Source organism: Cricetulus griseus (assembly GCF_003668045.3).
Source record: "Cricetulus griseus strain 17A/GY chromosome 1 unlocalized genomic scaffold, alternate assembly CriGri-PICRH-1.0 chr1_1, whole genome shotgun sequence".
NCBI classification, from domain to species: Eukaryota; Metazoa; Chordata; class Mammalia; order Rodentia; family Cricetidae; genus Cricetulus; species Cricetulus griseus.
The window spans coordinates 224,022,574-224,152,657 of NW_023276807.1; the positions used below are offsets into that span (position 1 = coordinate 224,022,574).

Genomic DNA, 130,084 nt, shown 5'->3' on the forward strand with positions numbered 1-130,084 from the left:
TGCACTGGGAATAGGAGACTAGGACAAAGCTAGACAATTAGCTACCGAACAACAGGCAAACGACATTCCATGGCCACCCTAGGCCTGCCTTCCTGCACCCGCCCTCCCCAGTTAGCACCAGCTCACAGTAGTAGAAGGCTTGATGTTTTCTTAATAAATAAATATTTCTCTAGGCAGTTAGTAGAGCCAAAGTATGTGATCCATTTATTTGGAGCCAGACTTTTATGTAGTGTTTTATTATTTTTCCCTTGTAAGATGTGTTCTCTTCCCAAGGAAGAGTGCTCATTAAGTTCAACCATGGCCCTAAGGTATGCCGAAACCTTTTATTCACACTGGCTGTCACACACCCAAAGTCAAAACAGCAGGCTCTTTCTAAATGCAAAACCAGAGTCTGATTCTGTTTCTCAGAGAGGAACCCTCCACCACCACCCTCCCAGAAGACTCCAGGAGCTAGGGTGATGATGCAGGAACTTGGGGTTCCCTGGTGTGGTGCTCCCAAGTATGGTGCACAAGAGACACATATTTCCCCTGCCTGTGCAACTAAGTTACTGTTGTAAGATGTGACAACTGTCTCGAAGATTCAGATCAAGGTTATTCCTCCAACATCTGAAAAGCCTAATGCAATGTCTGTAATAGAGTTGGAGAAGCTGAAGTTTCATTCTGTGTTTTGTTCTGTATTGGGCACTGAAATGAAGACTTTACATGTGCATCCCTCTAAATAACACAAGTCAACGGCAGACTTGGGTTTCATCCACACTGTCGATGAAGGGTTAAAGAACAAGAGGTTAAGTCTACTGTTCAAGGTCATGCAGCTGTCCCCTGTGGACACACCCTCACAGCCAGATTCCCAAGACTGCAGAAAGCAAAGAGTGCCTCAGAGCTAACTACCCTACCTCCCGGCTAAAAGAAAAATATCAGCCCTTGGATGAGATGTTATCCTGCCTTTGAGCACTCAAGCTTTTGCGGGGTGACCTTGCTAAGTTAGCTGGTGCAGAGACCCAGATGAGCTGGATTATGCCACAGTAAGAAAAATACTTCCACAGTCTCGATGATTTAACACAGCAAAGGTTTTTTCCCCTTTCTTTATTTCTGCTGGGAGTCTATGAGCCAGCTCTGGTTGTAGGACTCTCCCCTGCCTCGGCTACCTCCAAGTTGCTGGGAAGCACATGGAAGATTTGGTGAATGGTACAATAGCTAGCACTGGGAATATCCATCCTCAAATAGTCTTTTTCTAAGCACAAATATTTGTGAACCCTAAAGTTGCCTTTCCTCCTGAGAGGCACCCTCCAAACCCACCAATACATAGTAGAAGTTAAAGTGAAGCTGCCCTCCAGGGACTTGGGAGAAAGATCATTGCTGTCAAGAACCAGGTTCCAATCCCAAATCTCCCATTGACCTACATTAACAAGGGCAAGCAAGTGCTTTTCTAGGCTGCATTTCCCTCATTTCCCAGAGGATATGATTATGCTCCTCCCCTTCAATGTTCCTAGCATCTTATTTTATGTGTCTACAAATGAATGTCCTTTACCAAGGACATGCCCCTAAGGCAATACTGGCACCCTCCCGAGGATATGGAAACATCTCCAGGGCCAGTCTATTTGTGGCACAAGTCAACTCCTGATTTTGCTTGGTTGGAGTCTTGGAGGGGCCCTTTGCCAACATAATAGAATGGGGTCAGCAGTTCATGGCAACTCTTGGGCCTTTGGAGATGTTGGGTGCTTTTTTGTTGGTTTTTACACCTCATAAAAAGCAATTTCCTCTTTTCAAAGGGCTTTTTATTTTCTGGTTTGGAAGATGAGTGCTTGGGGGGTGGTTGCTTGGGTTGGAGGTTTAAGATGGAAAGGACATCATGTTTTAAGGCTGAAGACCTGGGTACAGACAGGACAGTCATCCAAGTCACAGAGAGTGACAAGGGCAGAGTAAACCACTCTCCAGCTTGGACCTCACCTCTAGCAGGAAATAGCTCTTGGATAAAAATCCCTACTACTTGGTCCATGATAAATGAGTATTAATAGCCCCCAAATGGATTTCATATCCCTTTGAATAAGGAAGGAAAGGGGACTCATGAGAGTAAATTTTGGCCCAATGAAAGCCTCAAGGAACATCGTCTTGAGCCAACCCAGGAGATGGCTCCCCTCTGGCACTTTCTGAGAGTGGAGTAATTTTACCTTTCTCAGAAATGGAATTAAAGGCAAGTATGAGAAGTGACTAAGAATACATTGGGTATCTTCCTCTTACAAGCCAACCTTGGCCATGTCCACACTGACACCTACACAGCTCACCCACCACCTTGTGTCTACACTACGTGCATAGCACTGCTCCATCTCTCCAACCCCTAGCACTCCAAGGGAGCCAGCCTGCAATAAAAGGACAGAGCTCAGCACCAATCCATCCTCCTACAGATGTGTCTGGAGCCAAGCCGCTTCATTCAGTTTCTTCTCTGTCACTCAGCAGATGCCTGCTGTCCAACAGAATGTAATTCTCATGGGTTCAGGGGCAGCCAAGCTGACCCAATTATACCCTAGGGGTGCTAGCCAGATCCTATAATTGTTACCATGGTGGTCTCTGATGGGTCAGCATTCTCTTTTTTTCCAAAAGCTGTTCCTCAGTTTGCAGTGAAGAAAATAAACCTATATTACATCCTTCTGGGTGGTTTGAAAGAACCAGTTCAAACAGCCAACATATCCTTTGATCTTTACAGAAAACCTAGGGAGAAAAGAATTACCATTCTCATTTTAAAATGAGAAAGCTGAATCCCCCAAAGGTCTGAGTCACTTTCCAGGCTAAGCTAATGTTCACAGGTACCAAATCACATATAGTTTGACCTTGAATGTGAACCTTCTGGCTCCAAGTCTAAATTTTGCTACCATTTTCTAGGCATTCACATATGGTCTTGGTTCATTTTGGGTTGCTATAACAAAACACCTGAAGCTCAGTACTTAACAAAGCAATGGTTATTTAACTGGTAGTTCCTGAGGCTCAAGAGCGTGTCACTAACATTAGATTTTACTGCAAGCTTCATGGAGGACAGTGTCATACTCTAAGTCTACATGTAAGAAAGAAGTCACAGTCATCACATAGGGCTGATGAGATGGTTTAGTGGTTAAGAACATGCTGCACAAGCCTGAGGACCAGAGTTTAGATCACTAAAACTCATGTACATGCTAGATGGGTGTGGTGGCCCACCTGTCATTCCAGTCTTGGAAAGAAAGGGTCCCCAGAGCAAGTTGACTGGTGAGACTAGCCATATCAGCAAGCTCTGGGCTTGATTGAGAGACCCTGTCTCATTGAATAAGGTTGAAGAGCAATAGCATATGATTCTTAATGTCAGTGTGGGCCTCCACATGCGTGTGCATGCACATACATGGGCACTTATACACACAAATGCCCACATACATGCAACTATATGTGCACATGCGCGCGCACGCGCGCGCGCGCGCGCGCGCACACACACACACACACACACACACACACACACACACACACACACACACACGAAAATGGAAAGAGAAAAAAAAAAAAAGATCACATCACACAAAATGAAGCAAAGGAGTTGGCAGGGGCCAGGCTCACCAGGCTCACTCAACCCACCCTGTAGACCTCACCCCACTCCAGACCAGCATTAATCCTTTCACAGGGAAGTCATGATCATATAACTTCCGCCTAGATGCCCCCCTCCTAAAAGACTATACTCTTTGTCAATCCCATGAGAGTAAAGATCAAGATCCCAATATGTGAAACGTTGAGGGACAAATACAAGGCATTACTAAAGCACAGGACACAGGCTCTTGGTTGGGTGTCACCACGTTGATTGTCCCCTGACAAGAATATTAGAACCCTGAGATTTGTTTGCCCACAAGTTGCATAAATGGGAGCCAGTGTTTCTCATGTCAGGGAAACAATGCTCAGGAAATGACTAAGGAATTAGCAAATAAAAGTCAAGATAATGGGGGCTCAGGGTCACTCCAGACAAGAGGCCATCAGTGGGTACTCAGCGACACTGTGACTGGGAGGACCAGCGAAGGCCAGCCCTCCCCCTGCATTATTCTAATTGCTAAGGGCCATATAGTAGAGAAATTTGACTCATAGTGACCACATGTCACTAGTGACAAATGCCAGAAAGCTCCTTCAGGCCTTGGGGCTAGAGATCTATGAGATGCCCCAGCAGCTGCTACCCCCATAGAAGTCACTGATTTTAGCAGGTAGTAACCGCAGGGCTCAGATGGAGTGCACAGGCATCCACTTCAACAGAGGAAGGCATGGAAGGAAAGGCCCACTTGAGGGAGAATAGTCATCTCTGCCTACCAAATGCTCACGTATCTGGACTCTGGTTATCAGCAAAATGCTTGGGTCAGGGGAAGGGACTGGAAATAATGCATCTTTTTGACTGAAACCTTGATTTTTCACAAGGATGCAAATAGCATGTGATCTCACCTACAGGTCCCTGCCTAAGGAATGCAGCAATCTTTCTTGTCAGACTATCTTTGGACTGCCAGCCCACAAATAATGAAATAGAAACTTATTATTAATTATGAAAGTTTGGCCTTTAGCTTGGGTTTTTCCTCAACTATCTCTTATAACTCAAATTAACCTGCTTCTAATAATCTACATTCTGCCATGTAGATTAGTTACCTCTACTCTGTACCATATGTCCAACTTGTTCAGAGTCTCCTGGCATCTCTCTGATGTAATCCATGGGCCTAGTTCCTCCTCCTCTTCCTCTCTCTCCCCGGAAATCCCACCTATCTCTCCTGCCTAGCTACTGGCCATTCAACCATTTATTTATTAAAAAAAATCCCAATGATACATCATCACACAATGTAAACAAATGTTCTGAAACAGAAGAATAATTATCTCCAAGGAAGAACATTCCAGAAGGGTAGGTTTGCCCCTAGGGCCTGGCTGCCTTGCAGCAGACCTAGAGCAAGAGTTTATCCTTCCACTCAGTGATAAGGTATTGAGTCTATGGAAGACTTCACCACCTGAACCAAAGCTTCCCAAGGCAACAGGTCCCCCGAAGGCCTGGAGTCACCTTTTTAGTTATTAGTTGTAGATGATAATGTTTAGAACACACTACTCTAGAATATTCTTTTTACTTTCTATATCTGTCATCCTCCCCAATTCTCATTCAACCCCAAAAGGTATGAATTCAGGAAATCTGTTAGCAAGATAAAAGCAGGGGCTAGCAACCAAGGGATAGAAGAGTTAATGTTTCTCCTTTTTCTCGCTGTATGGCCTAGAATGTATCATTTGGTCTCTCCATGTATACTTTCAGCTACAAAATGAGGAAGGTGTCAGTTAGACCTAAATATGAATAAGACTGCCCAGTCAGACATCTTCAGTATAACTGTGCTACTAGTAAAATATATAGATATACCCATGCTGACAAAAGAAAAAAAAGATAAGGATATATTAAAAACTCACTTCTTCAATCAGATGAGATGGCGCAGTCGGTGACAGCTGCCATGTCTGATGACCTGAGTTTGATCCCCAGGCCCCAGTGGAAGGAGAGAGCTGATGACTGCAAGTTGTCCTCTGACTTCCACACAAGCACAGGCGCATGAATACACACACATACACACACACAAATCAAAATGTTCTTTAAAAGATCCACTTTATTCTCTAAAACCCATGCCCCAAGCCTTCCCCCCCACCTCCAGCCCTTTACACTCAACATGATCCAGAACTACTGGTTATCTCATAGACCAGCTCAGGCACCTGCTCCCACATGAGGCCATGTTTTCTGATTGTTCAGAACCCAGGGGAAACTACAAAAAGTACCATCACCACCTCTGTGATCACCATCACAGCTCCCCCAGTAAATCAGAAAGAGACAATCCTTCCAGGAGGAAGAGCTGAGCCTACTCAGCAAGCTCATCAAGGTGATTGCTAACGGTTAGCTTCTCTGAAATCTGAGGTCATAGAGCAATAGTCACTAAACCACAGAAGTCTTCTTTAAACAAACCACTGCCCCCATTCACCCCAGACACTCCTCCAGTTTTCCTGTTTTGTATTTTGTCTTTAGCTTCTCAGCCTGCCCCCCTGAAGGCCCCCAACAGATCACTGAATGCTATAGTCCCCTAACTCTGCCCTCATGGATTCTTTGTAAAACTCAAGTGCATCTTCTCCTTGAAACCATAGCTAGCAACTCCCATGCCTGGAGAATTGTTCTAGGTTCCAACAACACAAGCAGTTTGGATAATCCAGTTTTCTGTTGCTTTGTACTGCTCTCTCTCTCTCTCTCTCTCTCTCTCTCTCTCTCTCTCTCTCTCATCTTATGCAAGTTGAAGTTCTCTTCAGTTATACCTAAGTCAAGAGCAACCCTTAGGCTTCTCCTAGAGCTAAGGAACCCTGGTAGACATTGACAACATAGAAAAGGCCATGGTATAATAGCCAAGTTGTAGAATGAGCCCAGGCATCTACACAGAGAAACACTGTCTTGGGGGTGGGGGAAGACCCATCCCTTTGCCCAACAAATGAACACTAACAATTTTTGAAGCAAAGGTATGGTAGCTTCGTGTAGATTGAAACAATGCCTGTATCCAGCTCTGTCAGTCTGTGGAAGACTTGGATGTATTTCCCGTTCCTGAGCGCATTCTTTTGGACATAACCAAAGTTGTCAGCCACCAAGGGCCATGGGATCTCAAACTTGCCTTAAATATAGACGTTGACCTGAGCCTAGAACAGCTTCACCACCCTTGGTAAGTTGGCCCCTGAAGAAGAATCAAGACATTCTTACCTCCTTGACAGTGAAGTTGTCCTAGAGGAAGATAACCCAAACCTGCCTTTCTGTTTGCCTCATTTCCACCTTCCCAGAAGAATGGGAAGGATATACAGGAGAAGAGGAGGGGAAGGGAGAGAGGCTGACTTGCCCCTTCCACGTCACATCTGTAGAGCCTCAGAGGAAAAAAGGGACCACTCTGCACACCAACACAGGGGAACCAAAGCCTGTGCCCTTGTGGCTTATCTTGTGTTTCCTCTCAGCCGGCCTCTCAGTATGTATACTGAAGATGACTGATGCCCAGATCAGTTTGGACGACCTCAAAATGCTTCATAACCAGCAGTGTTGACTCTTAGGGAGCAAATCACGGAATGCAAAGACAGCAGGAAGTCAATGCATCCCCAAGAATCTCCTTAGCGATGAAGGAAACCAGGAATGAAGAAGGAATCCTTGCCTCTGGTGACCAGGGTCTACACAACATCAGCAGCTTGCACAAGACTTCCCAGCTCTCAGGGTCCCATGTAACAGGTTCTTGGAACACTATCCTTTGAGAAGTTCTACATTAACAGAAAAAGTGAAAGAAAATAGAGAGTTGAGGAGGATTGGTGCTGCAGAAAGCATATCAATTGGAAGAATCTCATTACAGAATTTAGGAATCCTTGCTCCTTGAAGAAAGGCATTAACAAGGTAATTTGCATATTCAAGTCTGTGTAGGACCAGATTCTGTTCTGATTGGCCAGTGTCTGCACTGTGCTGGTTGTTAAATATTGTGGCTATAAACATTGCAAGGATATACTCAAAGCAACTGAATATTAGCCATAGTAGCAATTTAAGGGCCCCTATTTGTGATTATGACAAGTAAGTAAGTATGCAGAGCAGAGAGGTTAGAAAGTCACTTGGCCCTTTACCTTCTCTGGGGGACCATGTATGTCTCTCTTAGAGTGCTCCTTGTTGCCTAACTTCTCTAGTGGTGTGGATTGTAGGCTGGTAATCTTTTGCTCTATGTCTAATATCCATATATGAGTGAGTGCATACAATGTTTGTCTTTTTGTGACTGGGTTACCTGGCTCAAAATGGTTTCTTCTAGCTCCATCCATTTGTCTGTGAACTTCAAGATTCCATTGTTATCTCCTGAGCAAATTGGGAGCATGGGGGAGGGGAGAGGGAACTAGGAGAATGAGAAAGGGAGAAGAGGAGGGGTGAGGAGGACATAAAGGAATAGGAAGGTTGTGTAGGGGGAAGAACAGAGGAGAACAACTTAAGAAATACCATCAGAGAGGGAGCCAGTATAGGTTTAAAGAGAAATCAGGTCAGGCACTAGGGAAATGTCCAGAGATCTACAAGGATGACACCAATTAACAATCTAAGCAACAGAGGAGAGGCTACCTTAAATGCCCTCCCCTGATAATGAGATTGATGACTAACTTATATGCCTTCCTAGAGCCTTCATCCAGCAGCTGATGGAAGTAGAAGCAGATACCCACAGCTAAACACTGAACTGAACTGGAATCTAGTTGCAGAGAAGGAGGAGTGATGAGCAAAGTGGACAAGACCAGGATGATGAAACCCACAGAAACAGCTGACCTGAACAAGTGGGAGCTCTTGGCCCCCAGGCTGATCACTGGGAAACCAGCACAGAACTGATCCAGACTCCATGAATGTGGATGAGGAGGCCTTGGAAATCTATGGGTCCTCTTGTAGTAGATCAGTACTTATCCCTAGCATAGGAATAGACTTTGGGAGCCCATTTCACATAGAGGGGTACTCCCTCAGCCTAGACACATGAGGGAGGGCCTAGGCCCTATCCCAAAGGATATGACAGACTCTGAAGACCCCCCAACGGAAGACTTCACTCTCCCTGGGGAGCAGAAATGGTATGGGATAGGTAAGGTGTTAGTGGGGGGCAGGGGAGGAGGGGAGGCAGAGGGAACTGGGATTGGCATGTAAAACAATCTTGTTTCTAATTTAAAATGAAAAATGGAGAAAAAAAGTCACTTAACAAGAGTAGCTTCTGTTTCTTTCTGATGCTTGCTTTACCCAGTATATGTGAAAACTTAAGAGAAGTGAATGAAGAAAGTAAATTCTGTCCCAATGTTTTCATCTAAATAGCTTCTTCTTGTCAGTCCCCTTTTACAAGTGAACCCACCCACAGTATGCACTGTGTCATGGCTACCTTGCTCACCAAGCAAGCATGTCATGAGACTTGCCCCACCACCTAGGCCCACCTTGGTGAGATGTGAGTGTCCCAGGCCCTGCCCTCATCCCGCTTGACTCATTTCCACCCACCCCAGATCTTCTGCCCCTGCTTTGATCTGATGTCCCTACCCTTAATCATCAAGGGACTGCTTATCTAAACATTATTGGACTTTGGAGAAATTACACTACAGAAGCCAAATAGACAAATAGACGCTGATCCTCGACCTCCACTAGACCAAACTTAGTAGTCCCCTGGGGATGTTTACATTGGAGAAGCTGCTTCAGATCTGGACTCGTTCTTTAGGGAGGGAGCCAAGTCAATCCATGTGACATCTTCTGGGGGTTGGGAGGGTCTAAGGTTTAAGAAACCCCACAAGTAGCATAACTCTTGATAAAAAAAAAAAAAAAAAAAAAAAACTTCAATGAGTGAGTAAGAGATTGCCTCAAATAACCACAGCCAAGAGCAAAGTTCTCATGAGACAAATGGGCTTCCAAGTCCTGGATTCCAAAATTTCCCAGGTTTGACCATACATCCCATATACCAGGATGTCCCCCAGTCCTAGGAAAACCTGGGTGATGGCCATCCCAGCAGCGTCAGGCCCACATCCCCAGCGTTAGAACAAAGAAGAGTCTGTAACATTGGCAGGTCCTATGGAAGAAAGCGTCCAGAGGGAAAAAAAAAAAAAAAAAAAAAAACATTCCTGTTGGGCACTGTCAGTCAATGTAACAACCAAATGAACTATTGGCAAGTCAATAGAAATCACCAGAAATTTTGAACAGTAGACTAAAGAAAAGAAATACAATTTTGTGAATCCCATGTGATAACTCAAACTAAACTTGGGAAATAGTTTCCAGCAGTAATTTTTTGCTTAATCAAATAGACATCATATACTAATGGCCAGTGGTTGGGTGAGCACATATGATCAGTTCCTGCTACTGACATTAAAGCAGTAGTAATTGGAGTTGGGCACCCCTGTCCACACCACTGTGGCTTACCAGTCACATGAGTAAAGGTGACAGGACATGGCTACAGGGTCTCCAGTAGACCTGTCCTGGACACATAGCATGATTAAAAGATAGAAGCTTGTACTTCTGCACAACCAGAACTCAGGGATGCTTGTTGTCTTCTTCCCAGGAAGCTCAGCCTAACTGACCCATGTGTCATGTGACCACCCATAAACAGGAATCGAAGGCCTTTACTGTCTGTCCCTATTGTGATTCTTACTTCCAAGTTGAATTTGCTAAGGTTGTGGTATGATCCCTTTCAATCAAACAAAAACAGGTGCTTTTGGGTGATCTGCCATAGAAAATGCTTTCCAAGTATCCTATCAGGGCTAGCAAGAGAGCTTCTTGACAAACCTAAAGATCAGAGTTTGATCCCTAGACCCACATTGTAGAAGGAGAAAACTGACTCTCACTTGTTTTCCAGTGACCTCTACATACATGCTGTGGTGTGTGTGTGCTCACACATACATACACACACACACACACACACACACACACACACACACACACACACACACACAAATGTAATTTATTCTGTAGTTGTTTCTATGCAAATCCCTTGTCATGATACTAGTTTGAATCTTTTTTTTTTTTAAGTGCCCTTATATTCCTTTGGCTCAGTCTTCTGCTCTGTGTCACACATGTAGAGAAACACTTTCAGGAAGACTTGCTGAGATGTCTATAAAAATGTTTTGGTGACTGAAGAATGCTAAAAGTATGCAACTAACGAAGCACGGGCCACACAATATCCCCCTGCATTCCCTGCCTGAAAAGGGAATTCAGAAATGGTTGCCTCTTCTCTATAAAAGTCACCAGGAAATCTCCATTTCAGAATAAGGTGACCAGGAGCACATGCATCTGGTCATGAAAAACATTCCACCCACTGTTACCTTCCACTCTGTGATATCTGTAAGGACAGAGTGGAGGGAAATAGGGAGTTCTCACAAACAGAAACCAGCCACTGGGCAGTGACTCCAGCCGGAGTCAGTTACAAGTCCTCCACTAGAGCCTAGACCAAGAAATTCTCAAGGCCCCACAGTGAAGCAGAGGCAAGTGCTGGAAGAATTAAGTGAACACTGGACAGTGTCCTGTTAACTCAGAAAGACTCACAACTTTCTGTAACTCCAGTTCTAGGGAAATGAATACTATCTTCCAGCCTCCATGGGCATCCACGTACATGTGCACAGCCACACACACACACACACACACACACACACACACACACACACACACACACACAAGAGAGAGAGAGAGAGAGAGAGAGAGAGAGAGAGAGAGAGAGAGAGGAGAGAGATGAAGAAAACAAATACAAGCTTTTATTTAACTGTCAACTACAAGTATAGCAATAACTGCATTGAATCCACTTAACTTTGTAAAGAAGTAAGCCACTGACTCCAATACTCCTATGCTTGTGTTCTATTGTCTAGAATCCATGAATGTGTCTGAGCTACCACCATTTCCAAGTAGAAGTGCCAGAACATGTCCATATCCTCTCCCTCCATCTCTTTCTCCTACCTTCTTTCTTTTCCTTCTTCTCCTCCTCCTGTGGTTCATTTGCACGGTAAAAAAAAAAAAAAAAAAAAAAAAAAAAATCACAGTTCTTTACAGATTACATCTGAAATTCAGAAGCATCAAATGCTTCCGTGTTTCCGTGTGAAACCAAGCCCCCAGGGTATGGAGTCTGAGCACCTTCTTTTTCAATACCTTCAATGCTGCTTTTAAACCCTTTCCTCCATTCTCTCCATGACAATGGCTTCGCTAAGAAACCAGCTCCTTCCACCTATCAAAGTGCTCTAATGACCCATCAAAATTAGCTTCCACTAATAACCTCAGTTACCCTTAGAGTGATGATTTCTATATATTGCTGAACACTTAGGTTAACTGTCAAGACAACCTGACCCCAGGGAAGGGTTGCAGGTTGTTGGCCTTGTTCCCTTCAGTGGGTTTACAAAGAATGAGTTCAGCTAAGTTTCCCAGGAATAAATTAAGCTTGTAGTTAGCTGGCCTATTAAAGAGTTGGAGGAAAAAGCAGGTATTCCTGGAGCATGGGGTACCTGTTAGATAGTGGGTACCAAACAGGGTAGAAGAAGGCTGGTGCTCATATCACATGACTATAGTCATTCAGGAAGATTTTTTGGTAGTTTTTTTTTTTTTCCCTCCCTCCTACCAGAGTGAGGAACATCAGAGGCCAATTACATCACCACCAATAGCAGTATTCGCTGCAACAACATTTTAGTTCAAACTTATGATGACCTAACAAATCATATTGACTGACTCACCATGTAGGTTCCACAAATGAGTCCTCTGACAGCCAATCACAGCCCTCAAACAGTGTGCAATAGCAAGTGCTGTTCCACAGTTATGATCTCATTCAGCCAAAAGCAAAGAATTGTCTTAAAGCCGGGAGTCAAATGGAACAGGTGGGCTCATGGATGCTAGGAAAATACACTACCACTGAACTATCCCCAAAGACCTAAGAATCTTACAGCTCTCTGACCTTACCGTGAGTTAAAAATGTTTTCTAGAAGTCCGTCTTAAGTATTTAAAACAGTGGTTCTCAACACATGGGTTGCCTAAGACCATCAGAAAACACAGATACTTACAATATGGTTCATAGCAGTAGCGAAATTACATTTATGAAGTAGCAATAAAAATAATTTTACAGTTGGGGGTCACCACAACATGAGGAACTGTATTAAAGGGTCACAGCATTAGGAAAGTGTAGAACCTCTAGTTTAAAGGCTATCATAAACTCCACAACATGTTGAAGCTAAATGCCATTTTCTGTGACCTTGTGGTGACTAATATTGTCAACTTAACAGGGCCCAAGATCACCTAGAAGACAACTTGCTGGCCATGTCTGTGAAGGAGTTTTGAGATTTGATGAACTGAAGTGGGAAAGCCTGACTTTACATTGGGAAGCACCTTTCCCTGGGCTGGGGTCCTGGTCCTGAACTAAAATAATAAATCTCTCTCTCTCTCTCTCTCTCTCTCTCTCTCTCTCTCTCTCTCTCTCTCTCCTTACCAACTGTATGTGCAATGTGGCCAGCTGCCTCACACACTACTTACCATGACTTCTCCACCATGACAGACTGTACCCTCAAACTGGACCACATGAAAGCCCTCCTCCTTCAAGTATTTGTTTCAAGTATTTGTCAAAGCAGCAGAACAAGGAACAACAAGGTCAACAAGCCAGCTTGCTAGACTGCTGTGATGAGCTTTTATTCTATCCTGTGCCCACACAGACACAGCGGACATTTGAGCAGACTACCAAGTCACAAAGCAGATTTCAAAAGGATCCAGGCCTTCCAGCATTGTCCATGGACAATCAGAAAACAAAGTGTTCCCAGAGAGACAGATCTTTAGTTGAAGGCTTGCCTGTGGTTCTTCCAGAAGGTTCTGGTGAAACAGAACTACATATATCTCACCTTCAACTGACCTAACCTTTAACAAGGGATCATGAGCCCTGGAAGTCTGCTTCCTTACACAGTGTGCTGGCCAGGACACCTGTAAATGTGCTGACAGCTTCCAGACACCTGTCCTTTCTCAGGCCCTTGTGTAGGTGTGACCGTTCTCAAAGAGACCCTGCAGTCAAGACTACAGGAAGCAGTTGGCCCACTCCAAAAAAAAAGCAAACAACAACAACAACAAAAAAACTTTACCACAGCTCATTAACTCTTTCTATTAGTCCAAGGTAATTTAGGATGATCCAGAGTGAGATGTGGGATTGGGAGGAGAAGGCCTCATAGCCCAGCCTCATTGCTTTCTTCATTTATACAGCTTACAAGGCCCAGCATCCAGTAAGGCCCCATAACATAACTACAAGGAAGACACAGTTGCTTTTCTTTGTAGGATTGAGGGTAGCATGATTTCTACATTTGTGTGGTTTGGGGGTGATTTCAGGGTTTTGGGGTTTTTTTGTTTTTTGTTTTTTTTTTTTTGATAAATTAGAAGTAAGAAGAAGGTGGGGGATAAAGAAAAAAATAGGGAAAAGGTCTTCAAGGAGCCCTGAAATATAAACACAGACAGTTTGTGCCTTAAAACAAACAGGAACTATCTTGTAGGATGCTGTAAACAGAGCCAGGCAACAGTCAGTCTGTGCCGTGCTTATGATTAAATGAGGTGTCAATTTTGGCCTGACTCTTCAAATTAAAAACCAACTTAATCTGCAACTTTTCTTTCACCTTAAACATGTCTACCCAGACATGTCCAGAGATTACAACAGAAAAATCGAATGCCTCGCAATGCCTAAATACCCATGGACAAGAAACAAGGTGTGTGCTTCGGTCTTGGCCTGACAGCCCATGAGGAAGTCTGGGGAAATCCTTTCTTAATGTAACATTAGAAGCATGGGGGCTGCAGAGATTTGAGTCACCAGCTCAGGGCACTGGCTGCTCTTACAAAGGACACAGCTCCCACATGGTGGCTCACAGCCCATAGATAGCATAGATTCAAAGATTTGGGGAAGAACTTGGTTATTTATTATTGTTGTTGTTATTTATGTATATATGTCTATGTGTGTGCAAGTGCCTGTAGAGGCCAGAAAAGGTGTCACATACCCTGGCACTGCAATTATGGCTGACTATGAGCCATCCAATTCGGATGCTGGGATATGAATTCAGGTCCTCTGGAAATACAGCTAACAGCCTTAACCACTGAGCAATTTCTACAGCCTCAAGAACACAGATTTTATATCATAACAAGTCATATTAGAGAACTATGTAATTAGTCAATAAATTTACATTTTGAAGATGACCAACAACACATTTTAAACAAAAGAATATCAAAACTTTTCTGAAAAACTGCCACAACGCATTACAGGTACAAAGTCTGAGTGAAAAGGATGATTTATGAGGACGTGATCCAACCTAACATAGCTGTTTTGGGCTCCATTTTATGGGCTAAGGTAAGTCAACACTAACTAAATTAACGGAAGTTGCTCTGCCCTAAGGCCAAGGTCATAGGTGCATGCCAGGAGATACATAGGTTAGGAGAAGGCAAAGGCACGTATATCAGAGTCAATGTCTAGTTTGAGGCTTGCTCTTCATCCCTAAAACTCATGAATATAATCTCTATACACCAGGGACCAGAATATGAGGTTGTTAATACTGTTCCTAGATTGCATTCCTACCATAGGAGTGCTGCCTTCCATGTTTCTTCCCTGCTTTGGAAACCCTTTTCTTCCTACAGATTTGCCTCATCAAACCTTAATATGAGGGGAGGTACCTAGTCTTATTGCAACTTGATATGCCATGCTTGGTTGATATCCCTGGACGCCTGCCCTTTTCTGAAGGGAATCGAGGAGGAGTGGATGGGGAGGGTGGAGAGTGGGAGGGATCAGACAGAGAAGAGGAAGGGGAAACCTCAGTTAAGATGTAATGTATGAAAGAATACATTTTTTAAAAAAATTAGAGCCCACCTCCTCTCCTACCAGGGCAGCCATGAAAAAAAAAAAAAAGGATGTGACAACTCCATCATCAAGAGATATTCAAATATGTAAAGCAACAGGGAATGGAAAGTGGGAGGGGCCCTCTCAACATTTCCTGTGAAGAAGGGGTGGAGTTTCCTGTGAACAAGAATGGGGCAAAGGAGGGGAAAATAATTAAGAAGACAGGGAGCGGCAACATGGGATCATATCTACTCTTCCAAATACCCCTCCTGGGCAAGCAGACTCAATACAGACAGATGCTCCATTAGATGCCTCCACTTAGGACATCCTGTCATCTACACACCCCCTTAAAAGAGACTCATTCTTCCGCTGAGACAATTGGAGCCCATCAGAGCTCTAGGAAGACAAGGGACTGGTCCATCCCTCCCTTTGTTGCTGAGCTGCTGTGCTTACGGAGTGGCAACTACACACATGGCACCATCCACACATCACATGACCCTTGAGATGTAACTTTAACTTAAAGACCATCTCCAATCAACTGAAGACAAAACCAAGGGTCCAAATCAAAAGTTCCCTGCTCAAGGCATCAATGTACCCAGGTCAGTCTCCCTTTGCACTCTTTACTCTGTTCATTAGACCCCAATATGCCTAAGTACATAGACTTGGCAAGAGACAAAGCTGGGGCCCAAAGAGAAATCTTCACCTGAACTGAATCCTAAGGCACAAGGGAGACTTATTCGAGGATGGGCAGGCAAATGAGTATCTACTCTCTTCTGCTGCATCCTGCCTTTGTGCTAAGCTCATCAGAGGCCAAGAAGCCAAGCTCCGTGTTCCCCAGGATAAAGGGCAGGGCTCACACAACTGTGGAGAGCAGCCATTCCCCACAGTGTTTGATCTCAGCTGAAGTCTAGCCTCTGCTCAGGAGGCCTGCCTCATTCTACAGTTGGCGTTATTTCCTCACTGAGATTCCACATTCCATAATCTCTATGATCTTCACCAAGGATCCAAGCAAAGCACTGTGTGAGAAGAAGTCCAGCCTGGACAGAAATGGAGACAAGATGGCCCTGTTATACTGGAAGATAACCCTGAAATAAGTGAGGGAGGGAGGGGAAGGAGGAGAGGGGGAAAGAGGAGAAAGGGGAAAAGGGGAAGGTGGAGGAAAGGAAGGACAGTGTAGCAGTTACTTTTTCTGTTGCTGTGATAAAACACCTTGATAAAATAATTTAAGGAGATAGAGTTAATTTGGCTCACAAGATAATCTACTCTAAGCATGCTCCGAGGCTTGTCACCAGGTGATTTTAGATTCTGTCAAGTTGGCAATCAGCATTAACCATCTCATCCATCTACCCTGATTGGCTGTATCCTCAAACAGAATCAAATCCTACACACACACACACACACACACACACACACACACACACACACACGTGTATACATCCTGAAAATGTAATCATGGAACACATCACTATGTATAAATATAGGGTGATGGAAATTTTTCTAGAAAGAAGTTCCATCTGCCAACTTGACTGAACTAAAGCTGACCTTCCTCCTGGGTCATGGATTCCCTCCATGGTCCTCTGAAATGGCAGTACACATTTCCCACACTCCTCCATTAAAGTTGGGACATGTGGCTTTTCACTCTCTGGAAAGCATGCATACTGTCTAGCTCTTCTCCTCTCTGATTCTCCTCATAGCATCCATACCCTAGAAAATCCCCTAGTACTCACTAAGCAGTGACAAGCAGATGGTAACCTTCACCCCAGCCCTATGCTGGGATGACCACCTTGCTGAAAATCCTCCCTGCTCAGTGTCCCAAAATCACTTGTCTACACCACAAGTGTAGACAAAATTACTTTTGTCTTCCAAAATTACTTCCAAAATCTTTGTCTCTCAGACTTGAAAGCCCTCCTCCAAGGAGACATTCTGTCATGGCAGCAGTTGGCTCCCTTTTTCCACTCTGGCTTCCTAGAGTGCCCAAGCCCTTGATGCCTTTTGTTCAAGGCTGTTCACGTTCCTGTTTCATCTCCACCTCATCTAGACCAGGCCAGACCAGCAGACCAATACCACCCTCTGTACCTGCCCTCTTCTGCGCAGCCTGCCTTTGTGCTAAGTTCATCAGAGGCCAAGAAGCCAAGCTCCGTGTTCCCCAGGGTGAAGAGCAGGGCTCACACAACTGTGGAGAGCAGCCATTCCCAACACACAGTGTTTGATCCCAGCTGCAGTCTAGCCTCTCCTCAGGAGGCCTGCCTCATTCCACAGTTGGAATTCTTTGCTCATGGTCTGCAGTGAGATTCCTACATTCCACAATCTCTATGAGCCTTCTCCCTAGCAACGAGGTACCTCTACTCTCCCTAAGGAATTTCTGCATCTGATTTTGAAAAGAAAGGATGTCTTCCAGTTAATCTCCCTCAGTCTCCAAAAACCAAAATCTTTCTCAATCTAGACCTACATTCCATCCCCAGACAGTTGTTTTCAAGTTCACTCCTCTTCAGTTTTGGACACCATCTGCATAGCATGAATTCTTCCTCTTTTTCTAGACTTCTCATCTTCACCCATCTCAACACCATGCACCTCCTTGGATTTTTAGTTTATAATTTGTCTTGAGCTTCTTCCATCTTTAAAAAAAAAAAAAAGTGATTGTGTCTCAAGATCTTGAGGTAGACTGATTCCCAATTTCCCAAGGAATCGCCATACTGATTTTCAAAGTGGCTGTACAAGTTGGCTCTCCCACCAGCAGTGGAGGAGTGTTCCCCTTTCTCCACATCCTCTCCAGCATAAACTGTCACTGGTGTTTTTTATCTTAGCCATTCTGATCAGTGTAAGATGGTATCTCAGAGTTGTTTTCATTTGCATTTCCCTGATGGCTAAGGATGTTGAGCAATTTAAGTGTCTTTCAGCTATTTTAGATTCCTCTATTGAGAACTCTCTATTTAGTTCTTGTACCCCACTTTTTAATGGAATTATTTGGTGTTTTGGTGACTAGCTTCTTAAGTTCTTTGTATATTTTGGAAATCAGCCCTCTGTCAAATGTGGGGTTAGTGAAGATCTTTTCCCATTCTGTAAGCTGCGGTTTTGCTTATTGACTGTGTCCTTTGCCTTATAGAAGTTTCTCAGTTTCAGGAGGTCCCATTTATTAATTGTCGATGTCAGGGTCTGTGCTATTGGTGTTATTATGTTCAGGAAGTGGTCTCCTGTGCCAATGTGTTCATGGTATAAATTTCTTTTATACAAGTAATTTGTTTTTCTCCAAACTTTTTTTTCTCTGTTCTAATCCCCACACTGACCAAAAATAAATAAAAATTAAAAAAAAAACAGTTAAAAATCTCAGTGCAGTGCAGTGAAACATGGGGAAATCCACCACTTGCTCTTGTGTCTCTTTCTTACAGAATCCCACTCCCATCAGTCCCACCAGCAAGGGTTATCTCTGGCCTGAATGTCCAGATAGATTCTCCTCAAGCTCTTCTTTAACATCACCCAGCTCATTTTCATACTTCCTCCTTATACTTCTAATGGGAGGCCATGATTCCTAGCTCCTAAGTCTTCCTGGTTCTTCATTGACATCTTTATTTTAATGAGCACATCCTAGAGGAGACTTTCTGAAAGAGAAGCAAGAAAGATACTTTTTTTTTTCCTTTTGGAGACCTGGCAGGTCTGCATTCACTCTTTTTTTTATTCTTTTATTAGTTCAAATTAGAAACAAGCTTGCTTCACATGTCAAACCCTTCCCCCCTCCCCTCCCCCCCAACATCCCACCTGCCCCTAGCCATCTCCCCTCCACTCCCCAGGCAGGGTAAGACCCTCAAAAGGGGCTCCCCAAAATGCATTCACTCTTGAGCAGTCATTTGTTATAATAAGTCGGATGCCACAGGTTGTCTCTCAGTGGGAACTGCTGGAAAAGGCTGTATATTTCTGAATTGTTTAATTCATCCATTATTCTACATCCTCATCAGCCCTTTCAGTCTGTAAAGATCCCCAGGATTTGTTCATATATAGTCAGCTACTCTGTTTTCTGTTTTCTGTCTTTCTGCTCAGATAGTTAGCCTCCTGAGATGACTCTTACATTTCCATCATTTCTATTTCCTATCAATGGGTCTTTTAGTTCTCTTTTATTGGGGGAGGCTCCAGAACATTGTCTAATTGCTTTTTAAATTTCTACTGACACGATTGGCCAAATTCAAAAACACCAATGACAGTTTATGCTGGAGAGGATGTGGAGAAAGGGGAACACTTCTCCACTGCTGGTGGGAGTGCCAACTTGTACAGCCACTTTGGAAATCAGTATGGCAACTCCTCAAGAAAATGGGAATCAGTCTACCACAAGATCCAGCAATTCCATTCTTAGGTATATACCCAAAAGAAGCACACTTATACAACAAGAACATCTGTTCAACGATGTTCATAGCAGCACTATTTGTAATAGCCAGAAACTGGAAGCAGCCTAGATGTCCCTCAGCCAAAGAATGGATAGAGAAAATATGGTACATTTACACAATGGAGTACTACTCAGCAGAAAAAAACAATGGAATCTTGAAATTTGCAGGAAAATGGATGGGACTAGAAGAAACCATTCTGAGCGAGGTAACCCAATCACAAAAAAACAAACATAGTATGTACTCACTCATGTGTGGATTTTAGACATAGAGTAAAGGATTACCAGCCTACAATCCACACTGCCAGAGTAACTAGTAAACAAGGAGGAACCTAAGAGAGACATATATGGTCCCCTGGAAAAGCGGAAAGGGTCAAGATCCCCTGAGCAAATTGGGAGCATGGGGAGAGGGGAGAGGGAGCTAGGAGAATGAGAAGGGGAGGGAGAAGGGAACTGGGATTGTCATGCAAAACAATCTTGTTTCTAATTCAAATTTTAAAAATATCTGAAGAAAAAAATTTCTACTGACACATTTTAATCTTCAAAAGCTCTTTTCTGCTCCAGAGTCCTTCCTTAAATAACAGCCTTTTCTTAGATACATAAATCAATGGAACAAAACAGTAGACCCAAACGTGAGTGCACATAACTGATATGTGACAAAAATACACATTGGAAAAAAGATGCTATCCCTTCAACAAATGTTGCTGGGAGAATGATATTCACACACAGAAGAATAAACCTAAACCTCTTATCCGTTACCCTGCACACCCACACATGCAAACACACAGGAGAACCTCAAAGACTTCACTATGAAACCTGCAATGCTTAAGCTTCTTCTAGGAGGAAACAGAGTCAATACCCTACAAGATATGTGTTTGGGAAAGGATTTTCTGAATAGGGATCCATTTTGTCAGGAATTAAGGGCAACAGTGGGCAAATGAGACCTCATAAAGCTAAAAAGCTTGCTGTGCAGCAAAGAAAACAATCAAGTAAAGAGGCAAGCCCACAGAGTAGGAATGAGGAGTCTTCACTAGCTATCCATCTGACAGAGAATTAATACTCAGAAATCCAGAATATAGAAAGTCCCTTTTGCCGAGCAGTGGCAGCGCACACCTTTAATCCCAGCAGTCGCACTCAGGAGGCAGAGGTAGATGGATCTGTGAGTTTGAGACCAGCCTGGCCTACAAGAGCTAGTTCCAGACAGCCTCCAAAGCCACAGAGAAACTGTCTCGAAAAACCAAACAAAAAGTCCCTTTTTAAAATAGGCTATGGCTCTCAATCGACAGTTAGCAAAAGAAGAAATAGAAATAGCTAAGAAATACCACAAAAAGTATTTATCATCATTAACAATTAGGGAAATGCTAACTAACCATTAAGATTTCATCTAATCCTAGGCAGAATGGCTAAAAGTCAGCAAACAGCCAACAACCAATGGTGGTGAGGATGTGGGGAAGAGGGGGCCTCATTCACTGTTGGTAGGATTGCAAACTGCTGCAGCTACTGTGGAAATCAGTGTGGAGAACCCTCAAAAGCATAAAAATAAATTTTCCATATGACCCAGCTATACTACTCCTTGGCATGGAACTCAACATCCTACTCCATAGATATTTATTTAGCCATGTTCATGACTGTTCTGTTCATGATAGCTAGGAAATGGAAGCAACCTAAGTGTCCTTCAACTGATGAATGGATAATGAAAATATACTGTATGCCAATGACAGTTTATACTGGAGAGGATGTGGAGAAAGGGGAACACTTCTCCACTGCTGGTGGGAATGCCAACTCATACAGCAACTTTGGAAATCAGTATGGCAGTTCCTCAGCAAAATGGGAACCAGTGTACCACAAGATCCAGCAATCCCACTCTTAGGCATATACCCAAAGGTTACACATTCATACCGCAAGGACATCTGTTCAGCTATGTTCATAACAGCATTATTTGTAATAGCCAGAACCTGAAAGCAACCTAGATGCCCCTCAACCAAAGAATGGATAAAGAAAATGTGGTACATTTACACAATGGAGTACTACTCAGCAGAAAAAACAATGACATCTTGAAATTCACAGGCAAATGGATGGAACTAGAAGAAACCATCCTGAATGAGGTAACCCAGTCACAAAAAGACCAACATGGTATGTACTCACTCATATATAGATATTAGACCTAGAGCAAAGGATTACCAGCCTACAATCCACACCACCAGAGAAGCTAGGAAACAAAGAGGATCCTAAGAAAGACATATATGGTCTCCCAGAGAAGGGGGAAAAGACAAGATCTCCTGAGCAAATTGGGAACATGGGGGGAGGGGAGGAGGAGTCAGGAGAAAGAGAAGGGGAAAAGGGGAGGGGAGAGTAGGACATGAGGGAGCAGGAAGATTGAGTCAGGGGAAGAATAGAGGAGAGCAAGCAAAGAGATACCATAATAGAGGGAGCCATTATAGGTTTAAAGAGAAATCTGGCACTAGGGATGACCCCAACTAAGAATCTTAAGCAATAGTGGAGAGGCGAATGCTCTCCCCTGATAATGAGATTGATGACTGCCTTATATGCCATCCTATAGCCTTCATCCAGTAACTGATGGAAGCAGAAGCAGACACCCACAGCTAAGCACTGAGCCGAACTTCTGGAATTCAGTTGCAGAGAGGAAGGAATGATGAGCAAAGGGGTCAAGACCAGGCCAGAGAAACCCACAGAAACAGCTGACCTGAACAAGGGGGGGCTAATGGACCCCAGACTGACAGCTGGGGGAACCAGTATAAGACCAAACCAGACCCCCTGAATGTGGATGTCAGTTAGAAGACCTGGGAAGTCTATGGGGCCTCTGGTAGTGAATTAGTATTTATCCCTAGTGTACAAATAGGCTTTGGGAGCCCATTCCACATATAGGAATACTCTCTCAGCCTAGACACTTGTGGGAGGACCTAGGCCCTGCTCCAAATGATGTGTTAGACTTTGAAGATCACTATGGAAGACCTCACCCTCCTGGGGAGCAGAAAGGGATTGGATGGGGGTCCATGGAGGGCAGAGGAGGATGGGAGGGAGAGAGAACTGGGATTGACATGTAAAACAAGAAGGTTTCTAATTTCAATTTAAAAAATGAAAAAAAAATATATATATATACATATATATAAAGGAAATATTATTCATCCTTAAAATGGAATTATGAAATTTGAAAATAAATAAATGGAACTAAAAAATATTATACTGAGTAAGGTTTCTCCTATTCAGAAAGACAAAGGCTGCATGTTTTCTCTCATATGTGGTTCTCAGCACCAAATCTTTAGATTTGAGTATACAACTTAACGTAAAATGAGAAGCCAGGCAAATAAAGAGGTTCCATGGACCAAGGAGTGGAAGGAGAAGCAGAGCTAGAAAGGGTAAGGTGCTACTCAAGCTGCTGAAGGAGGAATGTAATCAATAGTCCTACCCAGCTGTGATACCCACAAATCACAATGGCCAGCATGGCCAAATATCCCCAAAGGTGCATTTACATCTTAGGAATAGCCAACAGCTGTCTAACTGGCCTTCAGGCCAGTTCAATAGGAGAGAAATCATGCCTGGTACTGTGAACCCAGCCATCTCCCTGTGGGTTAGAATGCCTGGGTCCTAGCCAGTATTATTCCCAACCTCATTCTAAGTATCTATCCTTACAGCCACAAATAAGGGTAGCTCCTTAACAACAGTCGTTACAGAAAGCCACAACTGATCCAAATACAGAGAATAACTGACTGGGGGGAACCCAACCCCAGTGGATACATCAAGACCTATAACTAAGGCTCAGGAAACATCAAGGAAGATGAGATATAAACATCATAGTAGCCAGAGAACCAGGACATGTGCTGTGAGATAGTATCTTGTTTATCTGACAGGGCTCCTTTACCCGTGAAATCTAACAGTGTGGCTGCCTAAACAAGATCTAGAAAATAGCAGCAGAAGTCGGCATGCCAATGTGGACGGGGCAGTCTTCCCCAGGTGTCAGCTTCTTGAAAGGTTGTCCAGTCCCAAGTGATCAAGCCTGGACACACACATAAGCAACACTAACTGGACTCAGTAGGTTGTGTTTATATACTTACATGTATGTATATGTGTGTTTGACAACAACAAAGAAGAGGCCATGAATTTGAGAGGGAGAAGGGGTGGAGAGGGAAGACACAGGAGGAGCTGGAGGGAAAAGAAGGGAGAAATTATGTGAGTATAGTACTCGCGTATGAAATTCTCAAAAAAATAATAAAACAGTAGCCCGTTCTTGTTTCACAGGTATATTTCTTAATTCCTGGATAGCATCAATATATTTTGAGGGTTTTTAGTTATTTATTATGTGTGGGGGTTTGATATGTGGGTGTAGTCACAGTGCACATAGGAACCATTTCTCTCCTTCTACATCCGCTTGGTTCTGGAGATTAAATTCAGGTCAAAGGCTTTGGAAAGCACATACCTTTACCCACTAAGCCATCTCACAAGCCCCTACATGGTGGTTTGAATGAAAATGGCTCCGTGGGCTCATAGGGTGGGACACTATTAGGAGGTGTGGCCTTGTTGAAGGAAGTGTGCCCCTAGGGGTGTTCTTTGAGATTCCAAATGCTCAAGCCAGGCCCAGTGTCACTCACTCTTCCTGCTGCCTGCAGATCCAGATGTAGACCTCTCAGCTACCTCCCCAGCACCACGTCTGTCTATGTGCCACAGTGCTTCCTGCCATGATGATAATGGACTAAACCTCTGAACTAGAAGCCAGCCCCAGTTAAATGCTCTCCTTATAAGAGTTGTCATGGTCATGATATCTTTTCACAGTGATTAAAAACCCAAAGACCCCCCTATTTTGAGTTTTCTTGTGTTCTCTGCTGTTCATTTATCTGTCAAATTTTCTATCTCATTCATTATAATCATACACATATAACACACACAAACACACACATATGTATTCTGAGTTTTCACTCTTTATACCTAGTGGTTAAGCACCAATCATTTACTAGGGATACTTCTTGAATAGATCTAGATCCAGCCAATGACAAGATTTCCCAGAAATCACTTCTTTTCTTTCTGTGTGGAGTTGGGGGGCTCTAGTAGGGTGGTGAGGGAGGGAGACTAAGGATCCTCTCAGTCCCTTGTCTAAAGCTTCACTTAGTGTCCTGCTTGCAACACTATAGCTCCCAAACTAGTCTCCAGGTTCTGGAATGGGGGGGGAGGTTAAAGGTGAAGAGAAAAACGAGAGGGGGCAAGTAGTCTGAATACAGGAGAGCAAGCATAGCAAACCCCTCAGTAGGCAAGCACTCTCCCACCCTGCCTTCTGTTCTTCACTCCCTTCACTGGTATCTAGAGCCTCTGATTCCTAAGCCCTTCTGCCTGGCTTCATCCCCTACTCTACCCCTACCTACCTGTAGTCAGGTGTTCACTTTCCCTGAAGGAAAAGGATGGAAGGAGGGGGATGGAGAAGGGGGAGAGAGAGAGAGAGAAGTAGAAGAGAGAGAAAAAAGGAAGGGAGCAGAGAGGAAAAGGTAGAGGGGAGGGGAAAAAGAGGGAAGATAAAAAGTGGGGAGAAGCAGGGCCTTTAGTCCCAGCACTCAGGAGGCAGAGGCAGGCGGATCTCTGTGAGTTCGAGACCAACCTGGTCTACAGAGCTAGTTCCATGACATCCTCCAAAGCCACAGAGAAACCCTGTCTCAAAAAAAAAAAAGTGGGGAGAAATAAAGGATGGAGGCAGGAGATAGTAGAAAAAGTGTAACTGAAAGAGGGAAGGAGGAAAAAGGGGAGGGATGCTGGGAAAGCAGGCCTTTATAGAACACCAGTTCGGTTCTACACTGCTCTGGGCCCACCACACTAAGACCAGGCAACCCCCTTGACTGTGAATAGGTAGCCTTATTCTCGTAGTACCGGTGACAGAACTCTTCTCCACCACATTAAGTAACTTGGTCAAGGTCGCACAACTAGCAAATGAAGGTTTTCCAACTCAGGGCTCCATGACTTCCAGGACCCACCTCCCTTTACCTGTCTGGGATTGAGGAAAATCCAACACCCTTCGGACTACGGCCATCTCCTAGGTATAACGCTTCATGGAAAGTGGTCCCACCTCTAGGTTTGGCCTTAGAGGTCCTTCCACGTTCTGGTTCCCCCAAGTCTCGCTGACCTTCATTGGCAGTGGGCAGAGTATTTTCTCCTCTCTGGAAGAGGCCCAACGCACTGTGTTCTCAGCTGCTTGGGCTGAGATCTGAAGGCCAGACCAGTCTCTGACGTCACTCGATGTGCCCGCCACTTCCACCAGGCGGTTTATGCTGGCACAGCCCAGAGCAGGGCTGGCGCGGAAAGGATCAGCCCAAACAGTGTTAATCAGAGGCAGCTGGGCTTTAAAAGCCTCCTTGACAATGTAAAGAAACCAAGTCAGATGTTTATGAAACCAGTGTTGAAGTGGATGTGCTGGGGGCTCCTCCCTGCTTCCTTCCCTGAGTCCAGGTTCAAGTGCAGGCAAATTAATCAGAAACTAGCTATGAAACTCAGGGTGCCAGAACCCAGGAGGGTGTCACATTAAACAGCTGTTCTTCTTGCCTTGGTACTTTGTTCAGTACCTTGGACCAGGATCCTATAAGGCAGCATTGATAGTGTTTGGATGAAAAGGGAAAGGGAACAAAGAAATTATTAGCCTTGAGGATTCACCTAAAAGCTACACTGTTTTGGGTAGGTGGTGTTTAGCCACTAAGAGTACTTCCTTTTCTGGAGGATGTGATGTTCTGTTCCCAGCACTCGGGTCAGATAGCTCACAACCACCTGTAACTCAACTCCAGGGGAACCAATGCCCTCTTCTGGCCCCAGTCACAGGGACACATAAACATTAATAAAAAGATCTTTAAAACATAAAAATATAAACAACAAAATACCACTGCTATATCATACGGGACCCCACCTGTATGGTGTACTAGGTATGGGTGTCCTGTGGACACAGACAGTCCTCTTAAGGGATTAGAAAATAACCAGACCAGACAAGATGTCCTTACCACAGCTATTTCTCTTGTGGTTTGTTCTCACATCTTCCCTGCTCCAGCTACTCCAAAACCTCCTAACCAGAGGCATTAGCTCGTCCCTACCTCCCTGAAGCCCCAGTGGAGCCCTCCAGAGCCCACAGTGCATGCTTTTTCCACCCTTACTCATGAGATGTTTGGCTGAGGCCAGCCTGTCACTTTTGTTCCTGTCATTCTTGTTAGTCAGTGACTTCTATAAATGACCCTGTGAGGAAGTTGCTTTTCATATTTCAGCCAAGGAAACTCATTGTCAAGTGTTAGTGTTCGCCACCCCTCTCGTACATGGGACCTTTGGACTCTGTCATGTTTCTTTCCTTGCCTACTGTGGTGGTTTGGATTGAAATGACCCCCACTGGGCCACATATTTGCACCCTTGGTCCCCAGCTGGCGGTGCTGTTTGGAAACCTTTGCAGAACCTTTGGGAGGTAGAGACTCCCTGGAGGAAGTGGGTCATAAGGGGGGGGTCTTCCTTAAGTTTTTATAGCCCAGCTCACTTCCTGTTCTCTCACTGCTTCCTGAGTGTGAATGCGATGTGACCAGCCAGCCTCCTGCTCCTGCCATCTTGCCTTGTGTGCCCGCTGTCTTCCCCAACCATGTTGGACTATATCTCTCTGAAAATGTGATTCAAAATAAACTCTCCCATCCCTTTGATGGGGAATGTACTTCTTTGTATGTTTATCTTATTGATTATTGAATAAAATACTGTTTGGCCAATGAGACAGCAAGTTAGACAGGACTAGGAGTCAAAGAGGATTCTGGGAAATGTAGTAGAGAAGTGGTGACCCAGGCAGGAAGTGACATAGCAAGGAGACTCATATTTAAGCAAAGGAAACAGGAAGTGTCGCCTTTTCCCCTTCCTTCTCCAGCAGCGCCATGTGAGCCATCGGCAAGAAAGGGTGCCAGCGAAAGGCATCCTCTATAAGGTAAGACTTATAAAATATATAGGTTTATGATAATTAAGACTGAGCTAACAGATGAGGAATCCTAGTCATTGGCCAAGCAGCATTGTACCTAATGCAAGTCTCTCTGTGCATTAATTGGGGCCCTAACTCAGGCAGGCAGCTGGCGTAAAGCGCAAACGTGGCAGTGGGGCTCGGCAGCTTTTGGTGGAAAGATTTATTGTAATATCCCTTAAATTCCTTGTGTCAGGAGTGTTTTATCACTGCCAATAGAAAAATGAGGCACCCTGCCAAGAAACTCTGGGCATGGAGAAAGTTTAGAGGTCAGGCATTCACATCTCCTCCAGAGACATAAGCTGAGACCCGAACAGTGGGAAAGAATCAGCAGATGAAGATAAAAGGATGCCTCTTTCATTCTAAAAAGCAACAGGTGAGACAGGCTTGGTGGCAGACACCTGTGATCCCAGCACATGGGGTCTGAGGCAGGGAGATTTCAAGTTGAAGACAGTATGTGCCAAGGTCCTGAATCTGGGAATTGGGCATCTGGTGCAGCGGGAAAGTGCCAGGTAATAATGACAGCTGTAATGACAAGATTACATTACACTTTTAAGAGGCAATAAGGGAGCAGAGCCAGCTTGGACAGGTCCTGCTGGCCGTGGAGAGCTGTTATAGCAAGGTCCACCAAGGGTGCTATGAACAACAGCTTAAGTTTTAGTTACAAATATGAGCTGATCCAGTTTGCTCTCTAGGGAGGTTTCTTTCTAGCATCCATGTCTCTGTAAAGCCCCAGGTTCGATCACCAGAGCTGAGAAGGAGGGAGGAAGGAGGGAGGGAGAGAGGGCCAACAGCAGCTATGGAGCCATAGCTGGGCTGCGAGCCAACTCTGTCATTTAACCATTGCTTAACAGCCACACTAAAGTCAAAGGACACCTTTATTTTGTCACCCCCTCATTCCCCTGCCTTTCCTTGGAAATCCCACTACAAGGGGCTGGAGAGATAACTCGATGGTTAAAAGTACATACAGTTCTTCCAGGGTTCCAGAGGACTGAGTTCAATTCCTAGCACCAGCATCAGGTGACTCAAAACAGCCTGTAACTCCAGCCCCAGGGGATCCAACACCCTCTTCTGGACTCTGAGAGCACCTGCATTCATACACACACACTCAGAGAATGAGAGAGAGAAAGAGAGAGAGAGAGAGAGAGAGAGAGAGAGAGAGAGAAAGAGAGATTAATTTTTTTAATTAAAGAGAAAAGTGTGCTGCATTGGGAACAGGGTCATCAGAAGCAAAACAAGCTCTGGGGCTCACTCCACCCCACCCCTCTCAGGCCAGATGTCCCCTCCCTCTCTTCCTGCTTCACCCCTCTATCCTGCCCAGATCCTAAGTCCAGTTTCACCCACTTTCCCAGGAAACTTTCTCTTCCCAGCTTGGTGCCATCTGCTACAGGAAGCAATCACTCGGGTAACCCATACTGAAGCAGTTGCATAATGTTCAGCCAGGCTCCCAGAGCTTCACAAAGCCATGCTCCCAAAATACCCTGTGAATGAGCCCCAAATAATGCATGAAATTGTATCTGGCCTGCTGTGCCACTCACATAGGAGGTGGGGCGTGGCTAGGTCAGACCAGACACCTGATAGTTTCTCACCACTAAAGAATGACTGGAAAAGGGATTAGGATTGAATGGACAGGGGGTAACTCTGGTGATTCAGACTGCAGTGTGACTATAGCTGAGAGGAGAGCAGTTGTCCTAGGCTAAGCCCTGGGATCACAGCCCTGCAGTGAACACAAGGGACACTTCATGGAGATCAGGATCCCTGAGTCACTCTTGTCCGTGCTTATTGACCTAACCCATGATCATTTCTCTTTACTGGATGGAGTCACCACCAGCAGCCTGTCCATAGCACACAGTTCATCAGTACTGTATCAAGCCTGGACCATTATCCTCCTCCAAGGTCAGGCCTCTGTGAGTGGTCATAGCCACGATGAAGTCAGATGTCACATATGCAGGCCACACTGGGATGCTGGACACAGAATACAAGGTGGTATTCCTGAACAGACTTGAGCCCATGAAGAGGTTCTCTGAGCTGGAGAATGTTATGTCTGTTGTGGGATATTTGTACACTGTGTGAAGGTGCATTGCTGTGATTGGTGTAATAAAAAGCTGAACAGCCAATAGCCAGGCAGGAGGTATAGGTGGAACTTCCCGGCAGAGAGAGAACTCTGGGAAAAAGAAGGCAGAGTCAGTCACCAGCCAGATGCAGAAGCAGCAGCATGGGCAGTATGGAGGGATGAGGTAATAAGCCATGTGACAGAACGTAGATTTTTTTTTTAAGTATGGGTTAATTTAAGTGATAAGAGTTAGTTGAGACAAGCCTAAGCTAAAGCCAAGCCTTCATAGTAAGAAGTCTCCATGTCATTTTTTGGGAGCTGGCTTGTGGGACAAAGAAAGACTCTCTGCAGTGCTCACCTACAGTGCCAGCTACTGAGAGGCTGAGGTAGGAGGACCACTGGAGCTCAGAAACTTGTCAACCGTCTAAGCAACACAGTTCTCTTCTAAAAATATAAAGGGGCTGGAGAGATGACTCTGCCGATAAGACCACTAGTCACTCTTGCAGAAGACCTGTGTTCACTTCTTAGAACTCACATGATGGCTAACAACCACTTGTAACTCCAGATTCAGGGGGATCCAACGCCCTCTTCTGGCCTCCATAGGCACTGCACACCTGTGATGCACAGACATGCATGCAGGCAAAGCACCCATACACATAAAGTTAAGATAAATAAATCTTTCAATAAATAAGCTTTCTGGGTTTGCCCATGTTGAATTTCTCCATGTCACTTGTTTTAATATCATGCAATTCTAGTCCTGATACTGGTTTGACAGCTCAGAAGTCAGGAAAAGCAAATCAGAAACCAAGAATGGAGGCATAGTCCCTGGGACCAGAGAAAGGAAACCAACCCCTCACACACACACTCATGGGGCTCTGTTCCCACCTATGGGGTTCCCTTCACCCCTCTGGGCTCCCTGGCCTCCACAGTAGAGTTTGAGGGTCCTATGCTGTTTGTTGCTCTCAACCCTGGCTCACACTCCAAATTGGCCCTGCATGCCCCTGCTGCCCTCTGCCCACTTCTGCAAGCCCCCTCTGCAAGCCAACCTCCACTTCTTCACCCACCAAGAAAACTGAGGCCATTTGCTGCCCATCTGCCTTTCCTGGGCTAAGAAACATAACTAATATATACATAGTTTACCACATACCAAAAAAATGAATACAAAATTTAAAATGTCACATAAATGACAAAAAAAAAGAAATCATTTAAAATCCTCTCCCCCAACAAGCCATCTCTGAACCCCCATCTTTACTGGGCATTCCGGGGGCTCTGTCGGCTTTACAATCATAGCACCTCGTAGATTCTACTTAAAACATCTGTTATCCACTTCCCCCTCCACCTTTATCCAGCAGCCACCAAACTACTTAGACATTATCTAGAGATATTCTGGGGCACCCTCACTCCAGCATTTCAGAATCATCTACAGGGACCCAGCTATTCCATGAGGACTATTCTCTGTGTTCCCATCTCTCTCTGGTTTATCATAATTGGGGATTTCCAACCCCCCACCCATATCGATTATCAGTGTCTGTGTCACTCTAACAAATGGGATACTCCTAGGGGATACTTAAGCACCTCTGAGCCCCAGAACCTAGCTACACACCTGGTTTGCTACACACCTGGTTTACATTAGACACTTTATAAATGTTTATTAAGCGAACTGTTGAACCCCAAGCACTTATCCCACTAGTCAGACGCTTCCTGGGGAAATTAGAGAAAAGTAGAAGAAAGTGAAGGGTGTGATTTAGGAAGGAAGAGAGGAATGGAGGGAGGGATAGAGAGGACTGACAGAAGCAGAAGATGGAGCAGGAAGAATAGGAAAGAGGCCTACAGAACCCTGGGCTTCTGCTTCAGCTGATGCGACACGCCCCTCCCAGGGCTGTGCCTTGCCTCCTGGGGTGTCTTGTTCTGGAAGTCTGACTCATTCTTTATCTTGGGGGACAGCCAGAGTCCTCCCATGTCACTTCTCCCCACTGCACACATAGGTATTTCATGATCCTCTTCATTTTGAATTCAAATGTCCTATCAGTCAAGGCCCTCAGCCACCTCCAGAGAGGGCTCAGGGCTGTGACAGACGGGCGGGCGTTTGTGGGCTCTCAGCAGCTCAACAGCTGCACACTGTTTAGTTTAGTGATTTTATTTTCAAGACAGGGTCTTTTGTTGTTCTTATGGAAGGGAGAGAAGAAGGCAGCAGGGGAGAGTCTGAGTGATGACAGCATCCTGGGGGGATACTGAACATCAGGGGGAAATTACCTTCCTGATGACTCAGAAACAGGAAATGGTGACCCAGAGGCAACACACGAAGGGCAGGCATGCACATATGTGATGACATCACTTCCCTTTTGTGAGGTGGGGGCATAGGAGTGGAAGAGGGGGTAGGGGGCCTTCTGTGTGTCTTTGCTCACATCTCCACGTCAACAGCCCCCCCCATTATGCAGAGATTTTGCCTATGTCACATGACCTGTTATGACTTGTTTCCTCTCTAACCCCCTCAGATTCTGGCTGAAAAGATAGAAGCCAGGGTGGCAGGCAGTGCTCAGTCCCTCAGAGACCAGCACAACAGTGGTAGAAATCTCTGAGCAATCATCACAAGGAACCTGGCTCCTAAAACCCAAACTGCTTGCCTACTCCACAGGCGTGACCACCACCAACCCCTGCCGCACCACTAGGAAGGGCAGGGTGGCACCCCTTGAAGTCAGAAGCCTGACACAGAGCAAAGGTGGGGAGACTCAAGAATGTGCATTTGAGCATCCAGAACATCACAGAGTTTGAGGACAGCAGGGACCCACTCCAGAAGACGTATAGTAACTGTGGAATTAGGTGAATACTAGGGTACCAAAAGTCCATTCTCAATCTTACCATAAATCAGTGACCCAGGCTACCAGGTGGGCCTGTTCTGCCAGGCACAGGAAAAGCCCAACCCCCAGCCTTCCTCCATGACAAGGACTTCCTCCATCCACAACTTTTGTGTGGAATCCCCTCTGTTTGTACAGCCTTGTCCTCCACCCCCAGGAGCTAGCAGGTGTGGGAGCCCCAGCAGAGAACATGTGGAATAGAGTTAGCATTCCCCACACAGCGGCTTGCTCCAGGTCTGTTCTCTCCAGGGGAGTCCAGGGTGACACACAGCCCAGCTGTAGTTTCTGTGACAGCATACAGACCAAGGACAGAATGTCACATACATTATTAGCACAGTAGGCAGAGCCTGAGCCAGGGTTTGCCCACATTTGTCTTCTCTTTCTGTCTTTTTTTTGGGGGGGGAGGGTAGGGGGTTGGGGGCAGGGTTTCTCTGTGACTTTGGAGCCTGTCCTGGAACTAACTCTTGTAGACCAGGCTGGTCTCGAACTTACAGAGATCTGCCTGCCTCTGCTTCCTGAGTGTGAGTGCTGGAATTAAAGGCATGCGCCTCCACTATTCTGGGTAGAACTGCCGACTCAGAACATGTTTGAGGTTGGAGCTGAAGCAGATGCCATGGTTTGAAGAGGGCCACTGCAGTGAGGCAGAGACTCCATGGACAACTGCAAGAAGGAACAGAAAATGACTTGCTGGTAATGACAAGAGGTGTCTCTCAGATATTACAAAATATGGACCCCACATTTGCCCCTGGAAGTTGTATTGTTATGGAAACAGGCTCAGAGATACTAAAGCATCCTAGACCTCAGCATGGGCTCTGCCATGCTCTTCTCCCCACACCCCTCACCGTGATCCCTGCTGCCTCTGAGAGTGCAGGAACAGGGCAAACACACGATGTCGTAGAGTGCCCGCCTCAACAGAATCCGTCTAGCTAGACTGGAGGTATGTCTTAGTGAGAGAGCACTCGTCTGGCATGCACACCCTTAGTCTAACCTTAGACCCTGGATAGGGAAAGAAAATCTCTGTCGCCAGTCTCTCCCATAACGAAGCTAGAAGCTGAGCCACCGGATACTCATTCTCAGGGACTTTACATGGTTTCAGAGTTTCTTTTTATCTCATCTACCTTTGCTGAGCTTCAGACATCTGACCAAACCAATTTTTTTTTTAATACTAAATCTCTGGAGGTTAAAACGGACAAGAGGTGATCTATAGCTTAGGGTTAGGTGGGATGCAGAATGGCTGAGCTTCTGATGAAGATGGAGTGTCCATGAGGAATGATGAGCTTGGTTAGACAGCTGCACAGACAACCCACTGCACCATAGACTTCAATTGGGTGGATTTGCTGGCATGGGAATTACGTTTTAATGATATATTGTCTAACCAAAACTGGCAAGCTGGGTGTTACAATGTATACCTGTAGACCCAGCACCCAGGAGGCTGAAGCAAGGGGATCTTAACCTGGCCTACACAGCAAACCCCTGTCTGAAAACTAAAATAAAACAAAGGTAGAATTTAACATTTTTATTGACAATAATTTTTTCATACAATATATTCTGATCATGGTTTCCCCTCCCCCATCTCCTCCCAGATCCAACCTACCTCTCCACCCAGCCAACTCGGTGCCTTCTTTCTCTCTCTCTTTAGAAAATAAACAGGCAAATTAAAATAAATAAATGTGAACCAGAATTTTTAAGAAGGAAAAAAGCACAATAAATATATACACAGAGAGACACACATACACACAAAAACAAAACCATATAAACACAAAATAGCAAACAAGCAGAAGACCAGCAAGATTAAAAAAAAAAAATCCACAAAGAAAGCAATAGAAGGCAAAATCTACAAAAACACCATTGAGATCAATTTGTGTTAGTCACCTACTGCTGGGCATGGAGCTTACCTTTAAGTGTGTTTCATATACTCAGTGAGACTCCATCAAAGAAAACTATTTTTTCCTTTGCAAGTGACTGTCACTTGGAGATAGCCGCTTGGTTAGGGATGGGAGCCAATTTGGGACCCTGTTTGGCTTGAACCTTTGAAGGCCCTGTACCTGCTGTCACAGTCTCTGAGTTCATATGTTGTGCCTGGAGGATACTGTTTCCTTGCTATCATCCATCCCCTCTGGCTCATTCAATCTTTTTGCCTCCTCTTACCCATAGTTCTTTGAGCCCTGAGGGGAGGGGTTTGATGAAGACACCCCATTTAGGATTGAGTACAGCATTTATCTTTGAGAAATTTTGAATTAATTGCAATAAACAAACATAAAATAAACACCTTGCAAAAGGCAAGGTGTCACAAAAGGCATTGAAGGGTATCAGAAAAGAGGAGGACCGTTCTGCCTACATTGTTAAAGAAGCCAAGGTTGGTTGTATTTTGCTAGACAAGGGATAGGGGAGTCAATGTTTCCAGGCTGGAGGAATAGGAACATGGGTACAGGTGGACTTTATGAATGAATTCATACATGACTGTATGAATCCTTTCCAGAACATGATGAGCCAAGCAATGGCAAGCTGTTGAACATACAGAAAAAATGGTGGCTCATAATACCATGTCAGCTATCTATTGCTGTATAACAAAACTCCCAGGACACAGAGGATACTGGCAAGCATCCATTTGTTGACTCTTGGTTGACTCTTGGTGTCCCTAATACTGGAAGACCCAAGATGACTGAATTCATAGTCTAGCATCTCAGTCAGGATGGCTACAACTAATCCAAAGTTAAATACCTGTCTCTATCTCCTTTCCTCCTGGCCTTTCATAGCCCTTGGCTTTCTCTATGCTAAGAGCCAAGGTCCTAGAGGAAGCTGGCCCCCGTGTTTTGCATTTCATAGTGCTAGCGATGGAACCTAGGGTTTCATGCCTTCTGGGAAAGCACTCTATCTCTGACCTGTGCCTCTAGCCCCAGGCTTCCTCACATGGTCTCTCAAGACATCAAGAAAGCAAAAGTAAAAGTTACAGAGTTCTTCTGGCCTAGGGCCCAAAACAGACACAGCATGATGTCTGCCGGTTTTATCAATCACAATGAACCTTAAGCTCAACCCAAAACTAGTGAGGCAGGGAACTGCACAGATGTGGGTTTGGGGAACATGATCTCCTGGGTGTCTGCCATGGTATCCAATAGTGAACTTGTCCCCAAAGCCTTTCCCAGCAACCTGGCTATAAGGAGGTATTTCAATGGGGAACACCCCTGAATGTGGGGCTGGGAGCAAAAGCAAGAAAGACTGAGTTCTGAGCTGAGAGATTTGGGTAGTTGAGGGTATTCATTTGGGTGCAAAAAATCTCTTGCAAGAGGTGCTGTTCTAGGTCTGCATCACCCAACATGTTGGTCATAAGAAAGACCCCACAGCACCAGGATGGGCTGCCAGTGATGTAAATCTCCATTATGTATATGAGAAACTGCCACCTCCCATATGGAGAAGTAAGGTCAACATCTGAAATGTGTGTCTCCCAGGGGTCTCTGACTGTGCCAAGCTTTGCATATGTGTCATCAGCCCTATCTCCTCCCTCCCCCGCCATCTCTCTACCCATTTGTATTTTGAGATGGGCACGTTGTAATCCAAAATCCAGTTTAGGGGGTGGGATAAAAGACACTACCTGCACCAGCCTTCCTTCATACTGCACGAAGGTAACTAACAGAAGAAAGCAGAGAGCCACAGGTCCCACTGTACCAGTTACTTGGAGGGCCTTCCAGGCCTTTCTCTCCCATCTTTATGATCTATCCTCTGAAACCCAGCCTGCTCTGGGCCCATGATCCCCAGATGACCTACTTCCCCTGCAGCAGGCTGCCTGATGCCAATAAATTGCACCAAGAGCTGCAGCCTACCTTGGGTGTTTTCACCATCAGGCAATTAGATTTTGCTCCTTGGAAGACTTGGATTTTCATTAACAGTGTCTGCTTCAACCTGAAACCATTCCTCAGAGCAAATAAAATACATTCCTGTAGATCAGAAACTGGAGCAAAGTACTATGGCTACATCTTCTACAGAGAGTCAGCTCCCAGAATCCCCTGCTAGGTCAGGTCAGGAATGTCCCATCCAAGATGGAGACCTGCAGCCCTCAGGATCAGCTGCTAGAAGGACTTCTAGCACACACACACACACACACACACACACACACACAGCATTGTTTCCTTTCTCACCACCTTCTGCTCTCTGGCTCCTCAAGGGTCTTCACACCTCAGGATGCCCAGAGTTTCCTACTTTCTCAACCCCTGGGCAAGTTTTCAGCCTGATCACAAAAAGTTTCTGTATGTTCCTAAATTAGCCCTTCCTCCTAATATTTAAATTCTGATTCCCTAAACTCTAGGGACCTACGTACAGCGTGGGGAGCTGTCAATCATAGGCATTATCCATCTGAAACTTACTGAGAAGCTAGATCTTCAGAGTTCTCACCACAGAGGAGGGGAGAAGGCATGACGGCTCAAATGATAAGGGCACTCATGGCCAAGCCTGATGACTTGAGTTCAACCTCCAGAAACCACATGATGAATGGGTAACCCTCTGACCTCCACATGGGCACAGGTGTACGTGCACTCTCACACACAAATGCATACACACAAAATATTTTTTAAAATATGTAAAAGGGGGAAGGGCAAATAGGAGTTTCATGGGGTGGTAGTATGCTAATTAACTTACTATGACCATCATTTTATATTGGAGACACATATCATCATGTTAAATACCCCAACTTAAAGGTATATGAGTTTTATTTGTGAATTATCCTCCTACACGTGGAAGAAAAATAAAATCAGTGGGATTTCGGTTAACTATGGTGTCACCTGAATGCCTGTTTGATAAAGTTCTTGATGACCCAGACAACGAATGTGTCCTGCTGGCCAGATAAGGGCGACATGTGGAGAGTGGCTGATGAGACTCTTCCTGGAATTGTCTTATTTAAAGAAAGTCTGAACCAGAGGGGAAGAAGATAGAAGGATAGGGGCTGCTTACAAACTCTTGACACCTCACCAGACCTCCTCTTCCAAAAGTCTTCAAAGGTTATTTAGTGTAAATGTCAGCCTCCAAACATGAAGACCCTTTGTGTACACAGAATTATACTGTCATGCCAGGAAGAAGGAGAGTCACATGCCACTCACATAAACAAGTCACCCGTGACAGTCCCACCACTATAAACCATTCAGAAATACCCTAAAGGTGAGGGTCATTTCCAGCAAAACTCTTCTCTGACGTCACGCCCTGGGTCTGACAACTGTGACTTTCCATTAGACAATGGCAGATAACTTGGTGGGGCCTGGGGCAGGGGCTGGATGCCAATAGCTCCCAAAGAGAGGGAAAACAAAAAAAGAAAAGGAAAAAAGAAAGACTCACAATTAACAAGGAGCGCCATCTAGGGGGCTTAGAAGGTAAAACTTTTCTTCAAGAGTAGACCAGCCTTGGTAGCACTAAAAAGAACCTAGGCCCTAGACATTTTACCATCTCTCTGTGGGTCCAACTGGACAACACTGCATTCCCTGTACGACATAGCCTCGCCAGAGTCCAGAAGACTGCTAGCAAGGCATTGCAGAAGCAGGTCTGCTTGGAGCACCTAAGGGAGTATGAGGAATGTGACAACAAGGACATATCAGAAGCACTTCTGTGGTCCTGGGGCAGCATTTTTTAAAAATGGACACAATATTTGCAAGTTTTCGAAAGTGATCATTTGTAATTAGGATAATCAATAGTTCTATATATCAAGTATGAGATTTGTTACTACTTTTTATTTGCATAATAATTGTCCATATCAAGGATAATGGAAGTTACTGTCTACTTAAGATCCCTGATGTGTTTCCCACAATTCTTGATCATCATTGTTTATATAGAAGTACCCACATGGTTTAATAAAGTGTTATGAAATGCAAAAAACTTTATTAACCATTGTGTTAATAAAACTTTATTAACCAGTAATTGTCCATATCCGTGGGGTGGGGCGCATTCTCAACACACATACACTGTGAAATAAAAAAGCTCGCCTGCACAACTGACCTCCAGGTTGCCATCCGTGCAAAGATGCAAATGAGAAGAATTTTCTTTTCTTCTAGTCAGTCACACTTAAGGGAATGCCTTTCTGCCTAGAAGGCTAAATCCATAGCCTCATGTACAAGGAACAGGAAGTCTCTGTGAACAGGGAAGAGATAGTGAATCTGAAGTCAAAAATCATGACAGCACAAGGTAGGTCAGCATGGAGTGGAGTTAATGAGGAATCCCAAGGAGGAAGAGAATGGGGCTACACAAGGGAGGCATGGCAGCACAGGAATGTATGGGGTTTCGGTGAGAGGTGCCAGTGTCTAGGTGTACCCTGGACCAAGTGTCAGCATATGCCAGCACACTGTCATGGCTGCCTCCATACAGGCACGTTTTCCCCTCCACAGTCCCCACCACTACTATGCTGTGCCATGTCCCACAGGTCTCAGTTACACACACACACACACACACACACACACACACACACACACACACACACTGGCCTTGGTATGTCCTCAGAGGCCATGGCTCTCTGAATCCTGGACCACCATTTTCCGTGTGCCTGCCCACTTGGCATGTTCCAGAGAAATGACAAGCAGACTAGACTGGCTGTTGAGAGGTGGATACACTCACTGAGGAAAAGGGAGAGAGAAAACATTGTGGCCTCCTCTCCCATACTTACTTCAAAATCGGAGACAAAGGTCTTAGCTCCTGATGGCTGCTTGCTAGCTGTTTTGTCAAATATCAGGGCCCAGAGAGCATCCATGTGATTTCCATTCATGTGTCCCAGAACAAGAAGCTGGGTGGGGATACATTTGAAGAGGTAGACACAGACCAATGAGGAAAGTCACAGAGGAAAGGGGTGAGCTAGGAGAAAAAGTAAGACATTCAATGGCAGGCCAGAGAGGTGGCTCAGCTATTAAGATCATTGGCTGCCTGAACACATGGGGAAGAGCCTAGGCCTGGCCCAGGACGATGTGGTAGACTTTGGGGAGCCCCTTTTGAGGGCCTTACCCTGCCTGGGGAGTGGAGGGGGGACGGCTAGGGGCAAGTGGGATGTTGGGGGGAGGGGAGGGAGAGGGAGAAGGGATTGACATGTGAAGCAAGCTTGTTCCTAATTTGAACTAATAAAATAAAATAAAATAAAGATCATTGGCTCCTCTTCAGAGATCTGGATTTTCTTCCCAGCACCGATGTGATGGCTTACAAGCATCTATAGAGGATCTGGCCCCTACTTCTGACCACTGACGGCACCAGGTATACATGTGGTGCTCATACATCCATGCAGGCAGAACACTCATATGTATAAAATGAGATTTAAACACACAAGACAGACAGACAGACAGACAGACAGACAGAGACAGAGACAGAGAGACAGAGAGAGAGATGAAGGGAGAGTTCAATGGCATCCCTGACCAGCATATTGGGACCTTTGTAGGTCATTTATTCCGTGTGTACTTTTTCTGTTACATGTTAACCTTCCTGGGGAGGTGTTTCTGGTCTGGTTTGTTTGTATGCTAATTTTGAGTCCACTCTCCACCTTGCTCTCCTGCTACAGCAACATGGTTGTAAACTTAGAAGGTGGTGAACAAATGCCTTCATTTCTCCATGCCCTCTCTGCAAAGACTTTTGTCGAGATAAACAGATGCATGCTTCTGAGGGAGCCAGGTAAGCACTTTCATCCTTTGCTTTGTTCAGAGGCTCATGTGTGGCATCATCAGGGCCTGCTCATCTCACTGCAGTGTTAAATTGTAGCTGTGCCTTTATGCTGAGTGGAAGAGAAAATATTGGAAAGAGCAGCTCTTGTGTTCCCTGCATGGGCTATCAGACTAACACCTTTGGCGGAACAAAATGCTGCTCTCACCTCAAAGGGAATAAGAGATGGTTTATTCTTTAAAGATTTATTTATTATATGATGTTCTGCCTGCATATATCCCTGCACACCGGAAGAGGGCACCAGATCTCATTACAGATGGTTGTGAGCCACCATGTGGTTGCTGGGAATTAAACTCGGGACCTCTGGAAGAGCAGCCAATGCTCTTAAGCTCTGAGCCATCTCTCCAGCCCCAAGATGTTTTTTTCTTGAGTGAGCTACCTTGGCCCAGGAACATGAATTCAGGTTGCCACAAATAACACATTCCAATTTGGAAACAGTTTTGTGAAGTTCTCATAGTTACAGGCCAAAAGAAAGCCACTCATCAGGGCTTTCAGATGCTATCTGGTGACAGTCTTGACTCGTGAATTTGTAGAAACCAACGACAGAGTACATTACTACTAGGTTTCTCCCGATAGTCACAAGGTTCTTTGGACGGACACTGAGGCTGGCAAAGAATGGCTGTGAAGGGGACCTAAGGATAGTCCCTGACCACTTCTGCAACTTTCCAACTCTACCAAATCAGGAAATATAATCAGCCATGAAGATCTTTTCACATGGGTGTAGCTTTTTTCCAGGAACTTCAGATCAAATCTTTTCCCCCTCACTTGCAAAGTTAGCATATTTAGCAGGCACACAGGAAAGCTAAAGCTGACCTCCAAAGAAAAGATGCGAAAGGCTTCCAAGTTCCACATCTGTCCAGGGAATAGACTTGGGGACAGAACTGCCAAGCTGGGATGGGTAGGGGGTCTTACACCCCTACAAAACCTTACCAAATTTATAGTCTTCGGCCCAGTAGGATGATGGCACTATAGTAGCAGCCAGAGTCTAAACTCCACAACTCTTACACATTTAGGGAGCAGAGCTACAGACTACAAAGCAGATGCCAGTCCTGGAAGTATGTCTCATACGCACAGCAACAAAATGTTTCTCTGGTTGAGGCAAGTAGATACAGAGCAGTCTTTAAATAGCAGTTCTGCCCAAAGGGCAGGCTTCTCTCCTGACTGGTACTGGTTACAGCAGAAATACCAGAGATTTCACTGCCCATTTGTACTTTAGAGGCGCAGACATACTGCACACTGTGTAATGCAGAACACGTGTTGGTCACTTCACTTACATTAAACTTACATGCCTTTAACTCTGAAAACTCCTGCATACTATCTAAAGCTTAGACACTGTATCAGTTACTTCTCTGTTTCTGTGATAAAAATGATCATAGAAACTTACAGGAGTTTCTTTGGGTTTATGGTTCCAAAGGAATAGGAGTCCATTGTGATGGGTAGACATGGCAGCCAGCAGCAGGCATGGGGTAGCCGGAGCAGGAAGCTAAAAGGTCATGTCATTTACTGGACTTAGGGCCTATATTAGGCTATATACCCTCAAAGTCTTCCCCAAGTGACCACTTCTCCCAGCAATTCTGCACCTTCTAACCCTTCCCCCAAACAACTGGGGACCAAATATTCAAACCCCTGAGCTTATAGGAGATATTTTCACTCAAATCACTCCAGGCACGCAGATTTACACAGCTTTTGCCATTGATCACAAGGCAGTAAGTGCACTTGAGCCTCCTTAAAATAGCCACTGTTTGTAAGTGGTCATTTAAGATTCACACATAAACAGACGCTTAGATGAACCTTGACTTTGTTAATTTACAGTTTCCTCGGTAGTCAAAAACCTTACAAAATCAGCAAAAATATAAGCAATTGTCTTTCATTTTTGTTTTTCGAGACAGAGTTTCCCTGTGTGGTCCTGGCTGTTCTGGAACCCACTCTGGAGACCAGGCTGGTCTCAAACTCAGAGATAGGTCCACCTCTACCTCCCGAGTACTAGGATTAAAGGTGTGCAGCACCATAGCCTGGCATAAACAATTATATTAACAAAACATAAAAGCCAAAAAAATAAAAAGGCCAGGCGTTGGTGGCTCATGCCTTTAATCCCAGCACTCAGAAGGTAGAGGCAGGTGGATCTCTGAGTTCAAGGCCAGCCTGGTCTACAGAGTGAGTTCCAGGACAACCTCCAAAGATACACAGAGAAACCCTGTCTCAAAAAACAAAACAAAAAAAAAAACCTATAAAAGTCTATTAGTTTAGAAATCATGAATGACTCTAAGGGATAAATGGACCCCAGGAATGAGAAATGGCATGAACTCCCGAGCTAATTGAGAGCATGAGGGTAGGGAAGTGGGTGCTGCCACAATAAGAGCACAAGATGAAGAGTAGAGGAGAAGAAATGGAGGAGCAGATATATTGAGTTGGGGGAAGAATAGAGGAGAGAGAGCAGGATGAGAGATACCATATCAGAGGGAGTCACTATAGGTCCGAGAAGAGATCTGGAACTAGGAAGATCTCCAGAGACCTATAAGGATGACACGATCTGACAGTCTGGGCAGTGGAGGAGAAGTTGGCCTAGAAACCCTTCCCCTAGAATGAGATTGATGAATACTCTCTATGCTATTCTAGAGTCCTCATCCAGTGGCTGATGAGAGCAGAGACAGACATCCACAGAAATACACTGAGCTGAAATCTGGAACTCAGTTGAAGAGAGGGAGGAATGAAGAACGAAGGGGTCTGTACCTGGTTGGAGAAACCCACAGAAACAGTTGGCCTGAAAAAGGGAAAGCATATCGACCCCAGATGCTCTTTGGGAGGACAGTACAGGACTAATCCAGCCCCCTGATCATGGATGCCAATGGGGAGGCCCCTGCACTCCTGGGAGCCTCTGGAGGTGGACTGGCGTTTTGCCCTGGTGGGTGGGAGGGACTTCGAGAGCCCATCCCACTTGAAGGGATTCGCTCTGTCTCTGAACACATGGGGAGGGGCCTAGGCCCAGCACAGGAAGATTTGGTGGACTTGGTGGAGCCCTGGTTGGGGGCCCTACCCTGCCTGGGGAGTGGCGGGTGGATGGGGTGGGGGGTAGGTTGGAGGTGGGGGAGAAGGAATGGGGGTGGGAGGGAGGGAGAGGGAATGTACATGTGAAAATATTAATAATTTAATAAAATAAATAAATAAATAAATAAAAGTCTATTAGTTTTTAGAAATGTTACAAAAGTAGCATATCTTTAAGAAAGTCTTGTTGCTTTAGACACAGAAAATTGAAATCTAGTTTTGCATTAGTGCATTAAATTTTGAAAGTGTCTTTAAAATAAACTTACATTTTGAGTCATCTTTTTTTAATTTTTGTTTGTGTGCATTGGTGTAAGTCTGTGTGAGTGTGATGGATCCTGGAGTTATAGACAGTTGTAGGGTGCCATGTGGAGCTGGGAATTGAACCCCCGTTCTCTGGAAGAGCAGTCAGTGCTCTTAACCACTGAGCCATGTCTCCAGCCTCTTGAATCATCTTTTACAAAACTTCTTGATAATAGCATCAATGACTTTAGTGAGCTTACCTCATATGGTGCATTAGTGTATCTGGAAATGTGATGGCTCTCTCTAACCAGGACTATAACATGAACATGGAAAGATCTCAGCCTCACTAGGGAAATATCCAGTGATCTACAAGGTTGACCCCAACTAACAATCTAAACAATAGTAGAGAGGCTACCTTAAATGCCCTTCTCCAATAATGAGATTGATGACTTCCTTATATGCCACCCTAGAGCCTTCATCCAATAGCTGATGGAAGCAGAAGCAGACACCCACAGCTAAACACTGAGCTGAACTCCTAGAATCCAATTACAGAGAGGGAGGAGTGATGAGCAAAGGGGTCAAGACCAGATTGGAGAAACCAACAGAACAGCTGACCTGAACAAGGGGGAGCTCATGGACCCCAGACTGATAATTGGGAAACCAGCATAGGACTGTTCCGAACCCCCTGAATGTGGATGTCAGTTAGGAGCCTGAGAAATCTATGGGGCTTCTGGTAGGGGAACAGTATTTATCCCTAGTACACGAATGGACTTTGGGAGCCCACTCTACATAGAGGGATACTCTCAGCCTAGACACACGGGGGAGGGCCTAGGCCCTGCTTCAAATGATATGACAGACTTTGAAGATCCCCCATGGAAGGCCTCACCTTCCCTGGGGAACAGAAAGGGGATAAGATAGGGGGTTGGTGGGGGGCAGGGGAGGAGGTTAAGGAGAGGGAACTGGGATTGACATGTAAAACAAGCTTGTTTCTAATTTAAATTTTAAAAGATACATTAAAAAAAAAGAAAGATCTCAGTCTTGGGCTGGAGAGATGGCTCAGCAGCTAAGAGCCATTCACTAGCTGCTCTTCAAGAGGGGCACACAGGTACAGAGACAGACAGAGAAGGAGATGTGGGGGGAGAAACTGCCTAAAAACGTTCGGCTGTTTTTAAATCTCAGCCTAAATGGAAGTTTTAAAATGCATGATTCTGCTAAAAGTCTTCAGTGTTGACTTATCAGGGCTTCAAATAGACACTTAATTCCAAATACATTTGATTCTCTGTGGATGGAACCCAAGAAAGTCTGTAACACAGACCAGTTGTGGAGGTTGCCTGTCTGGGTGACATCTGGTCTCCTTCCCAAGTTTCCAGAAGGTTCTGAGCCAAGCTGCCTTCCCTAGTAGCCATTAAGGAGCTCAAACCAAGTGGGTGCATGACATAATATTTCCAGCAGAGAGCAGTATTGACTCAAAATTTCCGTTATTTCTCTCTGTTCTAGTAAAAGCTTGTTAAGATACTTGTTTAATAACAATTAAAAAGTACTAAAACTACCCATAAGCCCATCACTTCTTTCAATTACATGCAATGCACTCCTCTATTCCAGTCTCGCCTACTGAAAGTTGGTGACTCTTAACACTCAATTGTATCCTTCCTCAGTCATTCATAAAGCTAAGTACAAATCCACTGCCATGGTCTGGAGAAAGCACTGGCTGCTCTTTCAGAGGACCGGGATTCCATTCTCAAAATCCATGTAGCAGGTCACAATTATCTGTAACTCTAGGTCCAGGGGATCCAATACCCTCTTCTGCTGCTGCCAGAACCGGGCATGCTTGTGGTGCACATACATACATGCAGACAAAACACTCACACACATAAAATAATAAAAATAGTATTTTGGGGCTAAGAGCGCTGACTGCTCTTCTACAGAACCGAGGTTCAATTCCCAGCACTCACATGGCAGCTCTCGCCCATCTGTAACTCCAATTCCAGGACTCCTGACAGCCTCACACTGACATGCCTGCAGGCAAAACACCTGAACATAAATTAAAATAAAGTATAAAATAATAATAATAATCTGTTTGTTTATTGAGACACTGTTTCTCTGTGTAACAATAATAAGTTTAAAATTCCCAGTTGTTGGGAATCCACTGCCGCCACTGACATAATTAAGCCAATCAAACTGAATAAATGAAGTTTTAATCTGAGCAAAGCATTCCGCTGTGGCCCCACAGGAGATGATAAAAAGAAAACCATGAGGTAAACCCAGAGGTGGGGCTTTTAATGCCCTCTGGGGATGGAGCTGCTGATGGTGGGCTTTTTTAGGGGCAGAGTCTGGATTGAGGCAACTCCAGGGCAGGGGCCCACCACTTGGCACCCTGAGGGCTGAGTTGGTAGGGCTTCTGCCTCAACAAACAGCCCTGGCTGTCCTGGAACTCACTTTGTAGACCGGGCTAGCCTCAAACTCATAGAGATCCACCAGCCTCTGCTTCCCAAGTGCTGGGTTTAAAGGTATGCACCATCACTACCTGGCTAAAAATAATACATAAAAATTAAATGCATTATGTCTCTACACATATCCACAAATATCCTTAGCAAACTTTGTTTTTCCCAAATGTAACACATAAAATTTCCAGGCTCACAGCTCACATCTTTCTTGCTTAAATACATCAGGAGCATCTTTCTTCTGCACCCAGTTTTAAAGTGACCATGTGCTAAATAGCAATTTCATGTCAAGACCACACACAAAAAAGTGTACTAATAAATAATTTCAGTTTTCAGTTATAAATTATACTACATGTCCCACCCCTGAGCTTGAATCTTTATGAATCCTGGAATTAAATTACAAAGAATTTAGAGCAAGGATATAGCTATTTACCTTTTTTTAATTCTTTTATTAGTTCAAATTAGGAACAAGCTTGTTTGACATGTCAATCCCTTCCTTCTCCCTCTCCCTCTCCCTCTCCCTCCCCTCCCCCCCCCCAACAACCCACCCGCCCCTAGCCATCACCCCTCCACTCCCCAGGCAGGGACTATTTACCATTTTTAAAAAATGATTTTCAATATTTATTCAGGGTTGGAAATTGAACCCAGAGCCATGGGCAAGCAGTCTGCCCCCCTGAATTCCACCCCTGGTCTATGTCACTTTATTTTATATTTTATCAAGTTTTGAATAGTTTGATATATGCTGTGCATTAAAAATAATTACAGCAGCCAGGCAGCTGTGGCTCATGCCTTTAATCCCAGCACTCAAGAAGCAGAGACAGGCAGATATCTGTGAGTTCAAAGTCACCCTGGTCTACAGGGTGAGCTCCAAGACAGCCAGGATTGTTACACAGAGAAACCCTGTCTGTGCAATCCTAAAAATCCTAATAATAATAAAAGCAATAATGATAATAATAATGTTGCTGTTACTGCAAGATGACTCACTAGGTAAAGGGAATTGCTACTAACTCTGACCACCTGAAATCAATCCCCAGGGCCCACATGGTGGAGGGAGAAAAAAAATGGTGAAGGTAACATTACATTGTTAAGTTGCTTTTCTTATTACAAATACTTTTGAGACAAAAACTTTCACTCAACTATTCCAGTCATACAAAGGAATGTTGTTTTTAAAATATTGTACATTTGTCTCACCATGTTTACGTGTGTTGCCTTTTGTATCTTACAAACAACTTAAAATTAATAAACATTATTGTCTTTATCTTTCACAGTCCAAACGGACAAAATGGGGGAAGCCAGTAGACAGTCACGTTGTTGTGGGTTAACAGAGAAGAGCTGTCTTATCTTCATCCTGCTAGTGGAATCCCACCCTTCCGTCCTTATTAGGAGAAAGGGGGTCATTTAGCTAAACTGCTTATGCAGATTGAGTGGTAACCACAAGAGTGTGAGTGTCTCCAACTGGGCTTGGTTGTGAGGAGAGGGTGGTACTGAATATGTCAAAGGGAGGGAAGGTTAAAGAGCTGTTTAGCGGAAGGGGAAAGGTCTTCAAAAGGGCTTTGCAATTGGCATCCCTCTGCCAAGGGTAAACAGGTGGCGACCAATTAAGGCAGATTTAATATACCCAGCTCAGCCTGAATAGAGGGGCGGGGTGAGGGGGGATGAATTCACTTGCCCTGGGAATGTCCAGCACTAGAGGGCAGGCTTTACAAAAGAAAGGCAAAATATGAGTGTATAACTTGAAGAGGGAAAAAAAAGGGGGGGGGATTTGGCAAGAGATACCGTTCATAATCCAAACAGATTACATGGTATACGGGAAGATAAAATGATGATAGCAGGGTCTGCAAAAGTCAAAGACGAATAGGGAGGAAGAAAGCTCACCCGACAAACGGCTGATCTCTCCCGAAAGGTCTGGAGGGGCTTTCCTGCAGAAAACCAAGCTGCTCCCCCTACCGAACAACTGCTGGAGCTGCACCACATTTGTCCATAGTCACAGGGCTGGGCACTTAAGGCTCCAAAGTGAAATCCAAATCCCTGCTCTTTGATGTCACTGAGTTAAAAAGGAAAACTTTAAAATATGGCATACATGAAACAGAAACTTTAGGCAGCACGTCTGTCATTTCTATCGTCACTTGGCAATTTTTTTTTTAAACTTAACTATTTCTCTTGCATAAATATTTTAGGAAGATCAAGTCTGACCATCTAGAAACAAAGGTCAGGAACAAAAGAGCAACGCAAGACTAAACCAAAATCTTAAGGCCACTGAGCTGGCCGACCTGCAGCCAAGGTTCACAAATGCCTGAAACTCCAGCTCTGGGAGACCCATCACCCTCTTCTGCCCTTTGCAGGCACCTGCACTCACGCTCATGTGCACATACCCATCACACACACACACACACACACACACACACACACACACACACACACACACTCTCAAAGAAACACACAAACACATGGTTTTGTTCTTTTGTTTGTTTAAGTCAACAATGCATAGCCGGGACCAAGCTGGGAAATTCACATTACACATTACTCAGTGGGAAGTGTGACTACCTCCCAGAAAAGGACAGCTCTTCAGCCAGGCAGACTGATAGCACACTTCTAATCCCAGCACAGGGGAGGGAAAGGCCAGCATGAGGCAAGAGGCCAGCAAGTTTGAGGCCAGTCTGGACTACATAGTGAGTTCTGTGCTGTACAGTCAGATCCTGACTCAAACAAGCAAGCAAGCAAACAAACAAACAAACAAAAAAGCCAGAGACAGAGAGAAGAGGAAAGGAAAAAAAAACAAAAAAGGAAGATAACAAGTAGAAGAAGATATTTACCTCCAATCTTACAGGTTTGAAAAAATGAGGAAATCTCTTTCCTACTGAATCTTAGAGAGGCCAACCTTGCTCAAACTATAGGTGCAAGCCACCACACCACCCACTTCTAACTCTCTCTCTCTCTCTCTCTCTCTCTCTCTCTCTCTCTCTCTCTTCTGCTTTTGTTTCCTATTCCCTGGAGTACTACCAATGTGAATTCAGAACCTTGATAGTATGAATTTGGACTTCGAATCATGTGAATGCCAGTGTTAAATTTTGGGGTTCAGATAACGTGTGTTGTATGTACTCTGCTTTGGCAAGGTAAGTCGCCTCACTGTGTCATCTTCTCCAACCCACTCCCACAGAGTGTCAACATATGGAATGCCAAAATAAAGACTCTTCTATCAACGAATCCCTGATGAGCCATGGTCCTTCTCTGCTGTCTCTGGTACCATAAGAACTGAAACTCAAGTTCAGGAGGATTTAGCCATGACTTTGGGTAGGAGCTGCCTGAGCCCTGGCCCTTCACATTTGGGTTCCCGATTTCTCTTGCTTGAGTGTTTTTTATTTTGCTTTCGTCCTAAGAAAGACACAGATTCTGCACAGATGGCAGAGCTTTTGAAATATTTTCCTAATATATGATACAGAGTTATCAAGCCAGCTCCCTGAGGAAGAGAAACTGATTCCCAGAATGCAAGTTCCAATCCTTTGTACCATGTGAGAGTGGACTCCTTTGAAATTGCGTGTCCCTGTCTGCTATTACTGTTATTAACACTATGACCAAGAGCAACTTAGAGGAGGAAAGAGTCCACTTGGGTTATGAGTCACAGTCCATTATCAAAGGAAGCCAAGCAGGAACCTGAAGACAGGAACTAAAGCAAAGCCATGGAGGAACACTGCTTATTGGCTAACTTCCCCTGGCTTACTCAGCTACCTTTCTTTACATAGCCTATGCCTGCCTGTCCAGAGATGCCACTGCCCACAGTGGACTTAGCCCTCCTACATCAATTGGCAATCAAGAATGTGCCCATAGACCCATCTTATGGAGGCAATTTCTCAACTGAGATTCCCTCTTCACAGGAATACCTAGGTTTGTGTCAAACTGACAAAAGCTAACTATGGTAATATGCTATACCTTGAACTTAATGGCAGCTTGCTCATTTCTTCCTTGAACTCTTTGTCTTAGGGCTCTAGATCAGTATATCTTTAGAGCTCTTCCCTACAAAGATGATGACCCTGCGGCCCAAATACTCAACATGAAATGGTAGTGGAATCAGGGTTGAAGCCCTCTCCTGTCCCAGAGAACAGCCCTTTCCCATACATGACGAACACTGAGAAATATTACTTGGAAAATTTTGTGCTAGATCTAGTTGGAGGAAGGAGAGCTTGTGTCCTCAAAAGCTTGGTGCTTGAAGTACTAGGCTAGCAACAGAAGGATCATGGTGGCATGCAGGGCCCCTAAGAGGGCAGGGGAAATAGAGGCTGCCCTAACTCAGCACTTGACTTGTTCCAAAAGGGAACAGGAGCCTATGAAGAAGGCTTCTCTGGAAAAGGCCCCATCACGGAAGTCCTAGCTTTCCAGTGTTCTGCAACTAGAGGCTGGCATTCCAACAGACCATATTCAATGACTACATGTAAACACAAAGACACATTGACAAGACACATGTCAGTTCCATGAGAAAGACAGTTTGTTTTTCATACATATTCCCAGGCAATCTTTACAATGGGTCTACTAGGTAAAGCTTTCAAAGACCAATGCAAACTAGGGCCAGGGAAATCAAGTGAAGAAGCGTACAAGTCATATGCCAAAGGCAAGAAGGACTGCGACAAAGTAGAGAATAAATGCCCCTCTGAAGACTGACTAATCCCCAGGTCCATGTAAAAGTGGAAGATGGGAATCAAGTCTACAAAGTTGTCCTCTGACCTCTCTATCTGGGTGCCCTGCCTTGTGTGCCCACACACATATGTACCATACACATACATAGGCAAGAACAAGGATACATACAGTGATGAACTTAGCCCAAGGATGATAACTGTCTCATTTGATCGATGGGCAGATGATATAAAACTGAGGCACTGTTTCTGACTAAGTCTTGATGCCTTTGTTACAGGCAAATAGGTAGACATTCTTTCCCCCATTGCAGAACTAGAATATAAAACAGCCTTTCAAGAATCCCTACTGCAAAACAGTATGATATTCAGATCCAGGGACCTGAACAAAAAAATAAAGAAGTGTGGAATTCCTAGGAATACTGTTTGGGGGAGAGTGGAATTTGCATTTTTCATCTAACTGCCCAAACAACAACCCAAATCTGTCACAGTGAACCGCATTCCTAAGAGCAGTCAAAACAAAGAAACAAATGTCCTCTGTGCTCTAGCCATTTCATTTTCCTGCTCACTCATCTTCATTTGAATGAGTCCACTGAATAAAAGCTAAAGCCAGTGCTTAATGCATACCAGGTTGTTAGAGAGCACTGGGGTAACTCCAGTGGTATACCCTGCACAGCTCACTCCCCACAATCTCTCCCCCACAGTCAGTCAGATACACATACACACACACACACACACACACACACACACACACACACACACACACACACACACACACACGGATTCCTGGCTTCTAGAGGCCCCATCTCTCAGACACCATGCTCATCCTTTGGGTTAGTCAGCAGATGGGTTATCCCCACCATGGTGACCCTAGATTGTCCTTCATCCTAAAACTCATATCTCACTCCTTTTGCCAGAGACATTTCAGGCCTTTCTTATTCCTCGCTACTTCACAGGCTTCATTCACTTGGTTCCCAAGCCACATACCACCTTCTCTGACCTTTTTACTTCTCTCTACATTCTTCTTTATTGATCACTCCTCTTCTGTCAACTCTTTCCTCCTGTTTTAACCTGAAACTTTTAAAGTTACAGGGGAAGAGAGAGAGAATGGAAAGGTATGAAGCATATCTACTTATCACTCATCAAATAGTCAGCTACTCACCAGTTATTGCCATTTTTCCATGCTTGCCCTGTCTCTGCATGTATTTCTTGAGCCATTTGAAACTTGTGTACCCTGTCCCATCTTGGCTACCAAAAAGCTCCATTGAAATCACTCTCCTATTAATTATTTCATTTGTTTGTTTTCTCTGTTGCTGTTATAAAACACTGACCAAAAGCAAGTTGGAAAAGGAGAGAGTCTATTTGAATTACAGATTACAGGCCATCACTGAGGAAAGCCAAGACAAGAACTGAAGCAGAGATTAATGGAGGAACACTGCTTACTGGCTTATTCCCACCCTCCTGCCTAAGAATGGTACCACCCACAGTGGGCTGGGTCCTCCTACATCAACTAGTAATCAAGAAAATGCCCTACAGACAAGTCAACAAGCCAAACAGATGGAAGCAATTCCTCAGTTGTGTTTCCCTCTTCCCAGGTGTATCAGGTTGACAACTGAAGCTAACTGTGACAATAAACTAATGCTTACTCAAATTTTCCCATTTCTCCCAATGTATTTAAAGCTATAAAGCTCCTTTGGTTTCTTTTAGTCTACACTAATCCTTTTTTTAAATAACTGTGGTAATTGGGGTTAATTGTCAACGTGATGGGATCTAGAATTGACTAGGAAATAGGCACCCAAACATACCTGTAGGGGAAATGTTAGCTTTGCCCTATTGGGGGCTGGCACACACACACTAGGGCATGGTCAGTGACGTAGCAAAACTTTAAATATGAGGGTCACACAGGCAGCTCTCTCTGTTCCATGGTTTGCCTGGTTGTAGGGGACTGACTCTGTCGCATGTGTACTCTCCTATTAAAACATCTGTTGGTCAAACTTGCGTCTTGCTTTACATACTTGTGAGAATTATCTCAATTGTGGTTAGCCTCTGAAAATGCCTGTGAAGGATTGTCTTGATTGGGTTCATCAGTGTGCAAAGACTCATCTTACTGTGGATGGGACCATTTCCAAACTGGAATCCTAGACAGTACAGAATGGAATGAGCTGAGCTCTGGCATTCATCATCTATTTCCTGATTCTGGATGCACAATATGACCAGATGCCTCAAACCCCTGCTGCCAGAACATCCCTGCTGTAATGGACTGTACCCTTGAACTGTGAGCCACAATGACCCCTTCCTCACTGAAGTTGCTTTTGTCGAAAGTATTTTGTCGTAGCAACAGGAAAAGTAGGACAATGACATTTCCCACCCCACCCCCCATGGTTCAGACCAGTTGGTTTGTGACTGACTCTTGTTAAAATCTCTGACCTTGGCACTGGAAAGAGGGCTTAGGGTTAAAAGCACTCTCTGCTCTTCCAGAGGTCCTGGGTACCATTTCTAGCACCCACATGGTAGCTCACAACCATCTATACCTATAGATCTACAGGAGCCGATGCCCTCTTCTAAGGTGGAGACACACAGCAGACAAAACGCCCATATACATAAAATAAATTAACAAATCAAAACAAAAAAAGAAAACAAAACAAAAATCTCTAACCTTGAGACTAAGGAAGTGATGGCTGCACTTGGCTGCTCGTACAAAGGACCCAGGTTTGATTTCCAGCACCTACTTGGTGATTCCAGTTTCAGGAGATCCTATGCCCTCTTCTGGCCTCCTCAGATAACAGGCACACATGTGGTGCACCAACCTACATGTAGGCAAAACACCCATACACATACCTTGTTTCATTAAAAAAAAAAAAAAGTAAAGAATGTGCGTCCTCTCTTAAACTGTGGGCTCGTGAAAGACTGTTTTTAAGTTTCTCCTCCTCTGCAGTCACACCCTTCATTCCCTGCGGCTTCATCTGAGATCACAGCTTTGAATATCATTTGTATACCAGCAACTTAGAAGGAAATGTTCTAGGCTGGAATGTGAGAGGCAACAGTGCAGGCATAAGAAAATGAGAGAATCCTGAGCTCTCAGCCGAGCCTCCAGCTTGTTCTCAGCTACGTTTGATTTCTCTAGACCGGTCTCATGTACATATTTTAATAACCACGGTGTCATCACCTCCCCTGCTGTCTGTTCCCAGACATCCAGAGTCTGAGAAGAGATCCCAAATAAAAATGCAAAGATCTAATTAACAGTCGCATGGTTAACCAGAGCCAAGCACTTTACCATCTTTCTACTCCCCCTGTTCCCTAATCTCTCCAATTTGCCAGAATTTAAGGAAGGAGAGTGGATTATGAGCTTGACTTCCATAAATTCTCTTCCTGCTAGCTAACCCACTACTATGCCCCAAGCATGAGGTAGACCCTCCAGTCAAAGGCCCACCCCCAACTCTGACCTAGAAAGACACCTAGGCACTGGAAGGGAACCTGAATGGCATCAGAAGCCAGAGGAGTCCTACCACAGGACACTGGATGTCAAGTTTTCAGGAATAATTTTATTATATAAAGTGGTCCTGCTCAGAACAAGAGCCCTCCCTGGCTGGCTTTTAAACGAACTCATTTACTCTAATGCTCCACCAGCGTCAGGCTGTCTGGGAGAAGGTGGACAGGGAAACACTTGGTTATCAGGACAATTTATCTACATGGCATCAAATACTAGCTTATGTCTGTGTCTGCCTGCTCTATCTGGACCCATGTGATAGCCCACCCCTACCCTTCCAGTGAGACCACTATTGTGACCAGTGGCCACTGGGAACACAGTAATGGACTACACTCCAGCAGCTCCCTAAACCCTGGCAATACATGAACCATGCCTTTTGTCCATAGTTGTTTTGTTGTGGGAAAGGCTCTTGAAGCTGAGAGAGATTGCCTGGAGTCTCAACACTCAGGAGAGACAGAGGCAGGAGGATCTCTGCAAGTTCAAAGCCAACCGAGTCTACAAGCCAAGATCCAGTGATAGAAAACCTATTTCTAAAATGAAAAGGAGGTGAAGAAGAGGGAATCTTGCTAAGTAGTCCAGACTGTCTTCCAACTCAAAATCCCCCTCCCTCCATTTCCTGAGTACTGGGGCTATAGGCATGTTCTACCGTGTCCTGCCCTCCTCCCTATTTTGAAGGGAACCCTGGAGAGTTTCCATTTTCCCTAGAGTCTAGAAGCATGGGAGTCTGCAACTGCATTACAAATGAAATTCCTCACCTTCAAGACACCAGCTAGAAATGGGTAGAGTACAGATGCCTCAGGAGGGACACACAGACAGACACATTGCCTTAGGAGTCAGTAATGCTGATTAGAAAGATGTTCTGGGATCTCCTGGAACCCGAGTCACATTTCATTCAGCCAAGCGCCTGAGAATCTAGAAGGGTGGTGTTTACTAAGTATACTCACCTCAAAATTGCCCCTCCCCCCACAGTCTTTTACAGCAGCTTCTAATCTGCAAGTCACATCACTGGGGCGGGCTTCTAAATTGTCTAAGGGGTGTGCTTAAGTTGTCTCTTAAAATTAAACTCTTGGGGTTGGCTAGATGGCTCAACAGGTAAATGTGTTTGCCCACATGCCTGGCGGCCTGAGTTTGATTCGTGGGACCTAGAAGGTAGGAGGAGAGGAGAACTGACTCCTGCAAATTTTCCTGTGACCTTCATATGCAAGGTGTGACAAGCATGTATCCACACACACAAAAATAGGTCTGGAGGCAGGGAGGAAGGGGGAGGTTTGCTGTGCTGAAGGACTGGGTCAGGTGTAGCTGAGCAGTAGAGTCTGTGCCCTGACATGTGTTTGGGTCCCGATTCCTATCCTCAGCACCACAAGGAAATCAAATTAACCCTACAGACACTACAGGCATAGGTACCCAATTCAGAAACATTCTTACCTCTGTTTGTGGAGGCAGGCGTGTACAGTCACAGGGAATAACAACGACGTTAACTTCCAAAGGAGACTAACTTGGCACAGTGGACTCCACTTTGAAAGCATTAGCTCACTAGGCCGACAGCTATAAATGAGTTACTGGCCCCTCTGCACCTCAAAATCCAGTCCTTTATCTCAAAGGAGTATCAATGACATCATGGAAGCCCACACAAAACAACACTCCGGATGCTAAAATCCGGCCCAGACAATATTTGTGAAACTCAGCACTCGCTCTGGGAACATGAGGGCCCAGGCTGCACTCCTAGCTTTTGAGACTTGCAAGAGCTCATCTGCACCCTGGGGCGGGTGTGAAGGGAGAGCCCTGAAATCCCAGCAAGCCAGTAGACAGAGCCTGAACTAAATAGAGAATCCTTGTTTGCAAAGCCCCAGTTGCATTCTGTGGCACCTCCAGACCAAGCTGCAGCCTATCCTGGCATTGCTGCTCCCTGATACTCAGGCAGAACTGCAGGGAATCCCTGTTGATCTGGACACACACAGGCACTCACCCCAGATCTAGAGTTTATTTTTCCATGGCTTGCTGGTGGCCTGGCCCTATCAGTGCTTGATGGTGGGCTCTGGAATGTTAATTGAAGTGGAGCTTGGAAGCTGATGCAGATAAACGTTGCCTAGCATCTGGCCACTTGCTCTCCACCATCCTGGGCAACCTCCGAACCCCCTGCATGTTGGAGCTCGGTCTTGCTAACTGTGATGAGTTCCTTTTCCACGCAGAAGGTGTGAAGCAGAAGGCACTGGGAGCTAGAGGCATCCACTAGGGGCGCTGGATCTGCTCTCTCTGCTAAGCCAGTCAGGCAAAGAAACCTGATGTAGCATGTGACACCTGACAGATGTCTAGGTGACAGATAAATAGGCAGATGATAGAAGGTAGATTAAACAGAGCCGTCCGTCACACTTGCACACACATATAGACAGATATACTTTATATTGCTGGGGATCGAGCCCAGTGCCTTACTAACGACCCTTATTAGCACCATTTTTACACACTATATAATTAATTAATTAAAAATTAACACAGGAAATCATCATCCTTTTCTCCACCTAAGCCCTTTCTTTACCTCTAAACTTCTCGCTGATTTTCAGGGATCCACAGGAAGAATTTCTGAAGTTGACCACAGGCAAGTGATTAAAATGGTTCCTGCACAGCCACTTATAATAATTAATAATCATAACAATAACAGTGGGAAATCTATCACATCACATACTTGAATACGCTAAGGTGAAAATATTGAAAACATCCATACTAGAACAGCTAGCCTCAGTCAGGCTTACCTCACTAAGACTCAAATCCAAAAGGAAGGGGCAAAAGAACACAGGGGACAATGAAAATTCAAGGCAAAGCTTTATAAGGAAAATTCAGCAAAGGGGAAGAAAATATTTGCAGTAGCGGGTCAGAATCTTGCTATATGGAAGGTTTAAAAATTATTCAAATGGGGCTGGAGGGATGGCTCTGCGGTTAAGAGCCCTGACTGTCCCCCAAGGGACTTCTGTCCAATTCCCAGCACCCACATGGCTGCCTGTAGCTCCATTTCCAGCAGATCTGGCATCCTCACACATACATACATGCTGGCAAAACCCCAATGTACAGAAAAAAATGAAAAATTTAAAAAAATTATTAAAGGAAGGAAAGATAGAATCTATGCATATGCTTTGAGTGTGCATAGTTACATGCTTTCTGTGTCTCATATATATATACATATATATATATATATATATATATTTACATATGCATTGTATATGCCCCTCAAACATAAAAAGAGGCTACATCACTGTGTTACAACTTGTCCATCAGATGATTGAAAACTTAGAGGACAATACCTCCCATTGCCCAGCATGTGGAAGTCAAGCTCTCACACACAACACTGAATTACACAACACCTATGTGACTACTCAAGGGATGACAATTCCTTATAAAATGCATGAGCACATTCAGTTTCAACCCTTCATCCTAGGTCTAGAAAAATACACTAAAAGAACAGAATGCCTCTAACTATTTAAAAAATGTGAATCTTTGTTATTGTTACTTTGAAATACTGAAAAAACTCTAAGGTTCACTCATAGGGACATAGTGGAATAGACTACAGTCTATTCACATAATGGAATACTATACAGCTATAAAAAAAGAATAGGGGAGCTGTCTGCGGGGCAAGACAGTGTCCAGGATATATTGTTAGGTAAAAACAGCAAATTGCCAAGGAGAGTCTGCAGGTGTGGAGGGGTGCTAGGGGACAGCCTGTATCTGGAGAAGAGGCTTGTGCTAGTTAGTGACAGAGCTTCAGTATGAAATACCTGTAGGTGAGCTTCCCATGCTGGTCAATCCTACACATGGTAATCACACCCACACCCTAGGTTCCAGTAGCAAAGGTGTGGTTATAATTGAAACATTAGCCCCCATTGACAGAAATTAGACAAACTGGTAACACACCAAAACAAAGCACTGTGTGTCCTCTTCCCAACTGGACTGAGATGCTTCTGGGTGGTCTTGGTGCTAGTCAACTTTATGTTCTGAGTGCCTTAGATAGTGGTGGCACACAATTTTTGCTGTTATTTTTTTGAAACCATCTTTTTATTTTACATACCAATTCCAGTTCCTCCTCTCTGCCTTTGTCCTGCTCCCCCCCCACCTTTCCCTCCACCCCACCCTCATTCACTCCTCAGAGAGGGTGAGGCCTCCCATGGGGAGTCAATAAAATCTGTCCCATGACCAGTTTGAGGCAGGACCAAGGCCCTCTCTATTGTATCTAGGCTGAGCAAGGTATCCCTCCACAGGGAATGGACTCCAAAAAGCCAGTTCATGCACTAGGAATAAATCCTGGTCCCACTGCCAGTGGCCCCACAAACTGCACACATTTGTAATCCTAGCACAAAGGATGGTGAGTTTGAAGACAGTCTGGGCTACATAGTGAGATTCACATCATCTCATAGAAAAATAACCATATGAACACACAGTACCCATGTGTCTTGTTTGCCTGGAATTGTCATGATTTATGCTTAGCATCTCTGTGTTATATTTCTTTACCTGTTGAAAGCATCCACATACCACCCTTTCCATATGTAATAGGTGCTCAAGAAATACCTATTAAATTTAATGGAATAATTTTGAATGTGTTAAAATAATAGTCTCACATCTGTCTGTAGATCAGCAAAACTCTCGAAATATTTCTTAGGAACAAGCACATTATAATAATATATAGTTCGTGAAGTTATAGGGGGAAATATAAGAAGATATGGTCACTAAGCAGCCACATTCATCTTAGCTTGCAAGTGCTGGTGATCAAAGTGAGGAGACACGTGAAGAGCCAAACAGGTATCATGACCATTCTCTCTCTAGATTTCTTCCTGTGTTTACTTGGAATAACAACTGAGTTGTACTGAGTTATTCTGAGAGGTGAGGTGTACATTTTTTAAAAAAGGAAGTATATACAAAATAATCCAAGTCTGCTTCCCAATGGGTTTCAGGAAATTTTCAAATCTTTGTCTGGAAGTAACTAAAATCAGTACAGGGACAGCAGAGGAAAAAGGAGGTTTTGGCTGGTGATGTGGGTCAGTGGAGTCTTGTATTGGTGGTGTGGCGCTGTGGAGTCTTGTGTTGGTGTGGCGCTGCAGTCTTGTGTTGGTGTGGGGCTGTGGAGTCTTGTGTTGGTGTGGCGCTGTGGAGTCTTCTGTTGGTGGTGTGGGGCTGCAGTCTTGTGTTGGTGTGGGGCTGTGCAGTCTTGTGTTGGTGTGGCGCTGTGGAGTCTTGTGTTGGTGTGGCGCTGTGGAGTCTTGTGTTGGTGTGGGGCTGTGGAGTCTTGTGTTGGTGTGGGGCTGTGGAGTCTTGTGTTGGTGTGGGGCTGTGGAGTCTTGTGTTGGTGTGCGGCTGTGCAGTCTTGTGTTGGTGTGGGGCTGTGGAGTCTTGTGTTGGTGTGGGGCTGTGGAGTCTTGTGTTGGTGTGCGGCTGTGCAGTCTTGTGTTGGTGTGGGGCTGTGGAGTCTTGTGTTGGTGTGGGGCTGTGGAGTCTTGTGTTGGTGTGCGGCTGTGCAGTCTTGTGTTGGTGTGGGGCTGTGGAGTCTTGTGTTGGTGTGGGGCTGTGGAGTCTTGTGTTGGTGTGCGGCTGTGCAGTCTTGTGTTGGTGTGGGGCTGTGGAGTCTTGTGTTGGTGTGGGGCTGTGGAGTCTTGTGTTGGTGTGCTGTGAGTCTTGTGTTGGTGTGGGGCTGTGGAGTCTTGTGTTGGTGTGGGGCTGTGGAGTCTTGTGTTGGTGGTGTGGGGCTGTGCAGTCTTGTGTTGGTGTGGGGCTGTGGAGTCTTGTGTTGGTGTGGGGCTGTGGAGTCTTGTGTTGGTGTGCGGCTGTGCAGTCTTGTGTTGGTGTGCGGCTGTGGAGTCTTGTGTTGGTGTGCGGCTGTGCAGTCTTGTGTTGGTGTGCGGCTGTGGAGTCTTGTGTTGGTGTGCGGCTGTGCAGTCTTGTGTTGGTGTGGGGCTGTGGAGTCTTGTGTTGGTGGTGTGGGGCTGCAGTCTTGTGTTGGTGGTGTGGCGCTGTGGAGTCTTGTGTTGGTGGTGTGGGGCTGTGGAGTCTTGTGTTGGTGATGCAGGGCTGTGGTAGAAGGGACTAGAAGTGAGATAACCTGGCTTCTGATCTTCCTCGGCTGTTCTGTAGTTAGATCCTAAGTCATCTCTGTGTTCTCTACCTGCAAGATAGGGACCTAACCTGAGGTCATTGCTGAGAAAACTCACCAAGTTGGTTTCTTCGATGATTTGCCTGTCAATTATAATATACAGCATGTGAATATTATCTGAAAAATCTGCAGCCAGAGTTAGGAGGAAGAGAAGTAGGAGAAGGGAAGGAGGAGGAGGAAGAGAACCTCCAAATCCTAGTAAATGTAGAAAAACTTATTTTGAACAAAAGAGAGACAAGTAAGAGCATACCACACTAGCATGGTCTTTGCAACTAGAACATGCTTCAAAGCAGCAATCCCATTAGGGTAGCCTTGATACAAAACACCCCATTGCTATCACACTAGCAATGCCTTTACAAGAACATACATGAGAGAATTAAAAATAGGAAAAATCGTGTTCTTTTGTCCCTGTGTTTAACAATATCAAGACAAGTGTGAAAAGGCTAAATTAATGAATTTGAGGCTGTACTAACCTCAAAGAGAGGGAAATAGGAATAGAGAAGACAGAAATGTAGTGCTACCCCTTTAAGGACAATTTCATGAACAATTTTGGCTTTAAAGCTATTTTAATGTTTCACATAATAAAATAAACATGTTATTTTAGCACTAGTAAACAGATTTTGGCAAAAGGAACCATGCACAGCACAGCAGAGTGTCAGCAAGGAGCAATTCATCCTCTCCAGGTGGGGGCTGCTCCCCAGGGCAACCTAGGAATTGTCACCAGCCAAACATAGCAGATACCTTTATCCAACAGATATTCACAGTGTGCCAGTTCCAGCCCAGACACTGAGGACAAAGCTGTAAGAACAGACCCATGAGACACGTGTCATCTAGCCCAACCAAGTTCCTACCCATAGGTTAAAAGTCATTGGTTCCGTGTAAGCCCAGGATAGCCCATGTTAGAAGGATCACTAGACGCTGACTTTTGTGGGTTATATTTGAAAGTGTCTCCAGGGGTAAAAGGTTCAATTTCCTAGGATAGGAGAGAAAAAGAAGTGAGAGGGAGGAAGAAGGAAGTTGAAAGAGATTATTTATTCATGGTGAGAAGAACTTCAATAAATACTGTGTAAATTCCATATAGTTATGTAAAGTAACACATTTTGGGATTCATTCTGTCTTCTATTTCAGCCAAAGGGATGCACCTGTTGTCCCAATTACTCTAGGAGGGAAGGCAGCAGAGATGCTGGAGCCTAAGAATTCAAGACTAGTCTGAACAAAGTAGCAAACTTTTCCTCTCAACAAAATAATAATAGTACGGAGGAGGAGGAGGGGGAGGAAGAGAAGGAGGAGGAGGTGGAAGAGGGGGAGGAGGAGGGTGAGAAGGAGAAGGAGGAGGAGGAGGAGAAGGAGAAGGAGAAAAGGAGAAGGAGAAGGAGAAGGAGAAGGAGAAGGAGAAGGAGAAAAGGAGAAGGAGAAGGGTTTGGAGGGTGTGTTAGGGATTTCTCTCCTGTCTATGCTCTTACCTCTTAAACCCGGGTTTGAACAGCGCACTCCCTTACAAGGATGCTTTTCACTATTTGTGAAAGGCTAGAAAGCTTTTTCAAGTTTCAAACAGCATGTGATGATCTCATTAAACTAGGAAGTCAGATTATTTGGCTGTTAACCTCAAGTCCTTCCCAGGGCATCTTTTTCTTGTTGATTTCTTAATGGTACATCTTACCCGCCCTGGCATCTTACAAAGCCCTGGCAGCTTCAGGCTTTAGTTTTATCTAAGGTCGACCTACACCTTGGAAAGCGGGGATCCAGCTCAGCGTATCTACACGGCCTGGGCAGAGCTCCTGTCCACAGCCCTCAAATCCCAAGTATTCCTTGGGCCATCTGAGGTGCGCTTGAGTAAACACCCATCAGGACGCCTTTCTCACCTTTGGGAAGTGGGCGAAACAGCAGTTTTCCAAGGAAGTCCCAGGAGAAATTTTAAATTCGGGTTTAAAAATAAGTCATCAAGGTTTCCTCTACACCTGTATACCGAGGATATATAATAGAGAATAAAGGACTAAAGCTTCTACAAAGACAAAGCCTTATTTATGGTGATTAGAAAAACAGAGATTATCTAAAATTATGAACTCATTCTGTTGAGGTCTATCTGTAATGTAGGACATTTTATTGTGACTTTGAATCATACTCAGAAAAACTAATGAACAGATATGTAAGTTTAAACACAAGCAAAAATTTTAAAAGACTGTTATTTGGGTGGATGTTTTTGAATCCGTCTTCCCACTTTCCCAGAGTGTTCATAATAATTTTTATGATCAGAAAAAAACGAAAACAAGATAAAGTATAAATTTGTGTTTGGGTTATCACAAAATTTGAGATTCTTGAGGGTGAAATGTGGGGAGTATTGGTTTATTTGGGGAAAACACTATGAGCACACCTGCTGGTAAGAAGCTGGACCTCCGCTGCTGTTTTCCCTACCCCTCCCCTCTCCCGACCGCCTTACTCACTAGGAAAAAAAAAAAAAAAAAGGAAGCATATAGCTTCATCATAAAGATTACATGATATGTATATGAAATTGTTACACAATTACTTAGTCGCAAAAAAATCAAATTTGCTGAAAATTTTCGTGAAGTTTTTATATTTCGAAATTGTTCTAGACCTGGGAGACTAAAGATGTTTGATGGACCCCCGGAACCTACCGACGCCCTCAAGTTGCCCTCTGATCCCCACACCTGGGTTTGCAGCCCCCTTTTCCAATAGATAATTTTGTTTTTAAATTTTTGTGCTTTCTGACTGGAGTGGAGGAGGTGGGTTTTCATCGGGATCCCAGGAAATAGCATCTAAACCTGTCGTGTAACCGTGAATTTTTAGGGTTTAAAAACATTTGATCTGAAATTCCCTTAAATCTCTAGTGAGATCTTCTTTATTTTAAACGATATTTTAAAATCCTGTGTTGGGCACGCAACACCTAGCCCCGGTTTCTTGATCTCATTAGCACGAGCCATGGCGTCTGGGAGAGTCTCGCTTACACAGTGTCCTGCATATTCCTCCAGCCAACGCATCTTTCTCCTTACCTCATGAAAACGAAGTGTAAGAGAGGCTCGCCCTTTGCCCCAAACCCCACACGTTGTGTTCCACAGCCATGGCCATATCTACCCATTCTCTCCGTGTTCCTACCTCGCACACCACGGAGACACACTGTATACTCCGCCCAAGCTGTGTCCAAGGAGCTCTTCTGGAGACCTAAGACTGGGCAAAACTTTCCACTTATACAGGCTTGCTCAAGACAAGCTTTAAGACAGAGAAAAGAAGCGGGGCTGCGGGGTGTGGATGGGGACTAGCCGGTAGGGGTGGGGAGGACCGGGGACAGCGGACAGGGCCAGAGCTTACCATACTTCCCAACCACTCCAGAAATACTCAAAGATTACCAGAGTACCCGCCCAACACAGCCTCTGCGCCTGAATTTCCCTTAAGTGACAAGTCCGCGCTTCATATACTGGACTAAAGACTTGCTCCTCTGGCTTTGTCGGTCACTAATGTCCCTAGAGGAATCCGGCCTAGCACCAACTGAGACACCCACCCCACCCCCACCCCACCCCCACCCCCACCCGGCGCTCGCATCTCGTATCCTGGGGCCTCTCCAGTTCCCTATCCCTCTTTTGGTTTTCCTTTGCCGGGAGAATGTATACTGGAAAACCTGATGGACTGATTGCTCTGAAACTCCGCGCTAGGGCCCATTCAGGTCCGGAGTCCTCGGGAGCTCCCCGTCGCACCCTCTTGAGATATAGGCCACGCCCTTCTCCTCTTTGCTTTTGAGAAGCGTCAATAGGAACCAATCCTCCAAAAAGGTGACGAGGGATTGAGGGCGAACAGAAGGACCCAAAAGCCAGCGTTTGGGGAGGAAGGTGCAGGGTTAGCACGTGATTTCTGTGGGAACCAATGGAGGACCGCAATTTTGTCACCCGGTCCTGGTCCCCCAGCTTGCAGACAAGGCCAAAAGAAGGCGCGGGCCTGGACCTTAAGTGTGCCTCCCGGAGTCGCTTAGGCCTGCCATCACAAAAGGGAGAGTTAGGGGTGCGACTTCTGGCAGAAGTTGAGAACTTGTCAGCTCCGCCCCCCTAGGCTTGCGAGATGCTGCTGAACCCCGTCACCTCCACCCCCTTCTCCGTAGACGACATCCTCAGGCTGGAGCGTGAGCAGAACGATGCCAAGACTCCGTCACAATGGGAGTTACACAGGAACCTCGAAAAGCCTCAGTACCAAACAATGGACCCGGAATCCGGAGGGACAGTGAGCGGCAACAGGGCCCAAACTAGATCAGACCCTTTTGGATGCCCCTGGGAGATGGAGCCTGGTGAGTAAGCACAGGTCACTACAGGTGTCACTGATGGAGAAAAGGCATCTTCTGGGATGCCACCCTATCTTCCCTCGTTTTATTTAGGAGTCCAAAAGACAGCCTCCCTGTTCCTAGTCCTGCCTCCTACGGACTTGAATTGTAGGGTATTCCTTCCCACAGCTGCCCTTCTGCTAACCACAAAGACATGATTCCAGTGGAGCCTAGTTCTGAGAATGTCTTTTCCCCATCAAACCTCTTTACCATAACTCAGTTCATGCTCCATCACTACTGCCCTTGCCTGCCTAGACCAAACCTTTCTAGGTATGTTGATTTATCTGAACACACACACACACACACACACACACACACACACACACACACACACTGGGGAGAGGAGGAACAAGTTCCCAGGGTAAGAGTCTGCTAACTTTCAGCTTTGCTGAGAAAGGGCTAATGTGGTTTCTCTCCCCACTGTCCCAGTCACAGGAACACCTGGGTGTAAGTCCCTTGACTGGCAGCCTGTCTTCTGCCACTGTGATAGCCACACAGGGCCCACTCCAACCTGTCCCTGAGGGCTGTCAGTCAGGGGAATAGGCCATCTGGTAGGCTTTACCACCACATGTGACATGTATCCCCTTCTGAACCTCTTGCCTCCTTGAAAGCAGGGCTCAGAGCTCTCCAATTGTGACTAAGAGGGTACAGGGTGCTAACTCTTACCTTTCAGTTTATTTATTTGGGTTTGGGATTATGTGAGACAGGATCTCAGTATGTTGAATTTAACCTTTTAGTGTATCACTTGGTTGGGGTGTGATCATTTTCACACCAGTGAAATGAAATTCGAGTAAGTCAAATGCCATTTTGTGTTCAGTCCCCGATGTTTGTCATACCAAAGCTAAGTTCCATCTGACCCGGGGCTCCCAATAAAAACGAATGTATTTTCAGTCCTCAGCTTGAATAACCTCAGATTGAGAGAGTAAAAAAAAGAGAGTGCTCTTTTCCTGATGGGGACTTTGAAACTCTGAGTGTCTAGAGTTGGCTGTGTAGTTTAGGCTGACCTGAATTTAGGAACTTAAAGCAATTGGAAGGCCTTTGCTGAGTCAGCTACTTTCAATTGGAGTCTCTGGCTGGCTCTTCAGCATCTCTGGAGGTTAGTCTTCTTTAGAGTTTTAAAAGGAAACAAACCCTCCGGTTTTCCCACTTTGGGTGTCTTCGATTTCTAAGAGCGTAGACGGGGGAGGGGGAGGGGAGGGCGGAATTCTCCTCAATCCCTGGTCTAAGGGTTGGGAGTCAGGATCTCAACCCAAGCCATCGGACATTGGCCCTTAGATGTTCGCTTCGGTGTCCCTGGATTTCTCCCGGTGTGAGTTTCCTCTCCACCATCCCTTGGGACCTAACAGATCTTAAGCAAAGACAAGAGAAGTGGGAAGAAAGGGAGAGGCCGCATCTAGGTAGACTGGGGTATAGTCACAGCCCCGCTGAGGGAAACATTACCCGCTTGCCAAAAAGACCTAACGAGGAAGGGACTGTTTTTCAAAAAGCCAATATGTGGATCTCAACTTCACATATCAAAAAGAACCTCTATTTCCAAGCCTGAGAGTTGGGACCTGGATATATCTGGCTTTTAATCTGTTCAGGAAATATCAATATCTTGTTCTTAATTTGCCCTGCAAAGCATCCTGTTTGTAAAGTTTAAGGTCCAGCGACTTTGTGATAGGCCCGCACACTCACGTTGTAAGATTTCTCAAATTGTTGGACCACCAGACACAATTGGAGAAAATAGGCACACCTGATCCGGAATGTACTATTGGTGAAACGAAGCGTACAGGGGATCCCAGAATATACGACTTTACTTAGGCTCTGGCGAATACAAAAGCGACAGAGATTTGAGAAATAGACCACCAGACCCACCTGGGAGGCGGGTAGAGGAGGGTGAGGACAAAAGGAAAAGGGGGAAAGGGCTAGCTAGTGAAAACAACCCCACCCCGAGCCTGTTGCTGGCTGTTGATGGTGTTCCTTCCTTGTGATTTTAGAGACTCCTCCGCGCGCGACCGCCCCGCTTGGAGCTGGGAACCCGAGGATGGAGCGCGGTGTGGGCAACGGCAGTGACAACGTACACCCGGGGCTCGCCAGGACGCGCCCGCGGCGGAAGCCCCGCGTGCTGTTCTCGCAGGCCCAAGTGCTGGCCCTGGAGCGGCGCTTCAGGCAGCAGCGGTACCTGTCTGCGCCCGAGCGCGAGCACCTGGCCAGCGCGCTGCAGCTCACGTCCACGCAGGTCAAGATCTGGTTCCAAAACCGGCGCTACAAGTGCAAGAGGCAGCGCCAGGACCAGACCCTGGAACTGGCGGGCCACCCGCTAACACCCCGCCGGGTGACAGTGCCCGTACTAGTGCTGGACGGCAAGCCCTGCCTGGGTCCGGAAGCCTCCGCCTTCCCGGGTCCCTATGCGCCCCATCCTTGTTTCGGGGGCTACTCGGGCACTCCCTACAGTGCTAGTTACGCAGGCCACTACAACGGCGCCGGCCCCGGGACACTCACACCACTGGCCAGCTCTGGCTTCAGTCCAGGTGGCCCGAGTGCTGCCCCGCAGGGCCATCTGCCCGCCACGCTACAGGGAGTCACGGCCTGGTGAAAAGCCGGGGCTCAACTACTGCTTGGTGCCTGGTCCCCTCCTCTTCCAGCTGCTCGCCAGCGAGTTGAGCTTCGGCCAAGGGGATGGAAAGCTGCAGTCGTCCTGGTACTGCCCACCTTACTGATCTCGGGACTGAACTGCCCAGAGGAGCGGCCACCGGCAGGCTCTGAGAACATTCTTTCCCTCGGAGATAAAATCGGGATTTGGCTGGCCACCTAGCTGTTGTACAGAGGATAGTATGATGACTGACAATTTGGAAACAGGTGATTCTGAGCCACAATCCCCTTTAAACAATTGCAAGCATCCTGGAGGCCTGAGATCAAGGCTGTTCGCACTCCATCCCTTAAAGGAACAAGTGTGCGGGTAGAGGGGATGCGGGGTTGAGAAAATAGAAATGTCAAGCCGCTGAAGATACCAGAAGACGACGAACCTGGAAGTGCCCCAGACAGGGTTTAGGGTTTATGCACCCTGGACCTCCGGAAGGTCCGTTGGGGAGCACTTTCCCTAGCGGTGATCTCACTTGCCTCCTAGGGCCTCTCCACTCTCGACAACTGCGTTCTGTGCAGGGAACAGCCGGACAAGTAAATGAGCTAACTGTATTCGGTGTGCGTGCCTGTTATAGACACCAGGACCCTGATAAGTTCTCAGAGGGCAGGGTGACATACATACATCTGTACCCAGCACTCAGGAGACCCAAGTGGGAGGATTGGGGAATTCAAGGCGCAACCTGGGCTACATAAGGAGTCTCTGTATCCAAAGCAAAATAAAGTGTAGGCAGATAAAGCCGATTCATCCCTGAAGGTAGGTTATTGGGTTTTGCCTCGCACTTTCTCCACTTTGTAGATACTTTTAAAGGGGGACATTTTAAGTCCCCGTCAGAAAAATAGCCCCACCCCACCCCAAGTAAATCTAAAAAGATAGTTCTTTAACTGTGGGATCTTCAAAATTATGAAAAATTTACACTTCCCCAATCTTAAATCATCCGACCCGAAGACTGAAAATGAACTCAATTTATTAATGGGAGCACGGAGTCAAATAGGAATTTAGCTTTGGTAGGACAAACAGAGCAGGGCATTGAGTAGAAAAATGTGATGTCAGTGTCGTTGGACTTCATTTTCAACCCTGAGAATCCCAATTCTCTACCCCTCAACTGATAGCAAAAGCTAAATTCTATTTTTGAACAGGTTCCCATATTTAACTAAAGGGGACACCCAGCAGTTTTCCCTGGACAGCCACTCCAGTGAGGAAGTGAGGAAGGGCCCAGTTTGATCTTCTCTGAAAGATGCTCAATGGTTGGCAGCTTGCATCCCTTAAGAGTTAGATGCCTAGGCTAGGGAAACCAAAGCCACTGTTCCTTTTTAAAATCTACTACCACTTCCTCCTTTTAGCATTTATTCATTGGGGGAGGGAGGAGGTGCATGCCTTCCCACGGTGCCTGTAGAGAGAGGACAAAGTGAAGGAGACCCTCTCTCCTTTTACCCTGTGGGTCTTGGGGCTGGACCCCAGGCTTGACTTGGCACCTTTATTAGCAGAGTGTATCTCTATGGTCCAGTATCACTTCCTCATACTTTCCCTTTGTTCTCTTCCTCTTATTTTTCATTTCTTCGCTGTTAATAAATTATATTTAGAAGTGCATCAGTGCCCTGTAATTAATGTTGTGCCCGTGGGACTTAAAAGACAAAAGTATGGAATAATGAGATGTGGCTTGATTGGTAGAGGGCTAGCTCTGTGTGTGGAAGACCCTGAGCTGGATCCACCACCACTGCAGAACCTGAGTGCAGTGATGCAGGCTTCTAACTCCAGCTCTGGAGGTGGAAACAGAAACAGAGGCAACGGGCTATCATTGGCTATGAAGCAGTGCAGTCCTGCCTGAGCAACATGAGACCCTGCCTAAATAAAATTTTTAAAAAGTACGTGTATTTCAGATTTGAAAATCTCAATAAGAGATGTCCTCAACTAAACTAAGCTAAAGACTCAGCTAAACTTTCTATACTGTGAGACTCATCAGAGGAGTCTCCTAACTCTCCCTTTGAAGGGTGTGGTTATCAAAGGAGGGGACATTTGGACGCTAATGCTACATCAGGATAGACATCTTTCAATCCAATGTTGCTACTGAAGCCTATCAGGTTTTCCTTGGAAGTTCCCCCCCAGAAGCTCCCTTGAACAGGCCTTACCCCAGATAACATTGCATTCTAGATCTTTGGAACAGTAAGAAATTTAAATGTTATGCCTTTCCCCTTTCCTGCCCTTCTGGCCTAGAAAAGTCATAGAAGCAACAGAGTGCTGTGTTCTGGATAGGTCCTGACTCCTGGATTAAGCCAAGTTAGCCCTAGGCCATGCAACCTAGGGGAAAGCTGGGAAGAAAGCCAAGTGGATGGGGGCTCTCTGAGTGACAGGCAGGCAGGCTCAGGTCTGCCATGCTGGGTCGTCATGTCTGCTCCTTCCCAATAGGGGCACAAGAGCAAATGAGATATGGCTGCCATCCTTCAGGGCTTTATTATCTAAACTAGGGAAAGGCAATTCGAGAAAGGTGTCTGAAAATAGAGGGTAGTGTATACTGTGTGTCAGGACAGCAAAAGCTCCAGGAAGAAAACCCAGCTGGGGATGATGTAAAGGGACACTGTGGAGAGAGGTGGGTGGCTTTGGTGATGAGTGTGGGGAGAACTCTGTTTCTCCGGCAGAGGTCCATGTCTGTGCTATGGAGACAAGCAGAGGTTCCAATACGAGGGCCACAGTCCTGTTCCAGGGGTCTGAGCCACATATCAAGGTTTGCATTTGGGAGTCTGGGAGTTACAGGCAATTCACTGAAGTTCCATTGAGTGGCCTCCCCTTTCTTTCAAAAATGTACCATGGGACCATGTCGCAACCAAGCTTGAGACAATGAAGCTTGAGGAAGGCATAGGACACACAGCCTTATGGACCTTCATCTTTTGTTACACTGCCCCCCACCCCAGATTGTTGTGACACCCCTGTTTGACTAACCTCAAACATAAAAACAGTAACAATGACAGAAACCATTCAAGCTCATCCCAAAGGGAATTCCTGACAGTAAGTCTGGGTTTCCCAGAACACCAAAGATTTCTTAAGGAAACAGGAACAAGGAAAATTCTCTTCTGCCTCTCCCCTCTGTGCCCAACAGCTGCTGTGAAAAGCACCCCACTCACACCCAGCCTTGGAAGTCCCCAACCCCCAGCTGTCTGTCTTCCCGGTAATCTGTCCAGTGCTAAAAGCTGCCTGCTCTGTGAGTCCCTCACTTATCCTCACGGGGCTTTTACTGGGGAGGGAACCACTCTGTAAGCAGCCTTATCTGCATCCTTCAGACCCATCACTCCAGTCACCTCTTAATGTTCACAAGTCCCCCAAATGGGAAGTAATTGACCTCTAAACAAAACAAAAAAGCTCTCAGAGATAGCAGAGGTTCCTGTCCTGACTGTCCCAGGCCCAGGGGCTTCACCTAGACCAGGTGGGTGAGTCAACACATTTGCAGACTTTGTGGCTCCTGATCCTTCATCTCCCAGCCCATCCCCCCACCCCTTAAGCCCACTGGTTCCCAGGCTGTGTACCAAATAGAGTCTAGACAGGGAGACTTGAGGCATTTACTTTTGTAATGTTATCATCATCATCGTCACCCCACCACCACCATCACCCTCATCATTCTGAGTTGGAAGGTATATTTTAATCTTTTAAAACTTCCATTTTAGAAAGTATCTAGAATTACCAGCATTCATATGCCCTCCTTATATCAATCGGCTCAATGACTGGCTCTTTTCCTTTGCTGGAAAAGAAGGGGATGGGGTTTTAAAATCAGTGCCCCTCGGCCCTCCCCTTCAGAGGGGTGGCCCTAGTTTAATTAGGAGCATGCTCTGGGACCTTGAGTCAGCCTTCTAACCTCTCTGTGCTTGGTCTCTCCATCTGTAACATTAAGAAGCTAGAACTCTGGGGCCACCCTTCTAACTTTGCGTGGCTCTCTGTGTTTCACGCATCCTTTCACTTTTAAAACTAGGAAATCTATAGGTGTGATGTCCAGAATGCTACATAAAACATCTAGACACTGTTTAAATGACACTTGCAAAGTGAACAGATTCTGTCAGCAATTCACAGTCACCCACTCAAGCATCGGTGCCTGCCCTCCTGCAGCTCTGCTCCCCACATCCTCCCAAAACGCAACCCCCTCCTCTTACCCCCACCCATCCCCCAGAGGTGGTCCCAGCGCTTAGATAAAGATTTTCAGGTTTCTTATTATGGACCTGGTTGTGCGGATGCTTCCTTAGCTATGATTTAATCGTGTCTGGTTTGGAAGGGTACCAGGGATCAGCCTGCATGGATTCTTTTGTGACTGGCCTCCTTTATTCCATGTGAGTGGGGATTTGTCCAGGCTGTTGCATGTAACTTAGGTCGGTTGATGTGCTGCGTTAGAAGGCACTAGGTGTATGTACTTTAATGAGTGTGTTAACTGACAGTGTAGGTCATGTATAGCTGGGACAGTAACACTGCTTTAGTGGTTCCATTTCTCATGAGCGTAGCTGTGATCTACAGCTGAGGTTTGTCTCTTCTTGCTATTGTAACTGGGCAATGATCTACCTGCTGGTAGGCTTCTACTCATTTGTGAGCAGGTGTGTGTGTGTGTGTGTATGACTATATTTGTGTGTGTGCGTATGTATGACTATTTGTCTGTGTCTTTCTCTTGCTCTGTCTCTGGTCTCTGTCTGTCTGTCTCTGTCTGTCTCTGTCTCTGTCTCTCTCTCTGTCTCTCTCTCTCTCTCTCTCTCTCTCTCTCGTGTGTGTGTGTGTGTGTGTGTGTGTGTGTGTGTGTGTGTGTGTGTGATTATGGATAAACCTAGGACCACACGCATGCCAGGCAAGTGCTCTGCCACTGAGACACAACCCCGTGCTAGGTTTCTATTGCTAGAGTAAATACCCACCCACCACTGTTCTACCCTTGTAACTACTTCGTCGTCTCACGCAGGATTCGCCTTCTCCATCAGATATAGGCAAGCTGACCCCTCTCTATTCACAGATTCAAACAATTTTAGGTACTTTTTTAAATACTTGGAAAAACTCCAACAGTTCCAAAAACTGAGAATTGCCTTTCCTTAAATACTGTGTTCACTCTCTACATATGAAGTGGTATCTTAAGTATTGTAATGAGTACCCTTGGTCACCTAGAGACACCTAGCAGATACAGAATGGTATGTGTGATTGGAGGGGTGTCTGTGCAAACACTGGGCTGCTTTAATAAAAAGACCTGACATCTATGGATTTTGGCATCTAAGGGGGGGGGTGCCCTAGAACCAATTTCACAAAGACCCTGAAGGATGACTTTTCCCATCCAAGAAGATGTGTGTCAGAGTCCCAAAGGTGACCATCACACTGTGAGCTATCAACAACTGTAACTACGCCCCTACCCTCTGTTCTTGGTCCCGTGGCTTTGTGAGTAGCTACTTTGAAAATTTCCTACCAACACCGTAACTATCATGTGACTTTTTTTTCCCTCTATGCTACAAGTAAAAACTACAGAAGATGGATTTTTGGAAAGCATCAAAGGGGAATAAATAAGGTCTAGGGGTGAGCTTAGTGGGGGATGGGTGAGGTCCTGTGTGGTCAACCATCCAGTATCCATTAAGAAAATGAAAACCAAGAACTAAAGTTAAAGGATTATATATAATGTTAAAGGGCCAAGGCTGGGGGTGTGACTGGGTACTCACCTAACATGCGTTGAGCCCTGGGTTCAATCCCCAGTACCGCATAAGGAAGGCATGGTGGCTCAAGCCTACGTGTAATCTCATCACTCAGAAGACACAAGATCAAAAGTTCAAGACTTTGTAGTAATCCTTGACTATCTAGTGAGTGAGAGGCCAGTTTGGGATACATGAGACCCTGTTTTCTTTTGAGTTTCTTTGGTGTTTTGTTAGTGTTACTGTTGTTGTTAGCACAGAGTGGTTGAAGAGATGATCAACTGTTAAGAGCTCTTGCTGCTCTTGCAGAAGACCCTTGTTCATTTTCTAACGCCCCCACAGCCATTTTTAACTTCAGTTTCAGGGGATCCAATGCCCTTTTATGACTTCTGTAAGCACCAGGCACACATGTGACATGCATATATACGTGCAGGTCGAACCCTAGTACACTTAAGATAAAAAGTACAGAGAGGGTAGGGTGGCATTGGATGGGAATGGTACCACTGCACCTCCAGGTGCCAGGGCAAGCGACATTTGAAGATTTTTTCCATTCTTCTCCCATCTTTGTATACATCTCTGTGTATTCTGAACCTCCAGGGACGAAGATCCTACATTCAGTGGCCAGCAAGTGGGAATTTTCAGCCCCACCCCCCACCAAGTTCCTTCTCCTCTTTAACAGCCAGGAGATAGCTGAAGGTGTGTGTTTGGGTGGCTGGGGAGCTCTCCCTTCCTCCAGATTCAATTTAGGCCCATCTAGCACCTCCCAACCCTCAGCATCAACCCGAGGGAAAGAAAGGTAGATCTTGGTGATGCTGTCCAGATTCCAGGGTAAGGGAGAACAAGATCCACCCAGCAGCTTGCGGGAGCCTCAGAGAGCTGTCTCAGTCTCAGGGGCTGGCCTTTGAAACTGGTCTCAGGCCAGCCTGCCTCCTCCCCACCATGCCTCGGTGACTTCTGCCTCCTCCTGTCACCAGCCCAGCTTAATTACCTGAAACCTGTGGCCCAGGATAATGGAATATTAAGCAAGGCCTTTAGAGAGCCAAACTTTTCATCATGGCTCCTGCTTGCTGTCCTTCCATACCCCCCCCCTCCCAGACCTCATCTCCACAGTCCCCAGGGAAGCCTGTCTCAGTGTCTGGACTGTTCTCAGAGCCCTGAGACTCATGTCTGATGTCTGTCTTTTCTAAAGAAAGAAGATCTGGTCTGGGCAGTGTATCTCCATCCTAGGCCTATCCAGGGACTCTGGGTTCTATTTACTTATTGTCACATGGATCAAGAAGTGAGTTGTTACCCACAGCTAATCACTGAACTGAACTGGAATCCAGTTGCAGAGAAGGACGAGTGATGAGCAAAGGGGTCCAGACCAGGCTGGCAAAACACACAGAAACAGCTGACCTGAACAATGGGGAATTCTTGGTCTCCAGACTAATAGCTGGGAAACCAGCATGGGACTGATCCAGACTCCAGGAAAGTGGGTGTCAGTGAGGAGACCTCGGAAATCCATGGGCCTCCTGAAGATAAGATCAATACTTATCCCTAGCATAGGTGTGGACTTTGGGAGCCCATTCCACATAGAGGGATACTCCCTGAGCTAAGACACACAGGGATGGGTCTAGGCCCTATCCCAAAGGATATGACAGTCTCTGAAGACCCCCTATGGAGGGCCTCACCCTCCTGGGGAGCAGAAAGGCTATGTGATAGGTAGGGTTTTAGTTGGGGGGGCATGGTAGGGGAAGAGGGGAGGGAGAGAGAACTGGGATTGACACGTAGAACAATCTTGTTTCTAATCCAAATTTTAAAAAAATTTAAAAAAAGAAGTGAGTTGTTGCTGTTTAGGTTTCTTACATATCCTCACAAGGTTTTCAGGCTTTGACTTGGGGAGTCAGAATCCTATAGAACTCCCTTTCTTGTTGTGATAGCCATCTGACTCCCAGGGGAGGTTGTTTGAGTCCCAGTAGCAGGGACATTAAGAGTTTGCGTCATCCAGGGGCCACAGCCATAGAGAGGAAGAAAGTCTCTCCTGTTGGTGAAGTTCAGATAGCAAGAGCCAAGGAACATTCCACTGAGATCACAGGGAAGGAGGCTAAGACTGGTCTCATTCAAAAATACCCTTTAGGGCTGGCATTTTGTTTCAGTGGGCAAAGCACCTGCCGTACCAGCACAAGAACCTGAGTTCAGAGACCCAACAACTACAGGAAGCCGGTATGGTGGCATAAATCTGTAACCTGAGTGCTGGGAGTAGAGGACACAGCCAAGTTCCTGGAGCTCACCAGCCAACCAGCCAAGGTGAATGAAGGGACACCAGCTTCAGTGTAAGGTCCCGACTGAAAACAAAGTTGAGAGTGACTAAAGCAGACACTTGGCATTGACTCTAGCCTTCACACACGTGCACTGGCATCCGTACATGTAAGGGCACCCACATAAACACACTCAGGTATCCACAAGGGACCCATTGCTAAATGTAACATACTTTTTGCTCTACCAAGAAAGGGGATAGAACAACGAGAAAGACGAGAGTGCATCAAACAGAGTCCTGTTCTCAAGATGCTGAGGAAGCTGGTAAGAAAAGATGCTGTAAAAGATGCTTCCCCATGAATGGGGAAGTATACACTTAACTCTAGCTGGAGCAAACACTATAATCACTTCACTGGTGACACTGGCTCCTAGATAGGCACTTGGGGGTGGAGGCACACGTGGCAGAGGGATCTGGCTAGCATCCACTATTTCTCTCCTCCTTCCTTCTTCAGCAATTGAGCCTCCAGTTTTAGTCTAGCACACCTCCTGTCAGCTGAAGGTGGTGTTTTCCCAGCCTCCTGCGCAGGTGGCAGTGGTCAAGCACAAAGCTCTGACTTAAAAGATGTCTGTGGAAATAACGGGAACACCTTCCAGGAGACAGGCTTCAGTGGAAGGGGTCTCCTGTCCTCTTCCTGTGACTGGAAGGAACCCTGATGAGAAGGCAGGAGCAGCAGCAATGATGCTAAATGCTAAAAGAGTAATTCAATGGGAGGAGCCTAATACTTAACACCTCACAATTGTATCAGCTTTTTATCCACTTAGCGCCCCAACTGCTACCTGAGAGGCTTTTTAAAAAAAGCCACTGCTGGCCGGGCGGGTGTTGGTGGTGCACACCTTTAATCCCAGCACTCGGAGGCAGAGGCAGGCAGATCTCTGTGAGTTCGAGGCCAGCCTGGTTTCCAGCGTGAGTGCCAAGATGGGCTCCAAAGCTACACGGAGAAACCCTGTCTCGAAAAAACAAACAAACAACAACAACAAAAAGCCACTGGTATGGCGGCTGTTGTTACAGTAACTGAACAGGTAGGTATCTTTATGGACAAAGAATGTAGGCGTGTCTTTAGAAAAGCAACAAACCTGAGCACAAAAGATACTTACAAAATAAAGCAAGATACCTGGAAAGAGAAGGGGCTCGGGCAACACAGGGCATAAACTGCACAGAAACCAAGGACTTAGGGTGAAAGACACAAGCTCCCAAATTAGCAGACTCAAGCTAAAGATGATTAAAAGTGTACCCAGTCAACACGCAAAAGCCCAGATTGAGGTGTCTACATCCACTTCTTTTCATTAGGCCCCGAGGCTTCCCACTATCATTGAAAGATGCTGGTCCTGACTTTTAGGGTAATGTCCAAGCCCATGCAGTCATTTTGCCAAGGTTGTACATCTGGTGCCTACTTTCTGACTCAACATGGTGTCAGCCTCACAGCCTCATGGATAAAGTCCGATGAATAAGGAAGTATTGACTCTTCCAGATGTCTGACATATATAGGACATCTCAAATGCTCACGAGACTCGGGTTCCCTATCAGGGACACCTGTGTTGAGAATCAGTCTCCCAAACTTGCGTGGAAGGGTCACATATAAGGTCAACATTCTTTGGAAGTAAGGAAATTGACAGCGCATGCAGAGCTTTGAATGACCACCAGAGGACGCCATTGCTCCCATTTTTCTCCAGGGAACGAGAGACTGCCCCGCATTCCTGGAACCTCCACCAAAGCCTCCCGGTTTTGTTGTGAGCAGCATTTCGGATTCTTCTTAGTCAGGTGAAATCCACCCCTGTCCTGGTGGCTGAGTGCGATCAGCAAACACAGAATCCCATAGGCACTACAGTTCCTAGGGAAAACACTGGGTGCTGAAGCGGGCGCGAGTGCCCTCCAGTCAGAAGTAACTGTTACGTGAGAAAAAGATCGTCACAGTTGACTAAATTAAGGAAGCTGAAGGATTTGCCCAAGGTCGCCCTTATAAATGTGTCAGACAGACTATACAGCCACTTGTTTGTAGGTCTTCTGTCCAGGTCAAAGTGTGGACATTTAGTCTAAGATATAGCTGGTTTTCATTCTTGTTTGTGTCTGTTGTTGGCTTGCTTGTTTTGAGACAATGGTCCATGCTGCTCTTGAACTCATGAACCTCCTGCCTCAGCTTCTTAAATTCCGAGACTACATGCTGGTACCACCAAAACCAGCAAAAATAAAACTGCTGAAAACCAAGTTCAGAATAGAACTCACTATCTGGAGCAGGTGGGCTTCAAACTCAGAGATCAGTCCACCTCTGCCTCCTCTGTGCTAGGATTAAAGGTTTATGTTGCAAATGACTCTGTCCTCCTACTCCCCTCTTTTCCAGTCTCAAAAGCACTTCAAGGGAGAGGGTCTTCCTACCAAGCCCTTCCCGTTGGCCTGTTCTGGGCTCAGCCTGCCTCACTTCCCCTGAGTTTAGGATGCTTTGAGAATGGATATCATTGAGTCAATTGAGTTTGTCTTAAGTCTATCACCAAGAAGCAGCTGAACTATTTGGTTTCTTCAATTCTGTAGCAAAATGCCTGAGACCAAATGGTGCAAAACAAAGTTTATTAAGCTCACATTTTTTTTTAAGCTCACATTTTTAAAGTAATAAATCCAACAGCAGGTAGGCCCTTTGCCCTGGCAAGGCCCTACCTTGGCTGCATCATGAGACTGATGGCCACATGGTAGGAGCCTATAGTAAGAGAGGAAGCCAAACTGTGTGTGTGGTGGTGGGGGTCACTTGCTTGTCATAACCTCCCTCCCAGGAGCAAACTCTAGAAGACCGGTGTTCACTGTTTTGAAAGGATGACCCAGTGACCTGCCACCTCTTAACACCCCCACCCCACCACTGCCATGCTGAGCACCAGTCTTCCCACACATATGGACCAATTCAAACCACACCCAGTTGCCATTGACTCAGCATGGAAGCTGCTCACTGCACCAACATGAAGACCTGAGCTCAAACTCAGAAACTCAAAGTTGTTATGGTGTGTGTGCAACCCCCCCACACACACACTTAAAAAAAACTACTGACAAGCTGAGAAAAACTCAAGCTTTAGCTGAGACTGCAGTATTTTACTTCTTTGTGTATGTCTGTAAGCCTCTGCCATGTTGGGGATGCTCTCTGAGGCCAGATGCCCTGGAGCTGGAGTTCCAGGCAGTTAGAAGATGCCCATGTGTGCTGGGAACTAAACTTCAGGTCCTCTAGAAGAATGGCAAGCACACTTAACCACTGTGCCATCTATCTAGTCCCAAAATTTTACTACTTATTCCCCTCAAAAAAAAAAGGTAAAAAAAAAAAAACCAAACAAATTAAATGCTAGCAATTATCTTTGCCTTTTTCAGCTTCCTTGTCCCTCCTCCCTCCTCCTCTCTGTCTTTCTCTTTGGAGAACATTTGAGGCAGGTATGATGGTTCTTGCCTGTAATCCCAGCATTCTGGAGGTGGAGACAAGAGGGTCAGCTCAAAATCAGCTACAGAGCAAGTTCAAAGACAGCCTGGGTTTTGTGACATCCTGTCTAACAACACAACACAAAAGATGAACAAACAGAAAAAAAAAACCATTTTGGTTTAAAACAATAAAAGCAACAAAACAAAGACTATTTTAGAGGACATAAATAAAGCTGGCCTGTGTGTTGACAGCTAAGTTCTGACGTAGCCACTGGTGTGTGATTTCAGACAAGTCTCTCAGAACCTGTTTCCCTACTTCCAAAATGATGTACTGAGTCTCCTATCTTTGTCTCTGTGTGTAAATAGGAATCTTGCACACTTACTGTCTACATCCGTGCCTTTCTTCTTCTTCTCCATTCTCCTCTCTCCAGCTCCCTGTGGGGGAGGAGTGCTTGGATAAACACATGACCAGAATGCAAGGTGTCCTCTGCCCTAAAGCCTTGCAGGCCCTGGCCACTGATATTGGGTGGTCTCAAGGGTCTGCCCTTCCACCCAACCCCAACGCTGGGTGGCCACTTCCCATACAAGCTGTCCAAACACCATCCAGGCCCAGCCAGTCCTACTGCTGTCACTGGGAATGCCAAGCCTTGACCCAGGCACAACACCACCTCATTGCTAGCAGTTCCCATAACTGTGAGCCAAAGCTGTACCATCCAAAGTGGACTTTGGGGAAATACCTGTTGGACAATGCAATCCCAGAACAAATTACTTTTCTTTTCAGATACTCTCATGGATTCCATAGGGTCTGTCTAGTTCAAGGAGAGTAGAACTTTCTGGAGAGCCACACAGTCATTGCCCCATATCCGAATCTCAGGTCTTAGAACCAGCTCTGCCATCTTCTCAGATGGCCACCTTCCCTCTGAAGATTGCTACCATCATTTTAGGGCAATCAAGGCTCTGACAACTCAGTGTCATGGGAGACTGTCAGAGCAACCGAGAGTGGCAGAGGGAAGGTATCGAGTTGCCAGGGGTGGTCAGTGCTGGGGGAAGGTCAAAGGCCCCTCCCCTAGATAAACATCCCCAATGTGTCTCCCAGGTGAGGACCTCTGCTAAGCTGTTGAACAGATTAGGAGTGGCCACCCAGTCAGAGACTGGGGCTACTTCTGCAGATACAGCCCAGCAGCTGCAGAGGGGGAGACAGAGGAGGGGGAAGCTGGTGACCAGAACACTATTAGCAAAATACTCTTAGGCTCCTATTGCTTAATAAATCTTCTCCATTACTTTCCTTGGGTGTTGAGCATGGATGAGACGAGAGGCATCATGAGGTTGATGTTATCTGCCCACTAAAGTTCTCCAAAGCTTGACCCCCTGGGCCATGCAGAGACGTGTTCAGGGAAAGCTGGTGGGCACAGCTGCAATCCCAGGCACTTGGAGGTTCACAAAGTCTTGGGATAGAGGGAGAGGAGCTTTTGGGCAGGTGTGAGATAGGAAGCCTGGGTAGGAGTGAGGATAGGAGTGAGGTTAAGAGTCCAGGCATGTGGAAAGTCTGGACCGCATCATGAGTGTACTACACACACACACACACACACACACACACACACACACACACACACACACACACACAGTCACGTCATATCCTCTCTCCCTAACTGCTCAGAGATCTCAGCTTCCACTGGTTACAGGTGGGGGGGTCCCAGGGTCTTGCTTAAAAGCTTTTTAGAAATGAAGACTCATAATGCCCACCTAGGTCTGCTGAGGAGAAATCCATTGTCTAATAAGGATCTGGATTCTGAGACAGGTTGCTGTAAGAGGCCAGGGTCCTATCTCTGTCCTCTTGAGGTACCGTGGTTTAGATGTCTCTTCAGATCCTCATGTTGAAAGGTCATTGGCATGGTATATATATAAAGAGGTGAGAATTTTAGAAAGGACAAGGTTCTATAAGTCCTTAGGGATTGGCTAACACAGTTAATGGAAAAGTGGGTTCCTGATTGGATAAGGGTGGTTGGTAGCTCCTTCCCTCCATCTTTTTCTCCTTATCTTTCTCTCAATATGATCTGCCTTGTTATGAATAAGCAAGAAGTCATCGCAACTGAACCCCTAAATCTTGGGGTCTCGGGCTTTGCAGCTCTAAAACTGTAAGTCTTACTTCTCTCAATGCTAATGTAAAAGAATGTTTTAGTAGAAGCAGAACCCAAAATTTAGTGTTCCAGTTCAGCCCCCCCAAATAACAAAGGGACAAGTCTCAACGCTTATATTGCTGAGCATCCAAGAATCCCAGGAAAATGTTCTCTGCCTCCACCCCACTCCAGGATGTGAAAAAAAAAATCAGGGGGTGTGGCAGCACAGTGAAAGAAGAATTTTTTTTAATGTTGAAGAAGATAGGGTCTCTGCTGAGAGAAACATCACAGCATATCCTCTCTCAGTGAGGACTGGGGACAGGAACAGAGGTCTGAAGTAGGGATACTAAAAGGGGAAAGAAGATAGCATGTCCCGGGCTGGGCATTTCTCAGGCAGCCTGAAGGCAGCCTTGATCCTCCACTCCTGCTTTAGTATGATCCTCTGAGAGTGCTCCCTCATGGCTTGTCTCGGTCCTCTCTCCCAGGATCCCTCCTCTTCCTGCTTTTTCCCTTTTTAGTCTCTCTGAATGAGCAAAGGAGCTCCCAAGAACAAATCCCAACTCAGTGCATGTGCAGGAAACTGAATCCAGAGGTCCTGAAAGGTATTTTAACAGGAAAATGTGTGCTGTGAAAATGATGTTATCTAGTGACACAAGAGGCACCCAGCATGCTTTTTCCGTTTTTGTTGTGAGTGCATGTGTGCATGTCAGAGGACACTTCTATGAAAATGATTCTCCCCTTCCACCTTTAAATGGGTTCCAGGCTCTCAGATCACCAGGCTTGCACAACAAATACATTTACCTACTGGGCCATCCTGCTGGGCAATACACATCAGGCTTTAAGAAAAGATTACGTCCTGTGTTTTATGATAGTTTGACCTGGGGCTCTGCAGAGGAAGGATGGCACTGCCCAGGGCTGGCAAATTCCTGTCAACCAGAATCAAGTCCATTGTCTCAAACACTTCACCTCTCATAAACTAAGCCAGTACACTCTCTGGCCCAAGCCACCTCACATTCTGGCAGCATACAACCAGGGTCACAGCCACAGGCTGCCAAATGATTCCAGTTATCTTAAGTCTGCAGGACTGGCGCCCTGCCTCTCCCCTTCTTGCCCATGTAAACCACTATAAAGATCTGGCTTTCTATGCGCCCTGTCTGCCTCTTGCCAGCATGATGCTGTTTCCTGAGCCTAAGGATCTGAGTATACAAATGTTTTCCTGGTAACAGTCATTTCTGTGGTTGTGTGTCCTACACTTAATAAAAATGATGACGTGCACAGGACAATTCTGTCAGCCCTGTGTGTGCCACCTCAGTGGAAGATGAAACTGCATGCTGTTGGGGGTGGACAGAAGGATGGACATAATGCAGGCAGGGTTTAAAAGCATTGATCTGGGGCTTCATGAGACTCCATGCCTGTTTAGACTTTATAAACTCTGCAAACCAGAGGTTTTGGCACAGGGACAAAACAAGTTGACGTCTCCAGTGTGCCTTCTATCTCTAGCATCTAATGAGATCATTTCTAAAATGTTCAGTGGATTCAGGGATTTAATATGACTAAAGGCTGAAAGACAACAAATAAAGGCAGTTCCAATGAAAGGCTAGCACCGTGCATCTAAACATATGCTTCAATTTTAAAAAAAAAAAAGAAAGAAAGGAAAGAAAAAGGACCTGAAGTTCGAATCAATCCAATAAACAGCACATATGGATTATCTGAGAAGTCAAAAGTCCCAACTGGATCTCTGCAGGCCACAGGCCATTTCTTCAGCTTCTAGTGGCTACTATATTCCTTGACCAATGGCCTTCTTCTCCTTCAAATCTAACAATGGCCAGTAGACTCTCTCACCTCCCAGTGCTCTACCCTTGTTGCAGATGCCCTGTGTTCTCTTCTGACTGCCTGCCCTACCTACTTCATCTTACATTCCCGAATCATTGCTCTACTTCAGGACTAGCTCAATAGCAACTTTAATTCCACCTGTAGCCTGGCTATTGTCATCTGCAGAGAACATCCACAGATTAAGGGACCCATAGATGGACCTCTGTGGGTGCCAATTATTGTGCCTCCCACAGTCTCTCATGGCTTCTTTGTTGCCCTTGGCCATTCTCACTCCATTTAAACTGCACAATCACAACAAGGAGATGAAGCCAGCTTATCTTCCTGTAACTTGCCTTGGGACACAATGGAGAATTCTACCAGCCAGGGAGATGATGCCTGGTAGCAGCAGATGTTGGATATCCAGATAGTAAGCCTTCAATAAATGCTTGTTGTGTGCCAAGAACCAAGCTAGATGTTAGTGATGATACAGGTAGGAGGAACCAGTTTCTTCTCAGCAAACAAATATCTAATGAATAAAATGAGCTGCCGGTGGAACCTAAGGACAAAGCATGAAGGGAAGGAAATGGCATGATGAGAGAGTGCTTTGCACTGGTTCCCCACAATGGGGGCATCTGAACCCCAGGGAGATCATGGCACAGGAGGAGAGCCGGCTTCAATTCCACCCCTACGTTTTAAATTAATATTTCATAAAAAGATTTCTTTTTACTTTTTATTTACAGGTGTAAATATATGCTGTAATGGAGTTACAGGTGGTTGTAAAGCACCCAGTGTGAGTGATAGGGGCCAAACTTAGGTCTTCTGGAAGAGGTGTGAGCACTCTTAACCACTGAGCCATCCCTACAGCCCCTAGGTTTATAAATCTTAAAAATTCTCTCTCTCTCTCTCTCTCTCTCTCTCTCTCTCTCTCTCTCTCTCTCTCTCTCTCTCCCCCCGTGTGTGTGTGTGTGTGTGTGTGTGTGTGTGTGTGTGTGTATGATATCTGAGTGCCTGCAGATCCAGAAGTATGTATCAGATTCTGAGGAACTGGATTACAGACAGGTGTAAAGACAACTCATGTGAGTTCTGGGAACTGAGCACAGGTCCTACGTAAGAGCAGCAAGCACTCTTGACTACTGAGCCATCTCTCCAACAACCAGGTTTGTAATTTTTTCTTTTTTAAGATTTTATTTATTTATTATGTATACAACATTCTGCTTCCATGTACATCTGCACACCAGAAAAGGGCACCAGATCTCATAACAGATGGTTGTGAGCCACCATGTGGTTGCTGGGAATTGAACTCAGGACCTCTGGAAGAGCAGTCAGTGCTCTAAACCTCTGAGCCATCTCTCCAGCCCCAGGTTTGTAATTTTTAAGAATTATAAATGAGTACAAAGAAACAGACCCTGTTCAACTCTCCTTCTCTTCCTTCTCTCAGCCTGCCTCCATGTCACTGAGCAGGCACAGCTGTCCTACTGAATAAATATATGCTCGTTATCTACATCTGGTTGTAAATTATATGGATCACTTGTAGCTACTTTTTTATAAACACAATTGATTCTCTGTGACTGGACTGAAAAACAGGTTCCCAGGTCAGGACTTTGTGTATTTATGAGTTTCCAGGGCAAAAGCTGAAATAGCTGTGTTGAAGGATATGTTCATTTAAGTGTAAGGAGATACTGTGAAGTTGCCATCCAAATATGCAGATCAGTTTATCTCTGTCCACAGCAGTTCACAGTCCGGATGGCACTTCAACAACAACTATTTCCCAGTCTGATGGATAGAAAGGAGTGTATCAATGTGGCTTTGATATGCATGTCTTCTTTTTTTTTTATAAAAAAAGATTTTTACTTTAAAAAAGATGTGTATATTTGCATATGTGTGTGTATGTGCATGCAGGTGCATACAGAGGTCAGAGGCATCGACTCCCCTGAGGCTGGTGTCACAGGCAATTTACAACTGCCTGACATGTGTCAGGAATTGAACTCCAGTCATCTGCAAAAGCCGTAAGCGCTCTTAACCACTGAACTATCTCTCCAGCCCTTGATTTGCATTTCTCTCCCTCCCTACCGCTCTCTCTCAGCTTTTTCAAGACAGGGTTTCTCTGTGACTTTGGAGGCTGTCCTGGAACTAGCTCTTGTAGACCAGGCTGGTCTCGAACTCACAGAGATGCCTCCCAAGTGCTGGGATTAAAGGCATGCACCACCACCTGACAGATTTGCATTTCTTTAATGAGCATGATTTTAAAAGGTGTCCCCAAGTGCCTGTTTGTGTTTACATCCTTGAGCCATCTGGGATTTATTTCGACTAGAACTTTATACTGACTCATCAATGAAGACCTGTGCCTGGCTGATATCAACATCATCAGCCATCAGCTGCAAATACAAAACTAAAGCTTAAATAAGACAACACTGGACATATGTTAATGGCTGAAGTAAAAACAAATGCTGATGAGGATGCAGAGAAACTGACCCTTGCTGCTTGTGGAAACAGTTGTCACAGACAACTGGAAGAGCTCTGTTTCGCACCTCCTGTGTCAGCCATTTTTTTTTCTGACCGCTGTAACCAAATATCCAACAGAAGTAATTTAGGGGGAAAAGATTTCCTTTGGTTCATGGTTTGAGGAGGTAGCCTGTCATAGTGGGAGGAGCAAGATGCTGTTTGTTCACTTCTCAATCAGCCAAGAGACACAACTTGCTCTCTTCTCCCCTCTTTTTTTTTTCTGTCTTAACCCACAAAAATGGAGCTACATTCAGGGTAAATATCTGCCCTTCCTCACCCCAGTTAACCTTCTCTGCAAACACCCTCACAGGTACACCTAAAGGCGAGCCTCACTAATGCCTTGGTCAAGTTGGTGATCCAAACGAACCATCAAATCACTCACCTCATGACACAGCAACTGGACTCATGGGCAGAGAAATGAGACTTCCTGCATTAGGTTTCTGTCACTGCAACCAAATACCAGACGCAGAATAGTTAGGTAAATAGACAATTATTTTAGTTTGTGAGTCTAGAGATTCAAGTCGGAGGCTTGGGGGCCTCAGATGAAGGCAGCACACATGACAGGAACATGGGCTAGTGGGAGAATTCACACACTGGGGTCAGGAGAGGAGTGGAAACTGGGTTCTAAAATCCTTATGTCCTCCATGACCTGAGGACCTCTGATTTGACTGCAGCTCTTAAAGGTCCAAAGCACCTCTCCAAAGTACAACCCTGGGAAACAGCATTTACCTGTGGGCCGGGGAGGGAGGGTAATTTATCCAGACAATACATACACATGCAATAAATAAAATAAGATGCTACCACGAAGGACATTGCAGTTGTTATTTTTGCAATTTCCTATGAACCTCTAACTATTTCAAGCTATGTATTTTTACATTCTTAAAAGATAACACATCTAGGTAAAATGCAAGAGGAAAGCCAGCTTCTCTGAAGGCCTTTTGGTTACCCCTCTCAGTGTCCTCCGCAGTTGCTGCATTCTCCATGACCTGTTCCCTTTCCTACTCCCCAGATATACAACGGACTCTTCTGAGCAGATCCAGCTGAGTGGAAGATGCCTTAGACCACTGTAGACACATATTGCATAAAGTAATTCAAAAGAACACCAGAGTAGGCTTTGCTAATTTTCACTGAATGTTACTATTTTAGCCCATTCCTTTTATAGTTCATACTATAGGTGACATAGATAGGAAGCCTGCGCTTGAGTGTTCATCTCTTTTTTTTCAGGTTTTTTGTTTTGTTTTGTTTTTGTGGGGTTGGTTGGTTGTTTGGTTTGTTTGTTTGTTGTTGTTTTTTGTGTGTGCGTGGGTGGTGGTGGTGGTGGTGGTGGTGGTGGTGGTGGTGGTGGTGGTGGTGGTGTTTAAGACATGGTCTCATTATGTAGCGCTGGCTGGCCTGGAACTCCCTATATAAGCCAGGCTGAGTTGGAACTCACAGCGTTCTGCCTGTCTCTGCCTCCTTTCGCTGAATTTAAAGACATGCGCTGCCCACATCCGGCTTGAGTGAGTGAGTATTTCTTAAGAATATTGTTTCCTGGGGTCACAGTGCGTGGTCAACTCAGTAAATGTAACACCGCAATACTACTTTGACCTTCCCTGTGAGATTTTTGCTGGTTGTCCTGATGTGTCCCGCTGGGAATCCAGTGGGGGCTGGAGTGTACCGGCTGCCAGGCCTAGGACAGCCTTAAACTCAGTAGATCTGATTCTGCTGTCCATTTCTCTTGTTATTTAAACAATTAAGGTAGGTGGTAGAGACCCGCTTGTTCAGCTCGATGGGCCAGGACGCTTTGCCATTTCTGAGAACTACACTCAGGTCTTACACATAGCGTTTGGGGTTTGTGGCCAGCCTACGGAAAGGGCTTGAGCTACCTATGGTGAGAGGGAAACCAGAGAAGGCTAAGGGCGCATCAAGGAAGGATTCTGGAGCCTACCAGGGGCAGGACTGGCCTCTTCGCGGTCACCTGGAGCCCGCGGCAACCAATCCGGGCGCAGCCGTGTCCCCGCGGCCAATGGGCAGGCGGCGCGGCGCTCCCCACGGGTATAAGTGCGCGCGGCCGGAGGCCAGCAAAGCCGGCGCGCAGTGGAGGCGGGATGCTCAGGGCGGCAGACCCCCGAGAGGCGCGGGTGGAGGCGGGTGGCCGCAGTCCCTGGGCAGCGCCTCCTTCTCAGTCCAAGCGGCTCACCTCCTTCCTCATCCAGGACATCTTGCGGGACCGCGCGGAGCGGCGCGGGGGACACGTGAGCAGCCCGCAGCACCCGCGCCAGTCGGACCCGAGGAGTGACCGCGCACCAGACCCGGAGGAAGCAGGAGGTCGCGGCGTGGCTCTAGCGGACCAGCCAAATACCCGACCCGGCCCCGCGGAGACGCTGGCTGAACCCGAGACAGGTAAGCAGAATAGACCTAGAGGTGGGCGCGCTACACTGAAGAAGACTATTCCCAGGCGGGTGGCCCCGAGCTCTGGATGCAGGCGTGCGGGGCCCGTGGCCACCGGAAGGACTTCACCGTCCTCGGCACCGAGCCACGTTGGGCATCAGTCTTGAGGGCTGCTAACAACTTTGCCATCTGCTTGACTCTTTTCCAGCGACTCCAGCCGGTTACCGCTGGCGACTAGAACTAAACGATAAACAAATAGTGACCCATGAATATTCATAAATCAAGCTCATCCCCAGGCTCCCTTTGCGTTTCCATTCCACGAGCTATAAAATTATGGATGTTCCTTTAAGTCTTTAAAATAACGTCGAGTCGGCTTTTGCCGTCGCCCCACCCCCACCCCATCACTTCTTATGCAGGTAACTAAGCCTCTGTTATAGAAAGAGGATTGGGATAGAAGATGAACTGGCCACCAGCCCAGGCCACCAGGCTCATCTCCATAAGCCCTAGTCACCCACTTAAATGCCCCCCGTGACGCCTCGGTTTCCTTGTTGGCGCCTCCCATCTCTCTGCTACACACACGTATCCAGATTCCTGTTTTCAATGACATAAGAAAACATAGCAGAAAGTTTAACTGTAAAACACTAAGCCCTACGCTTAGTTCACACTGATTATTAGAAACGAATTCATAGTATAAAAACCTACTCATTTCTCCTTTGGGGTAGTTCCATAGTCAGGCGTGGGGGGGGGTGTAAAAAAAAAAAAAAAAGAGGACAGTGGTTGTTTGTTCGCTGGCCAAAAGCAGAAAGGTGATTTGAATTCTGGACTAACGTGTAACTTTTTTTCTTCTCCTGCCCCCTCTGCTCTTCTCCAGATGGGCATTTTGAGACTTATCTGTTGGACTGTGAACACACTCCAGGAGACTTATCAAGCACCCCCCAGGTCCCCAAGCCGCCTCAGAAGCGCTCCAGGGCTGCTTTCTCTCACACTCAGGTGATTGAGCTGGAGAGGAAGTTCAGCCATCAAAAATACCTGTCTGCTCCTGAAAGGGCTCATCTGGCCAAGAACCTCAAACTCACCGAGACCCAAGTGAAAATATGGTTCCAGAATAGACGCTATAAGACTAAGCGAAAGCAACTGGCAGAAGACCTGGGAGTCTTGGAGAAGAGCTCACCTTTATCTTTGCCAGCCCTGAAAGAAGACAGCCTATCCAGCACCTCATTGGTCTCCATGTACACCAGCTACCCCTATTACCCGTACCTCTATTGTCTGGGCAGCTGGCGTCCAACTTTCTGGTAACAGCAGTTCTGATGACAACTTCATAGATCAGAAACTGCCTTCCCGGAGAGTCTCTGGGGAAAAGACGGAATGGCTGAGGTCAAGGAGATGGGAACAGGACGTGTACAGACCCAAACGGTTGGGGGTTCCCAGGGAATGTTCCAATTCTTCTCTGGTGGGTCAGTGAAAGATCGGGGGCAGTGGCTATTTTTAGTATCTAGTCACACAGTTCCAAGTGTTCTGTAGGTCACTGCTCTCTGCTCCCTGTCTGGAGAGGGCCAGACAAGTTCATCTGTTTCTAGACCTCAGCATGACTTTGGATGCAATGGCTACAAGGTTCCTAAGAATTCTGTCCCTGCAACCTCATCCTCTCCCATATCTGAGCACCACATAAAGGCCAAGGGAAGAAGGACCCCTTAGATGCGGGTGTCCTCTTGAATTAAACTTGGGTTAAAACATCTCCTGTTGGCCTTGAACAATGGCCAGTGTTTCTCTCTGCCCTTGTAAAAGTGAGGGTAAATGGAAGATTTGAAGAAAAAGAAAACAGACCTTAGCGACTGAGGCAGGTTGGCATGGGGCATAAAGGGGGTGGGAGATGGAATGTTTAACCTCTTAACTCTTTTTGCAGTAATATACCAATTCAAGGATTTACAGGGCACCCTGAGTGGAGCAGGGTGCACACAGTAAGGGGTTTAAGACAAGCTGTGTAAACAGTTTGCCTGCCAGGGTGGGCCTTGAAACAGGCTCTTCCTGTCCAAGGCAGGGCCTAGGGAGTTTCCACACTTCAGGTGAGCGCCTCAGTGGTGACTGACTGAAGAAAAGGCCTCTGCCCACCCTTCCTGCCTTCACAGAGAGCTTAGTGGGGAGCTTTCAGGTCTGGGTTCACACTTCATTATGACAGAAGCAATAGCATTTTATAACAAAGGATCTTCCTTTTTTTTTCCTTCTTTCCTTCAGGACTTCTCAGTTCAGGCTTTTAATCTATGCATGTGTATCTTATTTAGCTTAAGATATGCAAACCCCCCTCAAGTTTTATCTTTCCTGGTTTAAAAAAAATAACTACAGATTATAAATTGACCAAAAGACATAATTAAAAAAAAACTAGCAACTTTCTTTCCTTTAAAAATACTCAACATCAAATTCCTTTTTAAAGACATGAGAGTTGAAGATCACAGCAGCTTCACAGGGCTGTGGGCTAGGTATTACAGTTCAAAGGCTTACAGCCTTGGGGTCCTGGGGATCCCTTTAGGCAGAGGAGGTTTAGTGCTGTCCAGTTCTCATGCAGAAGGAAAAACAGTACAAAGCAAGGGATCTAAGAGAGGTGGACAGGCCCTGGGCAGGGCATGGCTGTCAGCCCAGGCCAACCAGCAAGCAAGGGGCTGGTAGCTTTGCAGGAAGATGTTCTAAGGAAAGAGAAACTGTCTTCAAAATGCACCATCACGGTGGCTTCATCCACAGATAAACCGTGTAAATGCTCTGGAGAACTGTGTAGATGGCAAAAGAATGTCAGCCCTTCCATTTCCATCCTGTTGCCTCAGGTAACCTGATGAATGGGAGACATGGAAGGTAGGGTACAACTATTACAAACGAGGCTTTCTGGGGCCAGGAAATCCCTTTATCCTACCACTCAATTCTGTGCCATGAGACATCTTTTAATTTCCTCCTTCTAAATGGGCCAATTTACTGGTGGTGGCAAAACTGCCAAAGGAGTTGATAGAAATTTGGCCCCTTGCACCTGGTATTTTGTTTTTTAAACAGCCTAGGAACCATGTTAAAGTATTGTTTGCTGCCTCCTGCTGCTGACCACTGTGGCAGTGCTAGATCACACAAAAGGCAGAGGAGTCCAGTTCACTTCTCCTTTTAATCTGTGGGTTTTTTTTTTTAAATCATGTTAGTGCTGGCTTTCTCTCTCATTCTGAATTGAATCCTTTTCGGCATGAACTTTCCCAAGGATTAAACTGCAGCAGTGCACAGTGTGTGGCAAAAAAAAAAGAAAAGAAAAGAAGGGAAAGCTTGTGTTTAAAATTATTTTGACTCCGTTTTGCTTTCTCACCACTGGAACTAGTCACTCACCTACACCTGAACTGGTGGAAAATATTGAAACATTATCTGTTGTCTGGAACATGTGAATGGGATGATGCCTGGACCATATTACTGGGTGACCAATCTCTATCCTGTTTCATAAATCAGCAAATCCCACTCTGATCTGTGACATAAAAGTTTTATGACTTGAAGTTTGGTAAAGCACTCTAATCAAGCTTTATTTTTCTATGTATTTTTTGCAACATGTGAGTGTTTTTAAAATAAAGTCTTCATGTCTTTATTAAACACCTGTGTGTGGTTTTTAGCTTCTTACAAATAGTTTCTTTTTAGTGTGTTTTCCCAGTGACCATGTTCTCACAGCACCTTTGGCTGGGCTGGCCTGACAAACACAGGAGCCATCCATCTAAGTGGCAATGCAGCACACAGCCAATGAGGGCCACTCTTTTAGCAGTGGCTTTTCCTCCCACCCTGGTAAATCAAGAGGAGAAAAAAGCTACTCCTGCCTGTGCTGGATAACCACCTGCAGCAGGTGTTGTTGCTGCACCTGTAATCCCAACACTCAGAAGGTAGAAGCAGCAGGATCACAAGTTCAAAGCCATTTTTTGCCTACATAGTGAGTTTGAGATCAACCTACTACATGAGATCCTGTCTCAAAAAACAAAAGACCTCAAAAATAAAAATACTAGGTCTTGAGATACCGTGTATGTAAATGAAAACTGTTCACCTTTTTAGTGACTCTGGGAGAACAGGGTGACCACGGTTTTCAAAAAGTCCCTTTTCTTGTCTTCCCTGGCCCTCTCACTCCTAAACTTGTCACCTATGTTCAAAGTCCTGTAAACCTCTTGTAAAGCGATGCCTTGGAAACAGAATCACAAGTCTGCAGCCATCCCACCCTAAGTGCCCCAGTCTCCTCTGAAATGGGATCGCAAGTGTTGAAGGTAAGTTTTATTACTGCACTAAAACATGGAAACAGCACACCCAGCCCCCCTTGCACTTAAACCTTCCTGAAGCCCCACAAAGTACCTCCTGGGCTTGATGGACTGTGAGAGCTGGTGGTCTTCCTTCCTTCCTTCAAGGAAATAAAAGCTTAAGGGGGAAGACGACTACTTTAGGTAAAACACATCATAATTTCAAAGTGTGCCCTAATCCTTTAAGTACATTGTACACACAGGTGGGGCTTCTTGTAGCAGGCACAAATCATGAGGTTTAATTTACACAAATCTATAGCCACACTCCCATCCCATAGAAGGCCATTAGCTCTCCAATTACAAAGCCTCTTGCAGCAAATTAACAGATGTACTCTTTCTTTTTAAGTAAACCATTTAAAAGTAACTAATCCAGAAAATTAAACGAAGTCTCCCATCTTTAAACAAAGTTCCCTTTGCCTCCTTGTTTTTTTTTTCTCTCTTTCATTTTTTTTTGTCCTGTTTCCAACTTTTCCTAGTATCTCTGCTAATCTCACAGCCATCTCCTCTCCAGCGGTTCCTCTTGGCATGCCACACATTCGTGCTACTTGAAACACATTGTCAACCCGCCTTTGAGTTTACTTCCTGTGGAAGTTTCTAGAGCTGCAGAGTTTTGATCCTTCTGATGCTGCTGGCTCTCCCTAGGCCTCCCTTAGAAGCCCTTTGTGGCAATGAGGTCTAATATGTGTCAGAGGCCTATATCCAATAAGATTTATTTCCCTATACAAGTCAAATCACTTTTCTAGGATGATATTAATGCCACACCCAACCAAGCTAACCTAGAGGAACAGCATCCATAAAGAGAAGGTCACCTAGCTTAGGTGGCCTGGAAACAAGCCCTGTGATGGAAACTCTAAGGGTCTTGGCAGGTGCACCTGGAAGGAAGTGAGGCAAGCAGAGCTGAGGAGAGAGACTCTAACAGTTCATCGCCACTTCATGTGGCCTGAAAGCCAGGGGTCTCCTTTCGAGAAAAGTGAGATGGGACATTTGACCTCTGCATCAGCTGCATTCTGAAGGGCCCTTGAGCAATGCAGTTTCTTTGTGAATAGAGTGACAGCCACTAAGGAACACAGTGTCCCATCACTGTCACATTGGTTCATAGGAGCGACAGTTTCCTCAACAGCTGGTCAGGAGGGCATCAGTTCCATCTGGGGAGACATGGTTGCATACCATGGAACCCACCGTGAGTCATGGGATCCTTTTACTGGTCATCCCGAGGGCCACAGTCAGTGACATTCTTCACACTAACTAACTCGGCGTCAGGTGGGTCAGCCTGAGCTTGGAGCCATGACTTCTGCACTCAGACATCCAGACTCTGTTCCTCCCATGGCCATCAGGAACATGTCACCAAAGCATGTTTTTCAATGCCAAGAGTAATTTACTGCTCAAGAGAAAGGGCATGAGCGAGAGTCCTGGGACACAAACGGCTCCCAGTTTAGCCATACACTTGGCTTCCCTGTGGACTTTCCCAGACAGAGTAGCCCATGAAAAGGCTGATCCAACATCTACAAGAGAAAAGAGAAGAATCTCCAATTCTGTGGTGTGACCCCTCCTCTCTGGAGGGCCTCCAGGTATATCCTTGCCTTGTATCCTAAGCTTTTGCTGGGTGAGAAGGAAGGCCGAAAGCACAGGGTTAAGACCCAGTCAATCAGTTTTTAGGATTGCTCCCTTTATCTGGGCGGTCTCCACATGTTTCTATTGAGTTTAATAATAGGAGATCCCTTCCTGAGGAGCTGATGGGTAAAGAGGAAAGACACAGACAGAAGTCCCCTCTGCTTCATGAGCAATGGTAAGATACTTGGTTTGGATATGGCCTGTCCCACACACAAGCTCATGTGTGAGAAGCTTGGTCCCCAATGTTTCAGGTTTGAAGGCACAGATCCATTAAGAGGTGGGGTACAGAGCAGCAACATGATTGAGCAGATAAAGGTGCCTGCTACCATGTCTGATGACCTGAGTTGGCTACCTGGGGCCAATATGGTGGAGAGAACCAACTCTTGAATGTTGCTTTCTGACCTCCATACATGCATGCATTCGAACACACACATACATGACAGATAGACAGACAAACAGACAGACAGACAGACAGACAGATAGACAAACAGATACAATTTTTTGAGAAACTGGGTCCAGAAGAAGGTAACTAGGTCCACCCTCATGAATTATTTCTATCTGTGGGAGAGAGTCGGGTCTCATGGAATGGATTAGTTCCAAAGAGAATGGGTTGTCAAAAAGGAGTGACTCTAGCCCCTGCCTTGTCTCTTGCTTCCTATTTATCCATGGGTCAGCTCACACATGTTCCTGCCATTCAATGAATCCCTCTTCAGAAGCCGAGGTTGGCTTCGTATTTTTTGGGCTTCCAAAGCTCTGAGATGAAATTGCCCTCCTTCCTCTATAAAGTGCCCAGCCTCAAGTATTTCACTAAAGCAACAGAAAAAAAAGAATAAGGCAATACTTATTGTCAAAATTTTAATAACCTAGAAATGCATTTTGGTGCACTGCAGAATGAATGCCGATTTTACTTTCTTAAGGATACCTAACATTCACATTTTCTCTCAAACACTAGGAGTCATCTCTCAGGTGCACTTTCATGGTGTGCCCAAGTTCAATGGACCTCAGCATCTACTGAAAAACAGTTAAAGGCTCAGTAGTCCTCACCCATTGTAGGATGAGCTCTGGGAAGCAGGGTTCCAAGTGTCTGTATTTTTAGTGCTACTTTCCATTTTCACAACTGGTTTGCCTCTTCAGCCTTGATGGTGTCAAGGTCAAAGGAGAACCATGTTCAATGCCCTTTGCTCTTTCATCTTACAGAAAACTGCTATCCACTTTTTCTTGCCTTCTTTCTGACGTCATCAAAAGGCTTTCTAATATCTGAGGAAACCCCACTTATTCTAGAAAACCACTCACTAACAGCTGCAAGGACCTAAGTAAGATATGTGGATGTTTTGCTAGCCTGGAAAGCCAAAAGCCGGCCTCTACTTCCATCCCCAGGGCCCTGTGCTGACAACATGAAAAAACTAGCAGTTCAATCCCACCCTCCACTTGTCAGAGGAGTGTCCACCTGCCCAGGGCCACACGTCTTGTTTGTGCTGCTTCACCGAGGAGAGCAGGTGCTGTTCAACATCTGTCAATCTGTGTCACACTTCCCTAGCAACTCCTCGACCAGGATTAAGTAGATTCTTGCCACTGGCACAACATTTACACTTCTTTCTGCCAAACCGGTAATATTAAATGTTTTTCTTGCAGCATTCGTGCTGAGTTGGAGGCGGGTGAAGATTATCTGAGAGGAGACAGAATATGCCTTGTGGCCATATGATTTTGACTAAAATTTTTGTGCAGCAAATGCACAGTTGGCATTTGAACCCTAGCCCAAAGCTGGAAAAGCTTCAACCTGACCCAGCCAGTACTTTCCCTGAGAAGAATGCAGAGTGGTTTCACAATAGGAAACAGGGGGTGGAGGTGACGGTATTTGCTCATGGAAAACTTTGGAATCTCTCCTTCAGTCCACCCTAGAGGGTTGCTGCTGGTTAGATGCTGCACATAACTTACCAAAGAATAACTTGGGCAAGCCCTATGTCTTACAAAGGTGAGGATGCTGAGGGGGTAGGCTCCAGGAGTTGCCAGGGTACTTAGCTTCAACAGAAAGCTAGTTAGATGGTCTACACCTCCTTGCTGTGCATGTTAGGTGAGGTTGGGGGGGGTTAGCCATTTCAATGGAGACATTTATCAGCAGATAGACTTTTAAGTTTTTTTATTGAATTATTTGTTTGGGGAGGGGTGTGCTCTAGCACCTGAGCCACAGTACATGTGTGGGATCAGAGGTCAACTTGCAAGAGTTGGTTCGCTCCTTCTATCAAGTGGGTCTTGGAGATCTAGCTCAGGTCATCAGATTTGGAAGCAAGTTACTTTGCCCCCTGAGCTATCTTACCAGCCCCAAGACTTTAGGTTTGGATTACAGAAGCAAAACACTTACAGAGACTGCAGATTTGGGTTTGTTTTTGTTTTATTTGTTTTTTGTTTGTTTGTTTGTTTGTTTGTCATCCCCCCCCCCCCAATGAAACACACAAATCCGAAGAGTGAGTTTATGGCAGGAGGTAGAACATGATCTCATAGTCTCCAGTATGACTCCTACAAACTGAATTTCTGGATTTATCTGTGAGAGAGACAAGAACCTCTGTACGAGCACAAATGGCATTAAGGGACTCTCCAGGAAAGAGCTCTTCAAATGGAACACAGAGAAGGCTAGTCATGCATTAAAGACACAATCAACCATACAGCTTTCAGAGCCAGGAGCCTCCCGGTCCCAGAGCCCTTACACTGGAAAAGCCACGCAGGCCTTGATTGCAGCCAGGTCCCATGCAACAGTTACTGCTTCTATTTCCTCTGAGCCAGTTCATGAGAAGAACAAAGGAGAGGGGAGAGCCCAGAGTGAGGGCGAAGAGCAGGCTGGGTAATTTTCCACTGACTCTTGAAACAGCTCGGTACATGTTGAGAAAGCTCATGACTCCTCTTCTTGGCTCCCCATTGACCCCTGAGCAATCGAGCCATGGCTCCATGTCCTGAAGATTAGGTTTTATGAGAGACAGGCTGGGGACATATCAACGGTGGCTTCGGGAAGGAACAAAAGCTGGACGAGGATCTGAGGGAAGGTGTCCTCGTTACAACCCTAGTGGGTTTTATAAGATCCTGTACCGGCAAACATCCCAGAGAAGCAGGATGGGTTTGCAGAGAAACCAGGCCAGCTTTTCACACAGAAGCATTTATTCAGTGGTGAGCGAGGCTCGGGATTTCCCAGGAAGCCGTGGGAAAGGACTCGGAAGAGCTCGTTGACCAGAAACTCCTAAAGACCAGCGTTCATTTAATTTTTGACAGGAAATAAAAGTGTTGTTTCCAAAGAATGCAGCTAAGCATTCCCTCCCCACTCAGAGCTGGTCACATGTCTGCTGAATGAGTGATCAGATAAGTGAATGAATGAACCCAAACCACTTCTGGAGTACTGGGCTTGGTTCTAAGCATGGTATTCTGTGAGGCATCCTAACAGATTCAGAAGAGCATAATCGGGTTGATGTCAACATATGAAATTAAGTCATGAAGAAAAAGCTAAAGAAACCGGAGCCAATTAAGCTAGGAAAGTGACATCAGAACCCAGGGGTCAGGTAGAAGGAGGGTCAGACATTTTATGTGTTGTCCTAGGAAATCCACAAATGGTCAGATTAGTGATGCCTGGAAGATCAAGGGGCTGTTGTGGGATTTCTGTCCTGGGAAAGGTTATTCTGTGAGGAAGTTATAAGAAGAAAGGTTATGTACCATGTACCTCTAAGGTCCTTGTCCCACCCCCACCCCACTTTAAGATTCTGTGCAGAAGAAGCCTGTGGCTCACTGTCAAACTTCTGAGTGATCAGTTCACAGAAGTGAGGGGACACTCAGGTCCATTTTCGGAGACGTCAGACACTTAGGGCTGCTGCCCAGGATCAAGTGACCTGCTAACTGTGAGATAAGGCAACCCCACTCTCAACAGCTTCTTTGAGCTTCAAGTATTCCTGTGTTGAAGGAGCATCCTTTTGATGGTCATTAAATGAAGTCAGCACTACAGGCTCTGTCTGTGATTAGAAGGGAAACAAGTCATTGTGTAAGGGATAATGGAGACCACTGACTGATTGATGGCCACTGACTGATACCGGACAGTCCATCCCACAGAGAGTCGTTCTTCTCTGTTTCTTTGAATTTTATACACGTGGGTGTTTTGCCTGTATGCATGTCTGTGCATTGCTTGTGTGACTGGTTGCCCACAGAGATCAGAAGTGTCAGATCCCTTGGAAATGGAGTTACAAACAGTTGCTAGCCACTATGTGGGTGCTGGGAATGGAACCAGGGTCCTCTGCAAGAGCACCCAGTGCTCTTAACTATTGAGCCATCTATACAGCCCCTTATTTTTTAATAACATTTTAAATTTGTTGATAATTTCATTCTTGCATACGGTATATTTGATCACACTCATTTTCCCTCGTCCCCCTAACACCTGCCAATTTCACCTCCACCTCCATCCCCAGGAATTCATGTTGAACCTTAAGGATTCATCTCCAGATAAAACAAGAACATTCCAGGAAAAAATGAATGAATGAAACACAATGAATCATTTACTCCTAAAATGAGTAAGTTTGCTAATTTCAACAGAACCAGTATGTATTTCTTTTTTTCAAATGGCAGCAATAAAATAAAAAGGGGAGACATAAAGCAGAGGTTGGAGACTCGAAAAACAAATTCTTTTCCTATTTCTAAGTGTCCAAGTTTGACTCTGTCCCTGTGAAAAGTAAATCTGGCTGTCTAATTGCTTAGTCTTAACACTCTAGGCTTCAATGATTGCAGTCTTCTCCTGGAGTCTTTTGTTGCCTGGGGATGAATATCCTATGAGAAGTCTGCTCCTGCAGAAGCAAAAGGACATACAGAGATGGATGACATATTTGCATGATATCATTCATGATAAGTTCCCCAACTCAAAAGTGAGTCATCCGGGGATGCTGCGGGGGGGGGGGTATCTTCACATATATTACATAACATTCTTATTTTATTTGATTATAAAATAGATATGAACTTTAAAGCACCTATTATGTTATATGCTATTAATTCCATATATTATTATGATATAATACATATACTCCATTGCTATTGTTCTAAGGCCCTTACTAAGCAAGTAATAGCATAGGCTTCTCTGCACGTAACAGCATAACACAACAAGTGAGGGTTGCATCTTTGGAGCAATGGACACCCTGGTTGTCCCTTCATGTGGCCTCAGAATTATGAGACTGAACATCTTCATCTTCAGGGAAAAGAAAGAGTGCCTTATTTGCAGAGGTTTCCTAAAGTTTAAAGGAGCTAACGCCAGTATGGCATATTAGTCTACAAAGAATTAATCTACAAAGTGTGAACTGGCAAGTTCACACTAAGGATCACATGAAGACAACACTTGCTCTTCTGCCTGATGCCCATGCCCTTCTTATTTTTAAATTACATACATCCTTACAGATTTTGTGGCAGCCACAGAAAGTTCTAACCATGCACCAAATTGTACTAATTTTGCTTTTTTTAAAAAATATTAGTATGCCAGAAGATCAATATTCCCTTGCATAGATCCTCTATGCTATGTTGTAGGGAAGTCTGTGGGTAGATAGATATATTTCAGAAATGTTTGGGGAAAGTACAGCAAAAGTTATCACAAAGAGAAATGCAGACAAGTCTCTCAGACATAGAAATTTCTCCTGGCTGACCTATACCTCCATGCTCGTCCATTGGGGACTTTCCCATAAGAGAAGGACTCTGCCCTCTGAGTTTAAATCATTAGCTAATGTACCAGAGACCAGAACTGCTTGCCTCCATGTCCAGAGCTGAAATGCACAAATCAGACAAAGAAAATAAATCAACAAAAATAGCTAAGAGGCATTTCTAAACATGTCTAGCTGCAAAATTTATAACTATTAGCTCTTGGAAAAAGGTCATTTCAGATAAGACAACTATTTATACAGAAAACAAAATGAAACATGTATTGATTGGTTTTCAGTGGGACCTTCTCAGTCCTGGGAGAAGGTTGTATGCCAGAAAAGAGAGGCGGGGGAGGGAGAAAAATACCTGAAGTTTGGACTACCCAAAGGAATTCAGGAAAAGCTGACCCTAAGAATCTCATGGCTATGTAGATCATCTCTATCATTGTTTTGTTTTGTTGTTGTTTGTTTGTTTGTTTGTTTGTTTGTTGAGACAGGGTTTCTCTGTATAGCCTTAGCTGTCATGGAACTAGCTCTTTAGATCAGGCTGGCCTGGAACTCACAGAGATCAGCCTGCCTCTGCCTCTTGAGTGCTGGGATTAAATAAAGGTGTGCACCACCACTTCCCAACCTCTCTAAAATTGTTTTTATTATCCACAGAATATAAACATCCTTTTAAAATTAATATTTGAATTAATTTTATTTTTAGTTTTGTGTGTGTGAGTGCACATGAGCATTTAAGTGTAGGTGCCCACATAGGGCAAAGGTGTCAGACCCCCTGGAGCTGGACTTACAGGTAGTGGTACGCCACTCAGAATTGATGCTGGGAATTGAACTCTGCAACAGCCACGCAAACTCTTAACTTCTCAGTCACATTTATAGTCCTGAGAAACATTCTTGAGTTGAGACTTTTCTATGGCCAAGTTGGATGGTTGATACTACAGGAAGGAACAATGATTTGTGGCAGAAATTCTTCCAGCAAGAAAAGTGAAGCTTCTTTGTACTGAGAGAGCCGATGACTGGACTGCTCAAATGTCATATGATCTTGAGAAGTCACTTCCTCCTCTATTCTTGAGCTTCCTTTTCTATAGTCTTCAGGGCCTCTTTCAGCTCTTCTGGTGTATTAGTTATCTTTCTTATCTCTGTGAAGCAGTTCAGGGGAGGAATTGTTTGTTGCAGCTGGCAGTTTGAATGGGCACAGTCCATAGTGGTGAAGAAGACACAGCAGTAGGTAGCTCCATGGTTACAGCAGTGTGTGGGACTCCTAATCTCACATCTTCGTAGCATAGGAAGTAAATAACAGACCAGAATAGAGTTATTCTTGAAACCTTAAGACTTGTCCTCAAATGGACTGGTTCCTCTGGTAAGGCCCCATCGCCTAAAGATTCTACAACTTCCCCAAATTCCAAATTCCAATGGCAGCTGGGGACCAAGTGTTCAAACATGAATTTGTAGAGGATATTTCACATTCAAACAATGACAACCAGTCTACTTTTGATGATTTCTAATCTTGAAGCTGTGAGACCCTTCTCATAACCACAAACTTTGCAAATAAAAACATTATTCAAGAAAACACTTATTTATTTATTACAACAGCCAACACAATATCAGTCAAGATTTTTCCATTCTAAATAAAGAGTTCCACACAGCTGTTAAATAGCATCAAAGAAAGTGACACTTTATAGTGTTTGTCATTTACAGTGATGTGTAATGCAGATGCTGGTGTAATGCAGATGCTGGTGTGATGTAGATGATGGTGTGATGCAGATGTTGGTGTGATGTAGATGCTGGTGTAATGCAGATGCTGGTGTGATGTAGATGATGGTGTGAGTAGATGATGGTGTGATGTAGATGATGGTGTGAGTAGATGATGGTGTGATGCAGATGATGGTGTGATGTAGATGATGGTGTGATGTAGATGATGGTGTGATGTAGATGATGGTGTGAGTAGATGATGGTGTGATGTAGATGTTGGTGTGATGCAGATGTTGGTGTGATGTAGATGATGGTGTGAGTAGATGTTGGTGTGAGTAGATGATGGTGTGATGTAGATGATGGTGTGGTGTAGATGATGGTGTGAGTAGATGATGGTGTGAGTAGATGATGGTGTGATGTAGATGATGGTGTGATGTAGATGATGGTGTGATGTAGATGATGGTGTGATGTAGATGATGGTGTGAGTAGATGATGGTGTGATGTAGGTGATGGTGTGAGTAGATGATGGTGTGATGTAGATGATGGTGTGAGTAGATGATGGTGTGATGTAGATGTTGGTGTGATGCAGATGTTGGTGTGATGTAGATGTTGGTGTGAATAGATGATGGTGTGAGTAGATGATGGTGTGATGTAGATGATGGTGTGATGTAGATGATGGTGTGAGTAGATGATGGTGTGATGTAGATGATGGTGTGATGTAGATGATGGTGTGAGTAGATGATGGTGTGATGTAGATGATGGTGTGAGTAGATGATGGTGTGATGCAGATGATGGTGTGATGTAGATGATGGTGTGATGTAGATGATGGTGTGAGTAGATGATGGTGTGATGTAGATGATGGTGTGAGTAGATGATGGTGTGATGTAGATGATGGTGTGAGTAGATGATGGTGTGATGCAGATGTTGGTGTGATGTAGATGATGGTGTGAGTAGATGATGGTGTGATGCAGATGATGGTGTGAGTAGATGATGGTGTGATGTAGATGATGGTGTGAGTAGATGATGGTGTGATGTAGATGATGGTGTGAGTAGATGATGGTGTGATATAGATGATGGTGTGAGTAGATGATGGTGTGATGTAGATGATGGTGTGATGTAGATGATGGTGTGATGTAGATGTTGGTGTGATGTAGATGTTGGTGTGATGTAGATGATGGTGTGAGTAGATGATGGTGTGATGTAGATGATGTGTGAGTAGGTGATGGTGTGATGTAGATGATGGTGTGATGTAGATGTTGGCGTGAGTAGATGATGGTGTGATGTAGATGATGGTGTGATGTAGATGATGGTGTGAATAGATGATGGTGTGAGTAGATGTTGGTGTGAATAGATGATGGTGTGAGTAGATGCTGGTGTGATGTAGATGATGGTGTGATGTAGATGATGGTGTGATGTAGATGATGGCGTGATGTAGATGTTGGCGTGATGTAGATGTTGGTGTGAATAGATGATGGTGTGAGTAGATGATGGTGTGATGTAGATGATGGTGTGATGTAGATGATGGTGTGATGTAGATGATGGTGTGATGTAGATGATGGTGTGAGTAGATGATGGTGTGATGTAGATGATGGTGTGAGTAGGTGATGGTGTGATGTAGATGATGGTGTGATGTAGATGTTGGCGTGATGTAGATGTTGGTGTGATGTAGACAATGGTGTGATGTACATGGCAGCTTAGCTAAAGTCCGGTGAGAGCCATATAAGCTTATCTCAAGTGACCATTTATGCCATGTCAAATTCCAGACCCTCAACAAGATGACTGCTAATTCTTTTCCCCCTGCTCACATGAATGTGGCCTCTGTCCTCCAATGTGGGAACAAAATAGAGCTGTGTTCCTCAAGCGTAATGAAGCTTTTGCACAAAGTATTCATGAGTGGAGTGGATTTTGCTCAAATGGGTTGAGGTGATAGTCATTGTATTACAGTGACCTGAGATTTTCAAATTGGATGTCTTAAATTGTGGGGTTGAGCTGGTTGCTTCACTGCATGTAGAACTCACTTTGCTCCCTTCTGTCTGTATTCTTCCCCTTGAGAACAGGAGTCCTGTACTTGATTCCAGTGGGGCATGTTGCCTTTCCTTCCTCCCTTCCTTCCTTCCTTCCTTCTTTCTTTTCTTCTTTTTTTCTTTTTTGTGGCTTTGGTTCACTCCTCCCTCTGTTTACCTTCTGTCCTAAGAAGCTTATCAAAATGTTTTTCAAACAGTGCTATTTTTTCTTCTAAGAAGAATTTTGATACCTAATAATAGTAGTAATAATTTATTTGCATTACATGTAAAATTCAGTGCAGGAAAACTTCCCAAGTGGAAAAGCTAAAGTAACTAAATAAGACTTTTCAAAATGATGATTTTAGCTTCTGTGAGAGCTAGTTTTAGTTGTCAACTCTACAGTCTAGAATCACCTGGGAAGGGAATCTCAATGAAAGATTGTGTAGATTCGCTGGACAGTAGGCATGTCTGTGGGGATTATCTTGATTATATTATTCAAGTCAGGAAACCTGCTCACTGTGGGAAGTGCCATGCCTGCTCAGGGGATTCTAAACTGTCTAAGAGTGGAGAAAGGGAGCTGAGTGGGAACATGCACACATTTATTGCCCTCTTCTTCTGATTCAAACAGTTCAGTAGTTTCAAGCTCCTGCCTCTGTGACTTCCCTGCCATAATGAACTGTGACCTACCATAGTGAGCTAAATAAGCCCTTCTCCCTTAAGTTTCTTCTGTTGGGGTATTTTATTACAGCAGCAGACATGACACTAATACAGCTTTAGTTACCATACAGCACACAATTAACTTAAAGTCTATACATATGGATCCCAACTTGATCTTGATGGGTTAGAAAATGTAATATACATTGTGAAAGCAAAAGCCCAGAAGTGACACAGTGATGAACTGAAGAATAAAGTTCGAGGACCGATGATGCTAACCTTGAGACTGATGGTAAGTGACAGTGGTCAAGACAGTGTAGTACCGGAAGAGGAACAGCACACAGAGCCCCATAATTATCCCACATAAATATTGTTGAAGAGATACTGAGTCAATGTTCAAAAATCAGCCATAGAACATAGAGATGGATCAGGAGGTAAGAACAAACTTGCTGAGCAAGTATGAGGACCTGAGGTCAGATCCCCAGCACTTACATAAAAATCTAGGTGTGGCTGGACATGGTATCACATGCTTTTAATCCCAACACACTGGGAAGCAGAGTCAAGCAGATCTCTGTGGGTTTGAGGTCAACCTGGTCTATATAGCAAGTTCAAGGACAGCAAAGGCTACAAATAGAGACCTTGTCTCAACAAAAAAAAAAAAAAAGAAGAAGATGGATGTGGCCATGTAAGTACCTGTAACCCCAACACTGTGGAAAATGGAGACAGGTTTAGTGAGAGACTGAGAGACTGCCTCATAAGAATAAGACAGAGAATGACAGAGCAGGACAACTGACCTTCTCCTCTGGCCTCCATGCATACACACACACCATACCTACACACCAGAAAAACCATAATTGCACAATCCTCCCAAAACCCAAGACCTGAGTGTTTATAACAGCTTTATTTATAATTGTCAAAACACAGAAAGAGTAAAGATGTCCTTGAGTAGCTGAGGGAATTATTTGTAGTCTCTTTGGACTAATGTCAAGCTCTCAAGGATGATTCTTCTGGAGAAAGACAGAAGCCTTCTCTTCCAGCTAACACCTCTTTCCTTGGCTCATGTTCTATGAGGACAATGGGTCTATCTTAAATTATATACATAAAGTCCGTTTGTCAAATAAGCAACACATTTAATAATTGTAAATGTTAGGATATAGGCATCTTTATGGGGGTTTGATGGGGGAAGTCCTTATGTGTATATGTTTGTCTTATTGGATGATAAATAAAGCACTGTTGGCCAATAGAGAAGAAAGATAGGCAGGGCTAGGAAAGAAGGAGGATTATGGGAAATGTAGAAAAGAGTCTGATCGCCAGAAAGAGAGGATGCATATGGCCAGAGTCCTTGATAAGTCTTTATAAAATACTTAAACACAGAGATAGAAGATAAGAAAGCCTAGTCATTGGCCAGCAGCATTATGCCTAATATAAGTTTCTCTCTGTGTGTTATTTTGGGCACCCACATGGCAGCGGGGCTCAGGCACCTTGGCAGAAAGATTTATCATTACAGGGGTTCTATTTAGGGAGCCATTATTCAGTCTATCATAAGTGGCATAATTGTGCTTTTAAGGGGTCATTGGAAAGGCAGAAGTAAAGAGAATTAAGAAGCCATTCCACACATCCATCTGAGAACTGATGGTGGCTCATACCAAGACAGAAGCAACAATGGGAAGATGTGGAAGGAGAAAGAAGAAGAAGAGGAAGAGGAACAAGAAGGAAGAAAGAAGAAGAAGAGACAGAGGAAGAAGAGGAAGAAGGAGAAGGAGAAGGAGAAGGAGAAGAAGAAGAAGAAATGCATCTCCCCAGTTGCAAAGTCACCTGTTGAGGTCTAGGATGTGGCATGTGAGAGAAAAAAAAGTCAAGAACAAATCCAAGGATTTCATGTGAGCCCCCAGAAAACTCAACTACTCATTGGTTTAGAGAGGGAAGTCCATGGACTGAGCAAATGCTAAAGGGGAAGATTAGAGGTCACATAGAAGAGGAATACAAATTCAAAACTGGCCACAACTTTTATTAGCTTCACATCTGTACTTTTTTACAATGCAACTCATCAAGAAGGCTCATCCCCCAAGAAGTGAAGGCTGCTTTTCCATCTCTTAAACCTGGAAGATCCCTGTGACCTACTTTGACCAACAGAAGGTGACAGAGGTGGCACTATGTGGCTTCAAGCATAACCCTCCAGAGACCCTCCAGTTTCTAGGCCCACACCCTTGGAAAGCTACCTGGGAAAAGACTGCCTTGTGCTGCTGCTGCTGGAAGATGAGACTCAGTATAGCAGAGACAGTCATCTCACTATGAGCTTCCAGCTCAGACAGACAGCAGCTACTATCTACCACCCAGCATAAAAATGTGTCATCCTGGTCCATCTGGCCAATTGAGTTCTACTGAAACCATCCTATTCATTATACAAGTAACACCTGTGAGTAACTTCTTTTGCAACCTATTTTTCTCACCCAACATAGTCGTTAAGATATGTCTGTAGAGACTATAGAACTCAAGTGAAGGCTCATGCTAAAACACTCATATTAAAACAAACAAACAAACAAAAACCATGTACTTCAGACACAAGGCCCAGAGGCTCCTGAGCTTGAACTGACCTGAATAATTCCTGTCTAAGGACTGTGCCATAGGTTTCAGTGATGATGCCTATGGACAACAATAAGCAGCATGACACAACAACCCTAAGGATGTAGTAGTGACATGCATACCTTGGTAACTAGAAACTCTCTAATTGGACTCAAAACACACTCAACAAGAGAAGAGGGTCTGGCAACCAAGCAATTACCTAGGGCTCGTGAAGTCATGGATCTTGCAGGAGAACCTACAGTCACTCCTTTACTAAACCATAATAATCCCTAACTACATTCTGAACATTCATCCTTATACCCATAAGTAAGTGTAGCGCTCACCCATCATCGAGGGCACTTCTTTTTGTGACAAACAGAAACCATTACAGAAAACCACAACCAATCAAAATGAAGAGCCCATCCCAAAGGATACATGTACAAAGCAACTCCCTGTGCCTAAGGCTCGGGGAACACTGTGGGAGAGGGGCAGAAAGATTGTAGGAGCTGAGAGACTGCCTCCTAGGAATGTTAGAAGCTACACCCACAAAGTCTCACCAACATGACTGCTGAAACATAAGCCAAACAAGGTCAATGACAGTAGACATGCCAAAGTGGACAGAGGAAAGATCACAAGGCCTCACCCTTACACACAGAACTACAGGCCACTAAGGAAGGCTGAGAGTGAGAGAGATAGTCTTCCTCAGGGAAGCACACACAGTGGTTGTACAATATCAACCAGTCACTCTTGAAAACATAGATGAAGAGTTAATGAAAAAAAAGAGAGCAAGGAGCAATATATGGGAGGTTCTGGAGGGAGGAAATGTAAGGGAGATATGAGGTAATCATATTATAATCTCAATAATAATTAGTGATAAGAAGAAGCAGCAGCAGCCCGGCACAGTGCGGCATGCCGGTAGGAAGTTCCCATGCTAGGGAGGCAGGGATAGGAGATTCCCCAGGACTCCCTGACCAGCCAAGTGCCAGGTTCGATGAAGATTGACACAGGAGGTTCAAGTTAGACTCTAACTGAAGAAGACTATCCTTGCCCGTGAGAACATGTGAGTTTCTTAGGATGGGCACCAAGAAGCATAACTGCTGAGCTGGGCACTTGGATGATCACATGCCATTTGGCAGTGACAGATTGTTTTCTGAAGTGGCTCTTTTATCTTACCTATCTGCAAAATCTCCTTAAATTAAAAAAAAATCCTTAAATTCAGTTCAACACAAAGGGGAAATACACTATTATTTCACAGAGTCTTAGACTTTTAAAACTGTTTCGCTGCGTTGTTGTGGCAGCTGTCCACATTACTAGTCTAGTCATTGCTGAAGGCTACTCTGTTGCTCCTCTTAATCTGCTATTTGGGATAGACAGAATTGACTGTCCTTGATAGAAACCCTCTTCCCAGGAGATAGTGAACAGCTCACCAAGCCCACCCACAGAGGTCCAGGACAGCTGACTTCAAAACTTTGTTTACGGCGCTTTTTCTAACTGGGGCCATTGTTCTCCCAGCCTTGACCTTAAGCAGCCATAAAGGGGATAATTCAGGAACGCTAGATAGACAAGCATTTTTGGATATCTCACCAATGATAGACAAGAAATCAAGAGGCAGCCTTGGCAGGGGCGATCTGAGAGAGCCATCCAGTCCTGTGCTGGGGCAAAACTCAGTAACCAAAGTTAACACACAACTGTGAAGTCTCGGGTGCTTGCCTATTCGCTTGTACTTCTGATCTCTTCTGAAGGAGGAATAATATTTGATGAGATACAAAAGACTGGAGGAAAGCACATGGTAGTGCCACCCTGAGACTGGAATAGCAAGCTTAATCATTTAAATTTTGGGTTAGTAAGTGATGTAAAGTCCAAGCTCCAAAGGCAAAGACTCCGGCATAAGCAGTGGAGGGGAATGGTGACTCCACACAGATATCCAAGCTTCCTAAGGGTATTCTGGAAACCAAGGAACCAGGAGAGGGAATTAGCTCATTCCTACACACCACTCTGAAAACAGATATTCCTACTCAAAAGCGGGGGGTAGGGGGTAGCCTGATAGGCTTGGCTAAGTGTGCCGTAGCTTTCAGTCAGGTAAGATGAGTCTCTCTTCAGAGCAGTCAGGACAGCTCTCCCTTCCTGGGGCCAAGCAAGACTGAGCTGTACCATGGGACAGTCCATGTACTTCCCAAAGACACTGAAGGCTACTAGCAAGGACTGCGAGCCCTCACAGGCCAGACTGTATAGCAAGAGAGTTGTCTTGACAAAGGCTGCTGCAGGTTGCTTTTGCCTGAGAGGAGGCCCCTGAGTCTAATGCAGGCAAAGGTTGAACATGGACTCCTAGCTTCTGGAATCTTATTGTAAATGGAGACTTCCCAAACCTACCTCCTCATCACACCTCTGAGGGTCTAAACAGCCAGCTCAGCAGGTCATACAGTCTCAAAAATGTGTCTCCAAATTTTCTTTGCACTGCTCATTTTCATAAACAGATGGCACATCTGTCTTGGTTACTGTTCTATTGCTGTGGAGAGACACAATGATCAAAGTAACTTTAAAAAGAAAGCATTTAATTGGAGGGCTGCTTACAATTTCAGAGGGTTATTCCATGATCGTCATGGCAGGAAGCATGGTGGCAGGCAGGCAGGTGCTGAAGCAATTGCTTATATCTAATCTACAAGATAGAAGCAGAGTGAGAGACTGGGCACATGGCATGGGCTTTTAAAACCTCAAAGCCCACCCCAGTGACACACCTATTCCAACAAGGCCACACCCACTGCAAGGCCACACCTCCTAATCCTTCCTAAACAGTCCACCAACTGAGAACCAAATGCTCAGATATATTAGCCAATGAGTGTCATTCAAACCACTGCACTCATAAGATAGATATATATTTTTAGGTGGCTTAAATTTTCCTACTTAATTTTTCCTTCTCCTCACCTACATTCTTCCCCCTTTTCCTCCCTCCCTGTAGGTCTCTTCCTCATCTACCTAATTAAATCTTTAATTAGGTACCTTATCAGTCACTGATGAGCGATGCTCAGCCTATAGGAGCAGAGAGAAGTTTGAGGGCAATGGTACCAAGGGGAGATGTCAAGGTCACAAAGCCTGGCTACAATACACCCCTTAGGAGTAGCAGGCAGCAGCAGTCACACTGTGTGCTGTCTGCTTCTTAGAAAAAAAGCTACCGAGTGGTTTTTCTTAGCATGAGATGTCTCTCATTCTTCATTCTTTCTTCCTGCTGCTCCTGTCCTCCTGGTGACATCTTCTCTCTCTCTTCCTTTCCTGCAGGCAAATTACAACTTTTCCAGCTCTCCCAGTGACTCCCAGAAAAGGAAGACAGTGGGGAGAAGTGTTTGGAGCAAGCTTTAAATTTAAGCCAAGTAGAGATGTTTTGTTGTTATGATGGATTAAAAGGGGAAGGGCATTAGACCCTTGTGAGTTCCAGGGTTTGGTCTCCAGCACCAAATAAACGAGGTATGGTGATACAGATCTCTGATGCTTGCACTCAGGAGTGGAGGAAGGAGGACCAGGAGTTCAAGGTCATTCTCTCGTCATATAGCGAGGGCAGCCTGAGCTACATGTGATCCAGTCTCAAAAATAGAAAAAAGAAAATGGGAGACTGAGAGCTGATGAAGGGGCATTGAGCAGGTCTGTGACTTTCTTCCAGTCTGTTTGTACTAATGGAGAAGATGGACTGTAGACCCATGTGAGATTTCCCCTTTCTTCTCTTTCTCCCCACCTTGATAAGAAGGGGAGTTTTGTTTTGTTTTCCCTTGCCTCATTAATAATCTAATCATTGGGAATGAAAGGAACAAGGAGAAATTTTTCAATAAAAGTAGGCCTGGCAGCCCTCCCAGCCACGTATCTCATCACCTTGCCGTGTTACTTCGTTCTCTTTGATGTGAAAGCAGGATATGCTGCCAATCCACATGACCACACGGGGCAATGGAAAGAACCGGGCTGAATAATGCATGTGAGAAGCGTTGAAAGTATCAAGCTGCCTAAAGATAGATGCTCCTGTCAATGTGAATTTGCTGTCTCAAGAACCTCAGGAGAAGTACGTTCCAGTAAGACTTCTTTACCTACCAGAGAGTTTGCAATCAAATCAGAAGAAGAGTATAGAATTTACCTAGTATACTCAAGGCTCAGGCTTCAATCTCCAGCCCCAGGAACGAAACCAAACAAGACAAGGAAATACAGTTGTGAGTGTAGCTCAGTGGTAGGGTGTTTGCCTATTAGGTCTAAGAACCTGGGTTCAAGCCCTTAGCACCAAAAACAAAACTGAGAGACAAGACACATAATACACAATAGCATGTAACAAGTTGTGTGGACAGCATAGGGGATGTGGGGAAGAACGAGCTCTGTTTAGTGGCTGGAGCTGTGCAAATACCGAGCCGTGATGGCTAGAAAGGTCATTGGTTGGTTATGGTTTATATCTGTGTTTTTGTTCTTTGAGATATGATCTCACAATGTAGCTCGGGTTTGTCTTGAACCCATGATCCTTCTGCCTCAGCCTTCTTACTATTGGGTTATAGCTGTGAACCACCACACCTGCTAGTAAGGACCTATTGAAGATACAAGACCTATGATGGCTTGATTATATTTCAAGAGATACATTGGAGATCTGTTCCCTGCCTCACAGTTCCTGCGGCTATGGCCTTTCGGGGCACAGGTTCTTTGTTTTTGTTTTTGTTTTTTGTTTTTGTTTTGTCTCTGTGACTTTGGAGGCTGTCCTGGAACTAGCTCTTTTAGACCACGCTGGTCTCAAACTCACAGAGATCCGCCTGCCTCTGCCTCCTGAGTGCTGAGACTAAAGGCGTGCACCACCACTGTCCAAATTTTTTTTTAATTAGTAACAAGCATGCTTCACATGTCAATCCCAACTCCCTCTCCCTCCCCTCCTCCCCTGTCCCCACTACTCCCCACAAACCCTCACCCCATCCCCCCTCTGCTCCCCAGGGAGGGTAAGGCCTTCCATGGGGAATCTCCAAAGTCTGTCATATCGTCCCAGGCAGGGCCTAGGCCCTCCCCGCTGTGTCCAGACTGAGAGAGCATCCCTGCATGTGGAATAGGCTCCCAAAGTCCATTTCTGTGCCAGGGATAAATACTGGTCTACTACCCGAGGCCCCATAGATGGGCACAGGATCTTTGCACATGCAATTAGGTAAAATAACATTCCACCTGGTCGGGGTAGGTGACTAATCCAGTATAATTGGCATCCTTTTAAGGAGGATTTGGAAAGACATGTTGAGATAACACCACACAGATTCACACAGAGGGAAGGACATACAGGTGCCATGGGACAGTGTGAGCAGTTTTCAAGATGGCCAGGTACCACAAACAGAAGCTAGCAAGAGGCCAGAAAAGTTCTAGATTCAGACTTGGCAGTGAACACATCCTAATTTCAGGCTGCTGGCCTCCAGAAAGAAGGTGGGGGGATGGAGTGGGAGAATGTGTCCCTGAATTTTAGGTTATGCTGCGTGTGATTCTTGGTAATAAACCACAGGCGAGAGCTACAGCAGGCTTTCCTGGTAATGTGTCTCATATTCATAAGGCAATTGGAAAAGAGGTGCCTCTGTAAAACATCACAACACAGCACAAGGTGAGTTACCCTGGGTCAGCCCATCCTCTCTGTCATACTTTTGGTGAGGTTTGGCTCTACGAAGGATAGCATGCTTCACCCGATTGTCATCAGTGTTGTCGTGACTCTGCTGCCTTGTGTATTTGGTTTGGCTGTACAAATTCTTTTTAAACTGACTTCTTCTTACCCATTATCTATTTACTGTCCATGAAGAATCATGCTGATCCTGTTCTCATTTGTTTTAGGGGACGCTCAACTTTCACGTTTATGGATATTCAGATCTAAGTAGTACCTGGATTTCCCAGCTGGGAACTCTGAGGAAAGCCCTTGGAATCAGCTTTGTGAGCAGCTCCCAAAACACTGTGTGCCTGCCTGATTCTCAGCAGGCTTTACTTTAAGGAAATCCTGTTCTTTGAAGCAGTGGTTATGGTCCACTGGGCCAGAAACCCATCCTGAGAAAGCTTGAAGATCAGGGTTTACATGTCCCACTGTCTGAGGTCCAAGGTTGCCATTAGAGAGAGTTAGGTAAACAAAGCCACCACAGATGTCCTGAATACATATTTGCAGGATCACAGGCTAGTGCAGGAATGCTTCCCTGTTCAAATAGGACTGTGTGTGTGTGTGTGTGTGTGTGTGTGTGTGTGTGTGTGAGAGAGAGAGAGAGAGAGAGAGAGAGAGAGAGAGAGAGAGCAAGTGCACACATGTGTGCAAGCAAATGTGTATGTGCTAGTGTGTGTGAAAGCCAGAAAGCAACCTCAGACAACACTTCTCAGGTATGGTCTACCGTTGTTAGCCTGGCACACACTAGGTAGGATAGGACTGGCCAGCAAGCCCAGGGTTCTGCCTCTCTCTGCCTCCCCAGAACTTAGATTACAAGCAGGTGTCACCATACCCAGAATGTATGTATTATATAGGTCTGAGAGACTGAACTCAGATCCTCATGCTTGCAACAAGCACAGTAGGGAGCACCAGTCCATTCCTATATGTTGGCCATGAATGTATCGTGATTGTATCTGATTATGTCCCAACGTCCTTTGGGGTTCTTCAAAGGATGGAATGCAGGTAAGGCATTTAGGGCAGTGTCTGTCATATAGTCAGTTCTAATACATGCTAGTTAAGGCTTCTTTTTTCTTTTGGCAAAACTGGGTGAATTCTAATCAGGTATTTTATGAAATTCTGTTTGGCAATGGCATGCCCAAAATTAATTTGTGTTAATTATTAAAAAATTAATTAAGGTATCTGTTTGACTGTGGGCTGGGGCTATGACTCAATTAGTAGAGTGCGTAAATAGCATGTATGAAACTCAGAGTTTGATCTCCAGCACCACATAAGCTGCCATGGTGACACACATTCATAATTCCATCACCTAGGAGGTGGAAGCAGCAGGGTGAGCAGTTCAAGGTCATCCACAGCTCTATCATGAGTTTGAAGCCAGCCTTCAGTACACGAGACACTTTGATGTCTTAAAATCCAGTTTGCAAAAGGGAGGAGAAAACCAGAATGAGTCACTGGTGGCAAAACTGTTGGAAATCTGTTTCGTTTCTTCTTTTAAGAGTATCTCGTTTACACTGGGATGGCACAGTTTGAAACCATGAAGGGAACATTTAGAGGATCTGAGATGCCAAGCATAGCAATCTAATGGCAATAATCACATGACAACTGGGTACAGTTTCTAGTTCCAGCTCCTTCAATTTTCCATTATGATATCCAATGGGATGCAGAAAAATATGGAAGCAAAACAAATGACATTCGAAAATCACATCCCAAAATCATTTGATGATGTAGATGGAGTTGGAGAGAGACAGACAGATAGAGAGAGAGAGAGAGAGAGAGAGAGAGAGAGAGAGAGAACCTACCTCAGATAATAAGGAATTTAAAATGCAAGTGCCAAAACTCAAGTCACATTGTGGGGAATTCAATAGAAGAATTGATGCTATGCCAATGTCATTACTGTTCAAGATTGAGTTTGGGAGTCATGTCCTCTGGAAAGATTCCCCAAGTTCTTTTTTATTTGCTGAGTTCCTAACACACATCTGCATTGTCACAACCTCTCATGGGCCATGTGTTGAGGTGACCTGTCCATAGATCTGGGCTAAATCTAAACTGTAGGAGCCAGAGAACACTCTCTTTGTACCTCCATAGCGCCACTGCTGATCCTAAGAAGACATTTGATAAACACTACAAATAGACTATGAGAAGACTTCATCTGGGGTATTTCTGAAGTTCAGCAATGCTCTTTGTTATACTTTCCCTCATTATGCAGTTGGTAGCTTGTTAAAAGAAAGGAATTTTAAGTTTTAGTTAGTCTGTTTCCTATTGCTATAACTAAATACCATAGTCTGGGTCATTTGCAAAGAATTAAGGCTTACTTAGCTCATATTATGGAGGTTGGGAAGCCAAGAAATTGGTGAAGGCCTCAAGCTGCAGAGGGCATTACATAGACAGTTTGGCTTCTCCCCTTCTTATACAGCCACCAATGCCACCATGAAATCCTAATCCTAATGTCCCTAATGTGTAGCCCTGATAGCTCCCTAAAGGCCCCACCTTTCAATACTATTAGTCTATGAGATTTCTGGCACACTGGCCGAGAACTCACCAAGTAGGTGAGGTTGGCTGGCCAGTGAGTTCCAGAGACTCAACAGCCTCTGTTTCCTAACCCTGGGGTTGCAAGAGCAGGTTGCTATACCATGCTTCTCTTTATATGAGTTCTGAGGGATCAGTCTCTTGTCCTCATGCTTACAAGGCAAGCACTTCACTGAGCCATGGCTTGAGTCACTTGATGTCTGAACTCTCTGAAATGGAAATGAGAATCAGGAAATAAGTTGAGAATGAGGAGGGAGAGCCATGAACAGTCTGTTTGCCATTTTGAATGTTTTCCAGAAGAAGAAACTCATACTTATTCAAGGTTAATTTGCTGGACCGTTGACATGGCAGCCTCATAAAAAGGGTTTGTTTGTTTTCCTACCCATAATAGATAATTATCAGCAAATTAAAAGGTACAGTGATAAACCAATTACAAAGGAAGAGGTAGAAGAGCCATAAAATACAGGCACAATAAAGCAAAGGTGACTCGGATGCCAGAAACAAATTGTCCTCTGCACAAATTTTGCTAGGTCCTTAGGGAGCTACTGTATTGGAGCTAACTACCAGGACAAGTTTTCAGGAATGCTGCCGTGTGTTTCAAAAAACAGCCTCTCACACACCCAGGAAATACAACTCTCCTAAATCATTAGGTTTTTGATAACTCTAGAAAGCTGATTTTACTTTTATTTTGTTTTGTTTTAAGTATATTGTTTTTAACCCTGTTTCTTATGTGTAAATGCTGTGCTCTTGACTGTACTAAGTTCCTGGAGCAGAACGCCAAGTTAGGTGCTTCTCAGTAAATCCCATACAAGGATCTTCATCCATATGATAAAACCAAAACACATGTGAGCGGCTCAGGCAAAGGGAAAGGGCTAGGACACTTGGGTGCCATAGCGTATGATACAGTTCAAGATGCAGTTGAGTAACTATATTCCATGTCCTCTTTTAAGCTGCAGTAGAGGTTGGGATGCTGTCATTTCCTCTGACCATTTAGGAGTCCTTTCTAGTTTGGTTCTCTTGCTGTAATAGACTACTCTGGCACAAAGAAAGTCAAGGAAGGAAGGAGGTATTTAATTTACACTTTGGGGTATCAGTCCATCATGCAGGGAAGTCAGGGCAGGAACTCAAACAGAATCTTAAAGCAAAAACCATGGAGGAGCCAGGCGGTGGTGGAGCATGCCTTTAATCCCAGCATGCCAGAGGCAGAGGCAGGTGGATCTCTGTGAGTTAGAGGCCAGCCTGGTCTACAGAGTGTGTTTCAGGACAGCCAAAACTACACAGAGGGACCATGTCTGGAAAAAACAAACAAACAAACAAACAAACAACAAAACCATGGAGGGATGCTGGCTAGCTTTTTTATATGACCCCGGGCCACCTCCCACAATGAGCTGGCCCCTCAAACATCAATTAATAGTCATGAAAATCCCCACAGACATGCCCAGAAGCCAATTTCATCTAGCCAGTTTTTGAGTGGAGACTCTCTCAGATGACTCTTGGACTGTGTCAGAGCTAACTCAGACAGAGCCTTTCTCTGTATATGATGAATCTTCAGAACCCCCCAAACCCCCAAAGATTTTTATGATTACCATGAAAGGCTCTGATGGCTTCTCCTAAGTTCTGTGAAAGGCAGGTGCCAAACTCCCAGACCTCCATCTCATTCCCATCGCCTAATGTTCTTGCTCTCCACACAAGCTTGCTCTTATCTCTGGCCTGTCTTTAATGTGAATCATTGACAGGTTGGGCTTAACTTTGGCATTCCACTGCCTCTTTTCTCCTATGTTCACAGCCTCGGGACTCATTCAGATGAGATATTTTCACTGTGTTGCTAGTACATTCTTTGTAATTACTATTCATTTTCAGCAATTTCCTACAAACAATTATGGATTTAGAGATTCAGACTCTTCCAATGGAATGTTTCACTGGATGATTTCCAAAATAAGAGCAGCATTTTAAAAATGCAAGACTGACTTATCGTTTAATTCAATCACATCCATGAAGTCTCCCTTCCACTCTTGGCCTTCATCTCCAAGTTGTAATCATTTATAACCCTTCTCTCAATTCTTACCAGTATTCAGTGTATCTTCCTAGTATTTCTATTTTATATGCACCAGCAGTATAAAGATATATCCTCATCCCTTCCCCCTTAATCAAAGATGATGTTACTATAGGCTCAACAAATCTGAGAGCCTGCTCCTCAAAAAGATAAACAAGATAGATAGACTTTTAGTATAGTTAACAAAAAAAAAAGGAAAGGAAAAAGAGGAGGAGACCCAAGGAAACAGAATCATAGATGAACAGGAAGACATCATGACACACAACAAAGAAATTCAGAACATTATATTTTGTTACCTTAGAAAACCTAAAAGAAATGGATGAAATCCTAGATTCATCTGAAAACCAAGGTTAAACCAAGAAGAGATCAACAACTCAAACAAGGAGACTGAAGCAGTAACAAAAAGCCTTCCAACTAAAAAGCACTCTGGCCCTGGTGGATTTACAGCAGAATTCTACACAACTATCCCAGCAGAACTGCAACTAAGCACATTAAATTAGTTTTTAACGTTCTGGGGTTTTTTTAATACTTTTTGCAACTTGATCTTTATATGTTAAAAAAAGGCATCTCATGTTGTTCAATATGAAAAGGTTTCTTATTTTCTAACAAACTGAAAATTAAATTGAAACACTTCAAGATATATACATTGTTATGGACTTTCTAAAAAGGACTCCAACAGCATAGGAATGAGTAGGTAAATGATGTTGCATGAAATTAAAAAGCTTTTGCACAGTTAAGGGAGCTAATCACCAAAGTGAAGTGACAGCCTACAGATAAGAAACCAATCTTTGCCAACTATAAATGGAACGAGAGAACTGTTCCTAGAATGCGTAAAGAACTGCAAAAACTAAACAAACATAAATCACACCAAAAAGTCAAAAAATTGGCTAATGAACTGAAGAGAGAATTCTCAAAAGGAGAAAAACAAACTACCAATAAATATTTGAAAACATGTTCAACATCCTTAAACATCAGGGAAACATGAACAAAAATCGTTTTTCATTATCCTGTGTTAATTATACATAGTCAATGGTTTCATTATGACCTCTTCATACACATATAACTGCTTTGGGATTCCTCTTACTGAGTCAGAATGGCTATCATCAAGAAAAAAATAGCGAATACTGATGAAGATGTGTCCAAAGTTTAATCAGTGCTGGTGGGAATGTGAACTCCCACTATGGAAATCTGTGTGGGGATTCTTCACAACACTGGAAAGTCTTCAGCTACAAAACTTCTGGGAATATAGCCTGAAAGACTCTACATCAACAATGCCACATGTCCAAGCTATTGTCACACTATTCGTAACAACTAAGAACTGGAACCAACTATGCCCCTTAATAGATGAGTGGAGAAAGAAAAATGTAGTACATGCATATAATTATTTTTAGCTGTAAGCAAAAATAAAATATTTGTATGAAAATGGACAGTTGGGGATTATTATATTAAGCAAAATAAGCCAAAGACAGAAAGAAAAAGATCACATTTTTCTCTTATATGAAAAAAATCTAAATTAGTTTTATGTCATGAAAAAAATTGTAAGAGAGAAGGGTAAAGAGAGGGTGGTGTAACTCATGCAACATGAAAACAGAAGGGACTATTTGAGGGAAGGAAGGGGACCAGTAAAGAGGTACAAAGATAAAGAAATGGTAGTCGGGGAGGGGATGAAAAGAACAAAGGCTTTCTGAATATGCTATAATGAAACTTGTCACTTTGTATGCCAACTTGAAAAAATTGATAGAAAGAAAAGAAAGCATCCAAGCCTTCTCTTCTAATGCTTTGTGCCTCTGTGGAAGAGTGTGAATAGTGACATGGAGAGAAGCCATAGATAAATAGCTGTTGGGAGACCCTGCTGGTCAGAGGTTGCAGTCTACCATGGCCTGGCAGCTCTCTCAGAGCTCAGTAACTTGGAGGACTCCCTACCCATCGAGACTTCCTGCTTTCTACCTGCCCTTATTTGGAGAATGTCTCTAGGCCTGGATGCCTGATTTATCTCTAGTGTAACCCTTGGCATAGTTCCCTGTTAGAACTGTCCCTTGCTGCCCATTTGGTAATTGGACATTTTGCTAGGAGCTTTATGAGAGGACCGCACTTACACAGATGATAACTAAGGCTTGTACTAGGAGCCTTACGATAGGAGTGTCCTGTTTATTGCAAATTAAGTGATTCCTTAGCTACTATCCCCAATCCTATATATTCCATATACTCTGGAATAAAGCTGAGCTGACTCACTGAAGCTGTCTCCTGGAGAGCTATCTCCACAAGCCATATGACCCTGCTTATTCTGCTTCCTCCCTGCTCATAGACTTGGGGCCAATGATCCCAGAACAAGAAGGAGAACCACAAATAGCAACCTCTTCTGGGAAGAACTTAAGGGAATTAAGTGTCCGTGCATTAAAAACTAGTCTAAATGGGATATTGTGGGAAGCAACTAAGGTGTTGTTGTGTTTAGAGGGTGTGATGGAACTCAGATCTAAAGGAAGTAGAGATTTGGGAGATGGAGAGATGGCTCCAAGCATTACAAACACAAGAGCACTGGAGAGCACAGAAATCAGAGATGCTTCCTCCTGGGACCTAGCCAAGGCTGATGCTCAGGCAAGTGTGGAGCTGGAGAGAAGCAGCCACAGTGGGAGTTTAGTGCCTTCTTAAGAAAGCCCTAATCTTGGGACAAGACAGACAAGGTACTGCCCATCAAACAGCAGCAGCCTAAGGATGCTAGTGCTGTGTAGATTGGGATAGACTCACTACATACTATTTTTTCCACTGATTACAACAACAGTTCTACAAGACATAAAACACAACTATCTGTGGGCTCTCAAAAGTCCATAATCACAGGGAGATAAGAGAGACAAACTCAAAGATGGACCAGTGCAGGTTGGGGATTTAGCTCAGTGGTAGAGCAATTGCCTAGCAATCAGTAAAGTCCTGGGTTCAATCCTCACCTCCTGGGGAGGAGACAAGACTGACCACAGACAGCAACGGCTGAGTTTTGTAGTTTTTCTTTGGTTCTGTCACTTTAATCTGGCCTTGACCTAAAGGTGGACTGGCTACATTGATTGAACCACACAGTGAATGTAGCTAACACAAATACCAAGAAACTTCTCAGGGCAGACTAGGGAATAAAAGAACGAAAGGACTCCCCCCCCAAAAAAATAGGAAAAAATCCTCATATCTTTCTTGGCGGGGGAGACTTTTATTTCTCTCTAGACTTGGTCCTAGCCTTAGCCTCAGTCACAGAGCTCTACCACCACTCTAGTGAACCAGTAACTCGGACTCATGAAACCTGGAAAGAGGTTCCTGACATACTGGGGGGGGGGGCAATTCCCAGGCCCAATTTTCTCAATTACTCTGTATCCATGGTAGTTTATTAATGAACAACTGTATGACATCACAGTATGGGATAGAAGATAAGACTCATAGAGAATTTATACTTCTGGCCAGAGAACCAGGTAAAGAAATTCACAGCAATTTTTTGTAGAAAAGAGAAGCACAGAATTAAATATTACAATTCTGTATGAACCACAGGTGTGTAACAGAGCTCAGAACCACTTCTAACCCCAAGCTCATCACTGAATCTCACAAGTGTGTAATAGAGCTCACAAGGAAGTACAGTAAAGGTTTTTGAGGACAGAACTGTGATTAAAACCTCTACTGACCACAGCCAAGACTGAACAGTCAGGGTCCATGCATAGGAGCAAAGGTTCAGAGTGAATGACAAAGGCTTTGAAAACTCGGTGGACATTCCCTTCCTCCACAGAAGGAGAACAGAACTTGGACTAGGAATATGATCGGATTGGTTGCCCACTAAAACAAACAACACCAGAGGATTTTAATGCAACTCAGGCTCTCACAAAGTAGTGTTCCAAGAATTCAAGATACTACCTAATGTAACCCAAATGTCAACAATGAATTATCACCAATTTTTAAGAGACAACTTCAAGATGCCAACTCTTAGCTGCTTATGTCTTAGCTGTTGGAATAATAACCTAACTCTGAAACAAGAATGTAAAAATAGTTCTCTCCCCCACTTTTTCCCTTTCTCCCTCCCTGTCTTGACTATGTAGTGCCGGCTAGCCTTGGGCTTGCAGTATTCCCTGCTACCACTTCTCAAGGGCTAGGCCTACAGGAGTGTTTCACAATGGCCAATATCAGAAATCAAAAGCCAAAGTAAAAGGAAAGAATAAATGAGCCTAGTACAGATCAGTAGTAATTTCCCAGTCTGAGAAAGAAAGAGCAGATATGAAAGAAAGAAATTATATCTAAAAAAGTTGTGAAATGAAATAAAAAGTGCTAACATCTAGTAAAGACGATGGCCAGTCATGGAAAGACCCATAGTTTGAATCCTAGTATCCACATAAAGATGCCCATGGCGACAAGCATTTGTAAGTCCAGTACAGGGGAGGTAGAGACAAGATCATCCCTGAGAATCGTGGGCCAAGTTAGCCTGACATAATTGGTAAACTCTAAGCCAAGGAGTGATCCTGCCTCAAAGGAGGTGACAGTGTTCCTGAGAATGATATCTGAGGTTCTCTATGCCCCCCCATACACACCTCAAAACAGGTCTAACATTCATGCCATTCATGTTACAGAATAATAGAATAGGGACTTGTACACAACTAAAATGTCAAGAAATAAGTGTGAAAACTTCCTAAATGTTGTGAAAGATAGCGTTTTATAAATGTAAAAGTCTCAATGAAGTTCAATAACACAAACTCAATGAAAACCAACAAACTCTAATCAAACTGATGAAAACCAAATATGAAGACAATAATATTTAAAACAGTCACACAAATAGCAATATATATATATATATATATATATATATATATATATGAGACATCAATTTGAATGACTGCTAATTTCTCAGGAGGTACCTTTGAGGCCTGAGGACAGTGGGAAGCACTTCTCTTGTGCTGAAGGAGAGGATATTTGCACGAATGAGAAGATAGGTCAGAAGAACTAACATTATGAAAATGACTATCCTACCAAAATCAGATCCAATTCAATCCTCATCAAAATTCCAGCATCATTCTTTAAAGAAACAAAGAATATTAAAATTCATATGAAAGTACAAAAGGCTCCAGACTGCCAAAATAATTCTGAGCAAGAAAAACCAGCACAAGAAGCATCACTACACCCGATGTTTGAGTTAGACTGACAGCATGGTACTGGTGTAAAGACAGACATGGAGTTCAATGGCTCAGGGTCCAAATGGGAATTTTTCAGCCACAAAGCAGAACAAAGTTATTTCGTTTACAAGAAAATGCACGCAAATGATACAATCATATTAAGTGAACTGAGTAAGTCTCAGAATGACAACTATGCTTTCTCTAAGATGTGGTCCCTTGTTTGTATAAATGGGTAAAATCATGTGAGTATGTATGACATGAAACTAGAAGCTAAACTGTCGGGGTGGGGGGAAGTGGACAGTGGAACCTAGTGGAAATGGGAAGGAAAGGGCAGGGAACATGTTCAGTATACAATATGTACTTGTATGACAATGTTCTTATGCAGCCAGCACAGCCATGTACAATGAATACATACAGTGATTTAAGAGACAGGGAGGAGACAGGGAGGGAAGAAGGAGGAAGGAAGGAACGAACGAACGAACGAACAAATGAACAAACAAACGAACGAACCAAGGAGATCTTGGAGGCTGGAGAGACTGCCCAGCAGTTAAGATCTTGCAGAGGGCTAGAACCTACAGGCTCACAACCTCATGTAGCTTCAGTTCCAGGGAATCCAACGCCCTCTTCTGGCCTGCACAGGCATTACATGCACATGGGGCACATACAACAAGCAGGAACACAGACATACGCCTAAAAATAAATAAAAGAAAAAGAAAACCTACATTAACACACAATTTTATTTGTACATGATTAGATCAGTCTTATTCATGATCATTCCAAAGCAGGGGTGATATAAATAAGATTTTATTAGAGCATGGATTAATGAACTGACATATTAGCTAGCCCAAAATAGCCTATATATCATATGGCATTCTGAAAAAGGCAAGTCCATAGAGAATTAGGACAGTTTGCTAAGAGTTAAGGGCAGAAGGAGTAATTGGCAACACCAAGGCCACACAACAGAAATTTGAGAAGTGACAGCAATTTTGTGCCTTGGAAATTGTGGTAATTAGACAACTCTTAATCTAATTCTCAAAATTCAGAGCTTAGACCAAACTAATGATTTATTCTTAAGCAAACATAAAATTTAAAAAGTATGTTAAACTTTCTAATTCATGTATTCATCTCTTAAAACAACACATGCAATATTTGGAAACCGAATGTTCACTGAATTCTCCTAAGTTCAAACACATAAAAAGTCATCAAGGGAAGGAGACTTCCAGTGTGGTCTTGGTGGGAACCTTTGCAAAGCAAACCTGGTCATCACATTCAATACTTCTGTTATCTACATAAACAGAGAACTGGGATCCCCTTGTCTGTTTCATATGAGATCTGTGCCAGGGAGAAAAGGAACTGGAGCTCTATTCAGTAGTTCTACTTCCCTGGAGAAACTGGAGAAACCCACCATGACTGGAGTCAGCAGCAAGGCCTTGTCATTTTCCAAACTGTGTTCACAGCTTAAAATCACTGGACCTGAGCCCCAGTGAGCCAGATCACGGCAGCCACATCTTTCCTTTCAGCCTGCCAGCGATAGAACTACCCAGATGTCAAGTGCAAACATGAGGTACACGAGAAGGAGGAAGTTGCCTTTGTCTCAGCACCGTGCTTAGCGATGTATGTCGGAGATGACACCTGTTCAATACAGCAAGTAAACTCTCCACTCCTGTTCTTGGCTTCTTTCACACCCCAAGTTAGCTCAGGTGCTCCACCTGGCCAGTCCCTACATCCTGGACACATTTCCTCAGGCCCTGCTTCCCCAAGCTATGTTTCAGGTTCAGTGGTTCTTCAAACACTGGAAGATACTTCTGCCTTGGTCCCTCCTAGGAAGGTGTTCCTCACTTTGCTCAGTAACTTCCTGAAAAAACAATGGATGCAAATCTCATTGTTACCAATCACACAGCATAACAAATGTGCAGGGAGTGTCCTATAAAGCAAGCCCAGGGTGGTTCCTTCCACAATTTGAAGTCTCTTTTTGTAAAGGAACAACCTAGACCCTTCCTGAACCACAAACAAGCATGCACACACAGGCTTGCCAATCCCCCTAGCTACTAAGTCCATATAAACACAAAGTGTTTGGGGGGGGCAGGTGGACATTCAAGTTACTTCTGGATGTCAGAACCACCTCTGGGAGCCTTAGTCTGATAGATGTGCCTCTTCTTTCTATTCCTCTTGCTGCCTCTTCCACCCAGCAGCCCCCACAGCTCCACCAGGATCCCACCCACAGAACACACCTTCCCTAAAAGGGAAAGTGACCATAATTCTAGCAGGGAATAAGATACTTGAAGTATATATGTAGCAAGTAAAAAGAAATTGCTGGATTGATAGAACATAAAACAACAGATACTACTAAGGCTTATTTTCTTTCTTTCTTTTTCTTTTTTTGGGGGGAGGTGGGATCAGTGATTATTGAACTTTTAATTAAAATTTTAGAAGATGCCTTTGTTTTTGCTTTATGTGTTTGAGTGTTTTGCCTGTGTGTAAGTATGTGCACCATGGATGTGCAGTACACAAAGAGGCCAGAGGAGGGCTTTGATCCCATGGAGCTGGAGTCACCATGTTCGGAACTGAGTCTCTGTCCTCCATAAGGGTAGCAAGTGCTCTTAACTGTGGAGCCATCTTTCTATCCCGACTAAGTGAATCAACCGACTCACTTAGAAGGAATAGAGTACAGATATGCACTGGCATCCACTTCCTCCAGGTCTCTCTTTCTGGACTTCTAGGATATTGGACAGAGCTTCCTAGGCCCAGAATGGTGCCAAGTAAGTTGCTTTTCTTATAAATAAATTTGTGTTGGCAGCATGAATAGCCCAGTGATTACTTTAAGCTATCTAATTTTCCGTTGGTTGAAGGAAAAGACTAGGTCAGGGGAACCAAAATAATCTGATCTTAACTAGACATAGGATCTGTTTTACCAATTTCTTAGGCCAATGGGTCTCCTACTATGGAGTTCTCATCTCATGGCAAACCAATATTTTTAAAATTTACCCAGTGCCTCACATGAAATATAATTTCTATGTGGCCATGTAATAACTAGAAGCAGTTACCAAATGGATAAAATGTTTCAGACAAGTTAAAGTGAAATATTTGTGAATTTGGAATTTTGTTTGTTTTCACAGTTTGAAACCAAGCCATTTCTTTTTGGTTTTCAAATATTTCTCTTTCCCTCTGTAAAGTGCTAAGTGCTAAGCCTCTCATGCACAATGCAAACGACAACCTTGCACACAGGAGCCCAGAAATGGACACTTTCCAAGGCCCAGTCAGCTGCCGGCTCAACATGCTCCAACCAACCGTGACCCTATGCCTTTGAATGAAATGGCAGTCAGAGTTCTGATGCATTGTTCATAGTATCTTCCCTACAACATTTAGAGCTGGGAATTATCATCCTGTTGCACACAGGGGAATTAAACAGAGAAATTCATGATGACTTGTCTAAAGCCTCTTATATCAGAAAGTGGCCATTTGGACATCTCATGGCTACAAAGCCCAGAATCTTTACTAAGTCACAACTCTTGCAGTTACAGCAGAAGGGCACTGCTTTGTCTCCTGATTGGCTAATTTGGGGGAGGGGGGTGGAGTCGAGGAGATGGCTTACCCACTTGAGCTGAAGTACAAGCCACAGAACTGTACAAGGCCAGGCAAGGTGCCACACTTTTACACCCCAAACCATCAGATCCCAGGGGCTCACTGCCCTGCCAGCCTAGCTTACTTGGTGAGTTTGAGGCCAGTGAAAGATCTTGTCTAAAAAAAAAAAAAAAAAAGTGGACAAATGTTCTAGTTTGCTTTCTGTGGCTGTGATAAATACAATGACCAAAAGTAACTTGGGGAGGGAAGAGTTTATTGTACAGGTTACAGTCCCTCATCAAGGGAAGACGAGACAGGAACTCAAGGCAAGAGGTTAGAGAAAAACCCAGGAGGAAGGCTGCTTACTGGCTTGCCTCCTCCGTCAGCTCACCTGCTTCCTACATAACTATAACCCAGGGCCACTTTCCCAGTGTGGCATTACCCACAGTGGGCTCGGTTCTCCTCCATCAATTAGCAGGTAGGAAAATGCCCTACAGACAAGCCAATGTGATAGAGGCAGTTTCTCAGCTGAGGGTCCCTCATCCCAGGTGTGCCAAGTTGGCCATCAAGAATAGCATGTGCACATGTGCACGCACACACACACCTGTGAAAATACACACACAGGTGTACACACCAAAAAGATCTGCCTACCTCAATGATTACATAATGCCTTTGTCATTTGTAGGCCTGCTTAAATTTAGAAGCTGTTCCTACTCCCTGGTCTATATTTCCTTGTCCAAAATTTCCTTCCCAGGAACATACAGGTCACAGCTGGACATGGTGACACTTGCCTGTGATCCCAGCCCCAGAGATACTGAGGAACATCCACTATTTTAAGCCAGTGCCACCACCCTCTTCCGTACAACCTTTCTCAGCTATGCAGTCCATTTATTGTTGGTTTTAGTTCTACAAGGTGGTAACATCACCATGCAAAACATCGGCGAGCACCTATCCATCTTAAACCTTCTTGGTGTGGGATGTGTGTATGGGGTGGGGAGGGGGGATTCTGGTGTGGTGGCTCAGCAATTAAGAATACTTGCTGCTCTCACAGAAGACCAGGGTTCGGTTCCCAGCTTCCTTCTAGGATCATCTTGGGTGTGCGCCTTGTGTATATTCAGCTGGAAAGTCAACTTCTGAGCAGGCACCTCTGGAACTTCCCACTCGAGCTAACTTGTGGGCAGCCTATGACAGGCACTTGCGAAAGTGCCATCTGCTTCTGTTGTAGACTGTAAGAGAGAGACTGGTAGATGACAAAGGATGAACTAAAAACACTGACGGTACACGTGTATCTCACCACTGATACCATTGCAAGTCTCCTCAACAAAAACATGTTAGACAAATTTTCTTTGAAATTGCTGACCCTTGGGAAAAACCGGGTGAAACAGGGCATGGGAAGAGTGAAGAGGTGGGTTTGGGTGGGTTTCCAGGTAACGAGACATCAGAAGAGGGGCTTGACTTCAGCATTAACGAAGATTAGACACCACCTTGTGGCCAGAAGTAGAAAAATTTAGAATTGAGCTGGGAATCAAATATAAAATCACATTCCCTAAGCTACTTGTACTAGTCCAGTGAGAACCTCGAATATGTCTCTGTTCTAATATGTGCTCCTTACAGCCACAATTCCTGATGCACACACATTTCAAAGCTCCCTGATATTATCTGTGCAATGAGTCATCACTTCCACTCCCACCTGTTCAGATTTGCTCATTACAAACACTGGGGGGGGGGGGTGTTCATCTGTGCAGATGAGGACACTACAAATGTTGCCATGAGAATTAAGAGCAGTACAATTTCATTGTGTAACATCTCAGGGGCAAAGCAATAGCCATCATCCAGCAACTTGCCTATATGAAGTCATCTGAGGTTGGGACAGTTCAGAACATTATGATGAATAGAATTCCTTTTTAGAATGCTAAACAAATTGAGCAGAATATGGTGATGACTCCTTTGCATTTTATAAATTGTTATATTAGATTTCATTTTCATGAATACTTCTGGGTCAAATAAGGACTTCTGATCTTTTTTTTTTTTTTTTTTTTTTTTTCTCCCAGCATATGGGGCTGGAGAGACGGCTCTGTTGTTAGGAGCATTTGTTCATGCAGAAGACCCAGGTGACTCCCAGCGTCTACATGGTGGCTCAGAAACATCTATAACTCCAGTTTTAGGGAACCCAACTTTCTCTTCTAATTTCTTAGGGTACCAGGTACACAAGTGGTGTACATATATACATGCAGGCAAAATACTCAGCCACATAAAATAAATATATCAAAATTATGTATTTTTAGTCAATATATGTGTTAGATACCATTACGATATTTTTGAACAAATAATGTTTTGTGGTTCTCCCCACATCATTTCTCCATCCCACCCCCCAATCCCTTTTCTGTTCTTGTGACCTCCCTACCCTACTCAGGACACATGGGACATGAAGCAATTTTAAAACAATCATTCCCACAGCCACATGTATTTCTCTCAAATCAAATGTTTTTCGAAACAGGTGGTGATGCATGCCTGGAATCCCAGCACTCGGGAATCAAAGGAGGGAGGGTCATGAGTTGGGGGTCAACCTGGGCTACATAAAATAAGAAGAATGTTTGGAACATGGTTTCATCTCAGGCTATACACTGGTGCCCTCAAGGGGAGGGAGGGTTACAGCAATATTTCATCAAATGGCCATGGTCAAAACATGTGTCTTATGTAGTATGTATGTGTATGTGTGACTGTCCACCCAGGCTGAAAGCATCCAAGGGAATAGCATTGCTCTTCAACAAGATGGTGGGCATTCTCGAAAGAAAGAGGGACATGTTAAAATCTTGGAGATGTCCAGTAGATCTGTGACATTTTAATGTGGGGCTCAAGACAAGAGTGTGAGCGCTACAGCCCATGTGAGGACACTGCCTCCAGGAAAAGCAGGTCAGTGTGGGAGAGGATGGAGATACCAGACCTTCTCCAACTAGCTATGACTCACTGGTAACAGTACACCTGCAGCCAGTGAAGAGAACAGAGAGGTCGGGACCAACTGTGAGTGACCTGGGAAAGGGCAGAGAAATAGGAGCCAAGCTAAAGGGAGGGCCAAATGTCCCCCATGCACAGAGGACCAGGAGAGGGCTTTGGAGCACAGTTCCTCTGCTGCCATCTGCTGATCCCTTCAGTGAGGTCCTTCTTCCTCTCAGGAGTGTTTCTCAGCCAGCTCCACAGCCCCACCCCCCAAATCTTCAGAATGTGAACTGTTCCACACCTCAGTCCCTGACATTCAGTTCCAGTCTTCTTTGCCGGCCTCTTAGCCATCCTTCTGGGTAATTTCACGACGGCACCAAACTACTTAGGGTGCCCATCCCCCCCCTCACCCTGTGACTTCTGTCCCATGGCTTTCTCCAAAGACCCTCACTATCACCCCATAACTTAAGGCTCAAACTTCTTGCAAGGGCAATATTATGATTTGAATGTCGAGTGTCAAGTGTTTAAAAACTTGATTTTCAGTTGGTGGCATTCTTGGGAGGTGGCAGCATCTTCGGGAGCTGGAGCATACCTGGAGTGGGGTGGGGGACTACACCAAGGGTTCCAGCTGCCCTCCTTTCTCATCTCTCTGCCCCGCCCATTCCCTTCCTCCCTCTCAGAAGTGAGCAAGCCTCTCCCACACCCTTGCCTTCCCTGCCACGATGGATCACATCCCCCTAAACCATGAGTCAAAACAAATCTTTCCCTCATCTAGAATTGCTTTAGACAGGCATTTTATCACAGTGAAGAGGAGAGGAGGAGGGAGAGGAAGAGGGGTGGGGAGGAGCATGAGGATGGGGAGGAGGAGGAGGAGGAGGAGAAAAAGGGAAAGGAGCAGGGAAGAGAAAACAACCCAGAGGCTAGACCTCAATCCCCAGTACCCACACTGGGTGGCTCACAGCTGCCTGGAACTCCAGCTGCAGGAGAATCCAATGCTCTCTTCTGGACTCCATAGGAACCTGTACTCATTTGTACTCATGCAAATACCCACCCACCCCCACACTCCAAATTGTTTTAAAATTAAAAAGTAACCAGTGCAGGCTAAATGCTTACTACAGCTTACTAGAGACATAACTCCTACAAAGTGATGTGGCAATGTCTCAGGCTTTCTTCTCCCTACCCACACTCACCCCAAGGCTACTTCCTGCATCAGCTGTAGACCAGATAGGACACTTCCTTGGTAATAATCCTCCTCTACTCCCCACTCAAAACCCCACTCAGCTGAGTTTTGTATACAGAATTGGAATGACATTCTCCCAAGATGTTCATCTAACAGAGACCATCCCCCCATTAAGGATCAGCGTGGAAATTTCCCCAGGAAAGTAGTTAGCCCACTAAGTCATATCAGGAGACCTTCACTGACAAAGGGCTTTGGGGGCCAGGAATTGTGGATGTTCTGGAGAGGACCCCCAAGGTGAAAACAAGCGTTATCCCTCTCCACAAATCTTGGCAACACACGGAACACATGCTATAGGCCAGAGTGGAGCACTGCCGGCTCTCAGAAAAACTGAAGTCTAGACCTGTAGAAATTGCTAGTTTCTATGGGGAGTACAGGCTCACTGGAGCAGACTGCAGATGTCCAACCTAACGTCCCTGCATAGGAAAAAAAACGCACCATGAGCACTGGGGAGCCAGGCCCAAGCAGCTTAGCCACATCAGGATGGCTAAGAAGTTCTGTACTACACGTAACTTCCAGAGCAGCCTCACCGCCATCTTGGGGAAAGGGGACTAAAGTGTGTCAATAAGTTAAGTCTGAATCTTGTCTTCTGGTGATAGGGACTGAAGCCAGGATCTCCCGTAAAAGCTAGGCAAGCAGTCTGCCGCTCCACTTAACCCTAGTCCCCCTTAAACTTTAAATTCTTTAAAATTATTTTCCATTGTGTGTATGTGTAGAGGGCGTGTGCAGGTATCCATGGAGGCCAGAGGCGTTTGACTCCCTGAAGCTGGAGTTCACGATGGCTGAAAGCCACCATGGTATCAGGAGCTTGAACCCCAGTCCTCTGCAAGAAATGTCAGTGCTTTAATTGAGCCACACACACACACCCATGCCACTTTTTTCCTTAACTTTTTGAGACACAGTCTTAGTTGCTTAAGGTAACTTTAAACTCGCCCTTTAGTCCAGGCTAGCCTTGAATTTGTCACCTCCTGCCTCCCAGGCAGCTGGGATAACAGGCCTGGCTCTCTTTGTATTCTATGAGGTTGCATGGTCTCTGAGGGTAGGGCATCTTACACTTCGGTCCCACAGCTCCAGCATGAATTCTGTTGGCGGCAGTTACCATATAATTGCTGGCTCAGTTTATCCAGGCAAGCAAGAAGAATGGGTTGAATGAGTAAGTAGATACTGAACCGACCCGCACCCCATACATACCAAAATGCAGCAGCTATAAGACATGAGGTAACTGAGTATAACTCAAGAGTTGACTGTGGACAGACGACAAGGCAGAAAGTTCATTCCCAACACCCTGCCCAGCACCTTTGCCCACCTGGCCTGTGTCCATGGCTGGATTCCAGG

At 44.9% G+C, this 130,084-nt stretch overlaps 3 protein-coding genes and 1 long non-coding RNA gene across 4 annotated transcripts; 3 read left to right on the forward strand and 1 right to left on the reverse strand.

Annotated features, from left to right (window-relative positions):
• The first annotated feature begins 27,514 nt into the window (after positions 1–27,514).
• LOC113832687 lies at positions 27,515–42,892 on the forward strand. The gene is made up of 3 exons (XR_003480134.2): positions 27,515–27,610; positions 40,059–40,168; positions 42,833–42,892. It is a non-coding gene; the product is annotated as an uncharacterized LOC113832687 (long non-coding RNA).
• Positions 42,893–59,017: 16,125 nt separating this feature from the next.
• On the reverse strand, positions 59,018–60,217 carry LOC113832713 (extensin-like). The gene is made up of 2 exons (XM_027390678.1): positions 60,208–60,217; positions 59,018–60,093 (listed from the first exon to the last, which is right to left on the reverse strand). Exons 1-2 carry the CDS (start codon positions 60,215–60,217, stop codon positions 59,018–59,020), a joined length of 1,086 nt encoding a protein of 361 aa, XP_027246479.1.
• Positions 60,218–64,240: 4,023 nt separating this feature from the next.
• Positions 64,241–67,074, forward strand: Nkx2-6 (NK2 homeobox 6). The gene is made up of 2 exons (XM_027390032.1): positions 64,241–64,463; positions 66,476–67,074. The coding sequence occupies exons 1-2, from the start codon at positions 64,241–64,243 to the stop codon at positions 67,072–67,074; spliced, it is 822 nt and encodes a 273-aa protein (XP_027245833.1).
• Positions 67,075–86,947: 19,873 nt separating this feature from the next.
• On the forward strand, positions 86,948–88,526 carry Nkx3-1 (NK3 homeobox 1). The gene is made up of 2 exons (XM_027390031.2): positions 86,948–87,242; positions 88,102–88,526. The coding sequence occupies exons 1-2, from the start codon at positions 86,948–86,950 to the stop codon at positions 88,524–88,526; spliced, it is 720 nt and encodes a 239-aa protein (XP_027245832.1).
• The last annotated feature ends 41,558 nt before the right edge of the window (positions 88,527–130,084 follow it).

Coding starts and splice junctions, on each gene's coding strand:
- Nkx2-6 (XM_027390032.1), top strand. CDS start 64,241: ATGCTGCTGAACCCCGTCACCTCCACCCCCTTCTCCGTAGACGACATC. Junction 64,464..66,475: donor CCCCTGGGAGATGGAGCCTG/GTGAGTAAGCAC, acceptor TTGTGATTTTAG/AGACTCCTCCGCGCGCGACC.
- Nkx3-1 (XM_027390031.2), top strand. CDS start 86,948: ATGCTCAGGGCGGCAGACCCCCGAGAGGCGCGGGTGGAGGCGGGTGGC. Junction 87,243..88,101: donor GCTGGCTGAACCCGAGACAG/GTAAGCAGAATA, acceptor GCTCTTCTCCAG/ATGGGCATTTTGAGACTTAT.